The following is a 144,179-nucleotide window of genomic DNA, read 5'->3' as shown; positions in this document are numbered from 1 at the left end:
CATCCTTTCCCTGATTGTTCAGCACCAGCTCCTGGTCCACACTGCCCACTCCCTCTTCCTTTCCCCAGGACAGCCAGGAGTCACCTTCACCAACCAGTATGGGTACTGCAGCCCACAAGAAGTTACCAACCTGCAAGGTGAGGAAGGCGGATCAAGCCGGGTTTTGGGTGGTGCGTGAGGAGGGGTTATCAGCCGTGGTCCTGAGGACTGTTGTGATTTCAGGGAAGCTTCTTTGGATCTGATGCACTGAAGAGCCTAATCCTGCAATTCCTGCGGCAGTAAGTACTCCTGGGAATCTGGGGAAAGGGATGGCTAGGATGGGTGAGGCCACCCACGTTCAGGACTGCTGACTGGGTCTGGAAATCTCATCTGAGGTCCAGACCACAGAGATACACTGTCCTCATTACTCTCCCACAGGTACTTCTTGATCTACGATTCTGGAGACCGTCAGGGTCTCCTCGGTGCCTACCACGATGAGGCCTGCTTCTCCCTGGCCATTCCCTTCAACGCCGAGGACCCAGCCCTGTGAGTAGCAAAGCTCCAACTCTGCTCCTGGGCCCTGTGGCTCCCCAGTGGATACAGGGAAGCTCCTGGAAATACCCACACTGGCCAGACCACCACCTTCTGTTCCTCTTTCTCTGCTAGAAGCAGCTTGTGCGAGTACTTCAAGGAAAGCAGGAATATGAAGAAGCTCAAGGACCCCTGTGCGTGTGTGATGGGGAAGACTGGGCAGGGAAAGAGATGTGAAGTGATAATTACAGGGCCCAGGGTGTGGCAACCCCTGACCTTCGCTTGTTTCTCCTCCCCCCATAGCCCTGCGTGTTCAGCCGCTGAAGCATACAAAACGTGACATTGTGGGCTCCCTCTGTGCGCTGCCCAAAACTCAGCATGACCTCAGCTCCTTCAATGTGGACATGTGGTTCCAGACGGTGAGCACCGGCTTCCTCCCTCAGGCAGCCCCAGAAAGCCATGGGTGAGTAGGAGGTTTAGGTGACTTAGCACCTGGGCCCTTCCCTTTCAGGAGACGATGCTCTGCTTCTCTGTCAACGGGGTGTTCAAGGAAGGTGCGTGTGTGTAGAACCTCCTCCCAGATGCTCCTCTGCTCTCTTCCTGCTGGCTGGGCTCCCTCTCGGAACTCTCCCAGCTTCCCTGGTGCCTTCCCTTCTCTTCCTATTCCCGTTATGTTCTCCCACTTCCACGCTCCCCTCATATCACCCTGGTCTGAACTAGATCTGTGCCGGTCTGCCCCACCCAGCTTGGGCATTAGGGACACAGTCTGAGGAGTTGGACAGCTCTCACCCTAGATCCTTACTCTGTGACCTTGGGCTCTTAACCTGGAGGTTTCCTCATTTGCTAATGGAACTAATAATGTGCATCTCTTGGGCATCTGTGAAAAATGTATCAAGTGAACTAATGAAGTGGTTGTCACAGGACCTGGCACATAGGAGGGCCCTTGTCACTGCGAGCAGATGGCTCCTATTGTTGCCATCCCCATACCGGACACCCTGACCTCCAGAGAACAGTTGTCCCCTTCAGCATGAATATCAAGTCAGACCCTGACTGAAGAACGCTGTGTGAGCGTGTGAAGCATGTATGACTCTAAGGGAGTCCTGTTGTTTGTTATTTGCTGTTGAAGTGGGAGGAATGTCTCAGTTCTGTGTTCACCTAAACCTTCGCTGCTACGCCTGGGAGCAATTCCAGGTGAGTGCTGTGTTGTGGGTGGAACTCCCAGCCCAGCCTGGGCTCAAGGACGTGGGAATGTGGTTATGCAGTCCTCAGGATTTTCTCAATATTGTAGAAAGCAAACAGGTAGACCCGAAGTGTCTAGCTTAGTGGTCAAGGGAATGGGGTCTGGAATCGAAATGTGGGTTATTTTCCTGACCCCACCATTCACCAGGGGTATTACCTTGGTTAAGTCACATGACCTCTGTGTGACTCAGTATCTTCTTCTGAAAATGAAAATTAGACTGCCCATTCCTTGGCCTGTTGTACAGAGTAAATGCAGGTATAAAATTGTCCTTAATTTGGGGGCGACTGAGTGGCTTAGTTGGTTAGGCATCCCACTCTTGATTTCGGCTCAGGTCGTGAGATCGAGCCTGGCATTGGGCTCTGTGCTCAGCGGGGAGTCTGCTTCTCTCCCTCTCACTCTCTCTCTGCCCTTCACTCCCCCCCCCACTCTCTCTCTCTAAAACAAATAAATAAATCTTTTTAAAAAATAAAATAAAATAAAATTGTCCTTGGTTTGGGTATAAACCTATAAATGTAGGGAAGGTGGCAGACAATCTCCAAAGGCTGGCTCTGTGGGAGGTCTACAGGTACCAGGCAAGGAGTCTGGGAGGCAGATATGGTAGGGGTATGGAAGGAGTCTGGTTACTGAGTGGCAGTGGAAACAGGGTTATTATTGGGGGGGGTGGTTATCCTTCTGTCAGTGCATGATAACCTTTTGAAATGGATTTCTTTCACTTATCATAATTCCCCTGAGAGCCATCCAAGTTGTTAAGTGTATTGATAATCCGTTCCTTTTTATCACCAAATGGTATTCCATGGTATGGCTTTACCACCGTTTCTTTAACCATTCACCTATTGAAGGACATCTGGGTTGTTTCTACTTTTTAACTATTATGAATAGAACTGTTAGGAACATTCAAGTACAGGTTTTCATGTGAACACAAATTTTCATTTCTCTGGATAAATTGCCTAGAGTGCAACTGCTATACTATCCAGTTATTACATGTTTAGTTTTGGGGAAAAAAAATGCCAAATTGTTTTCCAGAGTGCCTGTAACATTTTGCATTCTCACTGGCAATGTCTGAGTGACTCAGTTTATCCATAGATTTCATTGCATTTGGTGTTTTCACTATTTTTTAGCCATTCTGATAAGTGTGTTTATATTTTATTGTGCATTTCCATGATGATTAAAGATGTTAAATATATTTTCATATGCTTATTTTCCATTAGTAAAATCTCTGGTTCTTGTGTTTTGTGCATTTCTTAATTGGACTAAGAGGTCAGAAGGTAGCTTCTGAGTCCTGGCTCAGGCTAACAGGCAGAATCAGAGAGGGTGAAGCTCCTCAAGACTTAACTTTTCTTGGCAAGGAGGGCCAGAGGTGGGGCTGAAGCTGCTTAATGTGCCTTAAATTAAGATGGATCTTGGATTTGTAATAGGATGAAGAGGAGGGAGAATCTCTGGGTCCATCTGTGGGGATCTGGCTAGAACAGAGAAAAAGGGAGCTGTGGGTTGGAAAAAAGCAGTGGAGGAAGAGAGATATGGGGGAGAGCAAATGCCTTCTACATGATGCTAGATCCAATATTTTCAACCTCCCCTATAGGATGCAAAACATTATTCTCTTAGACCTGTGGTTTTCAACTCCGGATGTACAGTAAAATCCCCTCCAATGCCCAGACTCGAGAAACTGAATCAGGATCTCTAAGGGTAGGTCTAGTCATCAGTATTTTTAAGGCTCCTCAATTGATTCTCATGAGCTGTCAAAATAGAAAGCCTTATCTAATGGTATATTAGTTTTCTAGGGCAAAGATACCACAGACTGAGTGGATTCAACAACAGAAATTTATTTCTCACAGTTCTGAAAACTAGAAAGCCAAGATCCAAGTATTTATAGCATTGATTTCTTCTGAGGCCTCTCTTCTTGCCTTGCAGGTGGTCACCCTCTTGCTCCTTCTTCACATGGTCATCCTTCTGTGCACACACACCCTTGGTATCTCTCTATATTTCCTGAACTCCTCTTATAGGTACTCTAATCAGATTGGATTAGGGCCTACCCTAATGGCCTCTTTTTAACTTGATTACCTCTTTAAAGGCCCTGTCTTCAAATCCAGTCATGTTCTGAGGTACAGGCGGTTAGAGCTTCAACATACGAATTTGGATGGGACACAGTTCAGTCCACAACAGATGGTGTAAGTAATATCTTGGTCTGAGAAGTTCAGCTGCCTTTCAGCTCCCTTCCTCTAACTACCACACAACACTTTTACAATCACCTTGTTGGGCAGAAGTTGGTCATGTGGCCACACATAGCTGCAAAGGAAGCTACAGATGTGGTCTTTTACCGGAAACACTACTGTCCCAAATAAATTTGGAATTCTATTGTTTTTTTAAAGATTTTATTTATTTATTTGACACAGTGAGGGGAGAGAGCAAGCACAAGCAGGGGGGAGAGGCAGAGGCAGAGGGAGAAGCAGGCTCCCTGGTGAGCAAGGAGCCAGATGTGGGGCTTGATCCCAGGACCCTGGAATCACGACCCGAGCCAAAGGCAGCCGCTTAACTGACTGAGCCACCCAGGTGCCCTGGGATTCTATTATTAAGAGAGAAGGATAATTGGTATAGAATATATGTTAGACTTTTATACCCAAGGCAGCTAGAAGTACTCAGAAGTACTGAACCTGCTGATGAAGTCCATGTTTGTGTTGAGAGAGAGAAAGGAACCAAGTGTGTCTTTTGGAATGTGGATCTTTGCACCTGGGTTAGGGTGGTTTTCTTAGATGAGGAATTGAGTGGAGGGTCAGGTTTAGTGCAATGCCAGGAAATTGACAGTTCTATTTTGGTCATGTTGTTTCTGGAGCCTCTGAAAAAATCTGGGTGGGGCCATGTTGTTGGATATATGTCTGGAGCTCCTGATGATATTCTTGGCTATAGCAAAAACAAAACAAAACAACTATACAATTTAACAGAATAATTCAATCAGAAAATACTTGATTCCACATATGAGCAGGACTCAGCTCTAGATTCTGGAAGGGATATGAAGACATTTTCTGGTTTTAATCTTGTAAACATGTTTTTTTTAATTATTTATTTATTTTTTGATGTAGTGTTCCATGATACATTGTTTGCCTATAACACCCAGTGCTCCATGCGATATGTGCCCTCTTTAATACCCATCACCAGGCTAACCCATCCCCCCACCCCCTTCCCCTCTAGAACCCTCAGTTGGTTTCTCAGAGTCCATAGTCTCTCATGGTTCATCTCCTCCTCCCATTTCCCCCCCTTCACTTTTCCCTTCCTACTATCTTCTTTATTTTTTTTTAACATATAATGTATTATTTGTTTCAGAGGTACAGGTCTGTGATCCAACAGTCTTACACAATTCACAGCTCTCACCATAGCACATACCCTCCCCAATGTCTGTCACCCAGCCACCCCATCCCTCCCACCCCCACCACTCCAGCAACCCTCAGTTTGTTTCCTGAGATTCAGAATTCCTCATATCAGTGAGATCATATGATACATGTCTTTCTCTGATTGACTTATTTCGCTTAGCATAATACCCTCTAGTTCCATCCACGTCGTTGCAAATGGCAAGATTTGTTTTTTTTTTAATGGCTGCATAATATTCCATTGTATGTATATACCACATCTTCTTTATCAGTTCATCTGTTGATGGACATCTTGGCTCTTTCCATAGTTTGGCTATTGTGGACATTGCTGCTATAAACATTGGTGTGCACATGCCCCTTTGGATCACTACATTTGTATCTTTGGGGTAAATACCCAGCAGTGCAATTGCTGGGTCCTAGGGTAGCTCTATTTTCAACTTTTTGAGGAACCTCCATATGGTTTTCCAGAGTGGCTGCACCAGCTTGCCTTCCCACCAACAGTGTAGGAGGGTTCCCCTTTCTCCGCATCCCCACCAACATCTGTCGTTTCCTGACTTGTTAATTTTAGCCATTATGACTGGGGTGAGGTGGTATCTCATTGAGGTTTTGATTTGGATTTCCCTGATGCCAAGCGATGTTGAGCACTTTTTCATGTGTCTGTTGGCCATTTGGATGTCTTCTTTGGAAAAATGTCTGTTCGTGTCTTCTGCCCATTTCTTGATTGGATTCTTTGTTTTTTGGGTGTTGAGTTTGATAAGTTCTTTATAGATTTTGGATACTAGTCCTTTATCTGATATGTCATTTGCAAATATCTTCTCCCATTCTGTCGGTTGCCTTTTGGTTTTGTTGACTGTTTCTTTTGCTGTGCAAAAGCTTTTTATCTTGATGAAGTTGCAATAGTTCATTTTTGCCCTTGCTTCCTTTGCCTTTGGCGATGTATCTAGGAAGAAGTTGCTGCGGCTGAGGTTGAAGAGGTTGCTGCCTGTGTTCTCCTCTAGGATTTTGATGGACTCCTGTCTCACATTTAGGTCTTTCAACCATTTTGAGTCTATTTTTGTGCGTGGCACAAGGAAATGTTCCAGTTTCATTCTTCTGCATGTGGCTGTCCAATTTTCCCAACACCATTTGTTGAAGAGACTGTCTTTTTTCCATTGGACATTTTTCCTGCTTTGTCGAAGATTAGTTGACCATAGAGTTGAGGGTCCATTTCTGGGCTCTCTATTCTGTTCCATTGATCTATGTGTCTGTTTTTGTGCCAGTACCACACTGTCTTGATGATGACAGCTTTGTAATAGAGCTTGAAGTCCGGAATTGTGATGCCCCCAGCTTTGCCTTTCTTTTTCAACATTCCTCTGGCTGTTTGGGGTCTTTTCTGGTTCCATACAAATTTTAGGATTATACGAAGACATTTTAAAAATCAACTTTACTGAGCTATAACTTATGTTCAATATAATGCATCCATTTTAGGTGTATAATTCGATAAATTTGGATAAATTCATTCACACATGTAACCACCACAGTGGACATATAGAACATTGATATGAAGACTTTTAAGATCCCTATCACTTTCTTCATGAAGCTCATCATGTTGTTAGAGAGAAAGAAATGCATGCATGTAAGTTAGAGAAAGATATAAGGAAGTAAAGGATAAGTTTCAATGACTGTAACAGTTCTTGAAGGATGTTACTTTGGTGAGGATAACCACTGGGAAATACCTGGCTCTAATGCAAATACATTTGGGGCAGGAAGCTTGCCATCAACATAAATGGTCAAGGGAGAAGTCAGACCAGGCCAAGACTTTCATCTCCCCAAATATCTCACCCGTCTGAAATGCCCATAATTATTCACCACTTTGGCTTAAAATATTTGGAATTATCTTTGGAATGTAAGTTATAAATGCACCTAAATTTTTCAAGAGTGATGTTTGTGGAATACATAGAAAGCCAGTGCTCCACTAACATATGCTTATGGTGTCATTGTAAGATTTTCTGGCTACCACCTCATTAGAGGATAGGGAACTTCAGGACAAATGAGGGATTAACTACTCAATAGCCTCTTAACTCCTCTGTTTTCTTCTAACCTGACAATAGAAAGATTTCCTTCCTTTGGGATATCCTAAATCATTTTCGGTGGCAAGCCCCATCAGGAAGCATGTGACATTTGTTTTAGTCCAGAGAAAAGGAGGATTTTATTAGGAGCATGAGTTCATCTAGGGACTGGGGGAAGCCCTAGAAAATGGTGTGTGTGTGTATGTGTGTGTGTGTTTGTCAGGGGGAGGTATTAACAAAGTCCATGGGCTAATAAATTTTTAATATCTATGTTTATTCATATTAATAGTAACATGTACAAAGTGGCCATGGTGGGAGAGATGGAGGCTATGCCTAGGTCCAACAGTATGAGTCTTGAGTTATCTAGGTGGATACAGCTTTGCTAATGTTGAATGTTTAATCTTCCAGCCACAGAAACCAACGTTGATCACCAAATATGGGACTAGTTGAATAGATTGGGCCTTTTCACTCTGAAAAGGCTGATGACTCTTTTGAGAGGAATATAACATACTGAGGGTGATGGTTTGCCTGCAGGGTCTTGGCCATCACCTTTATCTGAGAGTGTAGTGTTTGATCTACTGTCATGGAATTCTCAGAAAAGATCATATCAAACAAAGAGACCCACTTTATAGCAACAATGTATGGAAATGGACCCACAAACATGGAATTCACTGGTCATATGACATTTTGCACCACCCAGAAGCTGCTGCCTAATAAAGGATTAGAATGGGTTGCTGAAGGCCTAGGTGAAGTTCTGTTTAAAGAACTTAATAGAATTGGGAGTCATCATCTAGGACTCAATATACACCATGAGCAAAAGACTTTTGTATGGTTCTGGTCCTCGAAAAAGATAGTAGCTGGATCTGGAAAACAAGGGGATATAAGCAGGACCCATCACTTGCCATCATTCCAATTGACTAGGTTGGAGAAATTTAGGTGCCTGGTTTCTAGAACTCTGGGTTATTGAATTATAAGCTACAAATTCTACTCATGCACTTTGTCCTCCTCATGCTCATCAACCATCCTGTAAAAGAGGAGTCACCATCCTGGCAGAGGTAATTGACTGTTATCAGGAGAGGGTATGGACATTATTACACATTGAGGGCAGGAAGAAATATGTTTGGCTACTAAGCAATCCATTGAGCACTGCTTAGTACTTCCCTGCCCGGTTTTGACAGTAAAAGGATAATGGAGAAACCCAGGCCAAGAAGAATAAAATGACCAGGAATGAGGGTCTAAATAATACCACTCATAACCCATTACAACCATCAGACTTGGGGCTGAAGATGAAGGGAATCTAGAATGGGTAGTGGACGAAAGAGATGAGTATTTGTTGTGGCCACAAGACCAGATGCAGATATGGGCTGGTAATTATTATCTTCTAAGTTTCCTTCAGTAATACAGACCCACTGAGTTTTCTGGGGATGTGTGGAGAAGTGGATCCAATCAGAGCAAATGGTAGAGAGACAGTGAGGAACTCAGAGTAATGTTGCCTTGGTATCCCCTTCAGAGAATGACTTGTTGCCCACCCTGTGGCAACTGATATCAGCAGATAGCCTTCAGCTATCATTGGTTTCTGGGCTAACCTCTGCTGCCGAAAGCTGTCTTGCCCATAAGTCATGCCCTTCCTATGGTGTTCCTCATTGATGGAGGTAGGGTATAAAGGCCCAGCCGTTTAGGCCCAATGCCTGACAAATCTAGTGGAACGTTTTAGCTCCTCAACTCAGCATGGAGTGGGCAAAAGCTATCACTAGACTTGCATCATAGGCTGACTTTTACCTTGGCCTAATCCTACTTCTTCCTCCTCCAATCTGTAGTTTTTTATCCCTATGGAATTCTGTCATAAATATCCAGCATATTAAATTCAATCTCAAAGATTGTCTCCTGAGACCACCTTAGGACCCCTTCAAGCTCTTCTCAATGAGAACTTGCATATTTGTCTGTTTTGTTTTGTTTAATGCTATATTTCTAGCATAAAGAAGAGTGCCTGTAGCATAGTAGAACCTCAATAATTATTTGTTGAATGGGCATGTAAAATGGTACAACCACTTTGAAGAACAATTTGGAAGTTTTGAAAAAATTAAACTTACACTGTACCTACCATATAATATATCCATTCTACTCCTAGATAACTATTCAAGAGAAATGAAAGCATATGTCCACCCAAGGACTTGTGCATAAGTTTCATAACAGCTTTATTCATATAGCTCAAAACTAGAAACAAGTGAAACATCTACCACTTGGTGAATGGAAAAACAAATTGTGGAGTACTACTCAGCAATAAAAGGAACAAACTATTGATACACTTAACAACATGGATGAATCTCAAAATAATCGTGCAAAATCAAATAATCTAGAAGAAAGAGTATAAGATTGTATTTTTCCATTTATATAAAAGTCTAGAACATGCAAACTGATTTATAGTAACAGAAAGCAAATCAGTTCTTGTCTGGGGGTGGTAGAGGGGGTGTAGGAGGGAGTGGGGAAGAATTAGAAAAGCGCATGAGAAATTTAGGAGGGTTAATTAATATGTTCATTATCTTTATAACAGTTATGATTGCAGGCATGTGTCAAAACTTAAGTTGTACAGTTTAAATGCATACAGTTAATTGTATGTCAATTATACCTCAAAAAGTCTGTTAAAATAACTATGGATTGGATAAAAGAATGAACTCATAACCTAGGACAGTTGTTTCCCGGAAACCTACCTCAAATGTATATTCTCTGTTTCACATTTCACAATTGAGTAACCAGGCCCCTAAATTTTCACTCTCTGAGAATCTTAGGAATGGGTTTCAGAAACATAATTGACCCTTCTATCCTTACCTTTTATATGGAAGACTCAACAAACACAGCCCCACCCCAAACCTTGGTAAAAAACTGGTATGAAAGAAAGGACTTCTTAGACAAGCCCCTCTGATCTGGCCAAGACTAGGCAGCAGTGAACACAGTTGATATTTCATGGGTAAAAGTGGACTTGCTGAAATTGTTGGCACTAGGCAGGAACATCATAGCTCCAGCCTACACCATATGTTGAAAAAGACATTGTGGGCCATTGGCTGAAAAATCCCTGTGGTGAAGAAGAACTATATTTGACGTTATGAGAAGGAAATGAGAAAATCAATGTGACAATGAAAAAAAAAAAACATTATATGCAACTCTCTCATACTTTAAAGAGGGGGGATATAAAAAAGGATTCTTTATGTGCTAGAACAGGGTAATGTATGTGAGGATTCAGTGATAAGCTGAGAGAAGTAAATGGCTCCACCTAGGACAGAGAGTTGGAGAGAAGGAGATTGTTCAAGGAGGACAGGGGCTGATACTCTTCCGTCTCATAAGACTGCAGGGAAGGGAGGCAAGACTGCCTGATGAAAACAGTGTGATGAAGTTTTATTGTGCACTGTGCCAGGTAACCTCTCTCATTGTACTCCTGAGGATATCAATAAAAGGCACCTTGAATATTTTTTGTAATTAAATTTATCATTAGTTGAAAGATGGGAGATGGATTTCAGCACCTGCTGTCAAAAGTGGCCCTAAGTGCCCCAATAATACCCTGCTTCAATAAGGTTGCCACCCTTTACTGCCAATTATTTCAACCAAATTTGAATGGTTAAATATGGGCTTTACCTTCAGAGAAACAATAATTCTGAAGAAACTTAGAAGTTTCAAACTTGCACAAACAAGCACAGCTGCAGGAGATGCTCCAGTCTTCTTCACAGAGGTTTTAAAAACATTGAGTGGATTTTGACAGGTGCCTGCTTCTTCCCACTCCGACCCTGTGCTTGCCCCCTGCTCTGCCTGTTCAGTTGACTGTCTGCCAGTCCTAAGAAGAGAAGTTCTAGATTGCGGTGGTCTTTTTTTGGCAGCTTGATTTTTAAAACAAACATTTATCAACTTTACCCCACTCCAATGCCCACAGAATGATGAACCACCTGTTGTAGATGAGATGCAATGACTATTACAGGAAAAGTAAAATATAGTGAGGGTGTAAAGAAAATTAGGGTTAGTGTTGAGCGTGAGGTAGGAATCCTAGCTGTTTCAAATAGTACAAAATATAAGGGTGATTAAAGGCTCTGCTTTAGATGCTTTTACTGACTCCTGCAGTAATCAAATCCATACTCTGGTCTTTGCCTTGGAAGGTACTTAGGACCACCACGTTTTTAGTCTTTTAGGATTCTGCAATTTGTTTCTTAGGGACTTGGTGTTTAGTTTCTGTGGTCTGCTCAGGAGTTATTACAGATCCATCTGTTTTCCAGCTTCCAAAATTTTGCGCAGATTTTTTTTGGTCTGCTGTCCTTTTTTCCCACCTTTTCTTCATTTGAGGAGGTTTTCTACTGAGATCAAAAAAACATTTGTATTCAATTTTCCAGGAATAAGCAGAAGTTAATGAATAGATTTTTCTAACAGTCCACTATGCTTTCATTTCTGGAATAAATCCTTTGTGATCTTATTTCTTTATAAGATATTGGTTAGTTCAATTTGGTAATATTTTATTTAGAATTTTTACATCTATAATTATACATGTACTATAATTTTCCTTGCTTATATTACCTTTTTCTAATGCTTAGTGTCCAATATTACTAGCTTTACAAGAGAATTTTTTTCTTATTGATTTTAATGATAAATGTTTTCTCATCTGGACAAATTAGTGGTTATGAATTCATCTGAATAAATAAAAAGAAGGATAGTCTTAACATGCAGAAAGGGGCCATTACTATTTCAAAAGCACTGCTCTATGAAAGGAGGCCAAAAAAAAAAAAAAAAAACCCTCAGTGTATGGACTATTACCAATGAAACTGGGATAAAAAGTTGCTTTGTTCAGGGGATTTCATTAAAATGGCTTTGTTAGTTATAATGTCTATCTTGAGGAAAAGCCAATAAATTATGTTTTTTATTAGATATCAGTGGTTTTTTTAAAGCTTTTATCTAAATTCCAGTTAGTTAACATACAGTGTAATATTAGTTTCAGGTGTACAATATAGTGATTCCGAATGGCTAAAATCAACAATACAAGAAACAACAGGTGTTGGCAAGGATGTGGAGAAAGGGGAACCCTTTTGCACTGTTGGTGGGAATGCAAACTGGCACAGCCACTCTGGAAAACAATAAATTATGAGTGAATAGAGTCTTGCTTGTTCACCTCCATGGTGATATGTAAGATAAAAGAAAGATAAAAGATCTTCACAGTGCTCAGCTTTCCTCCCAGGTCAGGCCAGAACAACCCTTCACAGTGGCAGATTCAGGAGGTAGTCCCAGTGTTCTCCCTTATCCTTCCTTCCATCCTGCAGTTTTCAACTAGACATCTACAGTTACTCCTCTGCCCATGTTATCCCTTATTATGCCATGCCTTGGTACTAGGTGATTTGGATGAGAATCATCATGATGGTTAATTTTATGTGTCAACTTGCCAAGGCCCAGATATTTTGGTAAAATGTTATTATTGGGTGTGCCTATGAGGATGTTTCTGGATGAGGCTAGCATTTGAGTTGATAAACTGAGTAAAGCAGATTTCCCTCTTCAATGTGGGTGGGCATAATCTAATTGGTTGAGTGCTGGAGCTGGAATTCTTCCAAGAGGTAAGCCTACATCATTGGACAGGGTTTCACTTCCAGTTCTTTAATTAAATAGTGGAAATGAGTAACCAGAGTAACCTCTTGATAACCCACAGCCCCCAGGGAAATCTGTTGACTGCTTCTTCTTGTTAGCTAGATCACCTTCAGAAGCTTCACTTAATCTTTAAATATCTCTCAGGCCACCTATATAAGATGCTCAGGGAGTGTATGTAAAAGTTTTTCTGAAGATACAAAGGCCAAGATCTCCAGAACGCCTCTCTGAAACTCGTCAGGTTAGAGGCAAGCATAGGTTTCCTTTCCATAAATTTATGCTGAATCACTTGGGAGCACTGGATCCACACCTAGAGTCCTGGTCTGCTAGGGGCTATTAACTGTTAGAGGGAAGAAGGATATATGCATGGAATATAACTATCATTCATTCACACATTCATTCATTCATTCCTTCATTCAAGCTCCTAGTGCATGTCAAGCATAATGATAAGAAGGGAAAATAGGACCATAAAAAATTCAGGCAATGTCTTTGTCTTCCTGAAGCTTAAGAATCTATATAGAGAAACGCAACAGGCTCTGGCATAAGGGAGGTATTTGGGCCCCTATATTGTCTAACCCCAGTTTACAAGGTCAACTCTTCCCCTTCTGCATGTCTCATAGACAATGCTGTGGCATGACCTAGAATAGAAAGCTGTTCACCGGGAGCCTGTCCATTGTGTAAATAAAAGGCTGAGGAACCAGCTTTCCAAACATTCCACCCAATAAAACACTTAGTCCTTATTATGTGCAGAAATATACTTAAATTTCATTTAATTCTCATAACAATTTGAGGAGCATGACTCTTTTCTGTCTATATCTAATTAGGAAGTTAAGGTTAAGGAAGATTGTTGTCTTAAAAGAAAATAGAAGGTATGTTGGTAATAAGAAAATGTTAAACTTGAAGCTATGTATTATTAACTAGTATAATATACTGGCTCCCACCCTTCAGGTCCAGACCAAAGTAGTGGCAAAGCACATTTCTCAGTCCAATGCTTGGAAGTTTATTGGCCCTTAGAGAATCATATGAACTGGAGAAGCTGTAAGATAATGGAAGCCTAACGTGCCATCCTCCTGCCTGCTCTGTGTCATTGTTCCTGCCTCTGCTCTCTTGTCTCTTATAATAATGCCATCTTAACACTGGGCTTTGTTTTGACTGAATTATGTTCTCCCAAAAGTCATATGTTGAAGCCCTAATTCCCAGTGCCTCAGAATATGACTCCGTCTGGAAATGGGATCTTTAAAGAAGTGATTAAGTTAAAGTGAGGCTGTTATATGCCTTAATCCATTCTGACTGGTGTCTTCGTAAGAAGAGGAGTTTAACAAAAAGCAGAATCAGACCCATAAATACAGAGACCAAACCAATGGTGACCAGAGGGGAAGGGAGTCGGGAGACGGGCAAAATGAGTGAAGGGGAGTGGGAGATACAGACTTCCAGTTATGGAAAGAATGTCACGGAAATAAAAGGCACAGCATAGGGAGTATAGCCCGTGACATCGTAATAGCATTGTAGGGGACACTTGTGCGCATGCCACAACCTATAGAGAAGTGGAATCACTGTGTTGTACACCTGAAACTAATGTAACGTTGTGTGTTGACTATATTCAAATATAAAAATTTTAAATAAGTAAATCCATTTTGTTTTTTTTTAAAGGAGCTGAAGACACACAGACAGCAGGAGTGTGCGTGCACAGTGAGACAACCATGTGAAGAGAGAGGCAGCAAGAGGGCAGCCATCTGCAAACCAGCGAGAGAAGCCTCAGAAGAAACCAAACCTACCAACACCTTGATTTTGGACTTCTAGACTCCAGAACCATGAGAAACAAATTCCTGTTGTTAAACCACCTAGTCTGAGGTATTTTTGTTATGGCAGCCCGAATAGGCTAATACAAGCTTTACGAACATGTTGCAGAGTTTTGTAGGTTATAAAGCAGGTACAATAGCCTGTCACAGAAAAGATGAAAGTAAAGTGATGATCAATGACCAGCAAAACTAAAAGAAAGATGGTTTATTTGTATTTGTGTCAGGCAAAGTAGATCTCAAGCATTACTTGAAATAAAGAAGGTTACTATATAATCATAAAAGAAAATTTATTAAAAAGATAAAGATTCTGAATTTACATTCACTTGATAACATAGCTTTAAAAATATATAAAGCAGTAAGTAACAAAGTTAAAAGTAACAGATAGTAAAAGTCATTTTTGCTTATACAACAAGAAAATTCATTTGCTTGTATAATTGAGAGTCCAGAAGAAGAGGCTTCAAGGTTAGTTGATCCAGTGACTCCAGGGTATAAAGATTCAGGCTCAATCTTGAACCAATCACTGTGGCCAGGGACATAGGTTTATTGGGTTCAATTGGACTAACTCTGGACACACCCTTAGAGCTAGTGGTCAAATTCCTCCCAGACACATGACTGTATGAGAGAAGTGGTGTGCTAATGAAAATTTGAGCCCATTAAAAAAGGTGAGGAATGAATATGTGTAGGTAAACAAAGATGTTACCTCCAGGGACCAACTCAAAGCACATTTATCAATATAAGCATAATACCCACAATACCTAATCTCTACTTGTTTCCGAATACTCTCTATCCAAGTAACAAAGACAGGTACTTCTATTCAAGAATTACCTACACTGAATTAGTGAATGGGTAGTTACAAAGCACTGAAGTTCTCACTCACACAGTACAAATTTTGGAAGAATCTCAAAGACGTCCAGTGCAGCATGCTTAAGTCTAATTTCTTTGTCAAGTTTTTAACAGGGACTTTTCTTCACTATTTTACTTAGATATTATTGTGTCAGGATAGTTTTATAAAGGAATAAATTCTTCATATTTACTATTTTATCATTCTGTAAACATATAACAGATTCCATAAAGATATGAAAGATGGGAATCAAAGAAAATTGTCACCATTTATAATCATCAACAATTTTCTTTAAAGAGCATCATTAAATTTCAATATGGAATATCTTTAAAAGCTCTGGGCTTTTAGAGGAAAGCTAGTCTCATATAAATATACAAAAATTAAAGAATATCTTCCATTAATACACATACATGTAAATATAGGCATACCTCAAAGAGTGCAGGTTTGGTTCCAGAACACAATCAAGTGAATATCTCAATAAAATGAGTCAAATAAATTTTTGGGGTTCATAATGGGTATAAAAGTTATGTTTACACTAAACTGTAGTCTATTAAGTGTGCAATAGCATTATATAAAAATTTATATACCTTAATTTAAATATTCTTTATTGTTAAAAAATGCTTACCATCATCTTAGCTTTCAGTGAGTTGTAATCACCAATCACAGTCACCATAATATAATAATAATGAAAAAGTTTAAAATATTGTCAGAATTACCAAAATGAGATACAGAGTCACAAAGTGAGCAAATACTATTGGAAAAATGCCAAAATGTGACACAGGGTTGCCACAAACCTTCAATTTGTAAAAAAAAAAAAAAAAATTACAGTATCTGTGAAGCACAATAAAACAAAATACAATAAAAAGAGGTATGCCAGTAGGTTAAAAGGAATATTTGTCTTAACAAACACAAAATATGCATGTGAAAGAAAATCTAAAATAAGATAATAATTCAGGGGCGCCTGGGTGGCTCAGTCAGTTAAGCATCTGCCTTCGGCTCAGGTCATGATCCCAGGGTCCTGGGATCGAGTCCCGCATCAGGCTCCTTGCTCAGCGGGGAGCCTGCTTCTCCCTTGCCTGCCGCGCCCCCTGCTTGTGCTCGAGCTCTCTCTCTTTCTCTCTCTCTTTCTCTCTCTAACTCTCAGATAAATAAATATTTTTAAAAAGATAATAATTCAATCTGCAAATATACAGATATGAAAACCAAACACCAAGATAAAAATGTAAACTTTTAATTAACATGCTTTATATCACATAGATAAATTGTGTGGTGTATTTTGGTTTTGCTCACATTTTATTTCAGGCTGCATCTACACAATCAAATTAGTTTCATCATGTTTACTCTTTAGTTTATTCTTTTTTATAGTTCTTTGAGATGTAGGCTTAGGTTGTTTACTTGAGATCTTTCTTTTTTTAAGATTTTATTTATTTGTGCGCGCGCAAGAGAGAGCATGAGCAGGAATGGGGGGGCAGAGGGAGAGAGACAAGCAGACTCCCCGCTGAGCAGGGAGTCTGATGCAGGGCTCCATCCCAGGCCCCTGAGATCATGAGCTGAGCTGAAGGCAGATGCTTAACCGACTGAGCCACCCAGGCGCCCTGAGATCTTTCTTTTTCAATGTAGTGGTTTGGTTTTTTTTTTTTTTTAGAGATTTTATTTACTTGACAGAGAGAGAAAGAGAGCCAGAGAGGGAACACAAGCAGGAGGAGTGGGAGAGGGAGAAGCAGGCTTCCCGCTGAGCAGGGAGCCCGATGTGGGACTCGATCCCAGGACCCTGGGATCATGACCTGAGCCGAAGGCAGACGCTTAACGACTGAGCCACCCAGGCGCCCCAATGTAGATGTTTTCACTATAAACTTCCCTGTTAGTACTGCTTCTGCCATATCCCATAAGTTTTAATATGTTGTGTTTTTGTTTACATTTTTCTCCAGATATTTTTATATTTCTCTTTTAATGTTTTCTTTGGCTCACTGGCTGTGCAAAACTGTGTTGTTTGATTTCCACATATTTATGAATTTTCTAGTTTTCTTTCTGCTATTTTTTATTTTTTAATTAAGAAAAATTTCATTATGTACATGACCATGTCTGCAACTGATTTCTAGTTTCATTCCATTGTGGTCAGAAAACATACTTGGTATTATTTCAATGTTCTTAAATTTATTAAGACTTGCTTTGTAACCTAACATGTGATCTATTCTGGAGAATGTTCCATGGGCGCTTGAGAAAAATGTATATATTCTGTTGTTCGGTTAAAAATTCTGTATATGTCGGGCGCCTGGGTGGCTCAGATGGTTAAGCGTCTGCCTTCGGCTCAGGTCATGATCCCAGGGTCCTGGGATCGAGTCCCGCATCGGGCTCTCTGCTCCTTGGGAGCCTGCTTCTCCCTCTGCCTCTCTCTCTCTCTCTGTCTCTCATGAATAAATAAATAAATAAAAATCTTTAAAAAAAAATTCTGTATATGTCTGTTAGGTCCATGGTGTTATTCAAATCCACTATTTTTTTTTTTTTTTTGATTCCCTATCTGGTTGATCTATCCAGTAGTAAAAGTAGGGTATTGCAGTCTCCTACCATTACTGTTTTGTTCATTTCTCCTTTCTGCCAATGTCTGTTTTCTATATTTAAGTGCTCTGATGTGGATGCATATATATTTATAATTGTTATATCTTCCTGATGGATTGATCCTTTTATCATTATATAACATTCTTTTTTATTTTTTTCTGACAGCTTTTGACTTAAAATCTATTTTGTCTGGCATAAGTATAGCAACTTTTGCTCTCTTTTCATTACTATTTGCATGGAATATTTTTTCCATCCCTTTACTTTCACCTATGTGTGTCCTTAAATCTAAAGTGAGTCTCTTGTAGACAGCATATACTTAGATCTTGTATTTTGTTCATTCAGCAACTTTACTTCATTTGAGTTTAATTCATTTATATTTAAAGTAATTATTTATAGGGTAGGATTTACTATTGCCATTTGAAAAACTGTTTTTTGTTTGTTTTATAGTTCTTTTATCCCTCTTTTTCTCTTTTGCTGTCTTTCTTTGTGCTAGAAACTTGAGTAAACATTTCTCTAAAGACACACAAATGGCCAATAGGTACATGAAAAGATGCTCAATGTCACTGATCATCAGGGAAATGCAAATTAAAACCACAGTGAGATCACCTCGTATCTATTATAATAGCTGTGATAAAAAAATAAAAGATAAATGTTGGTGAGGATGTGAAAAAATTGAAACCCTTATACACTGTTGGTGGGAATGGGAAATAATGCAGCCTCTATGGAAAATAGTATGGAGGTCACTCAAAAAATTAAAAACAGAACAACAATATGATAGAGCAATCTCACTTCTGAGTATTTATTGAACAGAATTGAAATCAGGATCTTGAAGAGAAATTAGTAGTCCACGTTCATTGTATTATTCACAATAGCCAAGACGTGGAAACAACCAAAAGTTCCATAGAAAGATAAGTGAATAAAGAAATGTGATATATACATACAATGGGGTATTATTCAACCTTAAGAAAGAAGATCCTGCCATGTGCAACAACGTGGAGGAAACTTGAAGGCGTTTTCCTAGGTGAAATAAGCTAGTCACAGAAGGACAGTACTGCATGATTACCCTTATATGTGGCATCTAAAATAGTTAATTTCATAGAAGCAAAGAAGAGAATGGTGGTTATCAGGGGCTAGGTAGGAGGATGGAGATATGGGGAGTTGCTGCTAAACAACATGTATAAATTTTGGTTATGCAAGATGAATGAACTCCAGAGATCTGATGTACAACACTGTGCTTATAGATAACAATACTTTTGATCACAATTTGTTAAGAAGGTAGATCTGATGTTAAGTGTTCTTGCCAAAATAAAAAAAAAAGAAGTATCCTGTTTGTTGTTTCATTTTTTACTAATGTCATGATTGACTAAACCAACTGAGCAACCTGTTCAGCCATTTTATAACAATCAACTAACTTTTTGATGTTTTTGAGATGATTTTTTTCCTGCATCTATCGAAAGGATCATATGGTTCTTATCCTTTCCTTTATTAATGTGGTGTATCACGTTGATTGATTTGCAAATACTGACCCACTCTTGAAGCCCAGGAATAAATCCCACTTGATCGTGGTGAATGATTCTTTTAATGTGCGGTTGGATTTGATTTACTAGTATTTAATAGAAGAATTTTTTAAACATTGTTTGTCCTTCCTTTTCACCAGGTCTAATTACTGATAATATTTTATCAATAATAAGTTTATTACAAGAAACAAATTATAAGCTACATTCTACAATCCCTTTCAAAAGAATGTGTTTCCTTTAGGAAACTACATCAAGAAAATTAGCTCCCTCTTCTGCAGTATTTTTAATTTTTGCCCTATGAGACTTTTGTTTTAGGATGTTGAGTGTGTGCTTACCAAATTTATCGCCTAAAAATTGTGTAGCTAGAGTATGATTTTCTGGTTAGTGTAGCAGATGTCAAATTTATTTAATTTCCAATTACACTTATTCATATAATTTGTGCTTCAATGTCTATTACCGCATAAGGGACTTGAGTATTTAAATCTAAATTTTCAGTTTTTCTACTCTAACCATTTGCATGTATTAATTTATATCATTTGAAAGACCTTTTTTTTTAAGATTTTATTTATTTATTTGAGACAGAGAGAATGAGAGACAGAGAGCATGAGAGAGAGGAGGGTCAGAGGGAGAAGCAGACTCCCTGCTGAGCAGGGAGCCCGATGCGGGACTCGATCCCGGGACTCCAGGATCATGACCTGAGCCGAAGGCAGTCGCTTAACCAACTGAGCCACCCAGGCGCCCCTTGAAAGACTTTTAATTGCTGGTTTGTATAAAAGTATCCCATATAAAAACCGATACACTGAACTAAATTTGGATTTCAGAATCCAGTGGACTATTCAAAGTACCCGTGTATTGTGTAAGACTGATGAATCACAGACCTGTACCCCTGAAACAAATAATACATTATATCTTAATAATAGAAAAATTAATTAATTAATTAAAATTTAAAAAATAAAAATAAATAAAATTGATTCAGTGACAAAAAAAAAGGACCTGTCAGTTTTTAGAGATCACAGGACATGCCATGTTTTTTGCATTTTGTGAAAGAATATACTGGTAGAGCATCTTGTACATTTTAGGTTATAAATGGGCTCACATAGACTGTTGTGAAGTAGATAATTAAGAAATTATCTGGTGATATTATGGAAATACAAAGTTTACCAATATCACTTAGTCCCCAAGCCTAATTTTCTTCTGAATAAAGCTGGCTAAGCTCACTCATTTATATCATTTGCAGAGATATCTCTCAGCAATAGATTGAAGTGTGATATAATAACAAGAAAACAGTGTAGCTGCTTAACGTAAAAACTGATTTCACAATGTTTTTAAAGATTATTTTTTGAGTGGCAAAAAACAGTTACACTGAGTAGATAACAAAAGCCAAGGTGAGACCATTTACATTTTCCACTTTTGATAACTTTAAAGCCTTGAACCACACTTACTTATTTTTAATGGTCTTCATGTGAATGGGGTTTTCAGTCTGTATCAGAGAATCATACTATCATAAGTGGCACAGCTCATGAGCAAAAATCCTGTAAGGAATCCCAATCTTTTCATTCCTCTCCATCCTTTGGCCTCAAGAAGTTTTCATTGTAGATGTAATTTTCTATTTCCATGCTGTGGAAGCCCCCAAGAATGAACTCATTATCTGTAGTTGTTGAATTTTACGTTATATTAGGGAAGGGGAGCATAGGGGGCACTTTGTCACAGAGCATTGTCTACAACTGGTTCTCTTCTTTCCCATTGCTTGACACTGACAGTAAAATTACTTCTAGTTAAATAATGAACTTCTTCAAGGAACAAAAAACCAAACATGTTCTGATTACAATTCCTATAAAGATACAGTCATATCTGATGAATTCCCTTGTATAATGTTATCAGGTAAGTCAATTTTACTTTCTGAGAGTAAATTCACAAAGGACCTCTAATTCAGTTGTACATATTTGTTCTTGAACCAGAAGCATTTGAGTATTTATGTTTAATTTAACAGATCGCAACTGCCTGTTATTCCCCTTTTCCATCTTTCTGTGTTAGGTAAAGCCACTCCTCCAAAAGCCACTAGCGCTGACCTCCAAAATGTTCACCACAAAAGAAAAATATAAAAGTAGTAAAAGTTGTTCCCAGTAAATCTTGCCAAATAATGTTCAAGAAGAATGACATATCAATCTGCCTCACTTAAATAAATGCAGCATCTGATAAATGTAGTGTGTAAACTGCCTGGCACATAGAAGCTGGGTTCATATAGATGTTTATCTGCAGGCTCAGCACCCTCCCCCCAATGTATATTAAACAGTGCTGACAGGCACCCATTGATGTAACTAAGTATTTTTTTAATCCTAAAAAATTCCTGGTAATCAGAGAAAAAATATATGACTACAGGTCTGACAGGAGAAAATCTGACTCTTCTGAGGAAAAGTTATAATTAGAACTACAGTGTTCATCTTTTGGTGAAAGAAGCTGATCTCAATCACCATCAATATGTGTAAGTCTCACTTGAACATAAGTGGGATAGGTATAATTCTGCTGTGTCTTACACTGTGATCTGTCCATCTGTAGGTAGTTACAGAAACTAGAGTCGGGCCAGGCATAAGGTCATGATGTCAGACTCCTGTGACTGTATAAAGATGCTTCCTAAATCCGATTTGAAGTTTCATAATAGGTTTTATTGTAAATACATGGCTCCATTTTCATAACCTGCATTTACATGTGTCCCATAAATGATTTTTCAAAATTATCTACAGAACACCAATTTTCACAAATTGTAGTTAATCAAAAAAAAAAAAACCACAACTTCCTTCAGTAGTCTTAGAAATACAAACACAGAGTCTGTTGTCCTCCTTACTAAAATACTCAGATTCAGCCCTGGTGCAAAATTTGGGTCTGTTGAATTTTCTTCAGCTTATTTATGTAACTATGCTATATTGCAGGTACCCAGCAAAATAATACCATTGCTTTTATAGCATTAAGTTTCCTAAATCAGCAAACCAGAAAGGCCGCATCAAATTTATTGTGGATATACATACAAAGCTTCAGTTTTCCACACAAATCAGCAAAAGAGGTGTTCATAAAACTGCAATTTAAAAAAAACTACATTGTATATTCTTCCCCTTTCTCTGTTCTTTCTAGGAAAGTTCAAAGTATATCTAATATACACAGTAATATCTAATTCATATTCCACTCATTTTTAATTTTTATAATTCCAGCAAGGTCCAGGTATTATGTTTAAATTCCGCAATATTTCCCTTTTTGGTATTTATTTAAAAGGAGATGTTTTCAACTAGCACTTAACATTATATACCACCTATTATATAAATGAATATTACATATATTATTACAATTATATTTATACATTAAAATAAATCTAAGGGCCTTAATTAAAAATTAAAGTTTCAATTTTGTTTGATTAGTTCTAATTACTGGTAGTACTTGAAATTATTTAAATGGCATTTCAAAGAGGTCCTCCATTATCTCAACTTTTCAGAAACTGAGGATGGCTTTCCAGTTAGTCTGAATAAGGAAGGCTGAATTAATATTAATTTTCTTTGGAGAATCTAGTGGTTGATCAGAACACAAAGTTTGGATCCAGAGTGTCTGAAGGCAATCCCTGACTTGACATCTATAAATTCTGACTTTTTAGGCAAGTGACTTAACACATCTGTGCTTCAACTTCCTCATCTGTGAAAATTTGAATAATAAAGATAGTACCTACTCCATAGAATTACAACTATTAAATGATTTAACATTTTTAAGTCCTTGACACATAGTAATTATTATACCTTTTTTTTTTCAAATTAAAAGCTAAAATTCACTTACTTGGTTTGCTTTAATTTCCTTTAGACTTGCACGAAATTAAGTGCTCGATGCTTATCTGTAACCACTCCTTAGGCTTTTGATGTAATCTCCACAATATGGCAATTGTTATGGTTTTAGGAAGGACCCATTTCATTGCTATGTATTAATTTATGTTTTAAATCTCATGCTTTATTAGAAAAATAACATAGAATTAGCACATTAAAAAAGGGGTGGGGTAGGTAAAGCCCAAGCTTGTGTGTTAAGGAAGGTCACTGGGAGCCACCACCATCACTAGGGAGCCCAGGAATGTGGGCAATCTCAGATCTCATGAAGAGAATGGTCTCCTAAAATATGCAGATTGGAGAATACGACTGTTATTGCACCCAACTGTTAAAAAGTTGACCCAGTATTTGAACATTGTGGGTTCCTAAAGCTGTGGTCACATGAATACTGTCATCATGTGGACACTACAATTACGTGGCAGGTCCAGACATACTGGTCATGTCAATACCATGGGCTTCTAAACCTTAAGTTCACCTGGTCTCTCTGAACCACTTGCCACTATGATCACGGGGTAGATTCAGCTTCAAGTCACTATAGCATCAGGGACTCTTAAATTCTACCCATCATGTGGATTTTTCCTGTCATGTGGCCCCTACTAGCTAGTGGTATGTGGAAGCCTCAGCTCTCAAAGTCACATGGGTGTCCTGTTTCCGATGATGTCAGGCTCGGTTGTCTCTATCACATGGAGATCGTGGGCTACCAAACTGCAAATCTATGAGTTAGGAGCCATGTGACTCCTACCATTACGTGGCAGTCACGTGAGCACCGCACTACCCAATCGCCATTGGTTACCTATATCCTCTGGTCACGTGAGGCTCAGCTTTCTCAGTCGCTCCAATATCAACGGCTGCTGAAGTCACTTAGATCTTTCTGTCATGTGGACCCTGCCGGTGAAGGACCTGGAAGTCAGGTAGACCCCCGACAGCTGTGGGTTACATGGATCCTGCGGTCACGTAATCCCCCTATGGCCCCCCCCCATCATGGTCGTGTGCGAGTGTGCTTTTCAGTGTGTGGAGTCTCCTGAAGTGGCTCAACTTAGCTTTCTTAGAAGTCAGACCTATACAAAGAGAAGACCTTTAGAACTGTGGTCTGCACCCTGGCAAAGGGAGAAATTTCCTGAAACTCGGGTTCAGATCCCATCCTTTCCCTCAACTTTTATATCCTGCCGTGTTAAGTGGCACTCAGGTGGGTTGGGCACCGGTAAATACTGGATATTTACTCAGAGAATTGGCATGAGAGGATGCGGCAGGGGTTCATGTACTTCTCTCAATGGTCAGTCTGTAGAAACGCGGTGGAACTCCATTCCCATTCCTCTTCTGCACCCCCACACTAAAGCCCTACTCTTGATTATCACCCTGCCGTATTAGCTATCTGTATTGGACTCCTCTGCCATCGTCTGACCGTGCTGTTATCAAAGACACCAGAGACCTCTTAGATGCCATTTTTTTTTTAAAGATTTTATTTATTTATTTGACAGAGAGAGATAGCGAGAGAGGGAACACAAGCGGGGGGGGGAGGGGTAGAAGCAGGCTCCCTGCTGAGCTGGGAGCCCAATGCCGGGACTCCATCCCAGGACCCTGCGATCATGACCTGAGCCGAAGGCAGACGCTTAACAACTGAGCCACCCAGGCACCCCTAGATGCCAATTTGTATAAATAATTCCAAATCTGATCTTAATTTCTCTTTCTTCTTTGATTTTGTATAGAGAGGGAAGAAGAGAGACTTTTTTAAAGAATTGGATATTTTTTCAATGAAAGTGTGGAAGTTCAGCTATACTCAAAAAATATTTTTAAGTGTGATAGTAGCCATTATATGAAGTTTTAGAATGTTTCTCTTAGATTTACTTTGTAGTTCAACAGTTTTTCAAAGTGCACATTGGTTGCATATATTTTTGTGCTAGGGATTTCTAAATGGCTTAAACTAATCCAACCAGACGCTATTAGCTTCTGATTTTCCTCCTGATTTTCTCACCATTGCTTCTTAGAATCCTTGAAAACTCTCTCCCTTCCTCCTGTTCTTCATATGGAAAAAATAGTAAATTTATTTAAGAAAAATATATTAAGTAAAATTATGGGTGATACATTTCATAAAGATCACATAGATGGTAGTGAATGAGTAAAATTCAGCAAATAAAGGATTGTGTTTACATTTGTGGGATTTTGAAATATTGTTTGATAGACAGTTAAAGAATATTGTCATGTGTAATATTTTTATTATATGATATCCATTTTACCTTTTCTCTCATTTCAGCACTTCCAGGTTTGATATACAAAACACTATGTCCAAAAGACAGCAGCAACAAACATATGTTATTCCATCAGAGAAATTTGGGACATACAGAAATGAAGGTAAAAGGATTTTTATATTTTCATATTTTTAAGATAACTATGCTAATATGCAATTTGAATATCAAAGAGAGAGGTAGTGTCTTAGTCCATTCAGGCTGCTTTAACAGAACATCATGGAGTTTACAACTGAGAGTTGCCAAGTGAGCCAATTCACAGAATATTTCACAGACCAAATCTTTTTGCTATTGTAAATGGTATATTCACAATGAAATATTATTTTCTATTTGTACAATTCTTTTGTATATATTAGTATTACATCCAATAAATTGGTTAATCTCTATTCTTATAATTTTCTGTAGATTTCTCTGGAATTTTTTATGAAGACAGTTTTGTTTCTTCACTCTTACACATTTATTAATTTATGTATATATGTATGCATTTATTTATTTTGGTTAACTGCACTCATTCACTGCCTGGGAGACTCAGTCAGATGTTGAACAGAACTGATTATATGAGGGGTGCCTGTGTGGCTTAGTTGGTTGAGCGTCTGACTCTTGATTTTGGCTTAGGTCATGATCTAAGTAAGGGTTGTGAGATTGAGCCCCACGTTGGGCTTTGTGCTCAGTGCAGAGTCTGCTTGAGATTCTTTCCTTCTCTCTCTGTCCCTCCCCCCACTCATGCTCTGTCTCTCTCTTAAATAAATTCTTTTTAAAAAAGAACTGATTATATGAGCCATCCTTGCCTCTTCTGGTTAAAATGGAATGCTTTTAATGTTTCACAATTATGTATGGTGTTTGTTGTAGTCTTTTAAAAAAAATACATGTTATCAGTTTAAAGAAATAGCTCTCTATTCTTGGTTAGCTGAGAGTTGTTTAATCTTGATTGGTTATTAAATTTTGTTTATGTCCTTTTTTTATGAAATCTTTGTGATGATTATCATTTTCCTGCTTCTTTATCTTATTAATGTAATGGATTATATTATGGATCTCCTGATGTTAAACCACACTGCAAGTTTGGGATAAACACAATTTTGTTATGTTGTATTATCTGTTTTACCCATTCCAGGATTTGGTTTGCTATTATTTCCAATTTTTTGCATTTCTATAACTAATTAAGATTGAACAGTAATTTTGCCTTTTCATGAATTATTTGTCAAGAATCCTCTTTATATTAAAAAAGAAAACCCTTATATTATTATTTTCTATTTCTTCAATTTAAAAGAATATTTTATGACACATGAAAATTATTTGAAATTCTCATGTCTGTGGCCATACTTAAAGTTTTACTGGAACAGAGCCATGCTGTATGTATGGCAGCCTTTGGTTGACAACAACTGATTTGAATAGCTCTATCAAAAACTGAAAAGCCTGCAAAGCCTCAAATATTTATGATCTGACCCTTTCCAGGAAAATTTGTTGAACTCTGGCTTAGAGCAAGTGTCCTTAAAGCAAGTGCATAGTAACTGGTAAATGGCTGGAAGTCCCTTTGGCTAAGCCCAGGAAGATTTACTGTAGTCAATTGTGACTTCATTCTAGGGTCTTTTCTCAGTAGTCCATTTGCTCATGGTATTGTGGCTCAGGTGTGGGGATTGATTTTTCAACCATTCAGATATGTAAAAGCCATTCTCAGCTTGCAGGGCCCACAAAAACAGGCCACAGGAGAGGTTTGGTCCATGGGCCATAGTTTGCCAATTCCCTGCTCTATGCTAATGGAATCACTAGGTCTCCAAAATAGCACTGAGTGGAAGATCAGCAAATGAGATGGAAATCATTCCTAGGCTCTCCTGGCAAGCATAAACCAAAACCTGACACTTTAACACAGTTTTCAGTCTTGGTTGCACACTGCAGTCATGTGGACAGTTTAAAAAATGTAGTTGCCTAGTCTGATTCCAATTCTGCTTTAATTGTTGTAGGTATACCCTGGTGCTAGAATTTTTTCCTTTTTTTAAAATTTCTTTTTCTCAAATTTTTATTTAAATTCTAGTTAGTTAACATATAGTGTAATATTGGTTTCAGGAGTACAATTTAGTGATTCATCACTTACATATAACACCCATGGCTCATCATAAAAAGTGCCCTCCTTAATACCCATCACCCATTTAGCCCATTCCCCATCCACCTCCCTCCATCATCTCTCAGTTTGTTCTCTGTCATTAAGAGTCTCTAATGATTTGTTTTCCCCTCTGTTTTTCCCTTATGTTCATCTGTTTGTTTCTTAAATTCCACATAGGAGTAAAATCATATCATATTTGTCTTTCTCTGACTGACTTATTTCACCTAACATAATGCACTCTAGCTCCATCCACATCACTGCAAATGGCAAGATTTCATTCTTTTTGATGGCTGCGTAATATTCCACTCTGTGTATATACCACTTCTTCTTTATCCATTCATCAGTTGATGGACATTTGGGCTCTTTCCATAGTTTAGCTATTGTAGATAATGCTGCTATAAGCATAGGGGTTTGTGTGCCCCTTCAAATCAGTATTTTTGTATCCTTTGGGTAAATACCTAGTGGTGCAATTGCTATATCTTAGGGTAGTTCTATTTTAACTTTCTGAGAAACCTCCATACTGTTTTCCACAGTGGCTGCACCTCTGTTTATATTCCCACCAACAGTATAAGAGGGACCCCTTTCTCCACATCCTCGCCAACATCTATTGTTTCCTGTGTTTTTAATTTTAGCCATTCTGACAGGGTGAGGTGGTATCTCATCGTGGTTTTGATTTGTATTTCCTTGATGATGAGTGATGTTGAGCATCTTTTCATGTGTCTGATGGCTATCTGGGTGTCATCTTTGGAAAAATGTCTATTCATGTCTTCTGCTCATTTCTAAACTGGATTATTTATTTTTTGGGTGTTGAGTTTGAGAGTTCTTTATAGATTTTAGATACTAATCCTTTGTCAGATATGTCATATTATAAATATCTTCTACAATTCCATAGGTTGCCTTTTAGTATTGTTGATTGTTTCCTTCATTGTGTGAAAGCTTTTTATCTTGATGAAGTCCCAACCGTTCATTTTTGGTTTTGTTTCCCTTGCCTCTAGAGTCCTGTCTAGTAGAGTCATGTCTAGTAACAAGTTGCTACAGCCGAGGTAAAAGAGGTTGCTCCTTGTGTGCTCCTCTAGGATTTTGATGCTTTCTTGTCTCATGTTTAGGTCTTTCATCCATTTTGAATTTATATTTGTGTATGGTATAAGAAAGTGTTCCAGTTTCATGCTTCTGCATGCTACTGTCCAGTTTTCCCAGCACCATTTGAAGAAACTATCTTTTTCCATTGGATGTTCTTTCCTGCTTTGTCGAAGACTAGTTGACCCTATAGTTGTATGTTCATTTCTGGGTTTTCTGTTCTGTTCCATTGGTCTATGTGTCTGGTTTTGTGCCAGTACCATACTGGCTTGATGGCTACAGCTTTATAATATAGCTTGAAGTCCAGAATTTTGATGCCACCAGCTTTGGTTTTCTTTTTCAAAATTCCTTTGGCCATTTGGGGTCTTTTGTGGATCCATACAAATTTTAGGATAGTTTGTTCTAGGTTTTTAAAAGATGTTGTTGGTATTTTGCTAGGGATTGCATTGTATGTGTAGATTTCCTTAGGTAGTATAGACATTTTAACAATATTTGTTCTTCCAATCCATGAACATGAAATGTTTTTCCATTTCTTTGTGTCTTTTTCACTTTCTTTCATTAGTGTTCTATATTTTTCAGTGTACAGACCTTTTACCTCTTTGGTTAGGTTTATTCCTAGGTATCTTATTGTTTGGGGTGCAATTATAAATGGGATCGATTCCTTGATTTCTCTTTCTGCTGCTTCATTATTGGTGCATAGAAATGCAACAGATTTCTGTACACTGATTTTATATCCTGTGACTTTGCTGAATACATGTATTAGTTCTACCAGTTTTTTGGTGGAGTTTTTTGGGTTTTCTACATAGAGTATCATGTTGTCTGCAAAGAGTGAAATTTGACTTCTTCCTTGCTGATTTGGATTCCTTTTATTTCTTTTTGTTGTCTGATTGCTGAGGCAAAGACTTCCAGTACTATGTTAAATAGTAACGGTGAGAGTGGACATCCCTGTCTTGTTTGAGACCCTAGAGGAAAAGCTCTCAGTTTTTCCCCATTGAGGATGATAATAGCTGTGTATCTTTAATATATGGCCCTTATGATGTTGAGGTATACCTACTTTGTTGAGTGTTTTTATCAAGAGTGGATGTTGTACTTTTTCAAGTGCTTTTTCTGTATCTAATAAGAAGATCATATGGTTCTTATCCTTTCTTTTATTAATGTGGTGTATCACATTGATTGATTTGTGAATATTGAACCACCCCTGAAGCCCAGGAATAAATCCCGCTTGATAGTGGTGAATAATTCTTTTAATGTACTGTTGGATCAATTTGCTAGTTGAGAATTTTTGCATCCATATTCATCAGGGATATTGGCCTGTAATTCTCTTTTTTAGTGGGGTCTTTGTCTGGTTTTGGAATTAAGGTAATGCTGGCCTTGTAGAATGAGTTTGGAAGTTTTTCTTCTGTTTCTGTTTTTTGGAACAGTTTGAGAAGAATAGGTTTATTAACTCTTCTTTAAATGTCTGGTAGAATTCCCTGGGAAGCCATCTGGCCCTGGACTTTTGTTTGTTGGGAGATTTTTGATTACTGATTCAATTTCTTTGCTGGTTATGGGGCTGTTCAAATTTTCTATTTCTTCCTGTTTTGGTGTTCGTAGTTTGTATGTTTCTAGAAATTTGTCCATTTCTTCCAGATTGCCCAGTTTGTTGGCATATAATTTTATATAATATTCTCTTATAATTTTTACATTTCTGTGATTGTGATCTCTCCTCTTTCTCTCATGATTTTATTTGGGTGCTTTCTCTTTTCTTTTTGGTAAGTCTGGCTAGGAGTTTACCTATTTTATTAATTCTTTCAAAGAACCAGCTCTTAGTTTTGTTGATCTGTTCTACTGTGGGTTTTTGTTTTGTTTTGTTTTTATATCATTTATTTCTGCTCTAATCTATTATTTCCCTTCTTCTGCTGGCTTTAGGTTTCATTTGCTGTTCCTTTTCTAGCTCCTTTAGGTGTAAGGTTAGGTTGTATATCTGAGACATTTTTTACTTCTTGAGATAGGCCTGTATTGCAATATTCTTCCCTCTTAGGACTGCCTTTGCTGCATCCCAAAGGTTTTGAACTGTTGTGTTTTCATTTTCATTTGCTTCCATGTATTTTTTTTATTTTTTTCTTTAATTTCCTGGTTAACCCATGCATTCCTTACTAAGATGTTCTTTAACCTCCATGTATTTGTAGTCTTTCCAAATTTTTTTCTTGTGGTTGACTTCAAGTTTCATAGCATTGTGGTCTGAAAATATGCATGCTATTATCTTGAACTTTTTGTACTTTTTGAGGCTTGATTTGTGACCCTGTATGTGAACTATTCTGGAGATTGTTCCATGTAGACTCGAAAAGAAAATATTTCTGGTGATGTTCTCTGTTCCTTTCTAGTCTTTGTTGCTTTTGGTCTTTTTTTTCCCCACTCAGAGTCACCTTTAGTATTTCTTGCAAGGCTGGTTTAGTGGTCATGAATTCCTTTAGTTTTTGTTTATCTGAGAAACTCTTTATCTCTCCTTCTATTCTGAATGACAGCCTTGCCAGATAAAGTATTCTTGGCTGCATATTTTTCCCATTCAGCATGTTGAATATATCATGCCACTCACTTCTGGCCTGCCAAGTTTCTGTGGACAGTTCTGCTGCAACCTGATCTGTCTTCCCTTGCAGGTTAAGGACTTTTTTCCCTTGCTGCTTTCAGCATTCTTTCCTTGTCTGTGTAGTTTGTGAGTTTGACTATGATAGGTCTTAGTGATGGCCAGCTTTTGTTGAATTTAATGGGAGTTCTCTGTGCTTGGATTTCAATGTCTATGTCCTTACTCATATTAGGAGTTTTCAGGTGTAATTTGCTCAAATAAACCTTCTGTCCCATTTTCTCTCTTCTTCTGGGATTCTTATGATATGAATGTTATTAACCTTTAAGGAGTTGCTGAGTTCCCTACATCTACATTTGTGATCCAATACCTTTCTTTCCCTCTTCTTTTCAGCTTCATTATTTTCCATAATTTTATCTTCTATATTACTGATTTATTCCACTGCTTCATCCAACCTCATTGTCATGGAATCTAGTCAGATTTGCATCTCAGTTATAGCATTTTTTATTTCAGCCTGACTAGTTTTTAGTTCTTTTATCTCTGCAGTAAGTGATCCTCTAGTGTCTTCTATGCTTTTTTCAAGCCTAGGTAATATCCTTATAATTGTTGTTTTAAATTTTGGTTCAGACATCTTACTTATATCTGTATTGATTAAATCCCTGGCTTTACTTCTTTCTGTTATTTCTTTTGGGGTGAATTCCTCTGTCTTGTTATTTTGTCTAGGTCACTGTTTTTTGTGTGTGATTGTTAGGAAAGCCTGTTATATTCCTGCTCCTGAGAGTAATGGCTATATTAAGAAGAGGACCAAAAAAAAAAAATGTCCTATATGTACTCTGCTCCAGTGTTTTGGCTGCTCCTACCCTCAGGTCAGTCCTCTGCAGAGTTTCTTTTTTGCCTGCAGTGGGGAGTGTTTGGACCTTGTCCACTGTGTGGCAAGTTTTAACTGGGTGTCTTTTGGTCTGCTTGTTAAAAGAAGCTAGATCCTAATTCCCCCAGAGTTGAAGCTTTGCAGCACTCTAGCACAGTAAACTTGGTGCTTATGAGGGGTTTGTGCTGGTCTTCTAGGGGTGGGGCCTGCTGAACTGATTCCAGAAGAACTTGCCTAGGAAAGATGCTCCTGCAGGGTGCAGGGGGGCGGGGTCTGGCATAAGCAGCTCCAGCCTCCACTGGGGGCACTGTGTTGCTCACTGAAGCCTTTCAGTGCTGATGGGTGGGGATGGGGAATGGCCTTGTTCCACTCTCTTGTCCCTGGAGCAGGGAGTTTGCACCTGTCACTCTTCACAGAAGAACAAACAATCACCCATCTTGTGTCCCTGGCTTCTGTCAGATCCATGCCTTCACCCTGTCTCTGTCTGAGCTATTTGCCTGCCAGATGGCAAAGTACTCCTGTGTTTTACCTCAGGCATGCAGCTGGGTTTCGAAACTCCAAATTTTAGGAACCCACATGGCCTGGACCTGCACTGGTCCTCTGGGAGAGGGTCTCACTGCACTTTTCTGGTTTGCAGGTTTGTTCCAGAGAAGTGGTGACACAACCACACTGCAGTTCAGAGATTATGGTAAAGTGCAGCAAAAAGTCAGCACCAAGGTTTTCTGCCCTCAGCTGGTGTCTTGGTTCCTATGCTAGGGAACAGGGCAGCACGTTGGCACTGCCAGTTCTTTTGTCCCTGGAGAGGCTGTGTCACCACTCCCAAATTCACTCCAAAGAAGGGGAATTGTTTCTCCCCATGCCACTCAGGGGATCCTCAGACCACGATGCCCACTCCCGGGTCTCTGCCCTCCTTCCTCACAGGAGCACCGCTAAGCCCACCAGGCATGACCCCGGTGATGGCTCAGAATTCTAAAATTTCAGACTTTGCACTCTGCTGCTTATGATAACTTGTGGTAGTCGGTCTCCCCCTCTTTTCCCAGTCAGTGGTTTTGGGGAAGAATTTTTCTTGTGTAATCCCCTACCTACTGCTTCTCTCTCTCTCCCCCTCTCCCTCCTCTCTGTGATCAAGGCTCCCTCCACTTCACAGGACCTACAGTCTTTTCTCCCCCAAATCAACTCTCTGCAGCTCCTACCTTCCACAGGTGGTCATTTTTCTACCTATAGATGTGCAGTTTTGTTCTCTCAGTCCTCCGATCGATTTTTTGGGTGTTCAGAATGATTTGATATTTATCTAGCTGTGTTCGAGGGATGAGGCAAGCTAAATGTCCCCATACTACTCTGCCATCTTAACTCCTCCCTCTTTTTTCTATCTCCCCAAGTAGCTCTAGTGTGTGAACAATGTTCAGAACTACCTGAATGATTTAAATGACGACAGTGTAAGTATTTAACAATATTTCATTTGAAAATTTTGTACTTGTGGTTTTGGAATAATGATATTACATTAATAAATACATATAATATGCCAATAGTAATAAACAAGGTGCAGATGAAAGCCAAGCACCCATGAGCACAGTGCTGACTTGGCAGTGAAGCTTTCTTTGCAGGAGACAATTACAACCCAAGGTAAGGATGGAAGAGACAGAACAAACTCAACAAATCAAATGATTTGCACTAAGGGAATAAAAATAAATAAATAAATAAATAAAAACAGAAAAAGCTGAACAAGACCTTAAGATAATATTTTCTAGAGAGATAAAAGAGTGATAAAGGAAGAAGTTATATCCATTATAAAAGAACAGAAAACTGATCAAGAAATATGGCTGATTTAACATAAAGATTTACTTTCACTTCTTCCTGAAATCTCATTAAAATAATATCAAAGGTATACAGATACATGTGATGGGATATTATTCAACAATAAAAAAAAGCAAAAATATGGGCGGATCTCAAAAACACTGTGCTGACTTAAAGAAGCCAGACACAAAGGCATGCAGGGTGTATGATTCCATTTATATGAGATTCTAGAGCAGGCAGAATGAATATGTAGTGACAGAATGCAGATCAAGGTTTACATGGAGATGAGAGAAAAAGAGACTAATTTGCTATGGTATATATGCATGTGGTATATGCTTTATATTTGATCAAGGTGGTGGTTAGCTCTAATCCCTGATTTTTACATATAAGTAATTTGGGATCAGGATAAATTGGGTGAATCGTCCAAATTGTTGCAGCTTATTAATCAGAGAGAAGACAGGGGGATCTGATTATCAATAATAAATTATTTCTATTGTGCTGTGTAATGAGTCAATAGGAGTAGTGCTTCCCTCCAAGCACCTGACAAAACCTCAACCCACCCGTGTATAGTAGTGAAGCGTGGACATGAAAGTATAATGTCTGCATTCCAATCACCCATTTTTAAACACAGTTGACATTCTTATGTTCTTTTACCTTGACTTCTTTATGTTTATATTTATAAATCAAAACAAACTTTCACTAATATTTATTTCTGAATAATGTATTATAATGTACATTTTTAAAAATTGTGGTAAAAAACACAGTACATAAAATTTACCATCATAACCATTTCTAAGTATATAGTTCGGTACTGTTAAGTATACTCACATTGTTGTGAAACCAATCTCCAGAACTTTTTCATCTTACAAAACTGAAACTATATTAAACAGCAGGTTCTCCTTGCCCTTTCCCCCAACCCCTGATAACCACCATTCTACTGTCTGTTTCTATGAATTTGACTACCTAAGATACATCATAAGAGTGGAATCATACAGTATTTGTCTTATTGTGACCAGCTTATTTCATTTAGCATAATATTTTCAAGGTTCATCCATCTTGTAACATGTGACAGGATTTTCTTCCATTTTAAGGTTGAATAATATCTTATTGTATGTATATACCAAAATTTTTTTATCCATTCATCCATCAGTGAACATTTTACCATCTACCTCTTGGTTGTTTATGAATAGTGCTATGAACATGCATGTGCAAATATCTCTTTGAGACTCCACTTTCAATTCGTAATATATAACCAGAATTGGGATTGTTGGGTCATATGGTAGTTCTATTTTTAATTTTTTGAGGAATCTCCATACTATTTTCCATAAAGGCTATATTGTTTTGCATTTCCACCAACAGTGCACAAGCCTTCCAGTTCTTCACATCCTCACAAACACTTGCTCTGTTTGGGTTTTTTCTGTAGCCATCCTAATAGGTGTAGGTGATAGCTCACTGTGGTTTTTATTTGTATCCTTCTGCTGATTAGTGATGTTTCCTTCTATTCCTATTTTGTCAAGTGTTTTTTTTTAATTATGAAAATGTGTTAAATTATGTAAAATGTTTTTCTGCATAACTGTGATTATCTGTTTTTGTCCTTCATTCTGTTAATGTAGTTTATTACATTGATTGATTTTCACATGTTGAACTATTCTTGCATCCTATGGATAACTTGCACTTGGTCATGGTGTATAAACCTTTTAATGTGCCGTTATATTTGGTTTGCTCATATTTTGTTGAGGATTTTGCATCAGTATTCACCAGGGATATTGGCCTATAGTTTTCTTGTAGTGTCTGTCTGGCTTTGGTATAAGGGTAATGCTGGTCTCCTAGAATAAGCTTGGAAATATTCCTTCTTCAGTTTTTTGGACAGGTTTCATTTGGCATTCATTCTTTAAATATTTGATAAAATTCTCCAGCGAAAGGCATCTGGCCCTGGGCTTTACCTTGTTGGGAGGTTTTTGATAATTGATTCACTCCCCTTACTATCGATCTGTTCAGATTTTCTATTTCGGTTATGATTCAATCTTGGTAGTTTGTGTTTTTCTAGGAATTTATTTCTTCTAGGTTTTCCAATTTGTTAGCATACAATTGTTCATAACATACTCCTATAATACTTTCCATTTCTGTAGTATCAGTTGTAATGCCCCTCTTTCATTACTGACTTTAGTTATTTGGATCTTTATTTTTTTCTTAGTGAATCTAACTAGAGGGTTGTCAATTTTGTTAATCTTTTCAAAAACCCGACTCTAAAGTTTCGTTGATTTTTTCTATTGTTTATCTCTTCTCTATTTCATTTATCTTTGCTCTTACTGGATTATTTCCTTCCTTCTGTTAGTTTTGGGTTTAGCTTGGCCTTTTTCTAATTTCTTGAAGTATAAAAGTATGTTGTTGATTTGGGATCTTTCATCTTTTTAATGTACACATTTAGAACTATAAACTTCCTTGTTAGCACTGCTTATGCTTCATCCCATACGTTTTGGTATGTTTTATGTTCATTTTAATTTGTCTGGAAGTAGTTTCTAATTTCCTTTGTAATTTCTTTGACCCATGGGTTGTTTATGAGTGTGTTGTTTAATTTCAATACATTCATGGATTTTCCAGTTTTCCTCATAGTATTGATGTCTAGTTTCATTCCATTGTGATTGGAAGAGATATTTGTATTATTTCAGTCTTCTTGAGTTTGTTAAGACTTACGTTGTGGCCTTACATGCAGTCCTGGAGAATGTCCCATGTGTGCTTGAGAAGCATGTATGCTGTTCCTGGGGGAGTGTTATGTATATGTTTATTTGGCCCAGTTAATCTATACTGTTGCTTAAGTCTTCTATTGCCGTATTGATCTTCCATCTGGATGTTCTATCCATTATTAAAAGTTAGGTATTGCAGTCTCCTACTATTATTGTGTTGTTGTTTATTTCCCCCTTCAATTTTATCAAAGATTCCTTCATGTATTTAGGAACTCTGTAGTGCATACATACATAAATATTTTTTATATCATCTTGCTGAATTGATCCTTTCACTATTATATAATGTCCTTCTTTGTCTTTTCTGACAGTTTTTTACTTAATGTATATTTTGTCTGGTATTAGTATAGCCACTGCGACTCTCTTTTGGTTACCATTTGCATAGAATATCTTTTTCCACCCTTTCACTTTCAGCTTATGTATGTCCTTAGATCTAAAGTGAATCTCTTGTAGAGAGCATATAGTTGGATCTTGTTTTTTCAATCCATTCAGGCAATCTATGTCTTTTGATTGGGGAGATAAATCCATTTACATTTGAAGTAATAACTGATGGGAAAGGACTTACTATTGCCATTTTGTTCATTATTTTCTGTATGTCTTGTAGCTTTTTTGTCCCTACTTTCCTCTCTCACTGTCTTCCTCTGTATTTAATTGATGTTTTGTAATGATATGTTTTGATTCCCTTCTCATTTGCTTTTGCATATATTCTATAGATATTTTCTTTGTGGTTATCACATAAAATCTATGTGGTAATTACATAAAACATCTTAAAGTTATTGGGGCGCCTGAGTGGCTCAGATGGTTAAACATCTGCTTTTGGCTTAGGTCATGATCCCAGGGTCCTGGGATTGAGTCCCACATTGGGCTCCTGGCTCAGTGGGGAGCCTGCTTCTCCCTCTCCCTCTCCCTCTGCCTCTCCCCCTGCTCATTCTCTCTCTCTCTCTCTCTCTGTATCTCTCTCTCTCAAATGAATAAAATCTTTTAAAAAAATTATAACATTTGTTTTAAATTGATAAAAATTTAACTTCAATTGCATACAAAAACTTTACTGCTTTACACCTCCACCTCCCCTACTTTATGCTATTGAGGTTGCACATACATCTTTATATATTGTATATTCATTAACATAGACTTATAGGTTTTTAAAAATATTTCTGTCATTTAAATTCTCATTGTCATTTAATGCACCAAAATTACAATAGTACAGGTTACTATATTTGTCCATGTATTTACCTTTACTGCAGAATCTAATATTTTCATACAGCTTAGTGTTTCTGTCTACAATTCTTTTATTTTAGCTTGGACTCCCTTTAGTATTTCTTGTAGAACAATTCTAGTGAGAATGAACTCCCTCAGCTTTTGTTTATCTGGAAAAGTTTTAATTTCTCCTTCATTTGTTAAAGGCAATTTGCCAGATACAGTATTCTTTATTGACAGTTATTTTTTTTTACTTCAGTACTTAGAATATATCATCTCACTCCCTTCTAGCCTGCAACATTTTGGCTGACAAATCAACTGGTAATCATATAAAAATTCCCTTGTACATGATGAATTGCTTTTCTCTTGATGCTTACAAGATTCTCTCAGTGTCTTTGACTTTAGACAATTTGATAATGTAATTTAGTGTGATTCTTTTTGAATTTATCCTAATTTGAGTTTCTTCAGCTTCTTGAATCATCATGTCCATGTCTTTCCTCAGATTTGGGAAGTTTGGGCCATTATTTTTGCAAATAAGCTCTCTGCCCCTTTCTCTTTTCTTTCTGGGATTCCCCCCAATGCATATATTGTTCTTCTTTATAATGCCTCATAAGTCCCATAGGTCTCCTTACTTTTCTTTATTCTTTTATCTTTTTGCTCCTCTGACTCAGTGATTTCAAATGACCTGTCTTCATGTTCACTGATTATTTCTTCTGCCTGACCAATTCTACTGTTGAACCCCTCACAAATTTTTCAGTTGTTCTTGTATCTTGCAGCTCCAGAATTTTTGCTTTTTTTGTAGTGTTTATCATTTTGTTGATGTTCTCATTTTGTTCAGACATCGTTTTCCTGTTTCATCCAGTTGTCTGTCTGTTTTCATTTTTAGCTTATTGAGCATCTTTAGGATCGTTATTTTAAATTCTTTGTCAGACAGCTCACAGATCTTTTTGTTTTACAGTCAGTTTCTGGAGTTTTATTTTATTCTTTTAACTGGACCATATTTCCCTGTTTCTTTGTAGGACTTGTAAATTTTGCTAATACTTGGGCATTTGAAAAAGCAACCAACTCCACCAGTTGTTGTGTACAGGTTTCATGCAGGGGATGACCTTCACTAAGGTCAACCTTGCTGGAAGCTCTAAGACCTTTCATACATTTTCTGGTCTCTTGCTCTCCCTGGCATCTGCCTGTGAAACCGCAGTTCCAATTTACTGCTCACCTCTGTTTTCAGCACTTTCTAAACTTTGATGCAAGCCCAGTAAGTTTTCTAATTTAAACAAGACAAATTCATCCTGGATCAGTCCCCTAACAAGCCAGAATGTTGGATATATGGTCCACTCTTGTTTCCATCCCAAGGGAAGGAAGGAATATGGGCGGCTTCCTCCCAGTTGTTCTATGGTGTGTCACAAAGACAGAGGGGCATGATCAATCCTGCAAAACAACATGAATTTTACTACCCCTTTAGCTAAAATCCCTTCTTGGTTTTATAAGGGCTTGAAAGCTGTATTTTCTCAGTTGATCTCCAGAATCTTTACAGAGGTATTCTGGTTCATGTGTTGTTGTTAATTCAATGTCTCTGTTGGGGAAGGAAGGCCTGTAGCTTCCTGGTCAACCATGTTGCTGACATCACTCTGTAATACACAATTTTGTATCCTGACTTTTTTTTCTTTCACAAAGTGTCATAAGGTGTCAGGAGTATTCTATCTTGTTTTTTGAGCCTACCACTTAAACTTGAATCATTTTTTTATAGAGAGAAAGAGAACATAAGTGGGAGGGAGGGGCAGAGGGAGAGGGAGAGAGAGAATCTTAAGCAGCATGGAGCCTGACATGGGGCTTGATCTCACAACTCTGAGATCATGACCTGAGCCAAACTCAAGAGTCAGACACTTAACCAACTGAGCTACCCAGATGCCCCACACTTTTTAAAATAATGATACATTTTTAGCAAAAATACTGGAACTCAGCATGTAAGCCCCCTTTCAGATCAGTCTGTATGCCTATTTCAGAGTGTAAGCTTTTTATTTTGGTTCTCTTAATCAGATAAATGTCAGATAATTTCACACTAAGGCTATCTTGTTTTACTGTTGCTACTTTATAAAATACATTAATAGCTGACACCACAATCTTCTCCCATACACCCATCTGTTTTCCTTCTCATTTCCCAGAGGACTAATAACAATGAATGCAAATAACACCCATTCATCCTTTACTAAACACCAGATGTTGTACTAAGTACTGACCTAATAATAGCTAACTTACTTACAGTGTTTATTTGGTCACAGGCATTTCTCCAGGTGTTTTCCATGTATTTCCATATATTAACTCAATTTTCACAACTATGAGGCAAAACTGTTACTATTTTCAATTTAAGGGAAAAAAAATAAGGTGAGTCACCATGAAGTCAAAGTTACTTTCCCTGGACCATAGAATTTAGCACCAGGATTCAAACCCTCATTGATCTGACCTCTAACCCTATGCCCATAACCAATGATGTATGACTCTGTGTTAGGGCTGAAATGAGCACTGGGATGGTACCCAAAGTCCAGTGGGCAATATTGACTGTGGTGTCTGGGACCAACATGACCTTAACTCTAACTTTCTGTCCAAGAGACTCATCACTGTATGCTCTTCCCCTGTATGATCTCTTTTTTCTCAGACTGTGTGGGAACTATTTCTCTGGTGTTCAGCTTGAAGATGAAGTAGCAGAGACAGACAAGTTATACATGGAAAGAAAGGACAGTTTCCAGAGAGGTGTATATTGCCAGGATGAATTCAGTTCCTCATAGACTTTTTCCATTTGTGTTTCATTCTCTTCCTAATGATCATCCTCATCTTTCTGGCCCATACATCCATCCCTTGGACTTTTTGCTCTGTATGTCAGGTACCCATGCCCCTTCTTTCCCATCCTTGATTCGAGGGACAATCATTTCTACCCCTCCTCTGTCAATATCGGCCACTCCCTGATCCCATTGTCTTTCTGTGTCAAAAAGCCTATAAAACACAGTCATATAAGTATATATTTCAGCATAGAATATTTTAAAGTGAAATGTCTGGGTCAAAGTGTAAGAATGACTTCTGAATGGTTAAGCATACTGTAGGAAATTAGATCCTCCTGCACTGTTAGTGGAGAAGTATATAGGTGTAAATATCCTTAGGAAATTGTCTCTTATAATTTAAAATATGATGTGCTTCTTCTGGGAAGCTGTAAAGCACAGAATCAAAACTTGGAACTGTCCTAAATCCCAAGCCATGCTCCACTTGGTAATTTGGCTTCCACCATTAAAAATACCTTGTATAGAGAATTCTAACACTTCAAATTTGAAAATCAATTCAAATATTAAAATGCCAAGATGTAAAAAAAATTAAAGGGCATATTAAAAACAAGAAGCAAGTATTGGGTATATATAGTATATAATACATGAAAAGAAAATGTACTTTAGGGTCCTGTTTTGTGTGGCAATGTACTTTCTAACATGATTGGAAATACATGTATCTGTAATCTAATTATACAGATGTAAAACAGATAATATCAACACATGCCCATGCATACACACATGCTCATTCACACACTCTTGCTTTCCTCTGATACAAGGACCATACTGCTGTCACAAAGCTGAGCACTCACAGACATACATGTAGGTCCAGAACATTCTTCCTACACATACCAGGCACCCAAGAAGCTATATCTGCTGGATTTAAGGAAAGCTTCTCCTCATTTCTGCCACCAGATTGCAAAAGCCTCCCTTCCTCATGAGAGACTATGGACTCTTAGAAACAAACTGAGGGTTTTAGAGGGGACGGGGGTGGGGGGATTGGTTAGCCAGTGATGGGTATTAAGGAGGGCATGTACTTCATGGAACACTGGGTGTTATACGAAAACAATGAACCCTGGATCACTACATCAAAAATTAATGATGTATTGTATGGTGACTAACATAATAAAATAAATTTTTTTAAAAAAGCCTCCTCAGATCAGAAAAGCAGTAGTTTTAGCATTAACCAAGAGGTGGGTAATTAGCTCTAGTTCTAACTGTACACTAATAAAAAAGACTAATTTTGCAAAAGACAAATTCAACACATGGTAGTTTTACAAGCAGGTTGTGAAACAGTTCTGCAGCCCAGTTTTTTTCTGGAATAAGTAGATATGGGTAGAAATTATTGAGATGTATGGATTCTCAAAAGTGGCTTTGTTGATCACAAATCTACATTGCCTACATTCATTTAACAAATACTAATTAAGCCCCATTATATGCCAGACACTGCCACCTTGAAGTGACTCCTAATCTGCAAACACTGTGATCCAAACAGATTTATCCATCTAGTTCAAGACCCATATCTCCACTTGGTCCAAGGCACCTGTACCCACCCAAGCAAGAATAACTAACTCCTTCTCACAAAACATCATCCCTGGTCTGCTCACAGAAATCTGTCCTTGACACCTGAAAGTCCACCATTAAAGGAGAACCAGCACACTAGCTAGAGGAACACTTAGGATGTGGAAGCAGACCAATAGGTGAGGACACAATTTCTGTTCCACCACTGACTTGGCTGAGAAATCCTGGGAAAGGTACCTAACCCCTGTGAGCCTAATATTCATGATCTGGAAAGGGACTATGGATACAATCGTTTTTGGACTTCTGTAAGGAGGTCAAAGAATTCTAGTGAGTCTGCCCAATACTGAGCCAATGTTGGTTGCCACTGGGCAAGTGTTGTTTTACTTCTCACCCTGTTCTTTCCCTACCATAGCAGGGATGCCATTACCATGTACTCAACGACATAGCAATGATGTAGGCAGAATTCCAAACTGACACAGGAAGTAGCCATGTGAACACGCATGATGTCATAAAGGATACTCACAACTGTTTCTTCGTGGGAGGATCAGTTAATACTGTGGTAGAGACTGAGGGGGAACCCAGGTAGCCTGGGTGAGAGGCACCAGCTGATTTCCCATACTCTTGTTGTTGCCCTTGTTTTTGGTATGACATTGAGACAGGGATCATGCTGAGAGGCAACACTTCAGTAAGTGGATATGCGTGTGTGCACACGTGTGTGTGCGTGGTCTCTCTGGCTTTTTAATCACATGCCCACTGTCCTATGAGATTCCCAAAACAAGGCTATGCTTGAGATTGCTCTTGTCTGAATCATCTTGATGAGGGAGGCCTCAGGCCCTGTTTAGACTTAGTTGGTCAGTCTGGGGATTGCTGTAGCTGTTAGGTAGCTCACTTTTAACACTTTCTCCTTGACAACATTATTTCTGAAGTAATGTCAGTTCTCAAAGATGACTCTGACGCCCCATACACCATATGTTGACCATGGACTATTACTATTCTTTTTAATATTTGAGTTTTTCCTTTCATTGGTGGATTTTATTGAAAATCAGTTGGTTTCCTGACATTCTCCAAAGGTCACTAATAAGGTTTCTCTCTGTTGTTGTTATTGTTGTTTAGTATCATTATGAGCTCATGGCTTTTTAACATGTTGATGGGCTTCAAACCATTGTTTTGAGCAGAGGAGTTAAATGATTTGTATTATGTTCTGCTGTTGGGTTGGGAAACAGACAGTAAGGGAACAAGGATGAAAGTAGAGGAACCAGTTGGAAGGCAGTATAATCTAGGATATAGACGTTGGTGTCTTGGCCAGGGTGGTTAATAATGGCTGTGGTGAGAAGTGACTAGATTCTGGATGCACTGGAGAGAGGAGGCAAGAGAATTTCCTGATCAGTTGGATGTGGAGTGAGAGAGAGAGAGAGAGAGAGCACTCCAGGCTGCTTCCAAGTTTTGAGGACTGAGCCATTGGCATTTCAGGGTCAAATGCTCTACCCATGTTTAATTCCACTTCCAGTGCCACACAGGGAAGGTCCCAAAGGTGGTGAGTACAGGATTGTCCTGACAGCAAGGTCACACACTGAAAGCAATGACTCCCCAGAGGAATTAATCTGAGGCATGGTTGTAATCACTACATCATGGAGGGATCAGTAGTGAACAGATTTTTACTCATAAGCGTGCCCTGAGACAGCATGGAGTAATTTAGGTACAAAATGTACAACACACAAACCGAGAGAGCCTTAAATATTAGAACCCAAAAGGAAGCTGTTTTCTACCAGTCTAGGTACCTTAATCCTCCCCCCACTGCTTACTCAAACCACTAGTATTATTATCTGCTGTTACACTGTTTCAGTTGAATGTGGTAAAAATAAAATACCCTTAGTGAATCCACTGTGGGAGAGAGAATTGGGACTCTTACTTCTGTAGATGCCAGAAAATTTCCAAATCTTTCCACATGGCGAATTATATATGTTAGCAGGGAGTATTTGCAGGGGGAAGGGTGGACATCAATACAACTCCTAGGAGTAAATACAGGGTGAAGTATCACCAAGACACTAAGTATACCTGTGGTTACAATATCCAAGAAAGTAGATATCAGAGCAAAGGAAATTGTTAAGAGACAGAAAGAGGCATTACATAATGATAAAAGGATCAATCCACTGGGGAGTCGTAATGATCCTAAATGTGTACGGACCAAACAACAGAGATTCAAAGTACATGAAGCAAAAAACTGATAGAGTTGAAAGGAGAAATAACCACATCCATAATTATAATTGGGGCCTTCAACACCACTCCCCTGCCTAGAAAGGGATAAAATTACTAGAGACAAAACAAGCAAGGATATAGGAGATCTGAATAACACAATAAACAGGATCTATATGACATAAATATAGCACTCCACCCAACGACAACAAAGTACATTTTTCCCCCAATATCTATGTAATATTCATCAAGCTAGATCATCTCCTGGACCAACAAACAAACCTCAACAAATTTTAAAAGAATTGAAATCACACAGAGTACATTCTCCGACAATAATAGACCCAAATTGGAAATCAATAATAGAAAGGAAAAAAAAAAGAATCCCTACACACTTAGAAATGGTAGTTGTTATATCGTTCCAGTTTGTCATTCAGATCCTTGTGGTAGAGGAGCTGAGATTAGGAAGAGTTGTCCCCTCAGCTGAAAGGCATTTCAGGCTGGGCAAAAAGAAAGTTCACTTTGGATATTTCAAACTGAGAATTGTTGACAGCAAGGCTGGAGGGAGGGGGACAGCTTAGGAGGCTGTTACATCAGTCCCACCTGACATTAAAGCTTGAACTACACCAGCAAAGGAAGTACAGCTTGCTGATCGTTAGTGGGATCAATTTGGTGGCTGATTGTATTTGGGAAGCATGAGAGAGATTGCCTCCCTGGTATTGGTGTCTTTTTTTTTTTTTTTAAAGATTTTATTTATTTATTTGAGAGAGAGAATGAGACAGAGAGCATGAGAGGGGGGAGGGTCAGAGAGAGAGGCAGACTCCCTGCTGAGCAGGGAGCCCGACGTGGGACTCGATCCCGGGACTCCAGGATCATGACCTGAGCCGAAGGCAGTCCCTTAACCAACTGAGCCACCCAGGCGCCCCATTGGTGTCGTTTTTAGATAGGCCTGAGAGAAGGTACAATTCAGATGCCTTCCCTGTGTATGGCTGGTTTCCAGTCTAATCCAAAAAACACATCTCTGTTTTTTATAAATCCTGCTTCATTCTTTAAAAGGTTCAATACAGTTTTCTCCTCCTCCTCCTCCTTCCCCAAGATTCCTCCCCTGATAGTGCCATCTGTCAAATAAGGCTCTCTTATCTGGACAAGCAGAGGAGTTTCCTTTCCGGGGTTTGGGGGATTGGACCCTTAGGGCAGGTTGAAACTTTGTTTGCCTTACCATGGTGTTAGCCTAAGATGTGGTACATGGTAAGTGGACCACTGATGTGTCTTCAAACTTGTATTTTTGTTCCTCTTTTGAGAATACAATGATGGTGGTAGCTCACCTCAAGGAAGAAAGGAAGTTTGGCGTTCTTTCGGAAGTAATTTTGACAAGAGGAGCCCTCAATATGAACATGGTGGATATGAGCCTCAGCCTTCACACCTCCAGGAGGTTGATGGAAATGTGTTGATGAAGGATGTCCAGGAGGACCCCCAAGTAAGACAGTAAGTGACCAGGCAGACTGGTTTGCATGCAGCAGCCTCTGGGACTAGGCAACTCTTTCACTCTCCCTGGTCTTTTCTTTTCTCACTGGAAAACTGAAGAATGCTAGAAGGGGAATAAATGGTTAAGCAATCCTAATTGTAGTCCTGGTGACAGAGAGGTGAGAGGGTATAGAAGAAGACTGTCTTAGCATTTATGACCACCCTCCTCCTTTCCACTTCCCCTCCACAGCACTCCCTATAGCAGCCGGCGCAAAAAGAGGAGAGTGAAATGGCAAAATGAAGGCCATATCCATATTACTGTGTGGAGAGATAAAAAAACTCTGAAGAAAATGGGAGAGAACACAAAAGATGGAAACCCAAAGAGCTGGTTCAAGATTACCGTGAGTGTCTTGGCAAGGTCTGCATTAGATAGAATATCCCGGAACCTTATAAAAAAGGAAGACCACATTAAACAACCTTATGTCAATTATTTGGAGGAGAGCTTTCCAATGGAGAGTTCTATCCATTGGAGGATGTAGGAAATCCATATTTGGCACGAAAATAAGAAATAATGCCAGTAGTCCCTTCTTTTGAAGCCCTGTACAGCTCAATAGAAGGTCAGACAAGAACGCTGTTGGGTCTCTTTTCCAGCTTTAATTCTATGTTGTCTCTCTTTACTCCCATCCTTTCTTTTCACCTTTAGATTCCTTATGGGAGACAGTATGACAAGGCATGGCTAATGAATTCAATCCAGAGTCATTGCAGTGTCCCCTTCACTCCAGTGGATGTAAGAGAGGATGGTGAAACCAGATGAGTGGGCACAGGGAAGTGGGGGCGGGGGGAGCCCACTGAGTAGGAAGACTCTATCCTCCAAAATTATTGTTGCCTCCCCCTCCTGCAGTTTCACTACGTGAGAAACCAGGCTCGGTTCTTTGTCCAGGATGTTGGCACTGCCTCTGCATTGAAGGATGTCAACTACAAGATTTGTGACAAGGAGAACCAAAAGGTATGTGTTGAGGGCATTACTTCTACCTAGTCCCGGGGCAGGAGGACAGGGCAGGGGCTGGTCGTTGTCTTTGGGATGAAAGTTCTTGGTGCTGACCCCACGTCTCCTTCCTGCAGATATCTATCTTTGTCAATCCTTCTACTGTACCCTACTCTGTGCGGTATAAGTTGGAGCCAGAAGAAATGGAGCAGCTAAAGGTAATGCAGACTCAAGGTCCATTGTGCCCACACCCAGACCCACCTCTTCTTCCTCTAGCCCCTGATTCCCCTATCCCCACCAGAGCCTCTCAGTGGCTCTCTCCATCTCTCTCTGCAGCTGACCATGGACAAACGCTATGATGTCTCCCAGCAAGCTCTTGACCTCCAGTGTCTCCGCTTTGACCCAGGTACACTTGACAGCAGTAATTCTAGGGCAGGTGAAGGCACAGGGATCTGCCTGGGAGGGAGGCTGAGGGATGGTGATGTGGGGAGGGATTGGTGCTGGCCCTGGACCCCTCTCAGCCTTCTGATTGCCTCCTCTCGGCTTCCTGAAGACTTGGTGGGCCATGATATAGATATGATCCTGAATCGAAGAAACTGCATGGCTGCCACCTTGCAGATCATTGAAGAGAATTATCCCAAGGTGAGGGCTTAGGCCCAGTGCTGTTATTAATGGTAGGGGGTGGAACTCATGGGGTGGAGGACAGATTTGTCTCTGAGGCCCTAGATGGTAACTGTCACTCTAACTCTTCTTCACCAACAGCTGTTGTCCTTGAACTTGAGCAACAACAAACTGTACGGGCTGGATGGCCTGTCTGACATTATACAGATGGTCCCCACAGTCAAGATCCTGAACCTCTCCAAAAATGAGGTGAGAAGAGGGAGCCAGATCAAAGTTGGGGTTGACAGTGAGTGGTAGTGCTCATCAGAGTGATGACAGGAGGCGGGAGAAGGTACCTGTGTGGAAACGTGGGGGCTGGGGGTGCAGGGGCCTGTGTGTCTCTCTTTCCCTGGGACTCCTTTCCACTTTCTTCCCCATATTTCTCAGCTGAACTTGGTGTGGGAGTTAAACAAGATGAAAGGGCTGGATCTTGAAGAGCTTTGGCTAGAAGGGAACCCCTTGTGTGACACCTTTCCAGACCAGCCCACCTACATAAGGTCAGTGTGAACACCTCTCACACGTCCTGGGAACCTTTGGTCCCGGGAGCCTGAACTGTCCCTGAGAATGCATGTATGCAGGAAGTTGCCACCCTGGTCCTCTAGAAGGACCATAAGTCCCACCTTCTTTTTTTTTTTTTTAAAGATTTTATTTATTTATTTGACAAAGAGAGGCATAGCGAAGAGAGAACACAAGCAGGGGGAGTGGGAGAGGGAGAAGCAGGCTTCCCGCCGAGCAGGGAGCCCAACGTGGGGCTCGATCCCAGGACTCTGAGATCATGACCTGAGCCAAAGGCAGATGCCCAACGACTGAGCCACCCAGGCGCCCCAAGTCCCACCTTCTCCTCTCTCTGTGTCCTTCACCTGTAAGGAGTTTCCTTCCTCTGACCTGCTCACCTGTTCTCCTGGTCTGGGGTCTGTTTCCACCTCTCTGCATTCAGAGTTCCTTAGCATGCCCTCCGAGAGTGTGCTCCAAGAAGCAGGGCTCCTCCTCCTCCCCAGGACCGGGAGCGACCAGCCTTGAGCCAGATGCTGGTGCCCTGGACTGAGAAGGGTCCTCCAGCCCAGGGCCTCATGCTGAGACGGGCCTTCCTACTCCCTGCCGAGATGGACATTCTCTCCCTTGTTCGGAGAGGGGACCTCCTGCCCTTGCCCCCAAAGGGTTGCCCTCTCTAATCTCAGGCGGCCATGGTGGCTTTCCTGCCCCATGCTGAGGGCCGAGGTCCTGGGGGACTGCCATCATGACATCCGTTCCTCTGACCCAATTTCAAGAGCAAGGTCCTCCTTGGGAGAAACCAGGGTTCCCTGAGTCAAGGGGCCAGAAATTGGTGACTGCCAGTGAGTGGAGGGCTTCCTGAGGCAGGAGTGGAAGGCAGAGGGCAGAGGTGCTTGAGAGGACAGAAGGACAGGCCTCTCAGAGGCACTGCCCCCTCCCTTCCCTCCACACATTACATCAACGCGATTGATCCTTCAGAGAAGCCTGGGTAGCCCAGCACAGGTATGATTCCTCAGGCTAGGAACCGACTGAGACAGGCACAGTGCACAGGGGCCATCAGGAGGAAAGGCGGTGATCATAAGAGGGGACCACAGACCCTCAGCCCCATGCTGACCTGGGGCTTGACCCTCTACTCCCTCTGGGGAAGGTCTCCTGGCCCCGTGGCTGCCTCATTCCCCATGCCCAGCTCAGACTGAGCTCACACAGGTGACAAAGTTTCAACCAGCATGCAATGGGCCCCCAGCCCAACACCTGCAATGTTTTCCATTCTACGTCGGATGCCAGGGCCAGCCAGGGCAGGTGAAGGAAGGGACTGCAGGCAGAGAGCCATTTCCCCCTTCTCCTCTCTTCCTCCCTGACCCCCAGCACCATGGTAGAGCTTCTTTCCCTTCCCTTTGCTTTGCCTTCTCTTCCTCCTTTGTCTCTGGTTCCCCTATGTCTCTCCCACCTCTCCCCTCCTACCTTCATTCCCTCTTCTGTCTTCATCCCCCTACCTCTCCCTCCTTACCTCCTGGGCCTTGCCTCACTCACCTCCCTACCCCAGCATCCTGGGCTATCCCTGGGGGGATATCATGGTCCTGCAGCATGTTGGACCCCTAATGAAGTAGTAGAGTGCTGGACTCCCACTCCATTCCCACTTTCTGGAGTCTTCAGTGGGGACTTGGAGGAAGGAAGGGAGACAGGAAGGGAGGCTCTGCCTTAGAGCCTGAGCTCTAAATTTTGTTTCTTGTGGCACTGAAGAAGGGAGTCAGGGCCATCTAGGTGGGAGCTACCCAGTAGAAAGGAGAGGGAGGGAAGGGAGGGAAAGTGTAGGAGGAAGGCTTTGCAACCCTGACCTATCAGTCACTTCTTTCTATTTTGGATTTTGGACAGTGCCATCATGGATTGTTTTCCTAAGTTGTTGCGCCTGGTAAGTGACTACATTCATCATTGTCTCTTACTAACATTGATCATCACCACACCTGCCCTCAAGAAGGGCCTTGCTTAGATTACAGGTTTGTGTCAGAACCTTAACCATTTTAGGGGACCTGGACTCCTGAAAAAAACATGAATATGTTCCCTGGAAAAATGTACACACACGCACACACACAAGTTGCATATAATAGTAAATACTTTCAGGACGTCGTGATGAAGACACTCACTGTAATCTTGTCCATATAATTTCCAGTGCTCTTTCATACCTAACCTCTGATCCTCACCCTCTCTTGGGCTCATCTTTTCCCCTGATCATCCAGGGCCACCTCCCTGGTCTCCACTGCTGACTTCTTCTTCCCTTCTCCAGGATGGCCAGGAGTTATCACCACCAATTATCATTGATACTGACACACCCTACTTGATAAAGCCCTGCAAGGTGAGGGAAAATTGATCAACAACATTTGGGCTGTTACAAGGGAGGCTTTATCAGCCACATAATCTCAAATGTTTTTTGATTCCAGGAAAGTTACAAAGGATCTGATGCACTGAAGAGTCTAGTCCTGCAATTTCTGCAGCAGTAAGTACTCCTGGGAATCTGGGGAAGGGGTTGGCTAGGATAGGTGAGGCCACCCAAGCTCAGGACTGCTGACTGGGTCTGGAAATCTCATCTGAGGTCCAGACCACAGAGATAGACTGTCCTCATTACTCTCCCACAGGTACTTCTTGATCTACGATTCTGGAGACCGTCAGGGTCTCCTCGATGCCTACCATGATGAGGCCTGCTTCTCCCTGGCCATTCCCCTCAAACCTGAGGACCCAGCCCTGTGAGTAGCAAAGCTCCAACTCTGCTCCTCGGCCCTGTGGCTCCCCAGTGGATACAGGGCAGCTCCTGGAAACACCCACACTGGCCAGACCATCACCTTCTGTTCCTCTTTCTCTGCTAGAAGCAGCTTGTATAAGTACTTCAAGAAAAGCAGGAAAATGAAGAAGCCCAAGGAACCCTGTGCGTGTGTGATGAGGAAGATTGGGCAGGGAAAGGGGGTGTGCAGGGGTAATTATAGGGCTCAGGGTGTGGCAACCCTTGATCTTCACTTTCTTCTCCTCCCCCCATAGCCCTGTGTGTTCAGCCACTGAAGCATACAAAACATAACATCGTGGGCTCCCTCTGTGTGCTGCCCAAAACACAGCATGACCTCAGCTCCTTCTTTGTGGACGTGTGTTTCCAGACGGTGAGCACCGGCTTCCTCCCAAGGGCAGCCCCAGAAAGCCATGGATGGGTAGGAAGTTTAGGTGACTTAGCAGCTGGGCCCTTCCCTTTCAGGAGAAGATGCTCTGCTTCTCCGTTAACGGGGTGTTCAAGGAAGGTGAGTGTGCATTGAGCCCCTCCCCAGTTGCCCCACTGCTCCCTCCCCGCTGGCTGGGCTCCCTCTCAGAACTGTCCCAGCTTCCCTGATCCTTTTCCTTCTCTTCCTATTCCTGTTGTGTTCTCCTGCCTCCACTCTGTCCCCAAACCATCCTGGTCTGAACCGGGTCTATGCCTGTCTGCCCCACAGAGCTTGGGCATTAGGGACACAGTCTGTTTCCCTAATGAGTTTCATGGCTGTCATCCCAGATCCTTATTCTGAGAACTACCTGGGGTGGTTACTTAACCTCTAGGTTTCCTCATTTGCAAAATGGGGCTAATAACACCCACCTCTCGGGCAGCTGTGAAAAATGAATCAAATGAATTTGTGAAGTGGTTGTCACACCACCTGTCACATAGTAGAGGCCTTGTCACTGGAAGCAGATTGTTCCTACTGTTGCCATCCCCATACCAGACACCCCGACTCCCAGTGAACAATTATCCCCTTCAGCATGAGTATCAAGTCAGACCCTGACTGGGAACACTGCGTGGGCATGAGAAGCATGTGCAACTCTAATGGGGTATTGTTGTTTGTTGTTAAAGTGGAGGGAAAGTCTCAGGGTTCTGTTCGTGCCTTCACCCGGACCTTCATCGTTATCCCTACTGGCAATTCCAGGTGAGTGCTACGTTGTAGGTGGGAAGGCTTGTCCCAGCCTTGCTCAAGGGTGTGGGAACGTGGTGGTGAAGACATCTTGGTTTTCTCAATATTGTGGGAAGCCAACAGGTAGATCCAAGGAGCGGTCCGGTCTGGTGGTTAAAAGCGTAGGCTCTGGAGTTAGAGCACTGGGTTCTCTTCTTGACCCCAGCACTCACTGGGTGCATGTGATCTTGGCTAAGTCACATGACCTCTCTGTGACTCATTGTCTTCCTTGGAAAATGGGGATTAGACTGTCCATTCCCTTGAGCTATTGTAAGGGATAAATGTGGGTGTAAAATCATCCCTGGGTTGCAGGTTAAGTACACATCTAGTGAGGCTGGTAGACAGTCCCTGCAAAGGTGGGCTCTGTGGGAGGGGTGGAGGCACCAGCCAAGGAATCTGGGGGCAGGGGGGCAGGCACAGTAGAAGTATGGAAGGAATCTGGTTGCTCAGTGGCAGTGGGAGCAGGATCATTGTTGGGGGTGTGGAGTTGTACATTCATCCACTTGTCTGAGGGCCCATTTTCCCTTCAGTCTATGCATCGTGAATGATGAGCTGTTTGTGAGAGATGCCACCCCCACTGAGACTCAGAGTGCATTCTCCAACCAAGAGCCTACACTGACCTCCAGCTCCATGCCCACCCTCTCCCAGGAGCAGCAGGAAATGGTGCATGCTTTCTCCACTCAGTCTGGGATGAAACTCGAGTGGTCTGAGAGGTGAGTGTTGGGTGTACATGGGAAGAAGGGTGAGTTGGGACAGCGACTTGGGTGGGGGAGCGTGAATTGAAATTCACAGGAAGTTTGGGGGAAAAAAAGGAAAGAAAGTGGACACATGGAAAAGGTATCATACTATTATATATGTGAAGGATTTAAAAAATAGTATAATGCTCGATGACATTCTTCTATATAGAAAATCTGAAAGAATCCGCCAAAAAGCTACTAGAACTAAAAACATAGCAGGGTTACAGGATAAAAGACCAATATACAAAACTCATTTGCATTTCTGTGTACTTGCAATGAGCAGTCCCAAAATGAAATTAAGACAACAAGCCCATTTACAATAGCATCAAAGTAGTAAAATATTTGGAAACAAATGTAACAAAAGAGGCACAAATCCTATACTCTGAAATCCATAAACATTGTCGAAAAAAATTAAATGAATGGAAAGATATCCCATTTCCATGGGTTGGAATATTGCTAAATGGCTTAATATTGTTAAGATGGCAGTAATACCTAGAGCAATCTACAGATTCAACACAATCCCTGTCAGAATCCTTCTCTGCAAAAATTGACAAGGTTATCCTAAACTTCATACATAAATGCACCAAAACTATCTTGAGAGACAAGAACAAAGTTAGAGGACTCACACTCCCTAATCTCAAAACTTGCTACAAAGGTACAGTAATCAGGACTATGTGGTGCTGGCATATGGACAGTGCATGAATCAATGGAGTAGAATTGAGAGTCCACAAATAAACCCTCACATTTATGGTCAATTGATTGTCAATGAGAGTGCTGAAAAGCAATCTGTTGGGAAAAGAAATAGTCTTTTCAGCAAGTGGTACGGGGACAACAGGATATCCACATGCAAAACAATGAATTTTGACCCCAGATTCACATCATGTACACACATAGACTATAAATGGGTCAAAGATCTAAAGGTTAAGAGCGAAAACTATAAAAATCTTAGAAGAAAACATAGGTGTAAGTTTTCATTAATTAGGCAAGTGTTTCTTATATCTGACACCAAAAGCACAAGCAACCAAAGAAAAATAGATAAATTGGGCTTCAGCAAAATTAAAAGCTGTTGTGCACCAACGGACACTATCAAAAGAGTGAAAATCCCACCAAAGGAATGGGAGAAAATATTTGCAAATCACATATCTGACAAGAATATATGAAGAACCCTTGCAGCTCAACAGCAAAAGGACAAAGAACCCAATTTTAAAAAGTGGAAGGGGGTGTCTGAATAGACATTTCTCCAAAGAAGATATACAAGGGACCGAGGAGCACATTTAAAACTTCTCAGCACCATTAGTCATTAAGGAAATGCAGATTAAACCCACAATGAGTTACTACTTCACACCCACTGGGATGGCTTTAATCAATAAAATGAATGATAACAAGTGTTGGTGCAGATGTGGAGCAATTGGAGTTCTTATGTATTATTGATGAGAATATAAAATGGAACAGTGGTTGGGGAAAACATTTTGGCAGCTCCCCAAAATGTTAAACATGGAGTTACCCTATGACCCAGTAATTCCACGCCCAAGTATCTAAGGAAAACATATGTTCACTCTAAAACTTGTACAGGAATGTTCATAGCAGCATTATTCATAATAGCCAAAAAGTGGAAACAACCCAAATGTCCCTTAGCTGATGAATGGATAAATAAATCTGGTATGTCCACATGGTAGAATATTATTCAGTCATAAAAAAGAATACAGTTCTGATATATACCATGCCATGGATGAACCTTGAAAACATGCTAAGTGAAAGAAGCAAGCCTCAAAAGGTCACATATTGTATGATTCCATTTATATGAAATGCCCAGCATAGGCGAATCCACAGGGACCAAATGCAGATTAGTGTTTTCCAGGGTCTGGGGAAAGGGGAGGAATAGGGAGTCATCTCTAATGTTTAAGGAGTTTTTTTTTTTTTTAGGTGATAAAATTATATGGGAATTAGATAATGGTGATGGTTGTGCAATCTTGTGACTATACTAAGAAAACACTGAATTGCACACTTTAAAATGGTATGTGCATAAAAAGATAATAAAATGGTATGTGCATATCTCAATAAAAATGATTAGAAACTTGTACTCTTAAATTTTCCATTTATTTTCTTGAATGTCTTTCTTTATCATGTATATTAATTTCCCTTGTTTTTTTGGAGAGCTTTATTTTCTGTTTTGAATTCTAGTGGGCATGAATGCCAGTGATAGGCATTTTCACTAGGTCTTTCTTCATCATTGCACATAGTGTTCATACCGGTACATGCATCCCAGCAAAAAAAAGGTGGCACAGATTTAGCATCGCATGGTCAGCATGTCTGTACTGTGGTACTAATGGAGATCACCTGTTCTCCCACTCCAGGTGCCTTCAGGACAACGAGTGGAACTATACCAGAGCTGGTCAGGTCTTCACTATGCTCAAGGTGAGGTCTAGGAGTCATTAAGCGGGCTACAGATGGGCATTTCTGGGCCTTCAGGAAGTCCAAGAAGGTGGGGGCTGGGTGGCCTGGGAATGAGACTCCGGATCTGGGTCTTCTGATGTCCCAATTCCTTCCCTCCAGAACGAGGGCAAGATCCCAGAGGAGGCCTTCAAGCAAATCACCTAAAAGAAGCCTTGGATGTCCACGTCATCATTGTTTCTCTTTTCTCCAACCTAAGACCATGCCCATGACTGGGGATGGAGGCCTGGCTGACCAAGAAATCAAAATTACCTTGCAAGCCAGGTAACATAACCCCCTGAAGGATCAGTTGTTCCATGTATTTTCCCCACTCATGATTGCTGTTTATTTTCATAATAAAGAGTTATGTTGCACGTTGTGTGTTGTGTGTCCTAGATCGCTCTTCTCCTGCCCCAACCATGAGCCAGTGAGTCCAGGCCTAAAAGGCCCTGTCCTCTCCCTGACGTTATTCACCCTGGCAGTCTCCCCGGCAGGTACACAGGCTTGACTCCATAGGTAGTATGTCAATAAGTTCTGGTGAGAAGGTACACACACTGCTTCCAGGGATTGGCCTTTGGAAACAGTGTGACTCAGTCAGATGCTCTACCTGGAGGCCTGCAAAAGCAGGCATGTGACCTGGAACAGTATGGGCTTTGCAAGGGCTGCCTACCGGCTAGTGAGGGCCGTGGAAGGAAGGAAGATGAGGACTCACATATATTTACTTCTTATTCCTAATCATTTGAATGCATTCAAAGGCATACTGTCAACAGTTTTATGACTTGCACACAAGTGAATGGGAGATGGGCCCTCCCACACCTCTCACCATGCTTGCATTTGTCTTCTCATCCAGCCACTGTACTGCCCCTCCCCCTCTCTGAAGGTGCACTGTGGGGGGGATCTCACTTTAGCACCTGAGAGTGAGGGAGAGCCAGCCAGTTTGCCCACAGTGCATTTCTCAGAGAGCTGACAAGGGTGCTCCGTGTCCATGTGCTTGAGGGGATTCAGACATTTAGTTTCACTTCCAGACAAACAACAATAGCACAGAATCTCACATTATGGTCGGTTCTGTGGGACCTTTCTCGATGATCAGCAATTGGCAGTTCCGAATCGCAGGCAAGAATTGAAAGGGACACTTGTGCAATTTATTTTCCACACTTCTGTAATGTTTGGACTTTAGACCACATGCAGGCATAATTCTCTTTCTTTAAAGATTTTATTTATTCATGAGAGACAGAGAGAGAGAGAGGCAGAGGCAGAAGGAGAAGCAGGCTCCCCGCAGAGCAGGGAGCCCGACACGAGACTCGATCCCGGGACCCTGGGATCATGACCTGAGCCGAAGGCAGACGCTTAACCGACTGAGCCACCCAGGCGTCCCTGACAGGCATAAATCTCGAAATTAAAATAGTAGCAGTACCAAGTTTCTCACTACCATCCTATATAAATGATGGCACTGGTGAGGTACCACCAGTTTACAAATTATGCCTCTATTGGCAGGTCTCACGTAAGTCATTTCCTACCACTTGCCACTTTTCAGTTCTTTATGTACATTTACACAAGGAATCCATACGGGGGTGTGTGAATTTCTTAGAAATATGAACTGAAGGAATAATTGCCATTACATAAGGAGTAATTCCATGCTATTCCATGTAGTGCCTCCGTGGTCAGAGACAAGTCTCAGCCTCCTCACCCAGAGAACTGAGTCTGCATTGTGAGGAATAGAGGCAGTCTCACATGTTAGCGAGCAGTTGCAGTGTCTGGCTCAGATTAGGCTCTCTGAGCTGAGTTCCCTCATGGGCAGGGACCACGGAACCCATTGCATGGCCCCTTACTGCCTCTCTCTACATCATTACATCTACATCATTAGGTTTCCACATCCTTGGCCTCCTTCCCTAGCTAGCTCAGATGCCATGGACTTCCAGTCACTCATTCTGCCAATTCTAGTACACCAGGTGATGCTGAAACTGCTATTGCATGGATCACACTTTGAGTAGTAAGAACTAGAGAATATCTGGCAAGTGGGCACATGGTTTCATCTATAATAATGCTCATTTCAGCATTGCTTGTGAGAGCAAAAGTGTAGGAAAAAACAAAATGTCCATCAAAGGTGGCCCAAAAAATGCATTGTGATTCATTCTTATAGTGTGATATTGTATAGCAATAAAAGTGAGTGTCTTAGAACTATAGGAATCAGGCCTTATATTCATCTGAAGAATGTACTGTTATATCAAATTATCAAATGGAAGGTAAAGGCACCTACAGTATGAATATATATGTATATGTATGTATGTATGTGTGTGTATAACATTTTTTATTAATTTTATTTTATTATGTTATGTTAATCACCATACATCATTAGTTTTTGATGCAGTGTTCCATGATTCATTGTTTGCCTATAACACCCAGTGCTCCATGCAATATGTGCCCTCCTTAATACCCATCACCAGGCTAACCCATCCCCCCACTCGCCTCCCCTCTAGAACCCTCAGTTTGTTTCTCAGAGTCCATCATCTCTCATGGTTCGTCTCCCCCTCCGATTTCCCCCCCTTCATTTTTCCCTTCCTACTATCTTCCTCCTTTTTTTTTTTTTAACATATAATGTATTATTTGTTTCAGGGGTACAGGTCTGTGATTCAACAGTCTTACACAGTTCACAGCGCTCACCATAGCACATACCCTCCCCAATGTCCATCCCTCAGCCACCCCATCCCTCCCACCCCCTTCCACTCTAGCAACCCTCAGTTTGTTTCCTGAGATTAAGAGTCTCTTATGATTTGTCTCCCTCTCTGGTTTCGTCTTGTTTCATTTTTCGCTCCCTTCCCCCATGATCCTCTGTCTTGAGTCTCAAATTCCTCATATCAGTAAGATCATGATACTTGTCTTTCTCTGATTGACTTATTTCACTTAGCATAATACCTTCTATTCCATCCACGTCACTGCAAATGGCAAGATTTCATTTTTTTGATGGCTGCATAATATTCCTGTGTGTGTGTGTGTGTGTGTGTGTATACCACATCTTCTTTATCCATTCATCTGTTGATGGACATCTTGGCTCTTTCCATAGTTTGGCTATTGTGGACATTGCTGCTATAAACATTGGGGTGCATGTACCCCTTTGGATCACTACATTTGTATCTTTGGGGTAAATACCCAGTAGTGCAATTGCTGGGTCATAAGGTAGCTCTATTTTCAACTTTTTGAGGAACCTCCATACTGTTTTCCAGAGTGACTGCACCAGCTTGCATTCCCACCAACAGTGTAGGAGAGTTTCCCTTTCTCCGCATCCCCGCCAACATCTGTTGTTTCCTGACTTGTTAATTTTAGCCATTCTGACTGGTGTGACGTGGTATTTCACTGAGGTTTTGATTTGTATTTCCCTGATGCCGAGTGATGTTGAACACCTTTTCATGTGCCTGTTGGCCATTCGGATGTCTTCTTTGCTGAAATATCTGTTCATGTCTTCTGTCCATTTCTTGATTGGATTATTTGTTCTTTGGGTGTTGAGTTTGGTTAAGTTCTTTATAGATTTTGCATACTAGCCCTTTATCTGATATGTGATTTACAAATATCTTCTGCCATTCTGTCAGTTGTCTTTTGGTGTTGTTGATGTGTATAACATTTTTTAAGAATACTTTATTCACAGTTCAAACATAAAGCAATTTATGGAGTGTACAAACACCTTATTCTGGTTATTAGTTACATCTCAGGGGCAGGGAAGACAGATGGTGCAATTAAGGGGATGGACTCAAAGCACTTGTCACATTTATTGTTTAACCTGGGTTATGGGTACACAAGGGTTTATTTAATAGCTTTTTGTAAAAGTTAGTGTATTTGATATTTTTGATAAGTAACAAATGAAACATTTAGGGGCTGAAGTTCTTTATCATAAATGTATATTCATTTTATCAAACAATTAAAACACAGTTAACTACAGAGATGAAGACATCAATAATCAGCAATCCCACCATCATTGGAAAAAGAGAGTAACACTTTGCTGTGTTCCATTCCTTTAATTTGCTTGCATATATGCAAATACATCGTATATACATTACATCGACGTTTCATGGAATTGTGATATCATATATGCAGTTTTTATGTTATCACTGTTTTGTTAATTTTTGTAATTAATATTAAATCACTTGGTATGAGGAAAGGATTTAACTTAGATTTTTTAAAGACTTTATTGTTTTAGAGCAGTTTTAAGCTCACAACAAAATTGAGGGGAAATTACTTCCTGCTCCCACACATGCATAACCACCGTCATTATCAACATCCTCAACCAGAGTGGTACATTTGTTCCCACTGATGAACCTACATGGATAAGTCATAATCACCCAAAGTCCATAGTTTATATTAGGGTTCACCGTTGGTGGCATACATTCTATGGGTTTTGGCAGATATATAATGACATGCATCCATTTTTTAAATGTTGATTTTTATTGAATCTTTACAGCTGTACCTGTACCAGTCCTTGAACAATGCATCTTAATCCGTAGCCTTGGAAATGCCACACCTGTTTCATATTAAATAATGCAACTACCTTCTCCTGCTCATGAGCTTTCTACAGTCTTCCTTTAATCTGTATGTCAACCATTCTCTTCCCAGCAGTGATGAACTTATAGCACCACAGAACAATTACATTACCTGGCAATGTGAAGCCCACCTGCCCAGCTCCCCTTTTGAATGGCTGGGAGGAGTAGTGATAATTAGAATGAGTGACACAAAGATGTATTCAATACTGAAGGCGCTGAGCATTGTTCTGATTGTTTTCAATGTAGTGTTTCATTTAATCTTCCCTACAACTTTAAGGGACAGGTACCATCCTGATTCCCATTAAATACAAGAGAAAAGGTGACACTTGGAAAAAGGAACCTGCTTACTAAAGGTCATGCATCCTGCAACTAAAGGTGCCCATGGTCAAACCCATTCCCTGAACCACTGTTCCTATGTGATATGTCTTCTTTGTTATGGCTGAGGCCAGCACAGGGGAAGCGACTCACCCAAGATACTGTGGTTTGGCATGAGCACAGGCCTCCTGAAGCAACTCTTCTGTCCAGCAGACCTCTTACTGGCTTGTTACCATATATGCTCTCTTTTTCTGAGGCTCAGTTAGAAACTGCTCCACCAGTAACAAACTAGAAGGTAAAAGAAGGGAACAGGAAATCACTTGGAATAAAAGCAATTTATTTTCTTACCTTTCTCAAAATTCCTTGCTTAATTCATCCCACAACACAGGAATGACACCAAAGCTCATGCACCAGGTAAATGTCTGTACATTTCTCTCCCTTGGCTACATTTCTGGATACTCTCTATGAGAGATATGCTCTTTGGTTTCTTTAAGTGTCAATTCTTTTGTGAGAGGTGGGGAGGCAGACTGGGCAGTACTCATGTTTATCCAAGTCCTACAATGTGCCAGATGTTTCTATAGGTTTTCTCCTTTCTCCTCACCAGAGTTCTGTGAGGAATGTATTGTTATTCCCACTTTACAGATGATCAAAATAGGCCCACAGAGCACTATGCTTTCCCAGAGTCACACATCGACTCAGGAGCAAGAATGAGGTTCTCTCTCTCTCACTCCCCACAATATACCCATCAGCTTCCCTTTGCGAGGTTGGGTTTCCAAAGCTTAAGAACTGATTGTTTTAAACTTTCCTAGAATTATGACCACATGGTTATTCAATGTGATATTGATTATAGAGATGAAACCTTGTGCCAGGAGGCCCAGGTGTACAAACCACATGGTCCAGCTGGTCTCTGAGGTGTTAAGCAAGGTCGATGTGACAGCAGAGCTGTTTGCTCTTTTTGGAGGGTGACCTGAGAAAAGGTTGTTGACATTTACACAGGGACTTTAATGATTGGGTACTTTATACTTTAACTTAATCCTTACAGCTACTCAAGTTGCTGTTCATTGTTGACATTATTCAGATTAGGGTACAGAAGTTATGAGAATTGAGGTAACTTTCCCCCGGGGAAAATAACCTTGTAAATTAATGCTCAGGAGCTTAAAACCTAGAATTACACAAAGCGTCAGTGTTTTTCTGCTCTGTGATGTGGGCAAGGAGTCAATGGGACCTTTACTCCTTTTATACTTACTTCAATATATATATTCATATATATATGGTGGTATATGTCTGTATATATGCTACACAAATGTATATATACACTGTATATACATATATCTGTATATATCTGCTATACAGATGGTGTTAGCAAAATTTAAAAGTACAAAGTATATAAAAAGGTGGGAGAAAATATTTGGAAGACACATTGTAGGTATGGGGTTAACATCTTCAATCTTTCAATCAACAGAGAAATGAGCCAAAGATTACAACAGAGAATGCTCATTCAAAGCAACATAAATGCCCCATAAAATCCTTAAAAACATGCCCAACCATATAACTGATGAAATGCCAAATGAGCTCTCATTCGAAGTGAAACAGGTAAATACCAACACAATATATAGAGAGTGATCACAAGTTTGTAAAATATATAATTTAGGATAAATATTTGTGCATTTTATTAGGATATATACTGGAAAAAACAACAAAATACAGATTAAATAATTAATAATGAGTATCTTCTAGTTGGTGTGGGAGTCCTGGCAGAAGATTAATATCCTGATATATTAATTTGGCTAAGTGAATAAAATCCCCAAAATGTTATTTTTAAATACTGGTTATGAAACAGTCTTCAATAAAATAATGACCCTTATTCTGAAATGACTGTTTTCCTTCTTCTTTCTTATTTTAAAGTATACAATTCATATTAAGAGCTGCAATATTTAAATGTCTACAACCCTGTGCTGAGAAGGCCAGTGAACGAAACTGCCTAGGGTCAGAGCAGAGTCCACAATGTACACAGATGTAATGCCCCTAGAACAGTGGTCTGGATCTCAGAAGTAAGACCTGGGTGCCAGTATATGTCACCTCCCTAAAGGCAGAAGGGACCAGTCACAGTTCAGTAGTGTAAGTCCAGGGGGAAAAGAGGCAGATATGGGATCAGTGCAGAGGGAGGGTTCTGTACCAGACACAACACATTTGCAACATAATTTACAGACATAATTAATATACCATTAATTTCCATATAAGGAAATCTGACTAGCTGAAAGAGTCATGTTCACATGTACCAACAGATAATGCAAGGAAGAAAAATGAATGGCAATCAGACATGTGTAAAATTGCTCAACCACACGAAAAACTAAATGAAAATAAATGTAATAGACACATCGAGATATATAAATATGTAAACAAGGTATAGAACATCATGTACAACACGACCTAATTTTTGAAAAATTTCTCTTTTCAGAAGAACATACATACGTCATATTTTAAATGATAAACAATCCCACACAAACATATATGGGGAATATTAACAAATATATTGACTGGTTATTTTGAGGTGGGACATAGAAGTTGGAGATGGGAGATACAAGGTAGTTCCTCTCACAAATGGGTATTTCTTCTGTGTTTCCAAGGACTTAGGGGAGCACGTACAACTGATTTTTAATTAACAAAATAAAAGAAAATTATGACAGCATAAGATTAACCTAGTTGTGTTTTTATTTACAAAACTAATGCTGAAAAATATATTCCTGGACATTAAATATGTTAAATATATTACAAAATAAAAAGGTTACACATAGCTTTGTATTTATAACCACACACATACGTGCATTCCTTTGTTTGAGAGAAGGGCCAAAGAAAACATCCTGTCGCAGGAGTTAATATCCATGGGCTCTGCATCACTGCTTAATACTTCCTGTGCAATATAAACCCCAGAAAGTTTTCTCCAGAGGGCTTCCACAGGGAAAGCTTTTTTTCCCTCTCCCTCCTTTCCAGGCTTCTTGCTCGCGAGACCAAACTGCAATTCTGGATTTGGTCACCAGATGGCATGAATCTCCAATTAAATGTTATTTTCCAAAGGAAAAACTATTCATTTGGCAAGATGAACAAATTCTATTTTGAATGGAGGTTATGAAACAGTAATGTAAAAAAAACAAAATCATGATTAATTCCTTAATTCAGCAATAAACACTTTTCAAAACATTCCTTCAAAACTTTGATAATGAATTGACAATGTCAAATGAGTTCATCATAAAAGTCAGTGAGATTTAAAGATTAAAAGATGTATGAAAAATTAGAGGGAAATTATTCATATTTACTGCAACACATACTTTGTATACCAGGAGCTCTCTTGAATCAGGAAAGACATAAACAAATGAAAACGAAAAATTCATAGAAAACTATAGGAATGCAAATAAACTTATGAAAAGAAATCCAACAACAATAAACCTACAAATAAAAGTCCTGGTAATTTTATCCTCAACTAAAAAAGATAAATTGCATGATAAGGTTTGCTGCCACCCCATTCTTACAAAAAAGTGTGTATATCTACTCATATGTATTGTGCATCTGCACGTATATTGCACATATACATTTGAGAAAAGCATCTGCAGAATGTGCTCCACGCCATTAACAAAGGATAGCTCAGCAGGATAAAAGCTGGTAGATACAAGATCATTTTATTTTCCACATATACATGCCTATATTGTTTGATTTCTTTCAATTACAAACTTACGTTAGCTTTATAACTGAGGAAAGTAAATGAGATAAATTTTGGAAAACAGGAAACAACTTGTTATGATCTGACCCCTGATTCCATATAAATCTACTAACCTCAAAAGTAATTCATAGTTAATTGCTAAGTTAAAAAAAAACATGAGGTATATGCAATATAATCCCAGTTATTGTTTATAATACACCGAAGTGCAAAAGTATATGAATATGGGTAAGTACATGTGTGTCTAAAAGGATATGGCCAAAAATAGCCACACACACACACACACACACACACACACAGATACACACTCCCTCAGAGACACAATGGCAGCTTTCTCTTCATGAGACAGGGGTGGAACTTCCCATCAGAAGCTCAGAGAATCAGGTAGCATCCGATTCTGCAGGAAGGCCTGCCTGTGCCATTCAAGCCTCCAGCATGCCCGGTTTGGTGGGTCAGACCAGAGGCCCTCCCCAAATTCTTGCACAGCACCTGCAAAGATATTGAGAGATGTAGTTCTGGTTCTAACCAGCAGGTGGTGATTTTCTCAATATGCTACCTTTGTTGCAAAGGAAAAGTATCAATTTTTGCAAGAAGAGACAAAGACAATATGAAATAAATAGTCCTAAATAATTTTTAATTCATATGTATAGGAATTTATACATATATATGAAAATATATATAAGAATAGAGAGAGAGAGAACATATTATATATATATATATATATATATATATATATATATATATATATATATATATAAAGACTCAAACTGTATGTATGATTTCATTTGTTGATAATGACTCCCAAAGCTGAGTCTCTCACAACCATTCATTTATTCAGCACACATATGTGGAACACTGGTAGCTCGAGTCCATGTGTCCATCCCACTCTTTTCTCTGATCCCCAGACTCTCATTTCCAGCTACCTACAAGACTTGTTCACTTGGAGACAAATGACTACAATTCCTTTCTGTATGTATGGAGTGGGTTTGTGTATGTGTATGTGTTTCTCTGCTGTTCAACTGAAAACTAAAGAATCAGACAGGATAACTCATTAAATAATAAAAAGAAATGGCACAAATATCCTTTCCTCTTTCCAACTCCATATATTACAATGAAAAAAAAATAGCACCAAGCTCATAAATATGTATACATTTTGTATCTTTTGTGTATATTTTCATATGCTCTTTATTACAGTCATGCTATTTCTTCTACATCAAAAATCCCATTTGATAGAAAAGAGAACTCTGGGACTAGCATTTTTAACATTTCTTAAAGTCCTAGGATGTGCCAGACACTTTCTATAGTTTGTCTGATATTCTCCATCAAAATCCTGTTAGGCAGGAATTTTGCTACTCAGCAATATCTATTTCCTTCACTATTATTTTCCATTTGTATATACACATGATAAAATATTGTAAGTATGTACATGTGATAATAAAGATACATTTATTTATGAAAGCACTATATTGATGAAAGGGTTGTGGAAAAAAACAAAAACGTTGCAGCCAAAATCTGTCACATCTCAGTAATCACCAGTGCAGGGAGCTACCTAATGCCCAGGATCAAGTAAGCCACCAATGTCTTTTGCGTCCCCAAGCCATCCCCAGCCACTCACATAACCAAAACCATGTGATGGAGAATGGTTGGGTGGAGGGCAAGGCTAACCTGAGAGATTGTAAGTATTTTCAGGGAAATGGAATGTGCCAGAATAGGCAAAGCCAGGTGCAACCGGAGCCAATGAGGACAACTAGAGCAATTATACAAAAATAAAGGCCCTACGTAGTTTGGCTGACCTAAGTGCATAGTGATCAGATCAGGGCACCATTGTGCTAGAAGATAATCAAATTGGAATTCTCAGTTTAATGTTCAATGTAGAAGTTAATATTTTCAGTAGACAGTCTAATGCCTTTACATTGTGGACATTCACTTCTTCACTTTAAACTAACACTGTTCTCATGTTTTCTGCCAAACCATTTTTATTCCCAGTGTATGAAAATGAATTGTGTCAATGGGAGAACAAGAATGCTTTGTATTCAGCCATATTTATTTTGGGAATTTAATAGAGAGTATTCATAGCGAGACTACTTTCGTGGGGGATGGGAGTCAAACATCCTTTAAATAGGAATGAAGGCAACCTAATTTTGTTCTCAATTTGTATGGTCTTTGTTTGTATTACCAACAAGCAAAAATATTGTCATTCAATCTTTCATTAGTGAGCGCATTAAAATAAAATATTTAATTTTGATAAAAATTATTCAGTTGGACATTATGTTTTTGTATGCTTCCTGCTTAGTTTTGACAGTGAGATTTTTGAACTGGCGGTTTTTTTTCTCCAGAGTCAAATGACAAATAGGTTTCTTCCTCTGTAAACACTGTCCATGTACTAGCAGATAAAACTTTAGAAATGAGGGCAAAATGTGTCCTGAGTCTTTTACATTAATATGATTTTAAAAATAGTATTCAAGGCTCAGCAAAGACTAGTGCTGACTTTCTGTATTCTAGACATCCGGTTGACATTTCCGCCTTCACTATGTGAACTTTAACTGAGATTTGCATGAATAAAAGGTTATTTATTCCTAGTCCTTTCTCTGTAACATGGTTTATGCCTTTGATTTCCTGATCTATGAAATACAGATCATCACTCCTTGCCAAAAAAGAGACTGTGGTCATTATACAAGAGCTTATAAACTGAGAATCCCTGTACAATACAAGAAAGCCATATTTACACGACTCATGGCATGTCAAAAATGAGAATCATTCTTATTTTAGGAAGGCTCTTGGGGGGCTGGCTGTAGTGTCCCCATTTTTCTCATTGAATATTTTTATCCTTGATAGTTCTGAAATTTTGGCAAACATTTTCATTAACCTCCATAATAACCGAAGCAATGAAAACTCTCATCTTTTTTTTTTTTTTTTGAGAGAGAGAGAATGAGAGAGAGCACATGAGAGGGGGGAGGGTCAGAGGGAGAAGCAGACTCCCCGCTGAGCAGGGAGCCGGACGTGAGACTCGATCCCGGGACTCTAGGATCATGACCTGAGCCGAAGGCAGTCGCTTAACCAACTGAGCCACCCAGGCACCCAAGAACTCTCATCTTATGTATCTACTTATATATAGTTACTATATCAACTATATCTGGATGAAGTATATAATGCCAGCTTCTTCATGTTTCTGATTTTAATTTCATTCCCTTTCTTTTTCTACTCCCGATTTTCTAATTGAATCTCTGTTTATACAACGATAATTGTGAAATATTAATCAAATCTGTCTTTTGATTTTAACTGACCTGGTTTTAGAGGTCTTATATTCCTTCAGTTAATATTAGTTTACAAGCAGAGGATAAAAATTAGGGACCTGAGGACCACAATTTTTTCCACATAATATTTAATTATTTAAATAATTGTCAACATCTAAAAATTGGGATATTTCACATATAAATACAGTTTTCTGGCTTATCTTTAAAAATGGGGTTTGGTCACATGGGGCCTACATTTTTACATTCCCCCCGGAAAACAACTGGCTGGAGCTGATAGCAGTTTCCTCATCAGGCATTCATCATAATATTTATCACTCCCTATTCTATGACTCCACACACTGACACAGAATGTTAGTTTCTATTTTGCTATTAATGCTATTGATTTTCTTACAGTAAAGAGAAAACTGAAATATTTCTTGCCTCCATTTAACCAAAAGTGTGGGACCAAAAGACTGAGAGTGTTGTTCATTTCAAGAAAACTGGAGGGAGAATATTCACCTGTAGAAGCAAAGGTTCTTCCCTTGATTTTTACATAGACCAATTTTCATTATTTACATTACCAATGTGGCCACCCTAGGCTTTGAGTATAGCCTTCCTGGAGTTAAGTTTTCCACGTCACATCACTAATATGCCACACAACCTTTCTGAGGAGAATATGGTATATATGCACATTCTAAAATATTTAAACACTTAAAGGACAAGCATATTTGAAGTGACTTTTTTTTTTTAAAGATTTATTTATTTGACAGAGAGAGACACAGCGAGAGAGGGAACACAAGCAGGGGGAGTGGAGAGGGAGAAGCAGGCCTCCCGCCGAGCAGGGAGCCCGATGCGGGGCTCGATCCCAGGACCCTGAGATCATGACCTGAGCCGAAGGCAGACGCTTAACGACTGAGCCACCCAGGCGCCCCCTGAAGTGACTTTTTAATGACAGACTAGAAGAATGTCATTTGATGGGATATAATGAACTTTCATTTGCTATATTTAGTACTGTCATATTTTTTTTATCAGAAAAAGGATTATATTCTTCCTCCTAGCAGGTCACAACAGGGTATTGGATACAATACGTATTAGATAAATTCAATTCTGTGCCAAGTTACCTCCGGCCATGATATTTTCCTCTGACCCAATGAGTGAAGTTATATAGCATTTCAATTGTGCCAGATCACTTTTAGAGATAGACAGTGGTCTGAATTAGGAAACTCTAAGACAGGCTTTGCCTGTTTTCAGAGTGGTTTGCTTTATGCCTTTACAAGAATTGTATTGCAAATATTCAACATAACTTTAAGTGCCTAATATCAGGGAATGGACTTAATGGATTTGGATTTTCAGTAATAGAAGTAACTCCCACTGCTTTCTACATGTGTAACTTTTATTTGTGAAGTATGGGAAAGCATTAACTTAACTGCTAAATGCCCTCTCTCAAAATTTCAGATATTGTATTTGTCCACATTCCATGCTGGCTCTTGTTCATATCCAGCCATTTGGTAATGTCATGAAAATAGTTTTGTTTATTCACGTGTGCATTTGTTTTGGTCAATTATGCACAAATAATATCTGCTTTGGTTTAAAAATGAACACGTGGCCTGCAATTTTACTCCTAGGTATATACAGAAAAGAATGAAAGCAAGTGTTCAAACAAAAACTTACACACTAATCTTAAAAGCAACATAATTTATAATAGCCAAAAGATGGAAATAACCCAAATGTCCATCAATGGATGAATGGAGAAATGAAATGTGGTATATGCATATAATGGAATATTATTCATACATTAAAAAGTACTGATACACGCTACAACATGGATGAACCTTGAAAACATTATGCTAAGTGAAAGAAGCCAGACGCAAAAGGTCACATATGATACGATTCCATTTATATGACATGTCCAGAATAAGGATAGCCATATAGACAGAAAGTACATTAGTGGTTGCTTAGGACTAGGGGAAGAATGAGGGGATAAGAGAGTGATAGCTAAGGGGTACAGAATTTCTATTTATGGTGATGAAAATGTTCTAAAAAACCATTGAATTGTACACCTTAAATGAGAAATTGTATGGTGTGTGCTTGCTATCTCAATAAACTTTCACAAAAATATAAATTTTCTAAATGAACACATGAGCCCTCTGGTTTTAGTCAATGAACTTTTAATTCAAGGAGTACTTGGGTCCACCATGTTCAAGTTTTCAGACTGACTCCCAGTACAACTGTAGCAGGGAAGAAATTTTTGCTTGCTTTGTTTACCACTATATCTACTGCATCTAGAACAGCGCCAATAAATTTCTTTTTGAACACCATGGGTAATTTTCCAATATTTAAAATCAGTATCCACCAGAAGATAAGCTTCAGGAAGGCAGGAATTTGTGACTGTTTTCTTCACTGCTGCTTCTCCTGACCTTGAACAATGCCTGGCACAAAGTGGGCACTCCACAAATATTTGTAAAATGAATGTACAGCTTCTTCTGTTCCCAGCTCAATGGAACACTGTCCGTAACATCCAACCAGACAATAAAATGGTGGGAGAGGAACCTAAATGAAAGAAAATGAATTGGCAATGAAAAAAACAGATCACTCAAAGCAGAAATGGCAATCAAATATGTGAAAAGTTTTTCAAACCTCCTAAAAATTGAGGGAATTAAAGGACAGCAAAGTGGAAGGCTGATCCTGCTCTTTGCACTTGCTAACACTAAGGTTTCTGTCACCACTTCACTAAGATATTCTGTATACCTCCCATACAGACACACAAACACAACTGGAGAGACAGACTAGAGAAACAAAAGACTTCAGGCTTGATGAAAGTGGAAGTTCATTAAGGGTGGTCTATAGCTGACTGTCTTGATGGTGGGGCCTGGTTGTCACACACATCTAGATCCCCTCCTCTCCTCCTTACACCTGACACCCCCATTGGGATGTGTGTGTGTGTTTGTGTGTGTGTGTGTATTTATGTGTCTGCTGTGGAATGAATCAGATCCAAGTCTTGGAAATCCACTTCAGCCAGAACCTCTCATCTCACATCTGTTCATCAGTTAAGATTTAGTGTAGAAAAGGTCCGCACCTGATGTTCTTGAGTGAGTGCCTGTACATTGTTACCTTCATTGCCAAAAGGAGGAGACAGAAAAACATTAAACTGATGTAAAAAAAAGAAGTCAAAGAGGACTAGAAGATCCACCCCAAATCTGGGGCTTTTACGCGTAATTCAACTGGGGAATGAGAGGTCCAAGGAACTGTCCAAGATGATGCAGTTAACTAATCAGAGAGAAAAGACTGGGACCTAATTATCAAAAATAAAGAATATCCACTACCCTACAGAGTAAGTCAGTATATCTATATCACCTGATTTATAACCACTGGATTTACAGTTGAGGTTCCATGGTATCCTGAAAGGAACATAGAATTGGCAGTTAGGACTTTGGTTCTCATCTCTGATCATCCACCTAGTGGCTGTGGGATCCCAGACAAGATAATTCACTGAATTGTGCTCTAGTCTCTTCATCTGGGAAATGGAGGTGATAACTCCCCACACCACAAGAATATAGAGGATAAAACTGACAGGCCAGACAAGGTAGCAGCCATGGTGCCTGGCATATGATAGGCACTAGGATATCCCTCAGCTCCCAAGCAGGCAGAAGTCATGTGTCTTATGTCTTAACTCTTCTGCTTCTTCTCTACACCTCAGGCTTCCATGATCCTAACTGCCTTCCCCAGCACAGTGATTAAATGCAGAAAAGGCAATGATGTCCTCCAGGAGGAAAACTCCCAGGGAGAAACTAATTTAAGTATGAATTTTGCTCCTTAATTCTATTGCCAATGCTATTGCTGACTTTAACATTAACCTCCAGATTGGCTACCTCCCTCTGTTCAACCCCTGTAGTCTCAATGAATATCAGCCCTCTGCCTCTGCTAAGCAGCCTCAATGTCACAACAGGCCATTGCTTCAACAACTCTCCTGACAGTTTCCTCAATTCTCTTACAACCATCCTCCTTTTATTCCAACCACTGCTTAAGAAACCACACACTACAAAGTACACAGTGGCATTATTTATCATACAAAATCCTGGAAACAAGACAAGGATAAATTCCCACAAATAATATAAAGTCAGAGGTTCTGCACATTTTATTTATTTTTTAAGTTTTTATTTAAATTCCAGTTAGTTAGCATACAGTGTAATATTAGTTTCAGGTGTACAATATAGTGATTCAACACTTCCATACAACACCCGGTGCTCATCACAACAAGTCCACTCTTTAATCCCCATCACCTATTTAACCCATCTCCCCACTCATCTCCCCTCTGGTAAACATCAGTTTGTTCTCTATAGTTAAGAGTCTGTTTCTTGGTTTGCCTCTCTCTCTCTTTTTCCCCCTGTGCTCATTTGTATTGTTTCTTAAATTCCACATATGAGTGAAATCATGATACTAATCTTTCTCTGGCTGACTTATTTCACTTAGCGTAACACTCTCTAGCTCAATCCATGCCATTGCAAATGGCAAGATTTCGTTCTTTTTTATGGTTGAGTAATATTCCATTGTACATATGTACCACTTCTTCTTTATCCATTCATCAGTCGATGGACACTTGGGCTGTTCCCATAATTTGGCTATTGTAGATAATGCTGCTATAAATATCGTAGATAATGCTGCTATAAATATCTGGTTGCATGTATCCCTTTGAATTAGTATTTTTGTATTCTTTGGGTAAATGCTAGTAATGCAATTGCTCAATCTTAGGATAGGTCTATTTTTAACTTTCTGAGGAACCTCCAAACTGTTTTCCAGAATGGCTGCATCAGTTTGCATTTCCACCAACAGTGCAAGAGGGTCGCCTTTCTCCACATCCTCGCCAACACCTGTTGTTTCCTGTGTTGTTGATTTTAGTCATTCTGACAGATGTGAGGTGGTATCTCAGTGTAGTTTTAATTTGTATTTCCCTGATGATGAGTGATGTTGAGCATCTTTTCATGTCAGCCATCTGGATGTCTTCTTTGGAAAAATGTTTGTTCATGTCTTCTGCCCATTTTTAATTGTATTATGTATTTGGGGGGTGTTGAGTTTTATAAGTCTTGTCTTGGAGCCAAGATGTCCTTCAACAGATGAATGGATAAAAAAATGTGGTTCATATATACAATGGAATATTACTCAGCCATCAGAAAGGATAAATACCTACCATTTACATCAACATGGATGGAACTGAAGGGGATTATGCTAAGTGAAATAAGTCAATCAGAGAAAGATAATTATCATATGGTTTCTCTCATATGTGGAATATAAGAGATAGTGCAGAGGATCATAGGGGAAGGGAGGGAAAACTGAATGGGAACAAATCATAGAAGGAGCGAAACCATGAGAGATTCTTGACTCCAGGAAACAAACTGAGGGTTGTGGAAAGGGGAGGTGGGTGGGGAGATGGGGTAACTGGGTGATGAGCATTAAGGAGAGTACACAATGTGATGAACACTGGGTGTTATATGCAACTCATAAATCATTGAACACTACATCAAAAACTAATGATGTATTATATGTTGGCTATTCGAATTTAAATTAAAAAAAAAGAAAGATGCTATTAGTCTTATTTTACATATAACCCAATTGAGGCACACAAGGACATCCATCCTATAAGAGACGGAAGAAGCGTTCTGGATCTTGGTCCCCAGCACCCAGAAACCTCCCATTTGGAAGCCTTGTGGTCTTCCAGTCTCAAGGATTGGTTGTCTTAACTTGCTGGGTTGACTTCATAGGTTGTATCATGCAGAAAAGGGGTAAGTGGCCTTAGCGTGATGACCTTGTGATTCAACCAGTCCTCAAGTTACTGAGGTAGTTTTATAAAAGCACAGTCTTTAAATGGGGAAAGAAGACCTGTGGGAAGGGTGATAAATTAACTATTTTAGAGTCTCACCTCATGCCAGCATTTTTTAGACCCTTTAATTCTAACTACAACCAATGGAGGCCAAATCTACAATTCCCATTATACAAATGAGGAGAGTAAAGCAAAGACAAAGAGGGTAAGGTTCTTGAAAGCTGAATCAAACCTAAAACATAAGCTCCTTTCACATCATCCTGATGGTTTTCCAATATGAAAATAACTCTGAATGTTGTAAGCATGTAATTTACAGCTGAGGGATTATGTTTTAGCTGAACTTGGTAGTATCCTGGAGAGAATATGGGGTTGGCAGTCCAAAAGGCATTGGTTACCATCTCTGTCTTTTTTTTCAGGGGTTGTGTGACCCTACACAATATCCCTCTTATTTTCAAACCTTAGTTTCCTTATCTAGAGAATGGGGATGATAATTATCTTCCTCGCAGGAATAAATAAAATAACATATGTGGGACAAATGCTCAGAATTCCCTGAGTTCCCTACAGGGCAGGAACCAGAGAACCCATCTGCAATGGAACCATGTACCAGTTGACATTTAAATGGCAATAGTAATAGCAGTAAATTGCTGGAGAGTACAATCAAGTATAGAGGTAATAACAACCAGCAATCCAAATACCCACCGATAAACAAAGTTAACATTTGGATACAGTTTCCATATATATATAGATAGGTAGATAGATTTATAATTTATATAACTGTATTAATACATAACATAGATGGAGGGAAAGGAAAATACAAGATAATAACTTGTTTTGAGCAAACATAACAATTATGTAATCAGTAAAAGTAAACAAAATTAAAAAATTTAAATATAGGATAAACCTGTGAATTAAACCACAAAAATTATTTTAGAAATGTATTTAATTTCTTGGAAAATATGTTGTTATCTGAAAAAGACATGTTGCAAACATATGGTATGGTAAGATTGCATTTTCCTTTGAAAATATATTTATCTTTATATTTCTATTACATATATTATCTCACACATGCACGTGTATGTGTGTGCTCACACATATGCAGAGTTCTCTTTAGGTAAGAGTATAGATGAAAGGAACTTCTTATCACTTGCTGTGGTTTAAGACAGTGTACATTGTGGAGGAAAGAAGAGTCCAGTGATTTATTATAAAAGTTCACATATTCCCAATTTAAGGCATTCTGGTAAAAATAATTCATTTTAATTTATGTTTCACTTTTCTAAATATAAGGATCTATATATGAAACCTATATATTTTTCCTCATACTAACCGAAGAATTCATCTCTATTTGTGTTCTCTGTCTCTACTTAAGTAGGCAGTCCTCACTTAAACAATTAAATTGCTCCCAAACTCCTCAGGCAAGAAGTCCAATGACTCATTTTTTCCATAATTAAAGGCACAGTATATGTTTCAAGTCCAGTAATGGCAGAGTAACTCATGTTGGACCAATCCTCCCATAGCTCACAATTAACAACTCTGGAAAAAATTAATATAACTATCTGAAAGCACTTGAAATAGACTGAAAGCAAGCAGAGATTGGAAGGAAGTTAACATTTGGAAGAGGGAATAGAATCTGACTGCCTGTTTTTATGACATTTTGCCTGGTTACATGTGGAATGTCTAAAACTCAGATGGACATCTCTAGTCTTACTAGTTTAGGACTCAATGGACAGATTTTGGGACAACCACAGCAGCTGGAAAATGAAGAAGGAACTCACTGGAAGGTGAAAGCCACAAAGAAGGTACCACAAATTCTGTGTAAAGTCTTGGCCCAAACCTCTGGTTGACCCCTGAACTACATACACATGGTGAGGAAAATGCTAAGTTTCTGTTCTTTTAGCCTGAGCTGAAATAGTTCAGCTAGTGCTAATTGCAGGAGAGACAGAGTTTGGATTCAAAATTGAGCCAAGTTAACTGCTTGCTGAAACAAATAAATAGTTTTTAGAGAAACAAAATTCAGAATCTATAAGGTATCGTTCACAATATCCATGATACAACCCAAAATTATTTGACATTTGAAAAAACAGAAAAATATAACCCATACCAAAGCAAAAAGGTAATCAATAGAACTGACCCCCAAAAGAGCTAGAGGTTGGAAACAGCAGAAAATCTATTATAGCCGTGCTCAAAAACATAAAGAAAAATATTCCCATAATGCATGAAAACAAGAAATGGAAAATACTTATAAATGGAAATGTGAGATCTGAAAAATATATCTAAAAGAAAAAAATTCCTGATGAGCTTCACAGAAGACTGAAGGTAATGGAGGAGTCTGTAAACTTAAAGTGAGATCAATAGAAATTATATAGTTTGAATAATGGGAGAAAATGTGTGAAAAAATTTGAGTCACAATGACCTGGGGACAATGCAAAAGGTCTAACATATGTGTACCTGGAATGCCAGGAGAAGACAAGGGAGGCAATGGGGAATAAAAAGTATTTAAAGAAATGATGAGGGAACCGGCGGAGCAAGATGGCAGAGGAGTAGAAGACCTGGATTTCGACTCCGCTCAGGAATTCAGCTGCATAGGGATCAAACCATTCTGAACACCCACAAACTCAACAGGAGATCGAAGAAAAGAAGAGCAACAACTCTCTCATCAGAAAAGCGACCACTTTCTGGAAGGTAGGACGTGCAGAGAAGTGAATCCAAGGCGATATTCGGGAGGATAGACGGCGGGGGAGGGGCCTCCGTCGGCCGCTTCTGGCAAGTGATAGAGCCGCGGAGCACAAAATCGGAACTTTTAAAAGTCTGCTCCGCCGAGGGACGTCTGGTGGCTAAGCGGGGGGTGGAACCCTCCGGGACAGTGTGGTCTCAGGACCCTCGGGGTCACAGAAAGACCGGGGGTGCCTGAGGGCGGCAGAGCTCCCAGGTATCGGAGCGGGGAAGCCGGCTGCAGAGGCGGAGCCCAGGCGCGGGCTCTCAGCTCGGGGTTGCCCTAAACCGTGATCCGCGGCACAGTCGGGCCCCTGCTCCTCCAGCAGGGACCCAACAAGCGGCAGATCCGGGGAGACTCCCCTTCCTCTCCCGGGAGGAGCCACACGGGAGCGCACCGCAGGGATCTGCTGGGTTTGGAGACTCCACCCGGGGTCGGGTGCCAGAGATAGAAACGCGCGGTCACAGGCCGGGTGAGCACGGAGTGCGGCCGGAGAGCGGGGAGACGGGAGTGACTGATGGCTTTTCTCTGGGGGCGCACTGAGGAGCGGGGCCCCGAGTTCTCGCCTCCTCCGGGGCGGAGATTGGGAGGCCGCCATTTTCACTCTACGCCTCCAAAGCTGTACGGAAAGCTCGCAGGGAAAAAAAGCCCCGGAGAGCAAACCTGAGCAGATTACTTAGCCGGGAGGGGGCAAGGGCGGGGCAATTCCGCCTCCGGCAGAGACATTTGGAAACCACGGCAACAGGCCCCTCCCCAGAAGACCAGCGAGAACAGCCAGCCAAGACCAAGTTTACCGATCAATGAGAACGGCAGAACTCCAGCGCTAGGGGAATAATGCACATAGAATTCATGGCTTTTCCCCATGATTCTTTAGTCTTTCAAAGTTAATTTTTTTTTAACTGTCTTTTTTTTTTTTTTGAATTTTTCTTTTTCCCTTTTTCAACCAACATCTTATCAATCCCTTTTTTAAAAAACCATTTTTATTTTTCATTTTTAGAGTCATATTCTATCCCGTCATAGTAGTTACCCGTATTTTTGGCATATTTATATAAGTTGTTCTCTCTTTAAAATTTTGAGATAGTTTCTTCTAACAGAGTAAAATATACCCTAAATCTCTAGTATATGGTTTTTTCTACTCCCCTGCCTGATCACATTCTCTCCCTTTTTTTTCTTTTTTCTTTTTTTAAATCCTCTTCTTTCTTTTTTTCAAACAACTTCTTATCAATTCCTTTTATAAAATTTTTTATGATTTCCATCTTTACAGTCATATTCCATCCCTTCATCATATCAACCCTTATTTTTGTACATATATAAGTTTTTCTTTCTTTAAAATTTTGGGAGGCACTTTCTTCTAAAAGACCAAAATACACCCCAAATCTAGTGTGTGGCACTGATCTATATACCAGCCTGATCATATTTGATCACATTCTGGTTTTTTGTTGTTGTTGTTTTGTTTTGTTTGTTTCTGTTTGTTTTTATCTTTTTCTTTTTCTTTTTTCTCTCTTTCCGTTTCTTTTTCCACTGCTTCAGGTCTTTTCTGATTTGTTTAGAGTATATTTTCTGGGGACATTGTTACTCTGCTAGCATTCTGTTCTCTCATTAATCTATTCTCCTCTGCACAAAATGACAAGAAGGAAAAAAATCACCTCAACAAAAAGAACAAGAGGTAGTACCGACTGCCAGAACATTCCATCAATACGGACATTAGTACGATGTCAGATATAGAGTTCAGAATCATCACTTTAAAGATACTAGCTGGGCTTGAAAAAAATATGGAAGTTATTAGACAAACCCTTTCTGGAGAAGTAAAAGAACTAAAATCTAACCAAGTAGAAATCAAAAAGGCTATTAATGAGGTGCAATCAAAAATGGGGGCGCTAACTGCTAGGGTAAATGAGGCAAAAGAGAGAATCAGTAATATAGAAGACCAAATGATGGAAAATAAAGAAGCTGAGAAAAAGAGAGATAAACAACTACTGGATCACGAGGGCAGAATTCGAGAGATAAGCGATACCATAAGATGAAACAACATTAGAATAATTGGGATCCCAGAAGAAGAAGAAAGAGAGAGAGGGGCAGAAGGTATAATGGAGCAAATTATAGCAGAGAACTTCCCTAATTTGGGGAAGAAAACAGGCATCAAAACCCAGGAAGCACAGAGAACCCCTCTCAAAATCAAAAAAAATAGGTCAACACACCGACATCTAATAGTAAAACTTACGAGTCTCAGAGACAAAGAGAAAATCCTGAAAGCAGCTCGGGAGAAGAGATATGTAACCTACAATGGTAGAAACATTAGATTGGCAACAGACCTATCCACAGAGACCTGGCAGGCCAGAAAGGACTGGCAGGATATATTCAGAGCACTAAATGAGAAAAATATGCAGCCAAGAATACTATGTCCAGCTAGGCTGTCATTGAAAATTGAAGGAGAGAAAAAAAGCTTCCAGGACAAACAAAAACTAAAGGAATTTGCAAACACGAAACCAGCCCTACAAGAAATCTTGAAAGGGGTCCTCTAAATAAAGAGAGACCCTAAAAGCAACATAGACCAGAAAGGAACACAGACAATATACAGTAACAGTCACCTTACAGGCAATACAATGGCACTAAATTCCTATCTTTCAATAGTTACCCTGAATGTAAATGGGCTAAATGCCCCAATCAAAAGACACAGGCTATCAGACTGGATTAAAAAACAAGACCCATCGATATGCTGTCTGCAAGAGACTCATTTTAGAACCAAAGACACCCCCAGATTGAAAGTGAGGGGGTGGAAAGCCATTTACCATGCTAATGGACACCAAAAGAAAGCTGGGGTGGCAATCCTTCTATCAGACAAATTAGATTTTAAACCAAAGACTGTAATAAGAGATGAGGAAGGACATTATATCCTACTTAAAGGGTCTATCCAACAAGAAGATCTAACAATTGTAAATATCTATGCCCCTAACATGGGAGCAGCCAATTATATAAGGCAATTAATAACAAAAGCAAAGAAACACATCGACAACAATACAATAATAGTGGGGGACGTTAACACCCCCCTCACTGAAATGGACAGATCGTCTAAGCAAAAGATCAACAAGGAAATAAAGACTTTAAATGACACACTGGACCAAATGGACTTCACAGACATATTCAGAACATTCCATCCCAAAGCAACGGAATACACATTTTTCTCTAGTCCCCGTGGAACATTCTCCAGAATCGATCACATCCTAGGTCATAAATCAGGTCTCAACTGGTACCAAAAGATTGAGATCATTCCCTGCCTATTGTCAGACCACAATGCTTTGAAACTAGAATTCAATCACAAGAGGAAAGTCGGAAAGAACTCAAATACATGGAGGCTAAAGAGCATCCTACTGAAGAATGAATGGGTCAACCAGGAAATTAAAGAATTAAAAAAATACATGGAAACCAATGAAAATGAAAACACAACTATTCAAAATCTTTGGGATGCAGCAAAGGCAGTCCTAAGAGGAAAGTATATAGCAATACAAGCCTTTCTCAAGAAACAAGAAAGGTCTCAAGTACACAACCTAACCCTACACCTAAAGGAGCTGGAGAAAGAACAGCAAATAAAGCCTAAACCCAGCAGGAGAAGAGAAATAATAAAGATCAGAGCAGAAATCAATGAAATAGAAACTAAAAGAACAGTAGAACAGATCAACGAAACTAGGAGCTGGTTCTTTGAAAGAATTAACAAGATTGATAAACCCCTGGCCAGACTTATCAAAAAGAAAAGAGAAATGACCCAAATCAACAAAATCATGAATGAAAGAGGAGAGATCACAACCAACACCAAAGAAATACAAACAATTATAAGAACATATGATGAGCAACTCTATGCCAGCAAATTAGATAATCTGCAAGAAATGGATCCATTCCTAGAGATGTATCAACCACCAAAACTGAACCAGGAAGAAATAGAAAACCTGAACAGACCTATAACCACTAAGGAAATTGAAGCAGTCATCAAAAATCTCCCAAAAAACAAAAGCCCAGGGCCAGATGGCTTCCCAGGGGAATTCTACCAAACATTTCAAGAAGAATTAATACCTATTCTTCTGAAACTGTTCCAAAAAATAGAAATGGAAGGAAAACTTCCAAACTCATTTTATGAGGCCAGCATTACCTTGATCCCAAAACCAGACAAAGACCCCATCAAAAAGGAGAATTACAGACCAATATCCCTGATGAACATGGATGCAAAAATTCTCACCAAAATACTAGCCAATAGGATCCAACAGTACATTAAAACGATTATTCACCACGACCAAGTGGGATTTATCCCTGGGCTGCAAGTTTGGTTCAACATCCGCAAATCAATCAATGTGATACAATACATTAACAAAAGAAAGAACAAGAATCATATGATCCTCTCAGTAGATGCACAAAAAGCTTTTGACAAAGTACAGCATCCTTTCTTGATCAAAACTCTTCAGAGTATAGGCCTAGAGGGTACATACCTCAATATCATAAAAGCCATCTATGAAAAACCTACAGCGAATATCATTCTCAATGGGGAAAAACTGAGAGCTTTCCCCCTAAGGTCAGGAATGCGGCAGGGATGTCCACTATCACCACTGCTATTCAACATAGTATTGGAAGTCCTAGCCACAGCAATCAGACAACAAAAAGAAATAAAAGGCATCCAAATCGGCAAAGAAGAAGTCAAACTCTCACTCTTTGCAGATGATACAATACTTTATGTGGAAAACCCAAAATATTCCACCCCAAAACTGCTAGAACTCATACAGGAATTCAGTAAAGTGGCAGGATAGAAAATCAATGCACAGAAATCAGTGGCATTCCTATACACCAACAACAAGACAGAAGAAAGAGAAATTAAGGAGTCGATCCCATTTACAATTGCACCCAAAACCATAAGATACCTAGGAATAAATCTAACCAAAGAGACAAAGGATCTGTACTCAGAAAACTATAAAATACTCATGAAAGAAATTGAGGAAGACACAAAGAAATGGAAAAACGTTCCATGCTCATGGATTGGAAGAACAAATATTGTGAAGATGTCAATGCTACCTAGAGCAATCTACACATTCAATGCAATCCCCATCAAAATACCATCCACTTTTTTCAAAGAAATGGAACAAATAATCCTAAAATTTGTATGGAACCAGAAAAGACCCCAAATAGCCAGAGGAATGTTGGAAAAGAAAAGCAAAGCTGGCGGCATCACAATTCCGGACTTCCAGCTCTATTACAAAGCTGTCATCATCAAGACAGCATGGTACTGGCACAAAAACAGACACATAGATCAATGGAACAGAATAGAGAGCCCAGAAATGGACCCTCAACTCTATGGTCAACTCATCTTTGACAAAGCAGGAAAGAACGTCCAATGGAAAAAAGACAGTCTCTTCAACAAATGGTGTTGGGAAAATTGGACAGCCACATGCAGAAGAATGAAACTGGACCATTTCTTATACCACACACACAAATAGACTCAAAATGGTTGAAAGACCTCAATGTGAGACAGGAGTCCATCAAAATCCTAAAGGAGAACACAGGCAGCAACCTCTTCGACCTCAGCCGAAGCAACTTCTTCCTAGAAACATCGCCAAAGGCAAAGGAAGCAAGGGCAAAAATGAACTATTGCAACTTCATCAAGATAAAAAGCTTTTGCACAGCAAAGGAAACAGTCAACAAAACCAAAAGACAACCGACAGAATGGGAGAAGATATTTGCAAATGACATATCAGATAAAGGGCTAGTATCCAAAATCTATAAAGAACTCATCAAACTCAACACCCAAAGAACAAAGAATCCAATCAAGAAAGGGGCAGAAGACATGAACAGACATTTTTCCAAAGAAGACATCCAAATGGCCAACAGACACATGAAAAATTGCTCAACATCACTCGGCATCAGGGAAATCCAAATCAAAACCTCAATGAGATACCACCTCACACCAGTCAGAATGGCTAAAATTAACAAGTCAGGAAAGGACAGATGTTGGCGGGGATGCAGAGAAAGGGGAACCCTCCTACATTGTTGGTGGGAATGCAAGCTGGTGCAGCCACTCTGGAAAACAGTATGGAGGTTCCTCAAAAAGTTGAAAATAGAGCTACCATATGATCCAGCAATTGCACTACTGGGTATTTACCCCAAAGATACAAAAGTAGGGATCCAAAAGGGTACATGCACCCCGATGTTTATAGCAGCAATGTCCACAATAGCCAAAGTGTGGAAAGAGCCAAGATGTCCATCGACAGATGAATGGATAAAGAAGAGGTGGTATATATATACAATGGAATATTATGCAGCCATCAAAAGGAATGAGATCTTGCCATTTGCAACGACGTGGATGGAACTGAAGGGTGTTATGCTGAGCGAAATAAGTCAATCAGAGAAAGACATGTATCATATGACCTCACTGATAGGAGGAATTCTTAACCTCAGGAAACAAACTGAGGGTTGCTGGAGTGGGGGTTGGGCTGGGAGGGATGGGGTGACTGGGTGATAGACACTGGGGAGGGTATGTGCTCTGGTAAGCGCTGTGAATTGTGCAAGACTGTTGAATCTCAGATCTGTACCTCTGAAACAAATAATGCAATATATGTTAAGAAAAAAAAAAAGAAGAAGAAGGTAGCAGGAGGGGAAGAATGAAGCGGGGAAAATTGGAGGGGTAGACGAACCACGAGAGACGATGGACTCTGAAAAACAAACTAAGGGTTCTAGAGGGGAGGGGGGTGGGAGGATGGGTTAGCCTGGTGGTGGGTATTGAGGAGGGCACATTCTGCATGGAGCACTGGGTGTTATGCACAAACAATGAATCATGGAACACTACATCTAAAACTAATGATGTAATGTATGGGGATTAACATAAGAATAAAAAAAAAAGAAATGATGAGGGAAATTTCCTCAATTTGGTGAAAGACATACATTTACAGATACAAGAAGCTGAGAAAATCCCAAGCAAGACAAAGACAAAGAATACCACACCTAAGCACATCATGGACAAATTGGTGAATGCCAAAGACAGAGAAAAAAACCTTAAAAGCAGTTTGAGGGCAAGATAACCCATTATATACAGAGTCGCAACAATACAGATGATAAATGACTTCTCTTTAGAAACAATGGAGGCCAGAACACAGTGGGAAAGCATCTTTGAAGAACTGAAAGGAGAAAAAAACAACCTGTCAATCCATAAATTTCTATTCAACAAAAATATATGTCACTAGTCAAAGCAAAACAAAGTGTCCTATAAAGAAAAACTAAGAAAAGTCATTGTCAGTACATCTGCAATATAAGATAATTGATACCAGATGTAAAATCTAATCTATAGGAAGGAATAAAAAGCAGAAGAAATGGTAAATATGTGGGTAATTATTTTAAAAACTACTTTTTATTTCCCTCTTAATTTCTTTAAAATACAAATGACTGTTTAAAGCAACAATTATAACATGTGTTGTAGAATTATAATTTATGTGGATGCAATACATGTGACGGTTATAGCATAAAAGAGAGGTGTGGTGAAAGGAAATGTATGAAAACATGGTCCTTTCATCTTATGTGAAGTGGTACAATATGGATCCTTTTTTTTTTTTAAGATTTTATTTATTTGTTTGTCAGAGAGAGAGAGCACAAACAGGGTGAGGCAGCAGGCAGAGGGAGAAGCAGGCTCTCCGCTGAGCAGGGAGTCTGATGCGGGACTCGACCCCAGGACCCTGGGATCATGACCTGAGCTGAAGGCAGGCGCTTAACCGACTGAGCCACCCAGGCATCCCTACAATGTGGATTCTAAAAACACTGTAGGGGCGCCTGGGTGGCTCACTCATTAAGCGTCTGCCTTCGGCTGGGGTCATGATCCCAGGGTCCTGGGATGGAGCCCGCATCAGGCTCCCTGCTCTGCGGGAAGCCTGCTTCTCCTTCTCTCACTCCCCCTGCTTGTGCTCCCTCTCTCGCTGTGTCTCTCTGTCAAATAAATAAATAAAATATTTAAAAAATAATAAAAAATAAAAATAAAAACACTGTAAAAGGTTAGTGACTTATATTGTAATCCTTAAAAGCAATCACTTAGAAATGTAAAGAGGTATAGTTAAAAAATCAATAAAGCGGAATGGAATTCTAAAATACATCCATTTAATCTAAAAGAAGACAAGAAAGAATGGAGAAATGTTTTTAAATGAGATACATTAAAAATAAAGTGTTATAATTAAATTTAATTTTATTGATATTTACTTTAAGTGTAAATAGACTAAACTCCTAAGTTAAAATATAGGAAAGGAATTTAAAATGCAAGATCTAAATATGTGCTGTCTAGGGACATGCAGTTTAAATATAAAGGTCAAATAGGCTGAAAATAAAGTAAAGGAAAAGATACTGTGCTGGCTATATTAGTATCAGATTTTTGACGCGGTAGCTACAGGACTCTGTGCCTCTGCTTCAGGATATAAACATGAACAAAATGAACAAAGTCCTTGCCTTTATGGAGCTCGTGATATAGTAGAGTTGATAATAGAGAGGAGCAAGAAGGTAATAATTAAGATCAGGGACTTTGGAGGCACTATGATGAGTCTCAGTCACAGCTGTGTACACATAACAGCTGGGTGGCCTTACGGAGGGTACTTAAACCTCTCAGTGCCTACCTTTCCTCATCTCATAGATGGATATAATAACAACAATAATAATAATCATGGTAATAATAATAGTACTTCCCTTGATGTGAGAAATAAATGTGTTAGTACATACGAACACATAAGTGAGCACTACCTTAGTTTTTCCTATCATTTTTATTTTGGAAAAAGTAATGCAGGGAAAGGGGAGAGGGAGTGCCTGGAACGGGGTGGGGCTGAATTTTTTTAAGTAGTGCAGTCATAAAAGTTCTCTGAAGAAGGTGACATTTGAGTAAAGACTTATCTCTATATGGAGGATAATTGTGTGTTAGAACAGAGGCCAGCACAGGGGGCAAGTGACTCACTACAAGTCTAATGATCGGTGCTAGGTCTGGAATCTGGGGCCTGGGTATTTGATTCCAGTCCTCTGTTCATCATGACTATCACTTCTCTCTCAAACTTAATGGGAAATTGTTTCTTTAATATTCAACTAAAATATGAAATAGCAAAGAAAGGCATACGGACTAAAAAGAAGTTTCAAGGATGAATTCTGTTACTCCAAGGTTTTTCATGTTTCATTATTACCAATGCTCTTCCTCACATTAACATCTTAACTTTCTCATTGTTATCACTTTCATAAAAATCTTGTTTACCATCCAAACTTAATTCCAAAATCCACCATTTCACATACTCTCCTGACAAAATCTTCAACTCCCTCAGTATCAGTAAAGTCACAAATTTTCTTTTTAACAATCACTAACAATGATTAACAACCATCATTAAGTAGCAAATGGACATTAATTGGTTCCAATTTTTTACAGTGAACTATATTATGAATTTATTTAGAAAAAATAATGAAAGGTTAAAAGGTTAAAAAAGACTTTGTCTACCCAAAAACAAAAAGAAGTAACATTAAGGAAATGTGAATTATGGGAAAAGATTTCCAGCATATTTCACAGGCAGATATTAAATAATCTTAATATGAAAATAACTTTGAATACCTAGAAGGGTGTTATTCAAAATCTACAATGAAATAATTTAAATAAAAGTTCTGCATCACAAACATATAAGATTAAAGAACAAATAAGTATAACATATATAAATAAAAAGGCATATTATAAAAGATATACACACTCATATATATGTAGTGATTAAAATTTAGAAGAACAATATATATGTTCATGTGAACCTACTTATACAGTACTATACACACAGAAATATATTTGGAGAATATAAACTAAATTACCATGTATGGACATCTTGCTATGTAATAGGATCAAAGAAATATAACAAAAACTTTTTCAATAGCAATACACATTTTTCCGCTGCATTTAATTTTGAAACAAATACATATAATTTTGAAATCATAAAAAGGTGAGATAAAGTTGTAGTTTATTCCTGATTGGGAATTTGATTATAAAAATATTGTCAAAATATAATATATCTTTATATTAATATATACACACACATTTAATACACATACACATAATTTTAAAAGCGAGATTACAGAAAGTTTAACAAAATTTATATCTGTATGCCCACACTTACATATGTGTTTCACTATATATATCTATACATATTTTAACATTATCTCTCTCTCTCTCTCACACACACACACACACATACACACACACACACACAGCTTTTTATATCCTGGAAGAAGGTGAAGAAAACTTCTTGTCACATGATTTAATGTGATTTAATGTCTGGGGGCTCTGTCTAGATTATTTCATTTTCAAGTAAACTTCCAGAAAATTCTTTCTGATGGAGCCCCTCCTTTCCTGGTAAATGATGTCCAAGCCACCATTCTGGATTTTATCATTAGATGACACTAATCTCCAATTTTTTATTATTTGGAAAAAGTACCTATTAAAAGTTATTTTGCATTGTGAGTTGTAAAAGAGTATATAAAACAAAATCATGATTAAATCACACTACTCAGCAGTTTTCTTCTTTTCTATGGTTCCACAGATGAAAATCATATTACAGGTCTGGGATCAGAGCAAAGGGAAAAGAGGTTCAGGCTCCTCTACAACTGCGCTGTGAAGTTACACACAATTTTCCAGAGATGCCCAACTGCTGGGTAGTGGATTTCCACACAGGATTTCCTCAGGGACAAACCAAGTCCTGGAGTATTCCCTGACCATGATACCTGGCTGGGGTCTCAGATTAGCTCTCCGCTCCCCTCTTTCCCTGGTTAGTTTCCCTGGTTAGCCTCCCTCGGGTCTCAGTTTAAACCTCACTTCCTGTGGGAAGTTTCCTCAGACACAGATAATGGTTTGATTATCCTTAATCATCTAGTCACTCCACCAGCTCACCATTTCCAGATACACTTTTTCATTTGCAAGGAGTCCGATGAGAGTGAGTTCCAAAAGTCTCACGGGCTGTGTGGCTTCATACAATGCACTGAAGACTCTAGAGCTTTCTAATGTCCTATCTGAAGCTTCGCCCCAGGATTCACCTCTTGCACTTTTTTTTTTTAAGATTTTATTTATTTATTTGTCAGAAAGAGAGAGAGAGAAGCTGAGCACAAGCAGGAGGAGCGGCAGGCAGAGGGAGAAGCAGGGTCCCTTCTGAGCAGGGAGCCTGAAGCGGGACTCGAACCCAGGACCCTGGGATCATGACCTGAGCTGAAGGCAGATGCTTAACCGACTGAGCTACCCAGATGTCCCAACCTCTTGCACTTTTTGAGAGGGATGCCCAGGACATGGGCCAGTTGAGCAGTGGAACCGCAGAGGTGTTCCATGGAGAACAACTGGGGCGGGTATTGTAGAGAAGTTGTGGAGGCTGTGGACTGATGTTACCTCCTCTAAAAGGTCCCATGAGAACTCCTAAACGAATCTCTTCTTTTTACCAGACAAGGTATTCCATGGCAAGGACCACAGGAACCTCCCAGAGGTACAACTGTGGGTTTGAAAGTTTAAACGATTTACTTTGTGGAATACTGTTGAAAATCCATTTCCAAAATATATAAATGAACTTGGAAAAGAGGGAAAATTGAAGCAAGCAAAATTCTCTATTAAACTCTGGTGACATATAATCATTCTCTCTATTCTTATTAACTGTGTGCATAATATGACACTGACTTATCTTTTTTTTTAAAGATTTTATTTATTTATTTGACAGAGAGAGAGAGCACAAGCAGGGGAAGCGGCAGGCAGAGGGAGAGGGAGAAGCAGACTCCCTACTGAGCAGGGAGCCCAACGTGGGGCTCAATCCCAAGACCCTGGGATCATGACCTGAGCCAAAGGCAGATGCTTAATGACTGAGCCACCCAGGCGCCCTACACTGACTTACCTTTTAATCTATGTGATAATATTGAATCTCTTGACATACCTGCAGAGTCCACATGGTGTTTCCCTCTTTACAGATGAGGAGGCTGAGCCTCACATCCCAGGCGTGCCTGAGGCCAAAACACCTGTGTGACCTACACTGCCCTTGTGATTTCATCAAATGCCAAACAAGGACCCTATGAGGGAAGGTCCTCTGCTCAATCCCCGGATGGGAGGCCTGAGGCTTGGGAAGCTTAGTTCCCCATCCTGCCATCTTTCCATTTCCTGGAACCCTCTCCAAAATCACCTAACACAAGCCCAAATCCCATAATACTTTATTCCTAATGCCCTCTTACTGAGACATCCCGTGGGTCTCTGTGGTGTCCATTCTCCCTAACTGTAATGAGAGAAATGCCCAGAGGCAGCTGCTCTGTTCATTTCCCTGGGTCCTGGCATACTCTGCTTATGGAAAGATAAGGCTGTGGAATTCATGTGGGCTTAGCTCCATGAAAAGGCATTATTTCCTGTACATTTCTTCTTTTCCTGCTCATTATGAACAGAGGCATCCAGTTCATGGACACCTCCAACAAGGTGCACATCTTACAAAGGTTGCCGGTGGAATGCGTGGTAGGCCCCGCTTCATGTCCCCTTTCAGGGCCCAGCAGCCTCTGTGAGGAAGGAGGCCCAGAAGCAGCTGCAAGTCTCCAGGGGGAGTGGTCATGATGATACCCTTTTCCGTCCCTCATCTCCAACTAGTTTGTGTGCCTTCACCCAGAATACCTCTGGATCCTGTGTTACCCTCTGCTCCCAATATTTTGTTCTGGAATTTATCTCTGACTGATCACATACTCTGGGATCCCTGCCTGTGGTCCCTAACCCCAAAGTACTGCATAACTGCTAATCTTCCTAAATATAGATTCCATTGATCCCACATGGCTTCTCATAAGCCTTGAGTGACATCATGCCTTTAATGATCCCAGAATCTCCCTCTGTTCACAGCCCCTTGTCATACCATCATCCTATAACTCTTGTGCTGAAGAAAGCCAGTGGTTGGATGCAAACATTTTATACCTCTTCAATGGCCATATCCAAAGGCAGGAACCTCAGATCTGGAGCAGACAAGGTTAGACACTGTCCCCACCCCTCCAAAATAAAATAAAGTGAGAAGAAGTGATGCCTGGCTGTTCTTAGTACCCTAGCCTGCATCAGAAAAGGTGGTGGGGAGGTAGCGGTAGGAGGACATGCCTCTAACCAAGTATCTCCCAGGTCAGGCAAGGCTTTGATCTCACCCAGACTTCCTAGAAGATTGTGTAATATCACAAAGAAGCAAATATGTAATAATCCTGCAATTGTTCCTAACCCAGGATGGTCTCAGCCCCCTGGTGTGTCCAATCAGTTACCTCTGAGCCATGTCTACTCACCTGGGAGCCCCCACTCTTCACCAGTCGGGCTGGACTCCCCATCTCTTCCCTCCCATCCAGCTTCCATTAGTCCTGCCCACTGTGCCAGGCCCAGCTCATCTTCAGGGAGTCTCTGACGACTCCAGTGAGCCCTTCCTCCTCTTTATATATGAAGGAGGTTCTACAGAGGTTACCATAAGTTCCACAAGGACCTGGACCTTGTGAAACCATTACCGTGACCTCTGCAGCCCCTGGGCCACCGAAGGTGTGAAGAGTGACAGATGCTCAGTGAACACCCATGTGACAGTGTAGGACATGCAGGGGAAGGAACTTACCCTGGGATGGCCCAGGCATTGAGTCCTAGGAAGAGCTCCTGACGCGCATTCCAGTGTTCCTCCCAGTAGATCCCCAGTCACCTCTTCCTGGGCATCAAGATCTTCCCAGACACCCAGGTCATGTGCAGTCCTGATGTGAACATAGAGGGCACCAACTGAGGACAGAAAAAGCAGAATTGTTCCATGGAAAGGATAAGGACTTTGCCCCAGCGCTGCTCCATAACACCGCGTGTCACAGAGATGGCACTGAAATACCTATGTTAAACAGATGAGTATGTGTGTTTCCCTTCTTCTTACATTGGCAAATATTCACTAAAACGTGGTGATGCTATCGAGGTAAGAAACCTCATCCCTGTCAAAGACTGGAACAGTTGGGATGGGAAGGAAGCAAACATTTGCATTGTGGATGATACACCAAATAACATGTTGGAATCTTTACAAAGATTTCTTCCTGAACTCTTCACAACGATCCCTTGAGGTAGGAGTCAGAATTTCTTTCTAAACCTCAAGAAAGTGAGGCTGAGAGAAGTTAAGTAGATTCCTTAGGCTCACTCAGCCACTAAGAGACAAAACCATCATCATCGCCCCTGTTTGCCTGACTCCAGAGCCCAAGTTTGGAACCAGAAATGCAACCTCCCCTTTAGATGCATGATTTGGGCAAATGAAAATGACAGGTACTACTGGTGAGTGTACAGCCACTCTGAAGAGCAATGTGGTAACTCTTAGTAAGTATGTAGTGAAGCTGAGTGTGATCCTACGTAATGATCCAGCAATTGCACAACCTTGGTACACAATGTGAAAAAATAATTGACAGGTGAGCACAAGGAAACAAATAACAAGAATATTCTTTGATACACTGTGATAATAAATCTTTAGGGGGAAATGCCCATTAATAGAACACCAAAAAAATACATGGTGGTATAATCATTGGAATCATGCACAGTGGTGAAGCATCAGTGAAATATAACTACAGGAATCTGCACACAGAGCATCTCAGAAACATAAGGTGGTGTAACAATAGTAAGGAGTGCAAGGACACCTACATTATGAGATCCATTCTGACTAGAGATGCAGTCATTGGTAATGAAAGTATAAAGAAAACCACGAGGATCAAAAAAACCAATTTCAATAGAGTGTTTACCTCTAAGGAATGGGAAAGTACAATCAGAGGAGTAGACAGTGGGATTCCAATGTAAGTGGAGTTACAGATTTCCTTCTTAAAGTATTTTAGCTGCATTGCATATGTCCTGATATGCTGTGCTTTTATTTTGTCATTCATCTCAAAGTGCACATGGAACACTCTCCAGAATAGACCTTTATGTCACAGTATGAGCCTCAAAAACTTTTAAAAGATCAAAAACATACAAAGTATCTTTTCTGACCACAACGGCATGACACTAGAAATCAATAACACAATGAAAACTAGAAAATTCACAAGTTGCTGAAAATTAAACAATGCCCTCTTAAACTATCAATGGGTAAAAAAAATTACAAAAAAATAGAAAATACTTTGAAACAAATGAAAATGAAAACACAACATACCACAACACCTTATGGGATGAAGTGAAAACAGTACCCAGAGGGAAATTTATAGCTATAAATGTTTACATTAAAAACGAAAAAGATTTCAAATTGGTAACATACTTTTACACCTTAAGGAAACAGGGAAAAAAGAGCAAACTAAATCCAAACATAGTAGAGGAAAGAAAGAGTAAATATTAGAACAGAGATAAGTGAATAGAAGATAGAAAAACAATACAATTGACAAAACCAAAAATTGGTTCTTTGAAAAGACCAATAAATTGACAAATCTTTAGCTAGAATGACAAAAGAGAGAAGCTTTGAACAACTGAAATCAATAATTAAAGTGGGGCATTACCACTGACCTTCCAGAAATTTAATAAAAAGTATTATAAAAGAATACTGTGAACAATGATATGCCAACAAGTTATATAACCTAGGTGAAATGGACAAATTCCTAGAAAAACACAAATGACCACAAATGACTCAAAAAGAAAAGAAAAGAAAATCTCAACAGATCTGTAACAAGTAAATAAATTGAATTGGTAATTAAACACTTCCCAACAAAGAAAAGACTAGGACCAGATAACTTCATTGGTGATTATTATCAAACATTTAAAAAAATATTACCAATCTTTCTCAAACTCTTCCCAAAAAAAAGAGGAAAAGGGAATACTCCCTAACTTATTCTATAAGGCCAGTATTCCTCTGACACCACAAAAAAATATAGACCAATATCCCTTATTAATAAAGATGCAAAATCCTGAATGAAACAGTAGCAAACTAAATCCAATGGCATGGTGAAAGGATTATACACCATGACGAAGTGAGATCTATCCCATGAATAAAGGATAGTTCAACATAAGAAAATCAATAACTGTACTATGCCACATTAATAGAAAAAAGGGGGAAAAAAAACACAATCCTCTCAATTGAGGCAGAAAAAGCATTTGACAAAATGGAACACCCATTTAAGATAAAAGCACTCAGAAAACTCGAAATAGAAAGGCACTTCCCCAACATGATAAAGGACATTTATAGAAAACTCAAAGCTAACGTTATACTCAGTGGTGAGCAATTGAAAATTTTCCACCTAAGATCGATGACATGACAAGGATGTCCGCTTTCACCACTGCTATTCAACATAGTACTGAAAGTTCTAGTCAGAGCAGTTAGGCAAATAGAGAATTAATTAAAAGAATTAAAAGAATCTAAATTGGAAAGGAAGACTTAAAACTATTTCTACTAACAGGTGACATGGTCATATATACAGAATCCCTAAGAATCCACAAAAAAAGCTACTATAGCTAATAAACTAATTCAACAAAGTTTCAGAGTATAAGATCAACACACAAAAATCAGTTGTATTTCTATACTCGAGCAATAAGCAATTTGAAGAGGAAATTAAGAAAACAATTTGATTTACAATAGCATTCAAAGAAATAGAGTACCCAGAAATAAATTTAACCAAGGAGGTGAAAGATATGTACAATGAAAACTACAAAACATTGCTGAAAAAAATTAAAGAAGACCTAAATAAATGGAAAGACATTCCTTCCTTGTTTATGGTTAGAAAACATAATATTGTTGAGATAGCAATATTACTCAAAGCAGTCTTCAGATTTGACAAAATCCCCAAAGATATAAAACATAAGTTCACACAAAATCTTGTACACAAATGTTCACTGCAGCATTATTTATAATAGAAAAAAGTGGGGAAAAAGCAAATGGATAAACAAAATGTAGTATATTCATTCAATAGGGTATTATTTGGCAATTACAAAATGAAGTACTGTTGTAAGCTACAACATGGGCGAATTTCAAAATAATTATGCTTAGCGAAATAAGCCAGACCCCCACCCAAAAAAAGAATATTTACTATATGATCCTTTTCTATGACATTCTGGAAAAGATTAAACTATGGGGATAAAAATAAGATCAGAGATTGTCAGAGACAGGTGGAAGGGGAGAGGAGATTGAACTTTACCAGATGATAATAAATGTTTATATCTCCATTGTGGTGGAGGATGCCAACCAATTGTATGCTTTGTCAAACTTATAGAACTGAACACCTAAGAAGAGCCAGAGTGACTATATGTAAAGTATACTTCAATAACTTGAGCTGAAAAAATAGACCACTTTTAAGACCAGTTCTGAGTTGAAGAGGCTGATAGAACACTTAGAGAAGAATACTTGTCAGAAACCACAGGAAACATTTAAAAACAATTAAGACAGCAATTGTTAACATTCAGTTATTTTCCTTCCCCTCTATGCAAACTTTATGATTTTAAAATAAAGTGAGAAAATTATTTTAAAAATGTAATGATAACAGCTAAAATAATAGTAAGTTAATGTATAATTTCCAAAGGGGTAGAATTAAACCAAGGATTTTAAAGGGCAAAAAGCCTAAAAGAATCCATAAGATTCCAAGAAACTAGAAAAAAGAGGAGCATAGGAAAAGCAGGAAAATAGAAAGGACAAAATCAAATGGCATAAATAACTCCAAATACATAAGAAATTATACTAAATATAAAAACACTAACCCAGCCACTTGTTAAAAGACAATATTTGATTGATTTGCAAAAGACGCCTAAAATATAATGGCAGAGAAAGGAAAAAATAACTCCAGATATATGGAGTTAACAAGATTTACTACCGAAAAATAACAGCATTGAAATGTTGAAAGTAAAAGGACAGAAAAAGATATGTCAGGCAAATACTGAACAAAGAAACCTGATGTAGCTATATTATTGCCAGGAAAAAAAACAGTCTTTAAGGCAAAAAGCTTTATTAAAGATAATGAGGGTCAGTACAGAATGATGAAAGGTATAATTCTCCTGTAAGGCATCACAGTTATATGCTTTTATGCTTCCTAATAACACAGCTCCAAAACCTACAAAGCAAAAATTGACAAATTACAAAGAGAAATTGACAAATCTACCATTATAGTGAGAGTTCTTAACATTCTTCTCCCAGTAATTGATATATCAAGCAGGTAAAAAAATCAGTAAATACCTAGAAGACTTGAAAAAGTGAAATTAACATCTTGATCTAATGGACCATAGGATTCTACACCAACATTTAGAGAAATCAAATTCTTCTCAAGCATTTTGTAAAGGAAACATTTACAAAAATTGACATACTAGCCCATAATGTAAATGTCAAAAAATTTACAAGCTGATTCTAAAGTGTCTTGGAAAGAGCAAAAGTGCCAGCAATAACCAAGATAATTCTGAAGCCAGAAACAAGATAGGGAAACATGCCCTACCAGACACCATGACCCATTAGAAATCTATAGTAATTAAGACAGTGCAATATAGGCACAGGGACAAACAAATAGGTTTGCCAGATAAAATACAGAAAGTCCAGTTAAATTGGAATTTCAGATAAACAATGGTATGTATTTTGCATGCTAAATCTGGCAACCTTATATATATTTAAGCCACTGGAACACCAGAGAGAGCTTAGAAGCAGAACCATACACATATGGGAACTCAACCTTTTACAGAGGTAGCAGATCAGGTCAGTGGGAGGAGATAAGTTATTCAGTATGTGGTATTGGGACAATTGTTTATTTATATGTACAAGAAACACAGTAAAATTGCTTCTGTATCTCACACCCATAAAAATTCTGTCCCAGATGGATTAAAGACTAAATCTAAAAAAAAATCTTGAGACACATAGAGGTAAATATAGGAATTAATTTTTTGACACTGGGGTAGGAAAACTTTCTAAAACAAGACACAAAAAGTACAAACCATAAAGCAAATGACTGATAATTAAATTACAATGAAATATAAAGCTTGTGTATCAAAGCCTGCATCTTTTTTTTTCAAAACATGCATTTTAAAATGCATGAAAAGGCAAGCCTCAAAGTAGAAAAATATATTTGCAACAAATATAATGAACAAAGGATTAGTATCCAGAATTGATGAAGAATATGTAATCTATTATATAAATCAAGAAAAAGATACCACACAGTCTATGAAAGTTTCTAGAAGATTCAAATGTCTTTGACTGTTTTCAGTTCTGGGTGGCCTCAGCTCTTCATCCTGAAGGTCTGGTCAGGGATGGACTTCTAGAAGCCCCTTAGACTGAAAAGGGATGGAATGTGAAGCAGTGTGAAGCTTCTTTTTCTGAATGGGTGCTATGAATGATAGAAATGCCTTCATATGGGTCAGAGGCAACATGATGCCCCACTTTTCTCTTGTAAGCAAGAAATAACTTTTCAGAGTCCTTGTAAAAACAGAATCAGCCAAATGCTTCGATCTGCAGGTACACAAAAGCAGATACATAGCATTATACAACAAGGTCTTGGTAAGTGATGGATATTTTCAGATTTTACTTTATATGCTCACTTATTTTTTGAATTGTTAAAGGCACATATGATGAGCAATATTCTTTTACAATGCACACAATATAAACATTAAAAATGGCCTTATTTTGTATTTTGAAGCTCTCTCATTTGTCTTTCTCCTGGAATATTCTGCACCCTACTCCTTTCTGAAAGTACATTTTGTGACGGGTCTCACTTTAGCATATTTATCCACTTGATCCCTACATTTTTAAGAGGAGAAAAACAGTGTTCCAAGTCCATGCACATTGAGAATTTTAAATTTTATTTACAAACCAACAATAACAAATAATCTTATACAAGGATCATTTCTGTAGGATAGTACTTAGCAATCCAGAGTGATCAGGAAATACAGAGAGAGGGAAACAATAATCTGTAATTTTACTTTACACATGTCTGTGTTGTTGACATTAAAAGGATAATATTATTATTAAAACAATGGTATTAAAAGAAAATGAATAAAACTTTTGAATGGCCTTGCTTGCATCCTCCCTCAGCTTTCTTTTTTTTTTTCAACTAGAATTTTAAAGCGCAACCAAAACCACTTATTTTCTACCTTTTAGTAATCTTTCCATGTATTTTATAGGCAAGCCCTTACCAGGTTTTGCTTGACTTACTTCCAACACTCTGGCACTTTCCACTTGTTTCTGAATGTACGTGTTCTGGATTAAGAAAGTTCCATATATGGTAATGTGGATTCCATTAAGCAGAAGAATGAAAGAGTAAATCCCATTACTTAGCCATGTGACTGTAGGCATCTTTCAAAGAAAACACCCTCTACCCTTCACCATTTCACCCCACCCCAAATAATCCTGGACCCTAATCAGGAGGTATTAAGTGATTCTTTTTAAATTGTTCTGTAAGTAACAGATTGGAGGGAGGCAAAGTAATGTAAGGCTGAGTATCAGCAAAGTCAATGTAAATGGGTCAAAGTGATCCTGATGACAGAATCCCTCTTTTTAATACCTACAGCTGAGGAAAATATGGCACACAGATAATGCAGTGACTTGCCCAAGGTCATAGAACCACTGTGCAGGAGGGAAAGGACTAGCACCTAGCTATCAGAAAGGAATACAAATATTTCTACTGTACCACACAATAAGGTAGTAAGAGGAGAAAACAATACCTGATTTGTCTTATTTGTATTATGTCAAGAACATGGAGTCTGACTGATATCAGAAAAGGATAGCCTCCAATCACAATTTTTCCACAGAACGGATGAACAACCCTACACGGGCTGTTGCATTTCATCCATTCTAAAATACACATTTGTTTCACTTTTTAACACTTCAATCACTGGTCTTAGCATTACTACAGCAAGCATTTTATCTTTCTTGGTAATATCTAAAATAGCTTGTGTCTTAAAAGTGATGGCATCTTATATTCAATGAAATACAGCTCTTCACCTGTTGGAGCTTCAGTTTCCTCATCTAGAATATAGAGCTGAAAAATCAAACTGTCATGAGGATTAAGGGAGGTAAAACAGTGTACAGCAACAATCCTAGCTCCAGGCACAGAACAGGTGCCCAGAGTTCCTTGGGTTCCCCAGGGGGAGTCCCCTCAGGATTCTCTCTCTTCCCTCTCTCTCTGCCCCTCCCCCCCCATGTGCACGCTCTCTGGGGAAGTGGTGAATGGGGGCATGGACCATGGAACCCATCATCTGACCCTTCTACTTTCTCCCAGTGAATCAGCTCCTTAAATCTGCACCCTCCTTTCTAATCCAGCTTAAAATGCATGGCCCATCACTTCAACTGTTTCACTTCAGTAATCCTCCACTCTCTTGTCCCTTGGTCCTTCTGCTTCAACCATGGGGTAAACCCCTGCAATATAGAGCTGTGGATTGTCCTGCAGGAAAAAATTCCTGCAAAAGGAATTGCTGGGTCAACATGCAAAAAAGGTTTACCCTTTTTAACTTACTGGATGACTGTGGGGAAAGAGCTCTCACCCATTGTTGGTGGGAGTGGAAATCAGTACTGAACATTTTAAATCTGCATTTGACAATGCCATATGCTTTGGATGAAAATTTTTACTCTCAGGAATTTATCCTATGGAAAATCTTAAACAAGTTCTAAAAATATATGCACAATCACCATGATTGTACCATTGTTTCAAATAGGAAATTATTGTAACAAGTTTTGCTGTAAGATAAATTCCTCAGGGCAGAATGGCTGGATCAAGGCTTCTCAGATATAAAATATTTAATTTGGGGCGCCTGGGTGGCTCAGTCAGTTAGGCATAGGACTCTTGATTTCAACTCAGGTCATGATCTCAGGGTTGTGAGATCGAGCCCCAAGTTGGGCTCCGTGCTCAGCGGGGAGTCTCCTCAGGATTCTCTCTCTTCCCTCTCCCTCTGCCCCTCCCCCCACGTGCATGCTCTCTCTCATTCTCTCTCTCTCAAATAAATAAATCTTAAAAAAATATTTAATTAAAAAGAAGAAAGTAAGAATCACTTGAAAAAAATAACAATTACCATTAGTTCTTCTGCCACTAGTCAGAAACAACCGTCTCTTTATTTTCTATTACTATTATGTATAATATTCAAGGAAATAGTTACTGAGGGAGAGTGCCTTTTCAAGATCAATATTATCACTACATTTAAAGATATGCAAACTGAGGTTCAGAGGGGTGAAGAAACTTGCAGGAGTAAGTAACAGAGTTGGAATGGGATCCCAGGTACACTTCAGAATAAAACACAGCACGTTAATCTATATTTTGATATTCCATCAAATTACTTCAATAACCCTGTGAAGAAAGGGTTACTTTCCTCCTTTTCAGAATGAGGAAACTGAAGCACAGAGGGGTTAAGTATCTTACCTATGGGTCACTCCTTAGTAATGTGCAGAACTCAGATAAGAACACAAAGTGCGTATGACCACAAAGCCTTTTTATCTTTTCAACTCATCACACTGCCTTGTGTTCTTTAACTATAAAAGCATTCATGAGCTTTGTTTCTGACTATGAAAGTAACTCATGTTCATTTCGGATATTATCAAAAGCACAGGCAACTATATAAAGATACAAATAACCTCCAATCTCACTCTCATTGATAAATAGTGTTCATGGTTTGCAACATCCCCTTGCAGTCAGAAACATCCACATATATGCACATTCATGTCAGCTACACATACCTTTTATGTGACCAGAGTCACATCGGATGGATATATGGTATTGTGTGCTAATTTTTTAACCTTCACATTATATCATTTGGCGTGAGGATAAGATCTCCATTTCCTTTGCAGAAATTTACCAATGATCCAGCACCAATTCTTATTGACTATGAATTCTCAAGCAATTTATCAAATACTCAATGTTTCCATGCACTTGGTTCTACTGATTATTTTTCTATCCTGTCTCATTAACATATATGTCAATTCTTGCACCAGGATTGGACTGTTTTAATACTGCATCTTTGTAGAACCTTGTCATCCAAGGTAATACTCTACATCTCTTCCCAAGCACAAGCCCTTTATCCTTCTTCTGATTGGCTTGAGAAAGCTAATAATAAAGGAACATAAAGATAACATTTATTGAGCCCTTAGTGCCAGACACTTCACTAAATGTTTTACATGTGTTTTTTCTTTTAATTTTCATTACAACTCAATTTGTAGGTTATTGCTGTTATAACAACCATTTGAAAGATTTTTTTAATGGGGCTCAAATAAATTAAGGAATTTGCCAAAGGTCATGCAACCAGAAAATGGTTGGCCCAAACCTCCAACGTGCATGTGACTCCATATTAGAGGTGAGGCCAGCACACCGGAAATGACTCATCCAAGGTCCTGAGGTTCATTATCGTGCTTAGTTCGTCTGTACTGTCTCCTCTTTCCAGGGCTCAGGGAACACTCTTTCTTTGGATGTTCAAATAGAAAGTGAAGTAACAGGGACAGGAAATCACATGGAATAAAAGGAAATAGGGCAATGGCTGTCTTCCCTTTCCCCAACTTCCTCAGATAACTCATTCCACAGCACAGAAATGGCACTCAACTTCATACATTATGTATTTAAACATTTCATTTATTCTTGCTACATTTCCAAATAATCTGACAGTTCTGCTCTTTGCTTTATGTCAGTCTCTTTTATGATACAGAAAAGTCAAGGTGGGCAGGACAAACTTCTTTTAAGTTGCATACTATATGCCAAACACTTCCTTAAGTTTTCTCATTTTCCTCACACAATTCTGTGAGAAAGGTATCAAATTCTTCCCATTTTACAGCAGCAGAATTCAGGTTCACAGAGAGTAAATAAACTTTCCAGAGTCATACATAGATCTTGTAAGAGGCAGGAATGGAGGTTCCAGCTCTTGCCCTCTCCCCACAATAGATACAGAGCAGCCTCCCTTCTGGAAGATGGGCTTCTAAGGCTGGAGAAATGGTTGGATCACACTCCCCTGCCCTTGTGGCCCCTTGAGTACTCACTCAACAACCCCTCTGGATGATGAAGATGACAGAGGAGATGAAATCCCGCCCCTTGTGCCAAGGCACCTGGATATGGGACCAAATCTGTTGGCTGATCCCTGAGGCAGTGAGTGGAGCTTGTACAGAAGCTCGGGCTTTTAAACAACTAGGAAGGTGACCTGGGTGATGAAAATAAACATTCATCAAACTCATTCTATATCATAGTAATTTCACATCTCATTTCATTTAATCCCAAAAACGAACTTTCAGGATAGAGATTACTATCCTCTTCATAACCTAGAGCTCAAGCCAATAGATTCAGGTTAGTAATATTGTAAATTACAGACCAGGAACTCTAAACCTGGACTTGTTCTAAAACCTGACCTTTTCTCTCTGTTTCCTGTGGCCTCATGGGCTTTGAATGCTTTCTCTATCTAACCTCCCAGTAGACTGGCAATTACTCCACCCCAGTGTATTCTTCAAACATTTATAATTAACCATATTGTTTTTTAATAATAAAAATCAGTAAAATTTTAAAACACTTACATTGCAAGAAAATAAAACAAAATATAAAATGGGAAGGAAAATCATTCACATATACTATAGACATTGAGTTAATATTCATGATAAATGAGAAAGTGACCATATGGTTTGACATGCTTCCAATTTATGTCTGTTTTTTAACAGTGCAAACTTCACTCTCAAAAGTGCTCAGTTCAGGGGCGCCTGGGTGGCTCAGTCGTTAAAAGTCTGCCTTCGGCTCAGGTCATGATCCCAGGGTCCTGGGATCGAGTCCCGCATCGGGCTCCCTGCTCCCCAGGAAGCCTGCTTCTCCCTCTCCCACTCCCCCAGCTTATGTTCCCTCTCTCGCTGTGTCTCTCTCTATCAAATAAATAAATAAAATCTTTTAAAAAAAGTGCCCAGTTCAAACAATAAATTATATGGTCATCCTCAATATAAATAATTCCTTTTGAATAGTAAGAGATGAGTAAAGGGTAACTTGTAATTTTCATAAAAAGCTGTGGAAGTGCCCAACAAATCAATAAAAAGATAACCCAAACACAATAATGAAAGAAATACAAATAAAAATCCTAACATTTCATAAGAAAAAAAAGAAAAGATGTAGATTAGCATGTTGTCCTTTTTCTTTTTGCTGATAACAGATATGTATAGCTGTATATTTATATTGTGCATATATGTAGTGCATGTATTTGCACAAAAGTACTTATATATGCTAGTACCATTATATATCTAAAAGAGAGCTGTTTTTCTGCTTCAAGTCAGAGTTCCCTTCCCAAGGGCACAGGAAATTCTAGAGGGGAGTGGAGGATAAAAACATTTGTAGAATATATTAACACTCCATTAAGAACACTTATCTTAGGAGGGCAAACAGCAGTTTCACCTCTATTTATACATTTCTCTATGATTTGATGTCCTAATGTACATATATATCAATTTTATAACTCAGAAAAGTAATTGAAATACAATTTTTAAAGCACAAGAAACATTTTGTTATGATGTAGCTCATACAGATAATGTTATAGATCTATTCATTTAGAACAGCATTCACTATTAAGCAATAAAAAGCAGATTATACACTATGTACAATATGATCCTATTTATTGTTGAAATACACTTATGTATACGAGTAAGTACATATCATAAAGCAAATGTGTCTGAAAGATATGATCCAAAATCCAAAATATGCACAAACACGCACACACTACACACCCACACACACAGATACACACTCCCTCAGAAACACTCACACTGGCGGCTTTCTCTTCATCTGAGACAGGGGTGGAACTTCCTGTCAAGAGCTCAGAGAACTAAACAGTATCTGATTCTGCAGGAAGGCCTGCCTGTGCCATTCAAGCCTCCAGCAAGCCCTGTTTGGTGGGTCAGAACAGAGGCCCCTCCCTCCCCAAATCCTTGTAGAGCCTCCTCCCAGAGATATCGAGAGATGTAGTTCTGACTCTGACCAGCAGGTGGCGATTATCTCAATACACAACCTTTGCTGCAATAGAAAAGCCTTGATTTCTATAAGAAACACTAGTAATCGTTGTACTTTTTAATAACAGATTATGAAACAGTATGTACACTATGATACAAGATATTTGAAAACTTTTGAATGTGTAGGAAAAAATTGAAACAGTGTATTCTTTTTATTTGCTGATGACGACTCCCAAATCTGTACCTCTCTTGTTCATTCATTCATTCAGGAAATATTTATTCAGAGGAACATATTTTTAACTGAGCTGTGTTACATTTCTATAAAAAATTTTCTCACAGATAAAGTAGTGACTTGGTGGATTATCTGGCTAAATTTCATGTTTAGCTTCTCCCTTTGCTTTTTGTCTATCTACTTGTCCCATCTTGTCAAGCTGGGTTTTTCATCCACGGGTTTGTGAAAATTTGTGGTCACCTTATTAAAAGGGTTTCCACTGAATATAGCTGACTAAGACCTACAAAACCTTACTGAAGAGTCAGTTTAACGCAACTAAATTGGACAAATATTTGTTGAGATCTAATCATGATCTGAGCATAGTGAATTCTCATAAAAGAAAGGGTTTCTATATAGCCCTTTCTGACATAACACAGTGGTAGATTTCTGGGAGAGATTTGGGCTTACCTCACCGCTAGAAGGGTGACCTATGCAATTTAGAATTCCTGTTGTTCTTTATGCCCAATGTCCTCTCCTAAAAGAGAGCTGTTTTTCTGCTTCAAGTCAGAGTTCCCTTCCCAAGGGCACAGGAAATTCTAGAGGGGAGTGGAGGGAGGTAAAAATAAATAACATTTTACATGCACTTCTTATGTTCCATGTGTTTTCCTGTCTTCTTATTTTACTTTCTAAATGTTAACATTGGAGAATCATTTTTCCTTTGTCCCTTAAAAGGCAAGACACTCATGGCGGGGGGCGGGGAAGCCTTCTTTGGCATGGCTTCTGGAGAGTCCAGCTAAGTTGGGAGAACTTTGGGCGTCCTAACAGACCAAACTCAGTATCTCTGTGACAACTTTGGGTAAATTCCTTCACCTCTTTTGACCTTACTTATCTGAATTCTACTTGCCCTGCTTTTCAATCATCCAGGATTGTGAAGGTTAAAAATGAGCTGTATATTATAATCAAGTGTCCCCAACTGTAGGGAACCACTATATGGTATCTTAGAGCTAATTGCTGCCAAAGGCACAGGCCTTAGACTCATTACCATGAGTGCCATTCCAGCTTTAGGAGAAGAATGTGAAAATACTTTAAATTGCCGTGAATTGAAGTTTTTTTATTATCATTTTACTGCAAAATAGGACCCAGTTAAGCGTTCAGAGTTCATTCAAGTCCCCATCAATCTGAAGTATGTCTTTTGCTTTAAGAGATATAATCTAGCTGCGCTCTCATCGTATCTATGGTGTCCTCCTCTTCTAAACTGGAGGCCCCCTTTCTGCATTCAAGTGATAATGGAGTAATGAGGTACACCTCTGTCCCTTCTCACCAGCACTAGAATTTAAACTGCAGACCAGGTTGGTTCTTCAAAATAAACCTCTATTCCCATAAAACTATAGAAGACAGAAGAGCACAAAGCTAAATGATAAGCACAATAAAATAATAAAGTATAGGATGTAAAATAGGGAGTTCCTGACAATGATATCTACCTCACTTATTTTTACAGGTGACAAAATGGAGCCCAGAGAAGTTCAATGACTTGCCCAAAATAAGACACCTGGCGAATGAAAGAGAAAGGACTAGGACCTACATATCAGAAAAAGCATATGCATTTCGATTTTGTTACACATGAACACAAAAAGAAAATATCCCCTGGTTTATAAATGTGGGATTTACAGCTGAGTCTCTGTCGTATATTGGAAGAAACATGGAGCTGACAGTCAGAAGGACACTTGTTCTCATCTCTATTTACCCACTTAGTGAATGTATGTCCCCAAACAAGGTACTTCATTTTTTCTGTTCACTTTCTCCTCCTAATGGAGAAGACAGTTACCCACATCAGAGTTATGAGTGATGAATAAATTAGGTAAAATACATAAGGGAGAAATCACAGAGCCAAGCACACTGCAGATGCTCAGAGTTCTCTGGCCTCCCTAGTAGGCAAAACAAAACAAGACAAAACAAAAAAGCATCCACCTGAAATCCTGCTATGGACCAGAGTGGGGCCTGCCTAAAAGAAGCCCTCCCTCTCAAAAAGACACTCCAGGTGTGGAATCAGCATTTGTACTATCCTGAGAGTGAGTGTCCCCTTAAATTGCGTGCTCTAGGAGCCTCACGTGCCTCACCTACCTCGCCTTCATCCTGGCCCTGGCTGAGAGGAACACTAATAACGATAATGGCTAAAATTACCTGAGCACTCACTATGTGCTAGTCATTAGGCCAAGACTGTTCCATGTGTTATCTATTTAATTCTTCCCTACCACCATGTGGAATAGGTAGTACTATTATGTTCTGTTTAGAGATAAAACAGAGACTTAGAATATTAAGTAACTTGTGCAAGTTCACACAATCAGTTATTGGCAAAGTTACGGTGATGGACTGTGTGTATTTAAAATCCATGTTACTAACAATTTGCAGACAGCATTACTTTGTTACGAAAATGAAGTTGAAAGAAGATAAGTGACTTGAATATAACTGCAACTCAGTGACCTGAATCTCAATGCAAATACCTCTCAAACAGACCGGCTCTTATGCTTTGTTCTCCTGTAGCATCTTGTCTTTCCAGGACTCAATAGGAAACCTCTAAAATTAATGTGGAGAATGAAACAACAGGAAAGGGCTGGATTATTTTCTTAGTGCGTCATCTGTATCATGCACATATGGTAACTAATGCAATGATCTTTTGTATTGATGATTGTGGGCTGAAATGTGCACATTATGCTAAGACAACTAAGCAGGGAGTCCCATAAATTAACTGGTTCCTGAGATGGTGTAGGTTTCAGGCAGAAGTATTGGTGTTGTTGGGGTGCCTGGGTGGCTCAGTCGTTAAGCGTCTGCCTTCGGCTCAGGTCATGATCCCAGGGTCCTGGGATCGAGCCCCGCATCGGGCTCCCTGCTCCGTAGGAAGCCTGCTTCTCCCTCTCCCACTCCCCCTGCTTGTGTTCCCTCTCTCACTGTGTCTCTCTCTCTCTGTCAAATAAATAAAATCTTAAAAAAAAATAAAGAAGAAGTATTGGTGTTGCAATTTGGGAAGGTGAAATAAGAAGAATGAACATAACATTTATATACTTTCTACTATACGGGATAAACATTATTATATTTCGTCTCCTGTATTCTTAATAACCACCATTCAAGGTAGCTAGAATTGTTGTCATTAAGCAGATGAAGACTATAAGATTCATAGGTTAAGTAACTTGCCCCTAGTCTCCAGGCTTGTAAGTGGCAGAGGAGGGACTCAAAACCTATACAGTACCTTAGGCCCAAGATCTTTCCAAAGTAACTTGCAGCCTCCTAGGCTTTGAAGCTAATTATTCAGGGCACTGGAATTTACCTAGAGATCGTCAGGACAGTGAAGAATGCCCACCAGTGCATTTTCTTTTTTTTTTTTTTTTAAGATTTCATTTATTTATTTGAGAGAGAGAGGGAGAGAGAGCACGAGCAGGGGGAGCGGCAGAGGGAGGGGGAGAAGCAGGCTCCCTGCTGAGCAGGGAGCCGGATGCAGGACTTGATCCCAGGACCCCAGGATCATGACCTGAGCCTAAGGCAGATGCTTAACCAACTGAGCCACCCAGGTGCCCCCACCAGTGCATTTTTAAACACCTGCTGTATTGCCTTATGAATAAAAAAAAATTATAAATAATAATGGAGATAAATGGAAATTTATAAATACTAAGAGGCAGAAATCTCACAGAGGAATACTACTGGCAAAGCAAAAGGAATATAAAATTACATGTGTACCTGTATAATCTGTTGATATATTTAAGTTAATAAGTAATTAGCAAGGAAAAACATCTGGAAGGACACATAGCTTATTAGCAATAGTGGTTTTATGGAGTAAAGGGTTGTGACATAAGAGACATAGAGGTTAAATTTTGCCTTCACATAATGTATTGCTATATTGTTTCATTTTATTTCAAGAAACACTTATTGATCTCATAATGTGAAAAATAATTGTATTGATACTTTCAACACAGAAAACAGCTGGTTTTAAACTGAATCAAAAAACTGATCGCAAAAAATATATGTATTGATATTGAAAGGTGCTCACAATATACTTTACAATGGGAAAATCTAATTATAAACTATACAGTAAGATCCTATTATTTAAAAATAAACCAATATATGTGTAAAGTATGTTAAAATCTATAACCCTAAATACTTACACACAAACATACACAACTCCTTTTTTTTTGTTTTAATTACAGTTTGTTAACATACAGTGTTATATTAGTTTCAGGTATACAATATAGTGATTCAACAATTCCATAGAACACCCAGTGCTCATCACAAGTGCTCTCCTTAATACCCATCACCTATTTAACCCATTCCCCCACCCACCTCCCCTCTGGTAACCATCAGTTTGTTCTCTGTAATTAAGAGTCTGTTTCTCAATTTGCCTCTCTCTCTTTTTCTTTGCTCATTTGTTTTGTTTCTTAAATGCCAAATATGAATGAAGTCATATGGTATTTGTCTTTCTCTGACTGACTTATTTTGCTTAGCATTATAGTCTTTAGCTCCATCCATGTCATTACAAATGGCGAGATTTCATTTTTTATGACTGAGTAATAGTCCATCATATATATGTATATATGCCACTTCTTCATCCCTTCACCTATTGATGGACACTTGGGCTGCTTCCATAATTTGGCTATTGTAAATAATTCTTCAATAAACATCAGTATGTTTGTACCAATGTACAAACATGTATCCCTTTGAATTAATGTTTTTGTATTTGGTGGGTAGAAACCCCGTAGTGTGATTACTGGATCATGTTGTAGTTCCATTTTTAACATTTTGAGGAAACTCCATACCGTTGTCCACAGCAGCTGCACCAGTTTGCATTCCCACCAGCAGTGCAGGAGGGGTCCTTTTTCACCTCATCCTCGCCAACACCTGTTGTTTCTTGTGTTACTGATTTTAGCCCTTCCGACAGGTGTGAGGTGATATATCATTGTAGTTTTGATTTGCATTTCCCTGATGCCGAGTGATGTTGAGCATCTTTTCATGTGTCTGTTGGCCACTTGGATGTCTTTTTTGGAGAAATGTCTCTTTGTGTCTTCTGCCCATTTTTTAATTGGATTATTTGCTTTTTGGGTATTGAGTTGTAAAAGTTCTTCATGTATTTTAGATACTAGCCCTTTATCAAATATGTCATTTGCAAATATCTTCTCCCATTCCGTGGGCTGCCTTTTAGTTTTGTTGATTGTTTCCTTCGCTGTGCAGAAGCTTTTTATTTTATGTAGTCCCAACGGTTTATTTTTGCTTTTATTTCCCTTGCCTCAAGAGACATATCTAGAAAAGATGTTACACTGATGTCAAAGACATTACTGCCTATGCCCTCTTCTAGGGTTTTTATGGATTCAGGTCTCATATTTAGGTCTTTAATCCATTTAAAGTTTATTTTTGTGAATGGGGTAAGAAAGTGGTCCAGTTTCATTCTTTTGCATGTAGCTGACTAGTTTTTCTAACACAATTTGTTAAAGAGACTTTTTCCCATTGGATACTCTTTCCTACTTCATCAAAGATTAATTGACCATGTAATTGTGAGTTTATTTCTGGGCTCTCTATTCTGTTCCACTAATCTGTGTGTCTATTTTTGTGTCAGTATCATACTGTTTTGATGATTATAGCTTTGCAATATAACTTGAAGTCTGGAATTGTGATGGCTCCAGCTTCGCTTTTCTTTTTCAAAACTGCTTTGACTATTTAAGTCTTTGTGTATCCATATAAATTTTAGGATTCTTTGTTCTAGCTCTGCAAAAAAAAAAAACAATGTTGTTGTTATTTTGATAAGGATTGCATTAAATCTGTATATTGCTTTGGGTAGTATATACATTTTAATAATATTTGTTCTTCCAATCCATGAGCATGGAATGCCTTTCCATTTCAATGTTTTGTGGTTTTCAGACTAGTTTTTTCCCCTCTTGGCTTAAGTTTATTCCTGGGCATCTTAATATTTTTGGTGCAATTGTAAGTGGGATTTTTTTTCTTAATTTCTCTTTCTGCTGCTTCATTATTAGTCTATAGAAATGCAGCAGATTTCTGTGTGTTGATTTTGTATCCTGCAACTTTACTGAATTCATTTATCAGTTTTGGCAGGTTTTTTTTTTTTTGTGGAGTCTTTCAAGTTTTCTATATATAGTACTATATCATGTGCAAATAGTGAAAGTTTTACTTCTCCCTTACCAATCTGGAAGCCTTTTATTTCCTTTTGTTGTCTGATTGCTGTGGCTAGGACTTCCAGTACTATGTTGAATACAAGTGGTGAGGGTGGACATCCTTGTCTTGTTCCTGACCACAGGGAGAAACCCCTCAGTTTTTACCATTGACTATGATGCTGTGAGTTTTTCATATATGGCTTTTATTATGTTGAGGTACGTTCCCTCTAGACCTACCTTGTTGAGAGTTTTTATCATGAGTGGATGCTGTACTTTGTCAAATGCTTTTTCTGCATCTATCAAAATGATTATATGGTTTTACCCTTTCTCTTATTGATGTGATGTATCATGTTGATTGATTTGCCAATATCGAACCACCCTTGCATCCCAGGAATAAATCCCACTTGATCATGGTGAATGATTTTTTTCATGTATTATTGTGTTTGGTTGGCTAATATTTTATGGGGAATTTTTGTGTCCACGTTCATCGGAGATATTGGCTTGTGGTAGTCTCTCTCTCTCTCTCTCTCTCTCTCTCTCTCTCTGTGTGTGTGTGTATGTGTGATGTCTTGATCTGGTTTTGGTATCCGGGTGATACTGACCTCATAGAATGAATTTGGGAGTTTTCCTTCCTCTTCTATTTTTTGGAAGAGTTTGAGAAGATTAGGTATTCACTCTTCTTTAAACGCTTGGTAGAATTCACCTGTGAAACTATCTGGTCCTGTACTTTTTTTGTTTGTTGTAATTTTTTTTGATTACTGATTTAATCTCCTTGCTGGTAATTGGTCTGTTCAAATTTTCTATTTCTTACTACTTCAGTTTTGGTAGGTTATATATTTCTAAGAATTTATCCATTTCTTCTAGGTTGTCTAATTTCTTAGCATATAGCTTTTCATAATATTCTCTTACAATTGTTTTTATTTCTTTGGTGGTGTTTGTTACTTCTCTTTCATTTGTGATTTTGCTTGAGTCCTTTTTTTTGTTTTGTTTTGATGAGTCTTGCTAGACGTTATCAATTTTGTTGATCTTTTCAAAGAGACAGCTCCCGGTTTCTTTCATCTGTTCTATTGTTTTTTTAGTTTCTATATCATTTATTTCTGCTTTAATCTTTATTATTTCCTTCCTTCTTCCATTTTTGGCTTTTGTTTGTTCTTCTTTTTCTAGCTCCTTTAGGTGTAAGGTCAGGTTGTTTATTTGATATTTTTCTTGCTTCTTGAGGTAGGCTTGTATTGCTATAAACTTCCCTCTTAGAACCACTTTTCCTGCTTCCCAAAGTTTTGGACAATTGTGTTTTCATTTCTGTTTGTGTCCTTGTACTTTTTGATTTCTTCTTTGATTTCTTGGTTGACCCATTCATTGTTTAGTAGCGTGTTATTTAACCTCCCTGTATTTATGGTCTTTCCAGATTTTTTTCTTATGGTTGATTTCTAGTTTCATAGCATTGTAGTCAGAAAAGATGCATGGTATGATTTCTATCTTTTTTAATTTGTTGAGGCCTGTTTTTATGGTCTAATATGTGACCTATTCTGAAGAATGTTCCGCACGCACATCTCCTTCTAAGATGGGTTCAGGTTGCCTATTCCTCTTCTCTCAAGTCGAAGGCAGTGCCTAAGTTCTTTAGCAATATCTTGCTCTAGGATACTTCCAGAAAGCTCTGTCTGGTTGATGGAGCACAAAGAGCTTTCTCATTCCCCAAATTCCTGCTCTATGATATTCAAACTGCAGCCCACATTAATGAAAACGGGTATTTTTATTGAAAGGGAAAAAATGACTTTCTAATAATAAAAATCAACAATATTTTAAAAATCAGATTAGAAAGCAGATATATAATATAATCCTAATCCATCTCAAAAGGTAAATATGGATGGACACTCCCTGAAGAGATAAAAACACAGTTTCATCTTCTGCTTTCTCCAAAATCTTTCATTCATTCATTCATTCATTCATCCTTCCATTCATCGTGTAGTGTTTGAGTGTCTCCTGTGTGCCTCCCATGGCCAGCCGAAATCTTGGTTTCCTGACCTTATCTTTCCTGAGTTCCAGAAGTATAAGAGTCTACACTCCACTAGATCTGCCCAGTGTTCGTGTTCACCTGTACACATGTGACCAGGCTCAGACCTCATAGCCCACTAGCATAAACCAGAGTCCAGGAATCCTGGAAGATAACCTTCTAAAGGGAAGGGGGCAATAGTAGAGTAGAATCACCCTGATGTTTTGAGCATTTGAGCTACCTTCTTACTTATGCATTCACTTTTATTTTAATTTGAGTATAGCTGACACACAATGTTACATTAGTTTTGTGTGTACAACATAATAATCAGCAGCTCTATATGTTATGCTATGCTCACCACAATTGTGGCTACCATCTGTGATTTGTGTCCTCCTGACTAGAGCTCGCTGCCAAGATGGTGTAGAAAGAGTTAAAGACGAGACAGATCTTGGGAAGTCTCGTTCGTGGTTTCTCTCATGGGCATGAACTGCAGACTTCAGGCACTTTCTACAATTGTGCTGTTAAGTTTCACGCACTTTTCCGGACATGCCCAACTGCTGGGAGTGGATTTCCACACAGGATTTCCCTGGGGATGAAGCAGGTCATAGAGTATTTCCTGACCGTTATATCTGGCTAGGGTCTCAGATTAGCCCTGCCCTCTCTTTACTCAGCTGATGACTTGTTATCCCCCAGATCCTAGATTAAACATCACTTCCCATGGGAAGCCTCCCCAACACACCCAAGCCCAGTTGGGTAATTGTGCTATCTACTCTGCTCCCACAGCACACTGACTTCCCCTATCCTAGTAGCTACAACACTTCATCATTACTGCTGGCTTCACTATCTTACCCTTTAGACTACAAGCTTGAGGAGACTGAGGGTGATGTCTGTGGGGTTTTGTTTCTTTACTGTTGTAATGTGTTACACCTCTAAGTCTTCATGTCTGTATTTTTATTTATGCTCAAAAGTGATGTGGATTCTTAGTGCTGATTTTTGCTATACCAAAGAATATCCTCACCCTTTTATAATTTCATTATAATTTGATTTGATTTAGGTCATACCAAATGAGTTTCCACAAGCTATTAAAATTACAAAAGCTTGTGTACTTATATTAATGAGAAATTCACAATTTTTGACTGATAGGTCTTCATTCTTTACCTTTTATCTCATAACACCTACCCATAAAGAAAAAAAAATAATACAACAGATCAAAAGAACATAAATATTTCATAATCCTACCACACAACTAATGCATTTTCCTTATAATAAATAATGGTGAGATGACATTGTCAGTTTCTATTGCTAAAGAAGGCATTTCACATTTGTGTTTAGAATAGATCTAGCTCATTTATGAGTTTGTCCTCCTTGTGCCCCTGAAACCCATATAGGTACTTTTTAGGTTTTTATGAATAGAACTCAATGACTAATTTGATGTGTGTACACATGAGTATTCGCGTGTGTTTGTGTGTTTCTAGAACACTTATCTATGTTTCCATATACCCCTTCATTGATAGATATCCTTTGTTTTCTTTTTATCTTTCAATAAATTTACGTTTGTGGTAAAGATCAAAATTAGGAATTTAGGTTGATGAATTTTATTGTTTCCATACTCTTGGGCACATCCTTAACTATTTCCTTAGGGTACATTTCAAGACATGGAATTGCTGCCTCAAATGGTATACACATGCTTAATTTAATTCCCCACCTGCCACCCAGAAAAGTTGTACCAATTTAAAGTCCATAAACTGGAATTAAGTGAAAAAAAGCCTCAGGGAAGTGAGGAGCATGGCTCTACTGATGTTCTGTTAGAAAGTGCAGGCCTTAGATTCCACTGAGCAGAAGCTTTAAGGTCACAATAACAGTAAATACACCTGGAAGTGGTCAGCAGTGAATGGCAATATTAAGCATAAGCACATCATGAAACAGCATGGGGTTAAATTATAGAAAGGGCACAGGACTTGAAGTCATCTTGGATTACAGTGGCAATTTGATGAAGAATATATAAAACTGTCTTTAAAAACCCAGTATTATAGTTATTATGAGACAAGTTGTACCCCCAGGCCAACACCACATTTAGCCAGAGTTAATCCAAGTTCTCATTGAATCAATGTGTGGGTCAAATGCTCTCCTACTTTATCTCCTCAGCAGGAGACTGTTCTGTCCACTGATCACAAGGATCTTCTGAAAGAAGGCTATGGCTCTGTTTTATTACCTGAACATTCATTGCCAAAGATTCCTTGATAAAGAGAAAGATGCTTGGACTTGGCAAGATGTTGCAGATGCCTGCTCTGAATGTTTAGCACCTCTTTTGAAACCTAAAAGTAGGTACTTTCATTTTTGATGTCTAAGAGATAGAAGGGCTCAAACAAATGACTGGGGCAGAGGTTGTTGATTTTGCTGCTGGACTGGTCTGGCTTGGTCCCCAAGCGAAACTTCTGAATAGTAAAAGGTTTATATAAGGGCCAGATAAATGAGGCAGAAAGCAATTAAGCAATTACAGACATTCTGCTTTAGACCCTGGAAACAGGGAGCCATTACTTTTCCTACTTGAACGTAAGCTCTTCTTTCTTTTTCAGTAGATATAGTTTGGCATAGCCGAGCCCCTCTGAAAACAGAACTACTCAGCCAGATGCTATAGAAAGAGGCCTGAAAAATTAGGTTTGTTTCATTGTATTACATGAGAATTTGTGAGAAGTAGACACATTACATAATACTGTTTGGTTATGAGGGCCAGACTTTCACATTTTACTTCAGATACTCCTAAGATAATTGAAATTTTTACCATTACCATCAACATTTTTTTCATACTTTACCATATATTACTTTTTGTGATTTGGAATTAAAAATAAAGTGTTTAAATGGCCAAGATATAAAATAAGAGGGAAAATAAGAAAAAAAAAAAAAGATGGGGCGCCTGGGTGGCTCAGTCGTTAAGCGTCTGCCTTTGGCTCAGGTCATGATCCCAGGGTCCTGGGATCAAGCCCTGCATCGGGCTCCCTGCTCAGCGGGAAGCCTGCTCTCCCTTTCCCACTCTTCCTGCTTGTGTTCGCTCTCTCGCTGTCTCTCTCTCTGTCAAATAAATAAATAAAATCTTTTAAAATAAATAAATAAATAAATAAAGATTGCCGTGATAAACTGGGTTTTACACCAGGCCTCTCTGACCTTTTTTCAAGGAAAATTTTAGTGCCCAACAAAATGCCATTTTCTACTCTTTCATGTTTTATGTTTTTCCATAAATACGCTCACTATTAAGCTATCTCTATTTACAGTATTCTGAATAAGTGAATTATGAACTGGTTATTCTTATTACATAAAGATCTTACAGTAGAGATTCCTTTGAAAGAGAGTCAAACTCCTAATATTTAAATTACTATTCAAAGTTATTGTCCATTATTTTAATATTAAAAGGGCAGAGGCATAAAAACATAAAGGTTTATGGAATGTCCATTGAAATAATACATCAGAGGATGTAAAAAGGATAAGACCTCTTAATCAATCCAGTTTCCTTATTTTTGGTTGAGGAAACAGAAGCTAGAAAGGATTCAGTGACTTTTTTTAATGGATGAGAAAGGACTACATATCAGAAACAGAAATCAGCAATGATTCTGAAACACAGACATGTATTTTCCACTCTCCCTGTGATAGACCTCCAACTTGCCTTCAGTGTCCCACCACCACAAATATATCCTTATACATATTCCCTTATTTAGCTATATACAAAATGACTCTGAGATATACATCCAGGAGCAGAATTGGTGGGTCATTGAGCATCTATACCCTTGCTATTACTAAGCACTTCAATACTGATCTCCAGAATAAATGCACTGGTATGTACTTATTCTAATTTTCCCTTGTCTATGAGATAAGGGATATTTCATTTTTGTTTAATTAGAAACTACTAATGAATTTGAGTGCCAAGTACTTAAAATACATAATGTGTAATTTGATTAAACTTCTGGGTTTTTAAAAATTCCTTACCACTAAGCTGTATATTAGTTTTCGTATGAGTACCGTGGTGTTGTTTTTTTTGTTTTGTTTTTTTGTTTTGCTTCATATTTTATGGTGTGAGAAGAGGATCAAAGTTACATTTTTTAATGAAAAATTTACCAACTGACCCAACACCACTTCCTGAATAATACATGTTACCAGTAGGTAATGAAAAATACATGTTACCTACCGGTTAGAAATGCCAAGTTTATCACATTTTAAAACCTTTTGGGGACTGAGCTTTTATTCTGTTCTATTAAATTGTATCTCAAATTTTTCCACCAGTCTTATTCTGTTTTAATATTGTTGCTTCATAGAACATTTTAATAGCTAAAAAGTAACATTTCCCCCATGAGTTGCTCTCGGGGAAAGTCAAGCATGACAACAACAACACAACAATAAGTGTAGCTAATATTTATTGAGCATTTGCAATGTATCTAACACTTTACTTACATTATCACGCTTAACTCTCAACTACAGTAGTAGTGTAGATACTGTTCTTATCCCCATTTGAAATGTGAGAAACTTGAGGCACAGAAGATTCAACTGGTTTGATGTGGAATATAGTGTCAAACCCAGGTTTTATCACAGCAAGCCCATACTCCTACCCACTGTTACATTAAAATGAATTTTATGAAGTGGTCAGTATTGGAGCATTTCTGACCAAAATAATATCAGTTTCTTATTGCCCAACCTAATACACAGCATTTTGTTTTTTAAAAAATGAGGCCATCCCAGAGGAAGAAACATGTCCATGATACAATAATTGGTAAGGGGCCTGCTATCTGGATTCCTGATCTTCTATCTCCAGTCTTCTAATGAGCAGAGTCATTATTGTCGTTTATTTCTTGGACTCAGTAGGAAACTGTTTCTCTAATGATCCACTAGAAGGTAATATAAGAGAAAGGAGAGCACACGAAATTAAAGGAAACAGCATAATGGTTATTTTTCCCTTTGCCCATATTTATCAGGTGATCCATCCTACAACTCAGAAGTAACACTGAAGCTCACAGATTATTAAAAATGTATTTATATTTTTATCTGTTGCTTTCAACATCTTTAAATATTCTCTATAATAAATTTATTATTTGATTTATATTAAAATCATATATTTAATGGGAAAGACAAGGCAGGGAGACAGGAGTAATATTTTTTCTAAGTTTACTGAGTACTAGACAATACTAAAGGTGTTACAGTTTTTACCTTTCATTAGCTTTGTGAGTGTACAATGTATTATATCTACTAAAAATATCACTTTTCACAAAATAAATAAAAGAAAAACGCTTTCTTTTTTAAAGATTTTATTTATTTATCTTAGAAAGAGAGGGAGAGAGAGAGAACATGAGAGAATGAGCAGGGGGAGGTGCAGAGGGAGAGGGAGAGAGAGAATCTGAAGCAGACCCCACTCTGAGCCGGGAGCCCAACACAGGGCTCGATCCCATGACCCTGAGATCATGACCTGAGCTGCAACCAAGAGTCAGATGTTCAACCAACTGAGCCACCCAGGCGCCCCCACTTTCTTTTATTTATAAAAAGCATTTTATTAAATAGCTTGTACAGAATTATCCCAATTCTTTTTTCAATCACATTATTTTTAAAAAGAGATATTCTTTAAGTTTTATTTTCTAACCAATGACTAACAAATATAAATTTATTTCTTTCTCTCTTTTATTCATTTAACAAATACTTACTGTACACATAGTAAGTGCAAGGCACTGCCAGACCAAATCATATCTCCATCACAGGCCTTTTTTTCAGAGTTCCAAGCCCTATTATCCAACTACAGCATAATATGTATTTACATGTATTTACATGTATGACCAGGCATGGACAGTTTATCAAGCTAATTCAAATTATACAATCCTTGAACTCTGAAAGCTTAAATAGAAGTCTATATGTTATTAGCATGGGAAGAGCACAGGGTTTAAATAGGCAAACATGGGTTAAAATCCTGTCCTGTCACTCATTTAAGGTGTGTAAACTTGGAAAGTTTACTTAGCATCTCCAAGACGTAACTTCCTGATCTGTACAAGGGGATTGTTATCCAGGTTTCAAAGGAAACTATATGGAATGTAGTGCACCCAACCATTCTGTCTGAAAATTTAACACATTAATTTTTCCCACTCATCTCTTCTCTTTTTAGCAGATATAACTCTGCCCTGAACTCAATAGCATAACTATATCATAGAGAACATTCAGAAATGTGACAACAAAAAGAAAATTAAACATATGTTTATATCATGAATGTGATCCAACATCATTTCGGTATAATGGAACACTTTGGCTGCTAAAGTTCAATCATTGTGCATTTCCTAACCCATTTGGACCTTTTAGATTGACATGATGAATACATATGGCTTGGGAGGTTCTAGTATTCCTTGAGCCTCAGAATGTTAAGATATAGTAGAAACATCATGCATAATGATGAATCTGCAGGAAGGAGACAAGAACAAAGGTCAGGAATGCTGTCTGGGTCCCAGTTCCTAAGTGATACCTGAAGAAAGGACAAAGCACTCCCAAGCATTCAGAAATGCTGTGGAGATCAATGAGATACCCGTTTTTGCAAGCAATCTGAGTTCTCAGAAGGGAAGAAGCTCTTTTATGTGCAAGGAATCAATTTGACAAGAATTATATGTAAGAAAATTAGGCCTGTAGAGAATAGTCACTCGGTATATGTCTTCTGCTAATTATTTTTCTTCTATAATTATCTTTTAGAGGTCTTTTTTATTTAAGTGATCTCTACTAGACCAACATGAGGTTCAAACCCATGACCCTGAGATCAAGAGTCACACAGTCTACTGACTGAGTCAGCCAAGTGCCCCTAATTTTATTTAAATGCCCAAGGTACCTGGTAGAATTCAGAGGTCACCCCAAAACATATGAAGACTGCCCATTAGAGAACAAGCTAAGGGAACTCTCACTATGATTACTTCTTTACATGGTCAGTTCATTTAATTATTCCAGCAAGCCTCTGAGATAGAGATTGCTCTGAAAGAGGGATTGTTCTGAGACTGCAGTGTTTTATAAATACACACACACACACACACACACACACACGTGTTGTTTGTATCTCTGCTCCTGCCTACAATTTTCTGCATGCCTTTCTGCAGTTTCATCGCTGCCCTCTTGTTGGGAATTCTCTTTTATCTCTGAATGTGGCTTTTATCAAATAATTTAAGCTCACTTTTATGTGATTATAATAAAAATCATACCTGAACTGGGTTCCCTGACAGTTTTGACTATGCTGACCCTGACACCAACACTTTTGCTAACAGGGGAATGGATGTACTGAATGTTAATGAATGTTATTTTGACTGTCTGGAACAACTGTACATCCCATTCTGGAGACGCAATCATGACAGCAAGGTGTCCAAACAGCTAATATTCAGAATCCTTTCTATTAAAATATGGTATGTTTTTTTCTTATTCTAAGGCATTTTTCCTTCTCTTCTCCCTCACTTCTGCTGTGTAACAAACTGAATTGTAACAGTAGCGTGTACAGTCTTTTTCATTGGATTTGATAGTAAGGGTCTGTTGGTGATTATGGAATACTGCAGCACCCCCTGGATGTTGATCAAATGCTTCCTTCCAAAATGAAAGAAGTCAGTCCAGGATATGAAATAATCAGAGAGGAAGAGGCCATTTCATTCCTTTCTTTATGATTCAAAACCATGGAACCATTCTTACCACACTTCAAAAAAAAAAAAATACAGTCACAAGGCATCATATGCAGACATTAGGCTCTAAAATTCACTATGTGGGGCGCCTGGGTGGCTCAGTCGTTAAGCATCTGCCTTCGGCTCAGGTCATGATCCCAGGGTCCTGGGATCGAGCCCCACATCGGGCTCCCTGCTCCGTGGGAAGCCTGCTTCTGCCTCTCCCACTCCCCCTCCTTGTGTTCCCTCTCGCTGTCTTTCTCTGTCAAATAAATGAAATCTTTAAAAAAAATTTAAAAATAAAATAAAATAAAAATAAATAAAATTCACTACATAGTAGCATCTGTAAGCAACTCCCTATCTTTTAGAATTTTGAAATATAATCTGAAGCTTGTGTCTCTTTTCTGAGAGGTCCCCATGTAGGAGAAACCCTTTCATGAGGTGGTTCAGGGAGTCACAGTTCATCAGATCTTGAGAGCTTTCACAAATATATACATGGTCTTTCCCTTATTCAACCAATCCAAATGTAGGCAGTGTTTGGCTATCTACTGACCCATAACAAATCACCCCAAACATAGAAACTTAAAACATCAACAATTTATTATTATTGCTTGTAATGATTATATGGTTTGGCTAGGTGGTTCTTTTGTTTTAGATGGTCTCAACTGGAGTGCTGGGATGGTCAAAAGATCAAAAATAGCCTCAGTTGTACATACTAAAGGTTGATGCACGCTACTGACTGGAAGCTCGGTTGGAGCTGGGAGCAAAGAGACTTTCAGATTTATATAATTAGGAGAGTGGTTTATACGATCAGCAGTTGTGCACTGTTTCTGGGCCAAATTTATTTATGTTGAACTTTGTACATAGGCAAAATGTTAACACGTTCTATATGACAAAAATCATCATGAATACATTTAAAAGCCATAAAAAATCTTGAAATAAAATATTTATAAAGTGTATTATAAAAGTGGTCAATACTCGGGGCGCCTGGGTGGGTCAGTTGGTTAAGCGGCTGCCTTCGGCTCAGGTCATGATCCCAGGGTCCTGGGATCGAGCCCCACGTCGGGCTCCCTGCTCGGTGGAGAGCCTGCTTCTTCCTCTCCCTCTCCCTGCTGTTCTGCCTACTTGTGCTCTCTCTCTCTCTCTGTCAGATAAATAAAATCTTTTAAAAAAAAATCTTAAAAAAAAAGTGGTCAATATTCTTAATATGTAAAAAGCACATACACACCAATAGAAAAATTGGGTAAGGATAGGAACAATTTGTGTGTGTGCCTATATACATAGGTGCTAGTATAATAAATGCAAAGAAATTATTAAAGGATTTTTAGATCAGAGGATATCTTTGGAAGAAAGGAAATATAGACAGATTCACCTTATGCATGTCTGTATTATTTAAATTTTTTACAACTCTGTATTTCTTTCACATGTCTTAAAGAGTTCTGAAAATGACTGGGGATTCTAGGAATGTTTCCTTTACTGAAAAAACTTCCAGATAGGTCTTCATATAGGGTTAGAGCAATGGTCCTTCCCTCACCCCTTCTTTCCCTCTTTTGTCTGAGATATTTAAGTTTCATTTCTGACACTGAGCAAGAGCTGAAATTCTGCTATGTTTTATAAAACTCCTCTAATAAATAAATATAATTTTTATAAGGAGGGAAAAGTATGGCAGGCATGAAATTTCAAGACATAGTAAAGCACACAGGTATATAAGAAGTGTTACTTTATAGGGGCACCTGGGTGGCTCAGTCGGTTAAGCGTCTGCCTTTGGCTTAGGTCATGATCCCAGGGTCCTGGGATCGAGCCCCACATCAGGCTCCCTGCTCAGCAGGAAGTCTGCTTCTCCCTCTCCTACTCCCCCTGCTTGTGTTCCGTCTCTCTCTGACAAATAAATAAATAAAATCTTTGAGGAAAAAAAAAAAAGAAGTGTTACTTTGTATACTTTTCTACATTGCAACTGAATCTAATCTCTATTTTAAGCCCCAGTTCTGTTGTAAGAAGTATACAGTCTCCAAGTCAGCATAAATTCAGTTCTTTTCATTTTTCTTTGTTAATGTATGATAAATCCGCTTAATTTATGTCTCCACTTCTCATCATATGACATCTAAATTTTCAGAGCTTATGTAGTGTCTTGATCTTTACTGTCCTTGGTGACATCCCTAAGATACTTGAATTCCCATCTAAATCTATATGGTTCATGTTGCCATGCGGCAACCTCTCATCTTGACTCTGAGACCAGCTCAGGACCACAAGCACTCTTGCTCAGCTATAGCTTTTGTGCCTTGCTGGGAAAACAGAAAGCCCGGACTGTATGGCACACCTCTGAGGGATATGGTAAACTCAGTGGGTCTACCTTGGGCCTTCTCTGATCCTCATATGAAAGGGAGCCATTCCTATTATACTATACCCACATTATCATGACACCTAGAATTCCTGTGAGGCTATAGTTTCTCAGGTATCCAAACAGGGAGAGGGAAATATCACAAGGTAAAAGATATATGTGAAGGGGCAGGAAATACATCAGACTATATTTCATCTCACCACATTTACTACCCCTAGGAAATCTTTTTCCCTCACAAAGAAAATATATTTCTCTACGTATCACCCCTCAAAGAAGGTAAGAATAAAGTTGCTGTACAAGATTTGTCTACAAGAGTAATTCGCATATGCAAACCAACAAATAAGTGTTATCATCCTCAGGGTCCCTTTTTGTCGGGCGGGTAAGGATGGATACTGGATATATCCCCCTCACCCTTATTTAGGGGTGGTTACTTGTTCTTCCATTCCTAACTGCTGCCAGACAAATTATTCTTACTTGCTCACACCCATTCATGATTCAGTGATATAATATAAATTCCACCTATGGAACTTAAATTCCAGCCTCAATTGATTTACCTCACACTGAATTGATTGAGAAAACCCTGAGATGACTGAGTTTGCCTTCAGCTGGCAAGATTGGGTTTTTTGTAGTAAGTAGCGTGGGGTTCAAAATGCATACTAAGATTAGTTATATAAAAACAGAGATTTCTTTCCCAGCCGAGCTTTATATCCTAGAAATTTGTACCCACTAAAAATCAATAAAAGTTATTTCTAAAGAGATGATGAAACAGTTTGTAGAGTACCATCTCAAATACTTTGAAAAATAGATAGGCATAGAAAAAAATTAGATGGACACACATTTGATTTTACTTGCTGGTGACTCTCAAAATCTATAATTCATCCAATAATTCAATAACTCAAGAAATATCTGTTGGGTATTATTATGTGTCAGGCGTGGGAAATCCAATTCCATAACTTCATCCCATAACTTATTTCTCCTAAATTCCAAACTCATATAGCGAACTCCCTACTACACATGAAGAAAAAGAAGATAACTACTGCTAATCAACTGAATGTCTATGACCCCACTAGGACTGTACCAAACAAGTTTAGATCAACTTTGGTCCTGCATCCTAAAAGTTCACCATGAAGGTAAGGCCATATAGCAATGTGGAAAGAGCTTAGGCCTTGAAGTCAGACACAGCTAGGTTAAAACACCTCCTCTGCTTTTTATTGAATGTGTAAACTTGGAAAATGTAATTAACTTCTCTGAGCTTCACAGCACATACTTAGTGACAAGGTGAATAATTAAAGAGATACTGGTGTCTACTGTACCACATTTTTGAGAGAAAATGTAGGTAAAATGCCTAACAGAGTTTCTGGTGCATATTAGGCACTCAGCAGAAGTTTACATCCCATCCCCTCCATTCAATGGCAGAGATGGCATTGCCATAAATGTAATTGAACAGCTATGTGTGTAAAAGCATTTGGAATGGCTACAATAGAAAAACCACAGACATTTACGTTATGTAGGAAACAGTACATTATTATATTTGACCAAGCCACACGGAATTGTTGATGTTCAGTCATTTTTGACCTACAAAAACAATGACTTCATATCTTTCAATCTAATAGAATGATTTGTGTGTTGAGTTCAAGGAGGGGAACAATATTCATTCTTTTTCCTTTGAATTTCCCCCCTATCCTCTTTCTATATCTAAAGGTGAACATTGGGAAAGTCCATAATATGCATGTTGCTGCTATCCTTTTAGCCCCAGAAAGACTATGGGAGCACAAGGCTACAGTGATAAATCTGCTAGGCAGGATGCTAGAAAGAGGGTCAGAAGAGCTGCCTCGATTCCAGGACTGGAAATATCCTGATGATAGGACCTTCAGTGAGTCACTTCTCCTCTTTTAGCCTGGACTGATCACCAAGATGAAATTGGGAAGCCTACCTAACCATCCTGGAGTGCTGTGGAAATCCATAAGACCCAAGCTGGGCAAACACTCTGGGTTTTCAGCTGGGAAGATGTGTTAAGGCCCAGGAATTATTTTAACAGAAATTAATTTGCATGAGTAACAGAACACTACATATTAGGCACTCAAATGGAAATTATTTATGAAATGTCAACAAACATTTATAAAGCACAAATGAGACTCAGATGGACATGGATCCTGCTCTCTACAGAACTAAGAAAACTCATGTGAACTGTGCCTGCTAGCATGCTATAAGATTTCCATGTGCCATCTTCTTCAATACTTAAAGTAAGCCTATGAGGCAGCATTTATTTCAGTTCTTCAGATGAGCATCCTTACATTTCATTAATTGAATCTTATAGTATATAAGTGGCAGAGTCTAGAATTCACATCTGGACTTTCTATTTCCCCAATCTGTGCTCTTTCCTCTCCAAGACATTGGCATGGGGCTAATTGAAGTTCCTGGAGTGTTCAACCCTAGCGTTAAACCCCATGACAAACATGAAATGTCTATTATCAACACCACCAAGAAATAAAAAACACTGAGTGAGTACTTGTGGATGTATGACACAGCATGTAGGGGGAACAATGTGAGCAAAGACATGGAATTCAAGAGGACATCTGGCCTGTTTGAGAGCTGGAACTGGGCTGCTGGGGCTGGACACTGCAGAAAGGAGTTCTTTGGACTAAGATGGTCCTATTAGTCAAGAGCACGGTTATATATCTCAGGCAACAGCTTAGCACAACTGCAAAGCCAAATGAGTTGTAAAAATTATTTGAGGCTTAATGTTCTTCATTATCCATTCCACACTCATAAATTAGTTCAAATTTGAAAAACAAATTTTAACAGAAATAGAGCTAAGCATGGGTCAGATACTTCATTGGGTCTTCATAAATCTACCTAGAACAGATGGGCAAAATTTGGAGGAAATAGCTTTCTCTTTACTACTATCCTCTAGCTCAAATTGCAGGTTGAATTTTCTCATCAGAACTGTGGAACATGTCCTCCTTGTTCCTCTTCAAATGCCCCTAGGTTAATAATGGTCTGGGTGATGGAAACCCCACCAGTGCTAAGGTATGAAGAGTGGCTGTCCAGAACAAGTTTTGTTGTTTATTTCTATGTTTGTGTGAATGTGTGCACGTGTGTGTGTATTTCTACATAGAGCAGTGTTGTATCCTCCTCTTTCTTTGTTGTTGCTATTCTTGCCAAGTTTCTCTTTTGTTTTGTAATTCAAAGCTTTGTCAAAGTAGTTAAAGAAAAATTTAGATAGATACAGCAAATTGTATTTGGCCTGACTTCCTTGGCAGTTCTGTATAATATGTCCTTGATGTCAGTCTTGCTGAGTGAGGAGTGGACTCACAAAATGTTGGTAGATATTATGGTGACAAGCGAAGACATCTGTCAGATGGCACATAACATTTTAGAGATATAAATTCAGGAATAAAAGGGGGAGCTTTAAGGCCAAGATAATGGAGTTTCCAGACAGCTAATATTTGAATCCTGATGCTCTCTTTAAGAGAAAAGAAGTGTTTTTTTTTTTGTTTTTCCTTATCCAGAGTATCCCCCATCATTCATTCATTCATTTATTTATTCTTTCTTATGTTATTCCCAGTGTTGGTACTATCTAACATTCAGTTCTTTTCACTGGAGGTTCTGCTCACATTTTGCTGATGAATTTAAGTTGCTACAACAGCCCTTGTATATTGGTATCATTTTTCCTTAACAAATTCAAGGAAAGCGTCCAATATTTAAAATGGTCACCGAGAGAAAGAATGCTTTTCATTTCCTCATTTCTTTTCCAAACTCACTCCTACAAACAAACAACTCCTCTGAACAATCCTGGCAGTCAGAGACATCATTTGCAGACATTAAGCTCCAGACCCACCACCTGTCCCTGCTGTGACTCATAATATAAACATAGACCCTCTGTGTAGCCTGTTTCCTAGAACTTTAAAATATAACTCACAGCTGGTGTCTCCCCTTCTGAGAGGCCCCCGTGTATGAGAGGCCCTTTCATGGAGTGAGCCAGAAAGCTCAAAGTCCAGCAAAGCCTTGCATAAATTTTCAATCTTAGGAGCCTTCACAAGCTTATGTTTTTCTCTAAATGTACTAGTATAATCTGAAGCACCATCTCTCCCAGACCCCTACAGAGTATTAAGGGATATCCCCATCATTCACTTCAAGCTTCTGCCACAAAGATCCTGTCCCTTCTCACTCTCATCAAGAGGCAGTTTTGCTTCTCTCTCTCCTAGATATTTGTATTCTGTTAGAGTTCTCAGGCCTCAGTCATCCATATCTGTGAATTAGATGCTGCTTGCCACAATGACAGAATGGCCACATCCAATTGCTTCTCATCCAGGTTTGATACTATGTATTTTTGTTTGCTTACTTTTAAAAATATTCTTTAGAGCTCTTTACTCAGGTCTGTGGCACCAGCAGGATGGGCAAGTGTCCTGGTCTTTGGACTGCCAGGAAGCTCCATAGCTACTGACAAGATCAGAAGTGGCATGATAAACAATACAAGAAAGCCCGTTTGACCACAACCCTGAAGGCCAACACTTTTGGAGGCACTGCACATGCAAAGGGAATTGTGGTGGGAAAAGTAAGGGTTGAAGCCAAAAAGCCAAATTCTGCCATCAGGAATTGTGTCAGGGTCCACCTGATCAAGAATGGAAAAAAAACAAAACAAAACAAAACAAACCAACAGCCTTTGTACCCAACGATGGTTGTTTGAATTTCATTGAGGAAAAGGATGAGGTTCTGGTTGCTGGATTTGGTTGCAAAGATCATGCTGTTGGTGACATTCCTGGGTTCATTTTAGGTTATCAAAGTAGCCAATGTCTCTCTTTTGACCTTATCCAAAGACAAGAAGGAAAGACCAAGATCATAAGTTTTGATGGTGAAACCATGACAATAATAAATGTTCATATGCCCAAAAAAATTAATAAATAAATAAACAAATAAATAAAATATTCTTTAGAAAGAAATAAGGGTTATATGAATCTCTTAAACCTATTGTCCCTAGGATGACTAATTCATTGAGAATGAAGATACTAGTCCCCAGGCTTATATAAACAATTCCAGAAAAATAGAGGATGGGCAAAAAGAACAGAATACCTAATATAGAATTTGGCAAGCTGACCGAAGAGTGGACCTGCTGAAAGAATTATATTGGTTGGTCTATATCTACTTTGACCATCTAGCCCGGGGAATGGCAAACTTTCTTTTTAGTAAAAGGCCAGATAGTGAATATTTTGGTCTTTTGGGGCTATGTAATTTCTGTCTCAACTACTCCACTATGCTGTTATAGTGCTAAAGTATTGTGGGTATGTTCCAATAAAACTATTTATAAAAACAGGGTGGGCTGAATTTGGTCCACAGGCCATACTCACAAACCCTGATCTAGCAGATGGTATAGTCCATAAGTGCATGTACCTGTATATCCAAGCAATCAATACTCAAATCCTAAATATTTGAGAAATAGTTGAGAAATGTGGCTCTTATTCCTCAATTCAGTGTCTATAATCTCATTGATTCATGTTATAAATGGATCCTTACTATTGGTTAGTGAATTGATGCTGAGATTCCATGAGTACTTGTAAATCACTACATTATCTCTTGGAAGCTGAAATCATTATCATTTCACAAGTGAAGGAAAGGGTTCAGCACAGTAAAAGCTAACAGGGAAAAACAGAAATTTTCATTTCCTAATGCTTGGCACCACTCCTATAAATAACTCTTCAGTGTAGTAACAACACTCAGAAGTGATATTACAGATCAACCACCTGTTTCTGTTGCTACTGTGAAATGCAAACATAACCTTTAGATTCACTTTCTAGTTGGCAGTATTCTTGCCTCCTTTTAAACTATAAATGTGGCTAATATTATGTTAATGTTAGAAAGAACCTCAAATTTCGAATGTCAAAAGAAAAATAAAATAAAGAGATGATAATAATAATAATAATAATAATAATAATAATAATAATAATAATGGATGCCTCGGTGGCTCCCATTGGTTAAGCGACTGCCTTCGGCTCAGGTCATAATCCCGGAGTTCTGGGATCAAATCCCACGTCAGGGTCCCTGCTCAGCAGGGAGTCTGCTTCTCCCTCTGACCCTACCCCCTCTTGGGCTCTCTCTCTCACTCTCTCCCTCTCTCTCAAATAAATAAAATCTTTAAAATAATAATAATAAATAATTTTTGTTCCTTCATTATTCCAAGATTTACCTAATCACACTACTATAATTTTTGCTCTCAAGTTATGGAATCCTACCTTTAACATTTAAACTGACTGGGCACTATTTACATCATATTGTGTAGTTTTTAATGTTTGCCTTTCTGAAATTGATTTTTTTTTAAATTTTTTATTCTTATGTTAATCCCCATACATTACATCATTAGTTTTAGATGAAGTGTTCCATGATTCATTGTTTGTGCATAACACCCAGTGCTCCATGCAGAATGTGCCCTCCTCAATACCCACCACGAGGCTAACCCATCCTCCCACCCCCCTCCCCTCTAGAACCCTGTTTGTTTTTCAGAGTCCATCGGCTCTCATGGTTCGTCTACCCCTCCGATTCTGAAATTGATTTTAATTCAAAGTTAGGAGAGGGTTTGCTTTCACAGTCTCCCAAAGAGATGTGACTCCTTCTTTCTTTTATTCTTAAGCAAACCTTATTTTCATCTTGAGTATTCATCGATTGTCAGTCGGATCATATTGCCCATGTTGGGCCAGATGGATACACAGTTCTCTTAGATCGCTTTCCTCTAATTTCCTGGAGCTGTGCCTAAGTTCTGGAATGTGAAGTCTTATATAGTATGAGAACATTGTTAGGGAAAATCTTCTGGTCTCTGAATCTTCTGCCAAGAAGGTATCTGCTGATACATTTCTATCCCATCTGTTGCTTGGTCATCTGTTTATCAGTGGCCCCATGAGTACTGAAGTTAATCAACCTGAATATATAGTCCTTTGCAATGAAGTTCTGCCTACAGTCTCTGTAAGAGGCTTCCTTTGATTACCTAGTAGGTTTTCTCACTACAGGCTTGCCTTTATCCACAAGGATGTTGTATAATCTGATGCCTCACTATGGTCATCTTCCCTTGCAAACACCCTCTTCCTAAAGGCTAGAAATCCAACGTATCTTACATATGTTTGGGTCATTTTACCTCTCCTTTCCCTCTTAAATATTTCCAAAGTTCTGCCACCTCGTGAGTCAAACTTATGCCATCCATTCCTTAGTTTTCTTCCAACAATATCTTTCTACATTTTCTGTATAATTTTTGATGTCTGCCATTTATTACTGCTCCTATTGTGTCTCCTGAACACAGTTTGGATTTGGATTTTTCTCAGTAAATTCTAGTGCATTTCAGCCCTGCCACCATAGGATTACTGCTGGTTCCCTTTGGTTGTAGAACTGAAACACAGATCCTTCAGTAATACATGTAGTGATTATCTCCATCTTTAGTCCCAGAGTTGGATAACAATCAACACTGCCAGTAGATGATTCTTCTTCTTCTTCTTCTTCTTCTTCTTCTTCTTCTTCTTCTTCTTCTTCTTCTTCTTTCTTCTTCTTCTTCTTCTTCTTTTTCTTCTATAGAGAGAGGGAGAGCACGCACTCGAGCGGGACAGGGAGGGACAGAGGGAGAGGGACAGAGAGAATCCTCAGCAGTCTCCATGATCAGCATGGAGACCAATGCAGGGCTCGATCTCACAACCCTGAGATCACAACCTGAGATGAAATCAAGAGTCAGATGTTTAGCCGATTGAGCCACCCACGTGCCCCAGTAGATTATTAAACTCTCAGGTTGTATGCTTATTTCCAAATTATTCTGGGGTTTGGGAAAACACTCCACTGTAGCTCCTGTGTATTTATATTATTGTCCTTATTTTTCAACTTCTTTTAAAAAATAAATAATTGATGACAAGCATATGACCAGTTCCATCAAACGGTTGAGGAAATGGTTGTACTTTCCTAGTCACAAGAGACAGAATTTGGGCAAATATTACTCTAATTACCTGGTAGGTTTTCTTATTACAGGTCTCTGTTCAATCCCAAGACTCTCAAGGCATGCTCATTGTCATCCTTAATGCTAGTTTCCCTTGCAGAGGCCCTTTCTCTCAGAGGAAAGCAGGACATTTTGACAAGGCTGACTTAATGCAGCTGTTATGTCAAGGCTGCTTCAAAATGTCAATGTTGAATGTCAAAAGAATGTTTTTGATTACCAAGCTATGTATGCAACAGCCATCCCTGACCCTCACCCTATCCTTGACCCTTTCTTTCAGAGAACAGACCAGCTTTTCTCTTAACATTTTCCACTTTCAACGTCTGTGGTCAGTAAGTCTCTGTGGGATCAGGGCTACTTTTCAAACCCTCTTTATTCAGTCAGCTTCTCACTGGAAAGTCTTACATGTTATTTCCCCATCATTCACATCTTAATGAGACTGCTGGCATTTCTCCTGCATCTGATTTACATAGTCTAGGGGATTTATACTTTCCCCTTTTTTACATATTATTATTACCTAAAATTCATACTTTATTCAGATTTTACCTAATTTTACCTAATGTTTCCCTGTTCCAGGATTCCATCCAGGATTCCACACTACATTCAATTGATATGTTTCCTTCTAGGCTTCTCTAGACTGTGACAGTTTCTCAGACTTGCCTTGTTTTTGATGAGTTTAAATGTTTTGAGGAGTACTGGAGAGACATTTTGTAGAAAATTGGGATTTCTTTTTTTTATGATTAAGCTGGAGTTACGAGTTTTGGGGAAACAGGCCATGAAGGTATGCTATTCTCATCACATCATAGCAAGAGTTCATGCCTCCAACATGATATCACTGTGGATATATTTACTGTGATCACCTGGCAGATGCAGTGTTTGTCTGATTTATTCATTATAAACTTACTCTTTTTCCTCCATTCTATAATGCACTATTTGGAAGGAAGTCACTGTACACAGTTCCCACTTAAGGAGTGGAGAATTATGCCCGTTCCCCACACCTTGAGGAGGGAGTATCTATATAAATTATTTGGAATTCTTCTTCAGAGGAAACTTGGCTATTCTTCTCTATTTATTTAATCACTTATTTATATTAATATGACTTACGGATATTTATCTTAGACTTTGTTATAACCCAATATTATGTTACTTATTTGGCCCCTCCAATTGTTCCAACTTTGGCTATAGGAAGCTCTTTCAGTTAGCTTCTGTGCCTTTTGACATACTCCCACAGTTGCGTATGGCATTTTGTTTTGTTTTGTTTTTAATTCTTCCTACTTTGTGGCACTACAATATGCTCCAGGCTTATCTTGTATATACCTACCCCAGTCCTAGAATTAGGCTTTTCTTCAAAGAGACTTGGCTCCTTTTATTTGGATAATAGTGTTAGAAACCAAGAACATCTATAAGTTCATCTGTCTTCCACAGAATGAAAGATTTTAATTTTAACAAAGTTTAATTTATCATCTTTTTTCTTTAATGGATTGTGTTTTTTGGTGTTATATCTAAAAGGTCATCACCAAACCCAAGTCACGCAGATTTTCTTCTACGTTTTCTTGTAGAATTTTTATAGTTTTTAATTTTACATTTAGGTATATAACACACTTTAATTTTGTATAAGGTATAATATCTGTGATTAGGTTCATATTTTTATATGGGCTTCTAATTGTTCCAGCAGCATTGGTTGAAAAGACTACCCTTTCTCTATATTAAAAAAAAAATGCATTGGGGCGCCTGGGTGGCTCAGTTGGTTAAGCGACTGCCTTCGGCTCAGGTCATGATCCTGGAGTCCCTGGATCGAGTCCCGCATCGCGCTCCCTGCTGAGCGGGGAGTCTGCTTCTCCCTCTGACCCTTCCCCCTCTCATGCTCTATCTCATTCTCTCTCTCAAATAAATAAATAAAAAATCTTAAAAAAAATGCACTCACTTTATTTAAAAGAAAAATCAAAACAAAATGAAACATGAACTCTTCACCCATTTCACCCACCCCTTATCCCCTGCCTCTGGGGATCTGTTTTCTGTATGTATGAGCTTTTTTAAAAAAAATAGATGATAGATAGATAGATAGATAGAACTATATATAATATAAATATAATATATATTCATACATATATACATATATATACAATATAAATATATATATATTCCACATATAAAAGAGATCATATGGTAGTTTTCTTTCTCTGTCTGACTTATTGCACTTAGCATAATGCCCTGAGTTCAATCCATGTTATCATGAATGGCAAGACTTCATTCTTGTTTATTGCTAAATAATATTCCATGGTATATATATTACACAATTTCTTTACCTGTTCATTCATTGATGAACACTTAGGTTGTTTCCATATCTTGGCTATTATAAATAATGCTACAGTGAACATGGAGGTTCATGTATCTTTTCAAGTTAGTATTTCTGTTTTCTTCAGATGAATACCCAGAAGTGGAATTGCTGGATCACATGGTAGTTCCATTTTTAATTTTTTGAGGAACCTCCATACCGTTTCCCATAGTGGCTCCACCAATTTACATTCTCATCAACAGTACACATTTTGGTTGTGTGCAATTAGTTCCCTTTTCACCACATCCTTGCCAACATTTGTTATTTCTAGACTTTTTCATAAAATTCATTCTAACAGATGTAAGGTGATATCTCAGTGTGGTTTTGATTTGCATTTCTCCGATGATGAATAATGTAGAGCATCTTCTCATATGCTGTTGTTCATCTATATGTCTTCCTTAGAAAGGTGTCTATTCAAATATTCTGTCCATTTTTTGATCGGATTGTTTGGTTTTTTGCTATTGAGTTATATGAGCTTTTTCCTGTATGTTGGATATTAGCTCTTTATCAGATATATGATTTGCAAATAGTTTTTCCAATTTAGTAGGTTGCCTTTTTATTTTGTTGATGGTTTCCTTTTCTGTTCAGAAGATTTTTAGTTTTATGTAGTCCCACTTGTTTATTTTTGCTTTTGTTACTTTTGCTTTTGGTGTCAAATTTTAAAAAAATCATTGCCAAGACCTATGTTAAGGAGTTTATTGCCTATGTTTTCTTCTAGGAGTTTTATGATTTCAGATGTTATATTCAAGTCTTTAATCCATTTTGAGTTAATTTTTGTGTATGGTGTAAGAAAGTGGTCCAGTCTCATTCTTTTGTATGTGGCTGTGCAGCTTCCCCAACACCACTTATTGAAGAAAAGGTTCTTTCCCTATTGTATATCCTTAGCTCTTTGTCATAAATTAACTGACCATATATATGTGGGTTTATTTCTGGGCCCTCTATTCTGTTCCACTGACCAATATATCTGTTTTTATGCCTATATCATGCTGTTTTAATTACTATAGCTTTGTAATGTAATTTGAAATCAAGGAGAATGATGCATCCAGCTTTGTTCTTTCTAAGATTGCTTTGGTTATTCAAGGTCTTTTATGGATTTACACTTTCCTATTTATTTTTTCTTTTATTTTCTGAAGTAATGTCAATTCTTGAAAATGGCTTTGGATACACTTTCCACTGCCACCAAAGTGTGGCCTCACCCCTTTAAAATGTCATATATAATTTCTCTGAAATTATACTCTCATCTATACAGCATGAAGCCAAAAAAGAATTTACAGCATATTGAATGTATTGGATATTATATAACCTAGACTTCCCCTAATAGACCCTAATAATTTCTGATGAAAATACATTTTCATTCTTTAACTTTTTATTATACATACATTATCTATATTTTCATTATAGAAAATTTAGACACATGTAAAAGTGAAAAGAGGAAGTCACTCTCTTCTACTTCCCAGTTAAAATATTATTAATATTTTATGTATATTTTCATTAATTTGAGGGTGCATATATACACTTACATATTTTTTTACAAAACAATTACAACTTTGTTGCACGATTTTTTTCTCACTTAATGTATCTTGGACATATTATTGTCAGTACAAAGAAAGCTTCTTTACTTCTCTTTAGATCTATGGAATATTTTATTGTTTGAAAGTACTATGCTCAAATATAACTATTGTTTCTTCCATTGGTAGAGATTTGGTCATTTTTAGGTTTCCAATATTTTTCAGCGTTTCACTCTTGTAATTTTTCAGTGTTGTAAGTATTGCCACAATTAAGTTTTAAGCATGCATGTTTGTATATTTAAAAGAGGATTTTTGTAGGATAAATTCCTAAAAGTGGATTTTCTGAATCAAATGATATGAATACATTTTATTATAGCAGATAGTGCCATATGATCTCAAAAAATCCAGCAATTTACATGCCTTCCATAGAGTAGGAAAATACCTGTTTTGCCACATCCTGAATAGTTCTGGCTGTTATTACATTTTTCATCTTTGTTATCCTGATAGGCACAAAAAGTACTTTTATTTTTATTTGTAATTTTTAAATGATTAATACAATAGAGCATCTCTTAAAATTGATTTTTTCTCTAAATCTCTTGTTACTTTCCTTTGATAATCTCTCTTGTGTAAAATGTATGAGATATTTACATATTAAATATATTAGGCCTCTGCCTGTAATATATGATGCAAATGTTTTATTACTGTTTCTCATCTGCCTTTCAATGGTGGTCTAGGCAATATAGGAAACATTTTTTATTTATTTATTTTCTGATTATAAAACACACCTTATTGTAAGATAATTAATAATAGATTGATATAAATTCAAAACATCTTATCAGTCTATAGATTTTTTAGTGCTTTAACAATCCTTACATAACTGAGACTGGATCCAAAACTGGTAGTGACCAGAATGAGGACTGCACTAAACTTCTGACAGTCTGTGGGTGCAGCCCATTGAGCTTCAGACTCTATTTGATATTAATTCCTTAGTCATTTCTTAGCTGGGTGACCTAAGTCAAGGAACTTAACTTTTAAAGACAATGTTCTCAGCTACATAATGGGGATAATACCTACCTCAAAAAGTTGTTATGAGATAAAATTTAAGTACCTTATGCATATTAGCCTTTACTCTCATTCCATCTTTTCCCCTTCTGAAAGCCATTTGACCATGCTGACCATCCAATCCATGTGGCCCACAGATCCAGGTTTCTTAGTGTAAGAGGCAGGATTGCTAATCCACCACTGATATCAAGAGATGTTTATTCATTCATTCAACAGATATTTATTGAGCACCTACTATGTGCCAAGCATCATTCTATGTGCTAGGGGTACAACAGTTAACAAAATGGAAGAACATCTTACAGCTTATATTCTAATTGGAGAAAATATACAATAAACAAATGCCTATTTAAAATATTTTAGAGTGCAGCACTTGAATGTAGTCAAGAGAGCAAATTATGATTTGGGGGTTCCAACTTTTCAGAGGGATAAGCATAGCCCAAAAAAACATGATTCAATAAGCAGAGAGTTACATGGTGCCTGGACAGCTGTACCTACCAGAGAATATCTGTATACTTCTCTTACTTTTGCTCTTGCTCTATGAGTATTCATCAGTTCAGGCATTCAAAATATTTATTGATTGCATACCATGTAACAGGCACTATTTCAGGCAGGAAAGATATACAGAAGAGAACAAGATATACATAGTCCTCACCCATCGTTCTGTTACTGTCTAGCTTCTGAGATAGATACATAAAATAAAACAAAATTTTTAAAATAAATAAGGAAAAGGCAACAAGTACTATAAAGAATATAAAACAGGGTAATGGCTAGAAAGTAATTTTGGATTCCTTTAAGTTAGATGGTCAGGAAAGCACTCTCTGAAAAGATGACACTTAAACTTGGCCTTGAATGACAAATTTTGAGAGGATGAGGAAATTTACTGAAATGAAGATCTGGAAGAAGAGGGAAAACAAAAGGAACAAATGTGCAAAGGCCAGAAGGCAGGAAAGGAAAGGCCTGTGGATATAGAAAATGATGGAAGGAAATATACCAAAATAGTAGATGTTAGTGGGTGGTGAGATGATTTGTTATGTACATTTGCTTATCTAAACTTGATCATGGTTTCTACAATTTCATAAATGAGAGTAAATTACTTTCATAATCATAAAAATCCATTAAAATATTAATAGTAAGAAGACATGGAAAATGTAATCTAGAGGAAAACACATAGGCTGTGAAGTGAGACCCAGTTTGGAAACTCAGCTTTGTCAATTACTCATTGTTGACCCAGGGCAAGACACCTAACTCTCTCAAAGCCTCAGTTTTCCATCTAGAGAATGGAGATAATAGTTCCATGTATTGCACATGTAGGGACACTAACACGGTGCCTTGACCAGAATGCAAACTCTTAAACTTACTAATCATGTGATTGTCAGTAAGTTTCCTCATCCTCTCATAAATTTAGTTTCTTAAGCTCTAAAATCATATATAATAATGTTGACCCTTCAGGACTGTCACAGAGGTTAAATGAGTGTATGTATTACAAAATGACAGCATTATACCACTTTAGACACATACTAAGTAATAAATAAAATTGGTTATCTATGCATGGGAGACTGGTGGTGATTTTTATTTTCTTTAAACTTGATGTATTACCCAAACTTTTTAAATAAGCATGTTTCTACTAAAATAAAAATTGCCTTCTTATATCATTTACATAGTTTAATTCTAGCTCTACAATTTTGTTCCACAGAAACATGTACACATGTTACAAGGATGTTTACTGCAGCATTGTACTTAATTGCAAAAATTTGTAAACATATATCCATCAATATAGGACTGAGTTCCATAAATTACAAAAAATCTGTGCCTTGAAAAAATGATGAATCAATTATAAAAAGAATGAGGAGAACTATAATATGGTCCAACATGGGAAATGGTCCAAGATATAATAAGTTACAAATGAGGTTGCAAAACAATTATGGATAATATAAGCCTTTTTTCACCAAAGATTATTATTACATACAGTATATTAGTTTTGGCACAGGGGAAAAAGGCTGGAAGAATAAATACTGATCCGTTAACAATCCTGATTACGGGGTTTTTCCACTTCTGTACTATATATTTCTAAAATGTTTAGATTGCTTAAAAGATATAGAGTCGTCTTGTACATAGAAAAAGAAAATGTATAAAGAAAGACGTGACTAAATGCTAGCAAGAGATCACTTAGGTGTAAAGACTGAGTTATCTATTTGATTCTGCAAAAATGAAGCTATTAATGACCTTAGTGAGAGCAATTTCATAAGAGCAGTAGTGATACAAATAGGCTGGAAAAGGGGAAGGTGAGAAATTGGAAACAAAAAACGTATTCTTTCCGGTAGTTTGGCTAGGAAGGGCAGGAGAGAGGACAATAACTGGAGATGGGCGTAGGGGCAAGGAAAGGCTTTGATTTATTTTTTCTTTTTTTCTGAGAACAATCTGAGTATATTTAAAATTGACAGGGACAGGAGGTGGAAGAGAGATTGAAACTACAGAAGAAATTGAGAATAATTGATGGAGTGAGGTCACAGAAGAGGCAGTAGGGAAAAAGATCCAAAACAAAGATGAAGGGCTTAACACTAAACAGAAAGTAGAATGAGATGGTGGAGAAAGTTCAGAGGTTCAAGAACACTGGAGAAAGCCTGACATGGTCACTGTAAAAATTCACTGAGAGACAACAGCAATGAAACACTGGACACACCTAGACTTTGAGACCAAATCTTGAGATTACGTGATTTTTTTTCCTCAGCAGCATTCACAAATATTAAGAAAGAAAATGGAGAGTGGATTGATTCTTCCATGGATTGAATTCTTCCAGGTGGTTTTAAATCAGGATAAAGAGGTAAGGGAATTGAAGAAATTGACTTGTCAAAAAAGGGTAGCATGTGTATAGGGCTTGTGGAAGGACAGAACATGGTGCATTTTAGATACTACAAATGATTCATGTAGCTATTGTGCAGAGAGTTTTTAAAAGGTAATATGAGATAAGGTTGAATAAAAAGAGCATAGAGGGGCAAGAAAAATAATTTGGATTTTGTTCTAGGTACCACTGGAATCCATTGGAGTGTTTAAGAAGGGTAGTGACATGGTACAATTTAACTTTTTAAATTATTTCTCTGGATGGACAATGAATCAAAAGCAAGATTAGATAAACACAGTAAGATCAAGAAGAAGACAAGGATCCGCACTTTGCCATATTTGTTCAACTTCGTACTACATGTTCTTACCAGGGAACTTAGGAAAGAAAAATAAATAAGAGTCATCCAAATTGGAAAAGAAGTAAAACGATCTCTATTTCCAGATGACATGATCTTGTGTATTGAAAATCCTAAGGAATCCACAAATAAACTATTAGAATTAATAAACAAGTTTAGCATGGTGCCAGGCTACAAGATCAATATGCAAAACTTATTTGTATTTTAATATGCCAGCTACGAACAATCCACAAATGAAATTTAAAATAATTCCATTTACAATAACATTAAAAAGAATACAATGCTTAGAAATAAATATAATCAAGGAAGTTCAAGAATTGTACACTGAAAACTATTAAACATTGATTTTTTTTATTTTTTAAAAGATTTTACTTATTTATTTATCAGAGAGAGAGAAAGAGAGAGCACAAGTAGGGGGAGCAGCAGGCAGAGGGAGAAGCAGGCTCCCCGCAGAGCAAGGAACCCCATATGGGACTCAATCCCAGGACCCTGAGATCATGACCTAATCCAAAGGCAGATGCTTAACTGACTGAGCCACCCAGACATCCCTATAAAACATTGATTTAAGAAATATTTAAGAATTTGAGAAAATATTTGCAAGTCACATATCTGCAAAGGCTTTAGTATCCAGAATATACAAAGAACTCTTACAACTCAACAACAAGAAAAAATTCAACAAGAAAACAACTTAATGTAAAATGAGGGAAGATTGGGGGTGGGGTTGCATATTCCCTGACCATAATAATGCCCTGTTCAAATGGTTTACCTCTCTAATTAGAATGCATTTCTAAGGGAGAAATAATGAATGGCTGCTGTGAACTTCCTCTGAACCTGAGCTTTCTCAGAAAAGAACTACTGCATTTGTGTTAGTGACTTCTATTAGGCATCTACTACTCCACTTTGTTTATTATGATGATGATGATGATGATGATGATGATGATGATGTTATGTTAATCACCATACATTACATCATTAGTTTTTGATGTAGTGTTCCATGATTCACTGTTTGCATATAACACCTAGTGCTCCATGCAGAATGTGCCCTCTTTAATACCCATCACCAGGCTAACCCATCCTCCCACCCTCCTCCCCTGAGAACCCTCAGTTTGTTTTTCAGAGTCCATAGTCTCTCATGGTTCGTCTCCGCCTCCGATTTCCCCCCCCTTCATTCTTCCCTTCCTGCTATTTTCTTCTTTTTTTTTTTTTTGTTAACATATAATGTATTATTTGTTTCAGAGGTAAGGATCTGTGAATCAACAGTCTTGCACAATTCACAGAGCTCACCATAGCACACACCCTCCCCAATGTCTATCACCCAGCCACCCCACCCCTCCCACACCCCACCACTCCTGCAACCCTCAGTTTGTTTCCTGAGATTAAGAATTCCTCATCTCAGTGAGGTCATATGATACATGTCTTTCTCTGATTGACTTATTTCGCTTAGCATAACACCCTCCAGTTCCATCCACATCACTGCAAATGGCAAGATTTCATTCTTTTTGATGGCTGCATAATATTCCATTGTATATATATACCACTTCTTCTTTATCCATTCATCTGTCGATGGACATCTTGGCTCTTCCCACAGTTTGGCTATTGTGGACATTGCTGCTATAAACATTGGGGTGCACGTACCCCTTCAGATCCCTACATTTGTATCTTTGGGATAAATACCCAGTAGTGCAATTGCTGGGTCATAGGGTAGCTCTATTTTCAACTTTTTGAGGAACCTCCATACTGTTTTCCAGAGTGGCTGCACCAGCTTGCATTCCCACCAACACTGTAGGAGGGTTCCCCTTTCTCCACATCCCCGCCAACATCTGTCCTTTCCTGACTTGTTAATTTTATCCATTCTGACTGGTGTGACGTGGTATCTCATTGAGGTTTTGATTTGGATTTCCCTGATGCTGAGCGATGTTGAGCACTTTTTCATGTGTCTGTTGGCCATTTGGATGTCTTCTTTGGAAAAATGTCTGTTCATGTCTTCTGCCCATTTCTTGATTGGATCATTTGTTCTTTGGGTGTTGAGTTTAAGAAGTTCTTTATAGATTTTGGATACTAGCCCTTTATCTGATATGTCATTTGCAAATATCTTTCCCATTCTGTCAGTTGTCTTTTGGTTTTGTTGACTGTTTCTTTTGCTGTGCAAAAGTTTTTTATCTTGATGAGGTCCCAATAGTTCATTTTTGCCCTTGCTTCCCTTGCCTTTGGCGATGTATCTAGGAAGAAGTTGCTGTGGCTGAGGTCGAAGAGGTTGCTGCCTGTGTTCTCCTTTCCGATGTTGATGGACTCTTGTCTCACATTTAGATCTTTCAACCATTTGGAGTCTATTTTTGTGTGTGGTGTAAGGAAATGGTCCAGTTTCATTCTTCTGTATGTGGCTGTCCAATTTGCCCAACACCATTTGTTGAAGAGACAGTCTTTTTCCATTGGACATTGTTTCCTGCTTTGTCGAAGATTAGTTGACCATAGAGTTGAGGGTCCATTTCTGGGCTCTCTATTCTGTTCCATTGATCTATGTGCCTGTTTTTGTGCCAGTACTATGCTGTCTTGATAATCACAGCTTTGTAATATAACTTGAAGTCAGGCATTGTGATGCCCCCCAGCTTTGGTTTACTGTTTCAACATTCCCCTGGCGATTCAGGGTCTTTTCTGGTCCATTTCTGGGCTCTCTATTCTGTTCTATTGATCTATGTGTCTGTTTTTGCGCGAGTACCATGCTGTCTTGATGATGACAGCTTTGTAATAGAGCTGGAAGTCCGGAATTGTGATGCTGCCAGCTTCGCTTTTCTTTTTCAACATTCCTCTGGCTATTCGAGGTCTTTTCTGGTTCCATACAAATTTTAGGATTATTTGTGCCATTTCTTTGAAAAAAGTGGATGGTATTTTGATAGGGATTGTGTTGAATGTGTAAATTGCTCTAGGTAGCATTGACATCTTCACAATATTTGTTCTTCCAATCCATGAGCATGGAACGTTTTTCCATTTCTTTGTGCCTTCCACAATTACTTTCATGAGTATTTTATAGTTTTGGGGGGGTACAGATTCTTTGCCTCTTTGGTTAGATTTATTCCTAGGTATCTTATGGTTTTGGGTGCAATTGTAAATGGCATCGACTCCTTAATTTCTCTTTCTTCTGTCTTGTTGTTAGTGTATAGGAATGCCACTGATTTCTGTGCATTGATTTTATATCCTGCCACGTTACTGAATTCCTGTATGAGTTCTAGCAGTTTTGGGGTAGAGTCTTTTGGGTTTTCCACATAAGTATCATATTATCTAAAAAGAGTGAGAGTTTGACTTCTTCTTTGCTGATCTGGATGCTTTTGATTTCTTTTTGTTGTCTGATTGCTGTGGCTAGGACTTCTAATACTATGTTGAATAGCAGTGGTGATAATGGACATCCCTGCTGCGTTCCTGACCTTAGGGGGAAAGCTCTCAGTTTTTCCCCATTGAGAATGATATTCGCTGTGGGTTTTTCATAGATGGCTTTTATGATATTGAGGTATGTACCCTCTAGGCCTATACTCTGAAGAGTTTTGATCAAGAAAGGATGCTGTACTTTGTCAAATGCTTTTCCTGCATCTATTGAGAGGATCATATGGTTCTTGTTCTTTCTTTTATTAATGGATTGTATCACATTGATTTGCAGATGTTGAACCAACCTTGCAGCCCAGGGATAAATCCCACTTGGTCGTGGTGAATAATCGTTTTAATGTACTGTTGGATCCTATTGGCTAGTATTTTGGTGAGAATTTTGGCATCCATGTTCATCAAGGATATTGGTCTGTAATTCTCCTTTTTGATGGAGTCTTTGTCTGGATTTGGGATCAAGGTAATGGTGGCCTCATAAAACGAGTTTGGAAGTTTTCCTTCCATTTCTATTTTTTGGAACAGTTTCAGAAGAATAGGTATTAATTCTTCTTTAAATGTTTGGTTGAATTCCCCTGGGAAGCCATCTGGCCCTGGGCTTTTGTTTGTTGGGAGATTTTTGATGACTGCTTCAATTTCCTTACTGGTTAAAGGTCTGTTCAGGTTTTCTATTTCTTCTGGTTCAGTTTTGGTTGCTCATAATATGTTCTTATAATTGTTTGTATTTCTTTGGTGTTGGTTGTGATCTCTCCTCTTTCATTCATGATTTTGTTGATTTGGGTCATTTCTCTTTTCTTTTTGATAAGTCTGGCCAGGGGTTTATCAATCTTGTTAATTCTTTCAAAGAACCAGCTCCTTGTTTCATTGATCTGTTCTACTGTTCTTTTGGTTTCTATTTCATTGATGTCTGCTCTGATCTTTATTATTTCTCTTCTCTTGCTGGGTTTAGGCTTTATTTGCTGTTCTTTCTCCAGCTCCTTTAGGTGTAGGGTTAGGTTGTGTATTTGAGACCTTTCTTGTTTCTTGTGAAAGGCTTGTATTGCTATATACTTTCCTCTTAGGACTGCCTTTGCTGTATCCCAAAGATTTTGAACAGTTGTGTTTTCATTTTCATTTGTTTCCATGAATTTTTTAAATTCTTCTTTAATTTCCTGGTTGACCCCTTCATTCTTTAGTAGGATGCTCTTTAGCCTCCATGTATTTGAGTTCTTTCCGACTTTCCTCTTGTGATTGAGTTCTAGTTTCAAAGCATTGTGGTCTGAAAATATGCAGGGAATGATCCATACTGGTTGAGACCTGATTTGTGACCTAGGATGTGATCTATTCTGGAGAATGTTCTATGGGCACTAGAGAAGAATGTGTATGCTGTTGCTTTGGGATGGAATGTTCTGAATATATCTGTGAAGTCCATTTGGTCCAGTGTGTCATTTAAAGTCTTTATTTCCTTGTTGATCTTTTGCTTAGATGATCTGTCCATTTCTGTGAGGGGGGTGTTAAATAAAGTCCCCCACTATTATTGTATTGTTGTTGATGTGTTTCTTTGCTTTTGTTATTAATTGCCTTATATCTTTGGCTGCTCCCATGTTAGGGACATAGATATTTACAATTGTTAGATCTTCTTGTTGGATAGACCCTTTAAGTAGTATATAGTGTCCTTCCTCATCTCTTATTAGAGTCTTTGGTTTAAAATCTAATTTGTCTGATATAAGGATTGCCACAACAGTTTTCTTTTGGTGTCCATTAGCATGGTAAATGGTTTTCCACCCCTTCACTTTCAATCTGGCGGTGTCTTTGGGTCTAAAATGAGTCTCTTGCAGACAGCATATCGATGGGTCCTGTTTTTTAATCCAATCTGATAGCCAGTGTCTTTTGATTGGGGCATTTAGCCCATTTACATTCAGGGTAACTATTGAAAGGTATGAATTGTATTGCCTGTAAGGTGACTGTTACTGTATATTGTTTGTGTTCCTTTCTGGTCGATGTTGCTTTTAGGCTCTCTCTTTGCTTAGAGGACCCCTTTAAATATTTCTTGTAGGGCTGGTTTTGTGTTTGCAAATTCCTTTAGTTTTTGTTTGTCCTGGAAGCTTTTTATCTCTCCATTTTCAATGACAGCTTAGCTGGATATAGTATTCTTGGCTACATATTTTTCTCATTTAGTTCTCTGAATATATCATGCCAGTCCTTTCTGGCCTGCCAGGTCTCTGTGGTTAAGTCTGTTGCAAATCTAATGTTTCTACCATTGTAGGTTACAGATCTCTTTTCCCAAGCTGCTTTCAGGATTTTCTCTTTGTCTCTGAGACTCGTAAGTTTTACTATTAGATGTCGGGGTGTTGACCTATTTTTATTGATTTTGAGGGGGGTTCTCTGTGCTTCCTGGATTTTGATGTCTGTTTCCTTCCCCAAATTAAGGAAGTTCTCTGCTATAATTTGCTCCAATATACCTTCTGCCCCCCTCTCTCTTTCTTCTTCTTCTGGGATCCCAAATATTCTAATGTTGTTTTGTCTTATGGTATTGCTTATCTCTCAAATTCTGCCCCGATGATCCAGTAGTTGTTTATCTCTCTTTTTCTCAGCTTCTTTATCTTCCAACATTTGGTCTTCTATATCACTAATTCTCTCTTCTGCCTCATTTATCCTAGCAGTTAGAGCCTCCATTTTTTATTGCACCTCATTAATAGCCTTTTTGATTTTGACTTGGTTAGATTTTAGTTCTTTTATTTCTCCAGAACAGGTTTCTCTAATAACTTCCATGTTTTTTTCAAGCCCAGCTAGTATCTTTAAAATCATCATTCTGAACTCTAGTTCCGACATCTTACTTATGTCCGTATTGATTAGGTTCCTGGCAGTCAGTACTGCCTCTTGTTCTTTTTGTTAAGGTGTTTTTTTTCCATCTTGTCATTTTGTCCAGAGGAGAATAGGTGAATGAGAGAACAAAATGCTAACAGGGTAACAACCTCCCCAGAAAATATACACTAAACAAATCGAAAAGACCTGAAACCGGGGGGAAAGAAAGGGAAAGAAAGAAAAAAGAAAAAGAAAAAGATAAAAACAAACAAAAACAAAACAAAACAATAAAAAACAGAATATGATCAAATATGATCAGGCTGGTGCATAGATCAGTGCCACACACTAGATTTTGGGTGTATTTTGGTCTGTTAGAAGAAAGTGCCTCCCAAAATTTTAAAGAAATAAAAACTTATATATGTACAAAAATAAGGGTTAATATGATGAATGGATGGAATATGACTGTAAAGATGAAAATTATAAAGGATTTTATAAAAGGAATTGATAAGATAAGAAGTTGGTTGAAAAAAGAAAGAAGAGGATTTAAAAAAAAAAAGGGGAGAGAATGGTTTAGGCAGGAGACTCGAACAAAGTTTTAAAGAGAGAACAACTTATATATATATGCCAAAAATAAGGGTAACTACTATGAAGGGATAGAATATGACTCTAAAAATGAATAAAAAATATTTTTTTAAAAAAGGGATTGATAAGATGTTGGTTGAAAAAGGGAAAAAGGAAAACTAAAAAAAAGACAGTTAAAAAAACTTAACTTTGAAAGACTAAAGAATCATGGTAAAAAAGCCATGGATTCTATGTGCAGTGTTTCCCTAGCGCTGGAGTTCTGCCGTCCTCATTGATCAGTAAACTTGGTCTTGGCCAGCGGTTCTTGCTGATCTTCTGGGGGAGGGGTCTGTTGCCATGGTTCCCAAAAGTCTTTGCTGGAGGTGGAATTGCCCCGCCCTTGCTGGTCGGGGCTAAGTAATCTGCTCAGGTTTGCTCCCGGGAGCTTTTGTTCCCTGCAAGCTTTCCGTCCAGCTTTGGAGGATGAGAGTGAAAACTGTGGCCCCCCAATATCCACCCCAGAGGAGCCGAGAACTCAGGGCCCCACTCCTCAGTGCACCCCCAGAGAAAAGCAGTCAGTCACGTCCGTCTCCCTGGTCTCTGGCCACACGCTGCGCTCACCCGGCCCATGACTGCGCGTTTCTATCTCTGCCACCCGACCCCGTGCGGAGTCTCCAAACCCAGCAGATCCCTACAGTGCGCTCCCGCGCCGCTCCTCCTGGGGGAGGAAGGTGAGTGTCCCCGGATCTGCTGCTTGTTGGGTCCCTGCTGGAGGAGCAGGGGTCCGACTGTGCCGCGGATCACGGTTTATGGCAACCCCAAGCTGAGAGCCCACGCCTCGGCTCTGTCTCTGCAGCCGGTTTCCCTGCTCCAATCCCTGGGAGCTCTGCTGCACTCAGGCACCCCCAGTCTTTCTGTGACCCCGAGGGTCCTGAGAGCACATTGTCCCATGAGGGTTCCACCCCCACTTAGCCACTGGAGCGACGTCCCTCAGAGGACCCGACTTCTAAAAGTTCCAATTTTGTGCTCCGGGGCTCTATCACTTGCCAGAAGCGGCCGACAGAGCCCCCCCCCCGCCATCTATCCTCCCGAATATCGCCTCAGATTCACTTCTCCACACGTCCTACCTTCCAGAAAGTGGTCGCTTTTCTGTTCAGAGAGTTGTTGCTGTTCTTTTCTTCGATCTCCTGTTGAGTTCATAGGTGTTCAGAGTGGTTTGATCCCTATCCAGCTGAATTCCTGGGACCAGACGAAATCCAGGTCTCCTTCTCCTCTGCCATCTTGCTCTGCCCCCCTACTACTCCACTTTGAATAGCTGCCATTCCCAATATTAATATGTATGGCAAAGTACTTTATATAGGTAAATTCAACTGGACATACAAGGCATTATTTATTGCTGAAATTCAATGAGTTTAAGATAAAAATCTATGGAATAGTTAGATATGTCAATATTTAAAGGCAAAAAATATGGTCATCTCAATAAAAGCAAAAAAGAAAAAAGACAAAATCTCAACAATAATCTTGACCATTAATACTCAATAAACTAAATCCCCCAAATACTAGTAATATAAAATTATCATTTAATATATTAATAAAAACCAACAGAATTTCAGTTTTTTAAAAAATGAGAAAAGGACGTGAATAGATATTGTGCCAAAGATGATAAAGAAATGACCAATAAGCACATGAAAAGATATTCAAAATCATAGTTACTAGGAAAATGCATATTAAAACCACAATGAGATACCTCTCAACACCCACTAGGTTGGCTATAATTTAAAAATGGACAGTAA

The 144,179-nt window shown here is 38.7% G+C and overlaps 1 protein-coding gene, 1 long non-coding RNA gene and 1 pseudogene across 2 annotated transcripts; 2 read left to right on the top strand and 1 right to left on the bottom strand.

The window, feature by feature from the left end:
• Positions 1 to 45,734: 45,734 nt before the first annotated feature.
• On the top strand, positions 45,735 to 55,319 carry LOC123842554 (nuclear RNA export factor 2-like). Its single transcript, XM_064574846.1, has 20 exons — positions 45,735 to 45,912; positions 46,142 to 46,292; positions 46,595 to 46,678; positions 46,793 to 46,897; positions 47,014 to 47,094; positions 47,213 to 47,282; positions 47,430 to 47,518; positions 47,639 to 47,746; positions 47,924 to 48,033; positions 49,901 to 49,937; positions 50,310 to 50,378; positions 50,464 to 50,519; positions 50,659 to 50,766; positions 50,887 to 50,945; positions 51,056 to 51,171; positions 51,264 to 51,306; positions 51,888 to 51,960; positions 52,515 to 52,697; positions 55,076 to 55,136; positions 55,275 to 55,319. Exons 1-20 carry the CDS (start codon positions 45,878 to 45,880, stop codon positions 55,317 to 55,319), a joined length of 1,683 nt encoding a protein of 560 aa, XP_064430916.1. The 5' UTR covers positions 45,735 to 45,877.
• A 13,808-nt stretch (positions 55,320 to 69,127) lies between these two features.
• On the bottom strand, positions 69,128 to 101,121 carry LOC129046475 (uncharacterized). Its single transcript, XR_010406315.1, has 4 exons — positions 101,099 to 101,121; positions 99,351 to 99,508; positions 89,061 to 89,215; positions 69,128 to 69,490 (listed from the first exon to the last, which is right to left on the bottom strand). It is a non-coding gene; the product is annotated as an uncharacterized LOC129046475 (long non-coding RNA).
• Positions 101,122 to 124,009: 22,888 nt separating this feature from the next.
• Positions 124,010 to 124,459, top strand: LOC123863184 (small ribosomal subunit protein uS12-like; annotated as a pseudogene).
• The last annotated feature ends 19,720 nt before the right edge of the window (positions 124,460 to 144,179 follow it).

The sequence above is a fragment of the Mirounga angustirostris genome, unplaced genomic scaffold (assembly GCF_029215605.1).
Source record: "Mirounga angustirostris isolate CCGP_5_RB_7025 unplaced genomic scaffold, mMirAng1.0.hap1 SCAF_11, whole genome shotgun sequence".
Classification (NCBI taxonomy): Eukaryota; Metazoa; Chordata; class Mammalia; order Carnivora; family Phocidae; genus Mirounga; species Mirounga angustirostris.
The sequence above is the reverse complement of the archived record's forward strand: the minus strand, read 5'-3'. Positions and strand labels throughout refer to the sequence as shown.

What these genes read in the sequence shown, in the direction of transcription:
- LOC123842554 (XM_064574846.1), top strand. Translation starts at nt 45,878, where the DNA reads ATGAAGGATGTCCAGGAGGACCCCCAAGTAAGACA. An exon ending in ACTTGATAAAGCCCTGCAAG is followed by an intron (nt 50,379 to 50,463) that starts GTGAGGGAAAAT and finishes TTTTGATTCCAG; the next exon opens with GAAAGTTACAAAGGATCTGA. An exon ending in GTCCTGCAATTTCTGCAGCA is followed by an intron (nt 50,520 to 50,658) that starts GTAAGTACTCCT and finishes ACTCTCCCACAG; the next exon opens with GTACTTCTTGATCTACGATT.